Raw genomic sequence first — 144,179 nt, 5'->3', positions numbered from 1 at the left:
TGACATGAAGGACTTGGGGGGCCTGGTTAGATTAGAAGACCCAGGCCGTTAAGGAGGAGGGGAGCATGACCTAGAAGGCATATAGTCAGGTCAAGGTGAGGGAAGGGGTTGACTCTTGAAAGCCACACCAACTGGTCCAACTGAAGACACAGGCTCAATGACTCCTGGGAGAACCCAACACCCTAGAATCTGATCTCCTGCCCAGAGCTGCTTCATTCTTGCAAATTAAATCCCCAAACCTGGAGTGCTTGCTTGCATAAGAGAGCTCTCCTCTGAGGATGACTGAGGCAAACTAAAGGCCACCCTTCCCCACCCCCCGCCCAAGGTACGGGTGGTAGCAAATGAATGGCACCTGCCGCTCCAAGTGGGGGCAGGGCTGGAATTACAGACTTCCCTGGTACACTCAGATGAATTTTGGGGTTCTGGGGCTTATAGGATTGAATTATATAGGAGAAAAATGAATAGGAGAGCCAGAGACCCTAGATTCTAATGCAAGCTTTGTCACTAACTCTGGTGACCTTGGTCACGCCACCTCACTGGACCTCAGTTTCCCCATTTGTAAAGTGAGGGGGTTAAATGAGTTCCAAGGGCTCGTCTCGGCCTGACCCTCTAAGCCACGTGATCCTTGGTAAGGTAAGCCCCTCAGAGCTCTGAACCCGACGATCTCCGGATTTTGCAGGAGCCTGGGCCTCATCTAGGAAAAAGGGGCATGCTGGGGGAGGGGAATGCGCTGGGCTCTTATTTTGGGGGTGGGTGGGTGGCGGGTTGTTTAAGCTACACGGTCGGTCCGGGGGAGGCGAAGCGAAGGGAAGGCTGGGAGCCGCGTTTTACAGGCCAGCAGGCTAGCGGCGATCTCCTGCCTCCCTCCGGAGCTTCAGACCCCGGAAAGGCGACGCAGCCAAGAGCCGCGCACTAGCCTCGCTCGCGGAGGCTCGGACCCGGGACCACCGTCTCCATCCTTCCCCGGAACCGTGCACGGGCTTCGTGGGGAGTGGCTGCTGCTCTCTCCCCGGTACCCAGCGCCTAGCCCCCTCCCCGGCACGGGGGGCCCCCTCCCCCAGTCCGGGGGCGCAGGGAGCCCCATGGGGGCGTGGCGGTGGCGGGCTCCCGCTTCTCGGCCCTGGGGGTTGGAGGAGGTCTCAGTCGCGGGGCTGCCCCGGGAGGGACCCCGCGCCTTCCACCTACCGGCTCCCCACACAAAGGCTCCCACAGAGGCGCCGCACTTACCGGCCAGAGCGGGCTCCGGGCGCCGGCGAGCGGGCGGGCGGGCGGGCAGGCAGGCTGGCGGGAGGATGTGCGCGCGCGAGTGTGCGTGTGTCTGCGTGTGTTCCTGTGTGTGTCTGCGCGAGTGTGTGTGTGTATGTGCGACGGGGGCCGCGCCGAGCTCTGTGCGTCTGCGTGTGCGGGGGCGTCCGTCCGTCGGTCCGTCCGCCCGGCGCTCAGTCCCGCGCTCCGTGCGCGCTCCCTTGCCCGGCCGCCCCACCAAATGCGCTTGGGTTGCGGAGTCGCGGCCGCAGCCTCCGGGTCGCCTCGGCACCCCCCCCGACCCAAGCCCCGGCTCCGCCCCGCCCCCGGGCGGCCTGGCGTCGCTCCCCGGGAATTGCGCAGGGCCCGCGGGGCTGGCGGGCGGGGCGCGGGAGCTCCGGCAGTGCGCAGGGCCCGAGCGGGGCTGGATCTCGGACCCTTGGTCCCTGACCTGATCTCAGGCGCCCCCTCCCCCCTACTCTGCTTGGAGTCCCCGCGCGCGCCGCCCCCGCGCGGAGGTTGCCTGGACAGGGAGGGCGGGGGAGCGGGAGAACCGCATGCATTTCATTCATGATTTTCTCTTCACGGGAGCCCCGGGCCCAGGCTGCGCGGATACGGCGACCGCCAGAGGGACCCCAGCGGGGCCGTGCGCGCCGAACCCAGTGCGGGACGTACAGGCAGACAGATGGAGGTAGAGGAGAGCGAGACAAAGGGGTCAGTGCTGGGCGGCGGGGAGTGTGCACGGAGAGGGTGCTGTGCCGCTCCCCGATGTTGCCCGCAAGATGCCAACATCTGCACGGAGTGGTTGCATGTCCGGGCGCACACAGTGCCCGGTGCCCAGGACCTGCTCCAGGGCTCGGAGAAGGCACCCGCCTTCCCACTCTTCGCTCTTCAGTTTTTGGGGAGCAAGACCTCACTCCGCCAGGTCTCTCCTGGCTGACGCTCGCCCTGGGGCGCGTACCTATCTTGGCTTTCTCCTGGGCACCAGGGGCCGGGACGCGCAAGGAGCTGCCCATGCGCCCCACAATCCCACATTTCCCAGGATGGCACCCGGCTAGCCGGAGGTTCCTGATATTCCTGATGGGGGGCTTTTTGAGGCATCAGGCTGCACACAGAGCGGGGATCCTAAGCTCCATTTTTACATGGGGCAACCGAGGCGCAACAGCCACCATCTCTTTCACCTGGATTTCTGCAATAGCCACCAGACTGGTCTCCCTGCTTCCAACCTTGGCCCCCTGCAGTTGATTCTTCACACAGCAGTCAGAGATCCTTTTAAAACGTTAGGTCTTCTCCTTCCCTGGAAATCCTACAATGGCTCTTCATTTCAGACAAGTGAAACTAAAGCCCCATAACAGCCTGCAAGGCCTCTCCTAAGCTGGCTACCTTTGAACTCTCTAACCTCACTCCCTACCACTCTAGTCACGCTGGTCTCTTTTAATGCATCACCAACATGGCAGCCACCCTGTGGCCTCAGGATCTTTGCAAGGCTCTGCCTGGAAACTTCCCCCAGTCACATGCCTAGCGCACACCTTTACCTCTTAAATGTGTCACCTCAAAGAGGTCTTCTGTGACCATCTTATTTTAGTTTTTAAAGATTTTATTTATTTATTTGACAGAGACACAGAGAGAGAAGGAACACGAGCAGGGGGAGTGGGAGAGGGAGAAGCAGGCTTCCCGTGGAGCAGGGAGCCCGATGCGGGGCTGGATCCCGACCCTGGGATCATGACCTGAGCTGAAGGCAGACGCTCAACGACTGAGCCACCCGGGCGCCCCTGTGACCATCCTACTTTAAATTGGAGACCCACTCCCCCTATCTTCTCCATGGTAGTCATGACCTTTATTTTGTGTTTCCTCACATTGGCCCTTCTCTAGCGGCTCTCACCTCAGTCCTCAGGCATTCCAGTCCTCCAGGCTCACCAAAATTTTGTTCTCTAAACAAACTGTATTTTTCCCATTTCTAGCCTTCGTTCATCCTGTGCTTTCTGCCTGGAAAGCCATGCTCCTATGTTTTACCTCGTTTGTAAGGTCCAGTTCAAATACATCCTTCTCCATGGGGCCTTCACTCATATCCCTGGGGATACTCAGTACTCATTCCTTTCTGTCTGCCGTGATAGCAGGTTCTTTCTTCCTTCCTTCCTTCCTTCCTTTCTTCCTTTCTTTCTTTTCTTTCTTTCTTTCTTTCTTTCTTTCTTTCTTTCTTTCTTTCTTTCTTTCTTTCTTTCTCTCTCCTTTCTTTCTTTCTTTCTTTCTTTCTTTCTTTTTTTTCTTTCTTTCTTTCTTTCTTCTTCTTTCTTTCTTTCTCTTTCTTTTTTTTTTCTTCCAAGTGCACTATAAACTCCTGCGATAGGGCTGGGTCTCTTATCTCTCCCCAGTTCCCAGCACGGAAGGGACCATCAGTACATGCTTGTGGATCAAGGGCAGTGATTTGGAAGGCCTGGATCTTGATTAGTCTTTTTTTCCCTGGGAGGGGCACAGAGCCCAGGTAGGTCTTCTTGTTCTCCTCAAGTAGTTGCCTGTGGATCCAATATCGGATAACAAGGCCACGCTGCTTGGTCTGCACAGAAGCATGGGTAGATATGTCAGTTGGTGCTCAAGGACTTGCCCTCCCTCCCGGAGAGCATCATCTCTGTCCTTCAGCATAAGGTTGATTTTTCCTGATGGTGTCAATGTAACAACAGCAGCGACCATAAATGAACATTTAGTATGCTCCAGGCACAGTTTCGTGTATTTTCAACACACTGCTTTAGTTCATCTTCATGATAACTTTGGGAGGCCGGCATTTTGATATCCCCATTTTCAGAACAGAAACCAGAAAGAATAAGTGACTTACTTAAGGTCCTACAGTTGTTATGCAAGGGGTGTGTGTTTCAAATTCAGATCTAGCTAATTCCAAAGCCTGAGTTCATAGAGCAGGGGTGCCTTACAGGTGAAGGCCCTGGAGAATGATGGGGGGGGAGGGGTGGAGGGCTCAGAGAGCCTGGGCAAGGTCAGCTTGGCCCAGATTCTTTTGGAACCCAGCTCAGGAGTCACAGAGGCTTGGCACTCTAGTGGGTCTGGGGCCTCACAGGTTTCTGTCAGTGATGCCTGTGACGTCCTGTGGTGGAGTTGTCACTCTTCATGAAAATACCAGAAGGCCAGCACTGCCTCACAGACATTCCTAGCTGTGTGCTCTGGGTTCCAAACCCAGCCCCAGCTGTCAGATGTGATTAACAACGTTCATCTCAAAGGGTTACAGTAAGGATCTGTGATGATATATACGGTAATATACCTGTATGATATATACCTGCATGACTATACCTACAAAGTAGTAGCGGCTCAAAAAATGATCTGTCTCCTTTGCTTCTTGTAGGGCATTTCTGTCCCATAGGGTTTCTGCCCTGTACATCCTCTTATTAAAGAGTTTCAGATTCCCATTGTCTGGTAAGTGTTACCGTGGGGCGCAGTTAAGGAAGGAAAGTCTAACTTTTATGAAGGGCTTTAAAAACAAGCTATCCATGTTGCTTCCCTGTATTCTCTCCTTTCATCTGCATGGGTACATTAGGAGGGAGGCACTGTTATTACCAGTGAGGAAACTGAGGCCCAGTACTGTGGCCATGGCTTTCCCATGGCCACCGTACTCCCTAATGAACGGCAGGAATGAGATTCTGACCTGTGTCTGACTCAGTGCCCTGAGCAGCACCCGTCTCTTCAGCCTGTCAGCATGCAGAGTGAGCCCAATTTCCTTTCTATCCTCTGATGGGGAAGAAGGAGAATTCTGTGAGTCCCATGGCAATGAAGTTGTCCTTGGGGGATTGGGAGGGTTTAGGCTTACCGGGCCACTTTCTGTGACTCATGTACCCTTTCTTGAGGAAGGGAGGAAGAGGGGTTTGGGAAAGGGGTGGGGGGAGAGAAAGAGGGCCTGATCAACCAGAGAGCGTCTTGCTGGTGGTTTTTGATGGGCTCTTAGAGATTAGAGTCAATATTTCTTGCTTTTGGTCTCACTTGGAATTCACTCTACTGATAATGAAATGTTTTGCTTCAGTGAAAATGTTCCCCTATCCAGATTTTATTTATTTACTTACTTATTTATAACCCACCCCAATCCACAAAGGATTTGAGGTAGCTTACCACAGGAGCAGAAACCATAAAACAATGTTAAAATATTAATAAGGATAGAGAATCAGGACCAAGGAAGGTGTAAATAAACTTTGAGAGACAAGACCAAGGCTTGATAATTACAGCTGATTTTTATCAAGTTCTTCCTGAATGCAAAGGAATTTGTGTACATTATTTTATTTAATCCGTGAAAAGAGCCCTGTGAGGTAGGTACTATTATCATCTTCATTTTGAGGCATAAGGAACCCAGGGCGAGAGAGATGAACTATGATGCCCAAAGTCACGTAGCTGGTGAGCAGTAGAACCAGTATTTGGTTTGGTTTTGGAACTCACACCCTTCACCGCTGTCCTGCCCTGCCTCTTCAATGGACAAAAGACCGCAAATTCGCAGACCACAGGGGCCTCCCGAGCACTGGGCTTGAGCCTCAAATTTAGTTCTGATCTTCTTGGATGTCAAAAAGAAAGGGAAATAACGCATGGAACTCATTCCCTCACACCGTTCAAGTCTTTGCTCAAGGTCACCTCCTCGATGAGGCCCACCCTGACTACTCTTCTTAATAGTGGAGGCTGCCTCTGCCTCGTCCCTGCTGCTGCCCAGTACCCCTTTACCTTTTCTTTTATGATGGCACATTTTACCTTCTAACATATTGGGTAATATATAAGCTAAATATTGGTTGTAACATAAGGCACTCTTTAACATATTCTTTTTTTTTTCTTAAAGATTTTATTTATTTATTTGACAGAGAGAGACACAGCGAGAGAGGGAACACAAGCAGGGGGAGTGGGAGAGGGAGAAGCAGGCTTCCCGCTGAGCAGGGAGCCCGATGCAGGGCTCGATCCCAGGACCCCGGGATCATGACCTGAGCCAAAAGCAGTTGCTTAACGACTGAGCCACCCAGGCACCCCTCTTTAACATACTCTTTATTCATATCTTTATTTGTAAATTTTAAATTAACTTATGTGTTTGATATGGTCACTGTTTCAGTGTCCGTCTTCTCCCACTAGAATACAGGAATCACACGGGCAGACATTGTTATCCGTTTGGATCATGGATATATCCCAGGTGTCACAGACAATGCCTGGTGTGTAGTAGGTGCTCAATAAATTTTTGTTTCTTGCTTGAATGATTATTTCAGCAAGGAAGAAACAGACCAATTATGTCTAAAGTGGCAAAGTAGGTCACCTTTTTTTGCTAGCTCATATTTTCTTTCTTTCCTTTCTGCTTTCTTTTCCTCTTTGTTTTTCCAAAAAGAATTTTCCATAAAGAATTTGAGGCAGCTGTAGCACCTAGCTCTCAGAGCACAGCTTCAGGAGGCTTTTTTGGATGGTAGTCTCTCTTTTTTTTTTAAGATTTTATTTATTTATTTGACAGAGAGAGACACAGTGAGAGAAGGAACACAAGCAGGGAGAGTGGGAGAGGGAGAAGCAGGCTTCCCGCCGAGCAAGGAGCCCTATGCGGGGCTCGATCCTAGGACCCTGGGATCATGACCCGAGCCGAAGGCAGACACTTAACGACTGAGCCACACAGGCGCCCCAAGGATGGTAGTCTCTTAGGGTCCCTGTGGCCAGTGACCTTAGTGTCATTGTTATAGCAAATGCATAAATGGGATTCATGAGGCTGATTTTGGTGAGGTCTCTCAACAAAAGCTGGGCATTATCCCACAGGTAAATTGGCAAAGGTAATTTAGTTTAGGGGTCTAGGAATAGTGTCCAAGTACCTTTCCCAAGGACTTGGAATTTGGAGCAGATGCTGTGGGGATGGAGATGGGAAAATTAAAAGCAGAGCATTTATGTGAAATAATTGACTTAAAAGGAGAGGACATCTTTGTGTTCCCAAGAGCTCACCTCCAGAGTCATATTTCCTGGCTGTAAGCCTAAAGAGTGAAAAGCCAAGGACATTAACAAGGTTTGTCAGAGGAGAAGCTGAGCTGAGACCAATTGCTCAGGTGGATGTGGTTTGGGGGTGTGATGTGATCTTTTTGTAGGAGCTGGCCTCAGATCTGGGCCAAGCCTCTGAGAGCCACGGACACCAGCCTGTCAACTCAAGGTGAAGGCCAAGGGCACCTGGCTGCCAATCCTAGGGAGAAACGTCTGAAACACTGTCTCAGGAGGAGTGGGAATCAGAACTTTGATCACTCCTCTAGGATCCTATGAAGCAGATTCACTCAACAAATATTTTATGGAGGGCCTCCTCTGAGCTGGCCACTGTTCCAGAAGCTGGGTACACATTAAAGAATGAGACGGTCAGCTTCCCTGCTCTCATGGAACATACATTCTAGGGGGGGCACACTGCCAAGGAACCAGGTTAAAATAATGAATCAAAGGATAATTTCAGACAGTGGTAAGTACAGTGAAGGAAAAGAAAAGAGAGCTGGGTGATGGAGAGTAAAGGCGGAGGGAGGCTGCTTCTGCCTGGGTGTTCAGGGAGGGCCCTCAGAGGCGGTAACATTTGAGCAGAGACTTGAGTTATAAGAAGAAAATGGCCATGCAGAGTAGGGAGGAGCTTAGCAGGCAGAACTTTCTCTTCTAGGCAGAGCAGGAAGGCTAGGGAGAGATGGGGTGGGAGAGGAGGCTGGGGGAGTTTGGGTTTCCTTCTAGTGTGCTGGGAAGCTATAGGAAGTTTCTCTGTGGGGAAAGTGGTGGGCCTTGTCTTGAACACGGCATCCTAGAGAGTAGCAGTAACAGGGAAGCACGAGAATTCCAGCCCTCCGCTCCCAAAGGGCCCCCAGAAGACGTCCCATCTGGTGCTTCCCAAGCCAGCTGCATCTCAGAATCACTGGGGGGAACTATTTAAAAAAATATAGATTTTCAGGGTCCCCCCACCCTCCAGAAAGTCTGACTCAGTAGGATTGAGGCGAGGCTCTATCTTAAGATGATGCTGCTGATTGGCTGGGAACAACCAGCGGTCAAGGTCCCCACTTTAGGGGAAGTATGCGGAGGTGCAAGAAGGAGAAATGCCCTGTCTGAGGCCACACAGGGTGTCTCCTGACCCTGGAGCACTGATGGCCAGGGGTGTCTGGCAACAAGCCACAGGAGTGACTATTGGCTAACGTAGGCAAGAGGGAATTTATTGGAAGGCCATGGGGGCAGCTCGTGGTTGGAAGGGAAGGCTGAAGAACCATACTTGGAAAGGTGGGAGTCAGGTTTGTGGGTTTGCAGGGTTGGAGCATCTCCACTGTCCCATCCGGGTGTCCCCATAGAGATGCATGAGCACCTAACTTGGTTTTCTTCCTTCCTGCCACTCAAGACTCAAAGTTCTGGGACAGCGAGAGACCGATTGGCTGGGTTCTGATTGTGGACTCACCCCACTGGCTAGTGGAGGGCACACCCCGATTGACAGTCCTATTCAGACTTCACTCAAGACTTCATCCAAAAGGAAACCAGGGGTCTGTCACCAAAAGAGCAACCACAAAGGTGCACTACATGTGACACCTCAGGGGGTTGTAAAGATCACTCATCACTATCATTGTTACCATCATCATAGTAACGCTTACTCATTTACAGTGTGCCACGAACATACATGAGCTAATTTAGCTCACACTTTAAGGCTTTGAGGCAGGTACTGAAGTAGATGCTGAGCTTGGAAACGGAAGCACAGAGAAAGTATGTAGCAACAATGTCTAGATTCTGCTTTTACAGATTCCAAAGGTCATTTATACCTGTTGCCTAGTTTACTCCTCATTTTTTAACCCCCTAAGGACAGGCATTTTTACAGGTGGAGAAAGTGAGCGTGCACATGCTATAGAATCTAGTTAGTAAGAAGGGGAGTCCTTGGATTCATACATTCACTCATTCATTCAGCCACTCATCCATCCATCCATTCATCCATCCATCCACTCATTCATTTATCAAGCAGCAAGCAGCTGTCAGGTTCTGGGAATTCATTGGTTAACAAGCTGCAGTTTCTTCTCTCCAGGAGTTCACTAACCCCAGGTAGAATGTTTGTGGCAGTGGCAAGAGAAGAGTCTAGAACATGAGGCTGGCCCAGAAACAAAACAAAACAAAACAAAACAAAACAAAACAAAACAAAACAAAACAAAACCAAGGGCCTCGTGTTAAGGAGCTTGGATTTTGTCTTGAGGGCAACCGCAGAAGGATTTTAAGCTGGGAATGTGTGCCTTATGAAGACAACTCTGACTGCAGTATGAAGAATGGACTGGAGGTGTAAGAATGAAGGTAAGGAGACAGTTGTGGGGTAATTCGGGTGAGAAAGCATGGCTGCCTGGATTAGGATGTTGGCACTGGAGATGGAAGGAAGTGAACAGAGCTGACAGGTAAAAACAAACTGACAGGACTTGCTGGTTGGCTGAGGGTGGGTGGGGGGTGAGGGCAGGTTTTAGGATGAGCCCAGGGTTTTTGACTTGGGCAGCTATGTGAGGTGTGGTGCCCTATACTGGGGGTGAAGGCTAGCTGAGGAACCATTTGGGTGTGGGAGATGATAGCTCAGTTTTGGCCATGTGGTGTTTGAAGTTCCAGTACGACAGTGAAGGGAGGGATATAGAAGTTTGTAGACCTTTTGCCTCCAGACCCTGTGATCTTCCCAGAATGCCTTGCTAATTGAGAATCTCCATCTGTGAAGAACACTCAGAAACTCAGAGACTGTCAGATAAACCTTGGAAACCCCCTACTTCATCGTCCTCCCATTTCAGATGAGAAAACAGTCCAGAGAAATGTGGTTCCTGGAAGGTCACACAGCAAGCGGATGGTTGAACTAAAACCAGAACATAGGGCTTCCCGGAAGGCCCCTTCCCTACCATCCTACAGGACCCTCGTCCAGAGGTCACGTACCAGACACGTGCAGCCGAAGACAGACTCCAGAAGGACTCTGTCTGGCCTGCAACTAATTCAAACTAGTTGTCTTCATTAAAAAAAAGATTAGGACATTTCAAGTACAAATCCATATTTAAAAAAAAAGATAATAGAAGATCTGGCAACTTCAGGCTCACATGCCTACATGACAGTGACTGGCGACGCTGGATCGTAACTGCCCCCTTGAAGCAGGGCGTGTTCAGTTTGCCACAGTCCCCACTCTTTTCCCCATCACCGGGGGCGTGTGCTATTTGCCATTTGTCAGCAGGCTTGCTCTGTTGTTTTCCTTAAAGAGCAAAGTCACATATTTTTGGTATCATAACTAAAATATCTCTTATCTGTCCCCAGCTTGCTTCATTTCCCTGGCTTCTGAAAGCATTTGAGTTAGGACCCTACCCCTTCCCCTCTCTGAAACACACATTCCTCTTTTTAAAGCGAGGCGTTTGAATACGATGAATCCAAGGCCCTCCAAGTCTGCTCTTCAGAAATGAGTCGTGCTATTGACAATGCGTAATTGTTCTGCAGATGGTTTTTGAGGGATTGCTCACCCTTGACTCTTTTGTCCTTGAATTATGATTTATCTAAGCCCTTGGAAGAAAAATACCTTTTGTTTTGGGAGTTTATCCTTCATCTTTGATTTTGAAAAAAAGATGAGTACTTCAAACAATGCAGCATAGCTGCGGTTGTTAGGAAGAGCGCAGTACCAGAGGCTGCCTGGAGACAAGCCAGCAGAAAACTCTAGTCTCCCTTTCTCTTCCCTTCCCCTCCCCTCCCCTCCCCTCCCCTCTCCTCCCCTCCCCTCCTTTCCCTTCCCCTCTCCTCCCCTCCCTTCTCTTCCTCTCCCTTCTCTTTCCCTCCCTTCCTTTCCTTTTCCATCCCTTCCCCCATCCTTCCCTCTCTTTTCTCTCTCTTTTGAGCAAAGATGTCATAATCAAAAACCTCTTCTAAAAAGACCAGTCTTATTACCAATAGAGTTTAGGCTGCCCTGAATCCAAAGGGTTATTTCTAAAGAAATAAACTATCAAATACTCAGTGAAATGAACACTTGAGTTTTAATTCTGGCTCTGCCGTTAGATGGTCGGTTCATCTTGGGCAAGTAATTTATTTTTCTCTGGGCTTTGGTTTCCCCATTTATAAAATGGAAGGTTGGAGGAAATGCTCGGATGCTCTTGCATTTCCTTATGGCCCTAACATTTTAGGAGACTGGCGGAGATTTAGAGAATAAGGTAGCACCGGCAGGTAATGTCTCTGTGACTCTCCTTCAGGGTCAGCAAGACCCTGAGATCTCTTCACCTTGAAACTATAATACTCAGCAGAACGTCTTTGGCTTTCTCTCCTCTGGCTCTCCAAGTTTTTTGTTTGTTTTTATTTAAGTAATCTCTACACCCAACATGGGGCTCGAACTCATGACCAGAGATCAAGAGTCTCATGCTCCTCTGACTGAGCCAGCCAGGTGCCCCCCCACCCCTACCCTGGTTATTTAATCAGTGGTGAAGGAAGGATTTCTATCCACCCTTCTCAGTAGATGTGATGTGCCCCCAGTATCTGTCTCACTGGGTAATCTTACTTTTAGCATCATCCCTTTGTTGTAGGACCTAAATGTCTGTAATTAATTCTTCAAGTTCGATACTGCCCTCAGATTGCAGGTCCCCAGCCACAAGGATGATGGAGACGATTTAAGCAACAAGTGCACCCCCTGGTGACCAATGTAAAAATTGCAGAAGGGCTCAGTTCAACAAATGCTGAATTTCAATCCTGCCTCTGCCTAACCCTCAAGGTAAGATCTTTAGAAAGGGCATAAAAGTCCTATAAAGTATAATACAGCTTACAAATAGGAAAGTTATTGTCTATGAAGGTTGTATGTCCACTCCCAGAGCCAACATTTGCCCATGTGGCATGTCCACTCCCAGGGCTCCTCAGTTCCTGACTTAACAGTTGGTGGTGTGGGTATGTTGAGCCCCACACTGCCATCCTCCAGTGAGTCCTGCTTCTCAGTGCAGCAGTGGGACTGGTTATTCAGGAACATAATCAGTTCTCAGCTGCTGGAGAGGTAGAAGCCCATGTCGCAGGAGTCCTTCTTAGTACTGCTTTCTAGCAGTACTAAGGGTAGGGATAATGTTAGATTCACTTATTCAAATGATCAAATACTGAGCACCTACTATGTTCCAGAAACTTCCTAAGTGACAGGTGTACAAGTTGTGAACAAAACAAAGACCTTGTTTTATGAGCTTACATTTTATTGGTGAGGGGAACAAGCCCCAATATTCTTTTCTAATCAGAGATGCTAAGATTCATCAACTGCAAGTAATGGTCGTCTGGTTTGGGAAAAATTTGTGACAGTGATTTGACCAGGGGCTGGGGGCCCTAAGGAGATTTAGTGTAGCAGGCTGAAAACAACTGAGGCCTCAGGGCATCACGTTGGCAGAGGAAACCCTACCCCCTGAAGCTGTTCTGGGTGCTGAAAGTGGAATCTGAAGGAGGCTGGTTCAAGGTCTTCATTCTCCCAGGTATGATTAGTCTGAGCAAGAGCCTGTGGATGAGAGGAGAAGAGAAAGAGGAAGGTATACAAACATCAGGAGTTGCATATAGTCACAAATCACCAGAGCTGGAAGACCATCTTAGAGATGATCTCCTGTAATATCCTCATTTTGGAGACAGAGTAACTGAGGGCCTGGTCTGAAATCACAATTAATGATCATTAGCACAGTGGGATTAAAAGTTGAATTTGTATAAGTTGATAAGGAGAACAAACATATTATAAATAAGTGTAAATAGTATGATTCCAGTTTTGATTAAAAATCATATGTGGTTATATTTTGGAGGTGGGATCATAAGGGTTTTAATTCTTTGGGCACACATTGATGTACTTTCAAAATATCCACAGTGAAACTGAGTAAATGTAAAATAAACATTATTCAAAAGAACTTGTATATTCAATGATTCAAGGGAAATAAACCAAAATCTGATAGCAGTGGTGGAATATATACATACATACAGACAGACAGACAGACATATATATTTCTTTTTTCAACTTTCATGAATCTTCTGCATTTTATTTAATAACTGTTGTAGACATTGCTAGGCTTCCCAGTATGCTGTTCCTCCCTTATTCTGGGCATACAGCAGGATTCCCCTTTCTTGGGGATTACTCTCCCTTGGCCCTTGCACTGCTTGTATTCCTTATTCTGCCCAATAGGTTATGACCTGTGTGGTCAATGGAGCCTGAGGGCTACAGCGTTCAATTTCCAGCGTGAGCCTACCCAGCAGCAGTGAACTCTAAGCCTCACGTTGAGATGGAAGTACCTTAAGCTGGAAGTTTCCTGCACTGCCAGGGGCTGGGCCTGGAGGGCAGCCGCTCTGAACATGGGCCCAGACATGCTGTGGACTTTGTATGAAAGGGAAATACCCTTTTCCTCTGTGATGTCACTGAGATTTTGGTGGTGCTTGTTACCCCAGCATTCCCAAGTCTGCAGTGACCAGTACAGTGATACATACTGACTTATGAAGTAAAAAGAATCATCATCATTTTGTGAAATGTAATCAACAAAATGTACAATATTCAGAAATGTTTGTCAAATTTCACATTAAGTTATATTTGTAGTGAATAGTCATCCTAAGTTTGATTTAAAATCAAGATAATTTTTTTTTCAATTAAGGAATATTGATGTGTAATGACTAGTTTACCGAATTGCAGACTTGGACTATTGGGAGGGGCCTCAAACTTGCATCTGGCACATAGAATGTGTGTTCTATACAGATATATCAAGTTCATATAGAGATATATCAAAACCACCCAATACAAATGAATTGTCTAAACTAATGGATTCTGAAATCTTAATAACCAGTAATACCAGGAGAACTTTACAAAAAGTGAGACTTCTCAGTCACACCTGTGGAGTTTGGTGAGGGAGGCCTTGTACAGGACCTAGCAAAAGGCATTTTAAGAAATCTGCCATGTGTTGGGCGCCTGGGGGGCTCAGTCGGTTGAGCGGCTGCCTTCGGCTCAGGTCATGATCCCAGAGTCCCGGGGTCGAGTCCCGTATCGGGCTTCCTGCTCGGCGGGGAGTCTGCTTCTCCCTCTGACCCTCTTCCCTCTCGTGCTCTCTCTCTCTCTCATTCTCTCTGTCTCAAATAAATAAATAAAATAAAATAAAATAAATCTGCCATGTGATTTCAGTCCCAGGTCTGGGAATCACTGGTCGAGAGGATGACTTCAAACTGCATTTGTCATTCAATTTAAGTTTCGTTTAAATTTTGTGTTCACCTTGAAATTGAAATCACGTTTGCATTTTCAGATAAGGTTCTCTCGAACTAGAATCCACGGTGAGGATCCATGTGCGTGTGATGTGCTAAGGTGTGCTCTCCGGAGAAACCTGTGAGGGAACAAGGGAAGTCAGACAGGGAAGAAGCAGCAGCCGAGCCAGAGGATGATGTCAGCAAAGTCTAGCCTCAGCATGATCTTGCAGGGAGCTCTGGAGTGCAAATGGCAGCCCAGAGTTGTCCCACCTTGAGCCAAGGGAGCTGGGCTTCTGTACACCCCCCAAGGATGGGCAGTCATTTGTCACAGGCAGCCTGGACTGTGGGTACTATAAGCTGTGAGGTGGCTCCAATCAGCCAAGGACAACTTGCTGGTGGAGTAGCAAGTGTGAGCTGTTAGCAGGAATTCAGCGGGCAGCGGGGGGTAAGCGTAGCAGATTGGGAAAAGGGATCCCCGGGGCGCCAACAGCGTCTGCTCTGGTCCAGCTCTGGCACCACTTAGATCCACTTGCTTCTCATGTTGAATTCACTCCACCTTGTCTCAGCTTCTCCGGGATTCTGGATGGCCACAGTGTGTAGTGAGAGCTATAGGAGAGGGATACGGGATGAGTTGCAGCCCCCAGTTCTGTGGCTGGCCCCAGGGCTGCAGCGGATGCTTATAGTCTCCTTTCCTGTACCAGCCATGACAGCCTCTCTTCCCCTCTGCTAGCATTTCTGCTGCTCTAGGTGGCTTGACGGTGGAATGACCTAGACACTCAGGGGGTCTCAACCCCTTTTTATCATGTTCTTATTAGGCCACGGTTACTATATTTTTCCCATTTACAGTTAAACTCGGCATGAGAGTAAGAAGGGACACTCCAATGGTCCAATAGTTGCTTTAGATTACCCAGTGGTAAACACATTCCTCCCTACCCCCAATATGTGGTAGCAACTCTATGTCCTCATGATAAGGACCAATTACTCCTGGAAGTATGGTGGTGCCTTTCTTTGACTGGTGGTGTGCTGGCACAAAGAGCATGAAATGTCTAAGGAGGCAGCCAGCGTTTTAAGTTCAATGAGCTACTTATTTTATTCCCTGGGGTAAGCATGGTCCTTCTGGGGACCGGGACCTCTAGATTCCCAGAGTCCAGAGTTGTAGGCAAGGGAAGCACAAATTCCCTAAGTGGGTCACTGGGAGTAAAGGTAAGTGGGGCCACTCTTACTTGAATCTCTTCATTCCTGGACCCAAATATTCTACCTATGGAGGACATTCCACCCATAGTGGCCATTGGTTTGAGAACACCTGGCTTTTCAGCTACATCTTTAAGAGGCACGTTCACCACTATCAGGTTAGCAACTTTGGGATAACGTGGTATGTGATAAGAGCAATGGAGTCCACGTGCCGATTGCTTTGCTCTTTCGCCATTGATGGGGTTCCTTGGTCCAAAGCAATGTTATCTGTAGTTTCACGTTGGGACCTGAGATACTGTGCAGGGAGGGGACTGGGGTGAGGCGAGTGAGGTGCCTAGGATGCCGACTTGAAGATGACACTCACTCCTTGGTACTCCAGATGCCTCACCTGCCTCACCTTGGTCCTGACCCTGAAGCTGTGAGCCCTCAGATTACGGCGCTGGTGGAGGCGCTCCAGGCAGGAAAGGCAAGCTGAAATACCTAGAATATGTGTCAGTCCTAGTCAGGATGAATTGCTGCCATTTCCAGGATGGAAGCTTCCAGTTATAGCCCACATGTCAGTAGGTTGCTTGTTGGCCTCCTTGGGGGTCTGAATGTTGGTCTTTGCTGCTGACGGGTTGGACATGAGAAGCAGCCGTAGCCAGATCAATCTTGGAGAGAAGAAACGGTGCTGCAGGACCCAGGCATACCCCCCATCTCTGTCACCATAGTTGTTCGACTCATAATCCCATTTCGCCTACGCTAAGGTGTCCAAGGACAGAGGCTGGCTGACATATCATAGATCTTGTCCTCTTGGTTGTTTTCATGCTGCTTCTGCAGAGGATGCCCTCTGCTGGGCATTAATGTGTGATACAAAGCATACAGTTAGTGGTTTTTAGTATATTCACAGAGTTGGGCAAAAGTCACTACGATCTAATTTTAGAACATTTCATCACCCCAGAAAGAAACGCTGTACCCTTGAGCTCTTATTCCCCATTTCTGTTCCTCTCCCCCTCCCTGCTGCCCTGGCCCCAGGCAACACATCTACTTTCTGTCTCTATGAATTTGTCTCTTCTGGGCGTTTCGCATAAATGGGATCATAATATGTGTGCTCTTTTGTGTCTGGTTTCTTTCACTGAATGTAATATTTTCAAGATTCATCCATGTTGTAGCATGTTTTAGTACTTCCTTAATTTTATTGCCAGATGATAGGCCATTGTATGGATATATATTTTGTTTATCCATTCATCAGTTGATGCATGTTTAGGTTGTTTCCACTTTTTTGCTGTTGAGTAATGTTTATGCACAAGTTTTTGAGTAGACATTTATTTTCATTTCTCTTGGGTATATACCTGAGAGTGGAATTGCTGGGTCAGATGGTAACTATGCTTATCGTTTGGAGGAACTGCCAAACTTTTCCATGGTGGCTGCACCATTTTACATTCCCTACAGCAATGCATGAGTGTTCCTCTTTTCCTGCTGCAGATACCTCTAGTACCATGGGATCCGTGGGCCATATGGCCCAAGTGGCAGGGTTACACATACTGCAGACTGAAATTGCTACAGAGTCCTTTCTTGCTTCTTACCTTCAAAACTGGCATCCTTCCTCATCACTCTGGGTCTGAGCAGTATCCCCCAGTGGGAAATGTGCTGCTTCCAAAACCCAAAGAGGCTTAGCCAGTTTTGCACTTCTTTCTTGGTGGCAGGAATTGTAAAGTTACAACATCTTATCTTTTACTTTTACAATATCTTATCTTTTACTTTGTGTCAGCATGCGTAAAAACCACCAAACCCTTAAAACTTCACAGATAAGGCAGGCAGGGTCCTGAATTTTTAAAAATATTTATCTCCTGGATATCCAGAGTACTTGTCACTTCTTGATTATCAGGTCAAATAAATATGATGGCATCAATATAATGGACCAATATGGTATTTTCTGGAATGTCTCTTTAGAATATTTTGCAACAGAGGGCATGATTGTTGTATACTCATGTGCATCCCACCTGAAGCAAATTTCTTCTGACCTTCCTTCCTGATGGGTATTAAAAATAATGCATCTGCCAGATCAAAAGCAACACCATATACCAGAGGCCATGTTACTATGTTCTGGTAATGACAGGAAATATAGCACAACAGCTGTAGTTGGTAGATGTCAGTAATCCACTGTCATCTGCCATATTCATCTGCTTTTTACAGGGGCAAAATATGAATTAAATGCACATATGATCAAGACAATCACTTGTGAATCATTAAAATTTTTGAAGGTAGTACCAATCTCTGCCATTTCCCCTGGAATGCAACTTTTAAAAAATTTATTATTTTGTCTAGAAAGGGTATAGTTTCAGGGGACAAGTATGACACTTTTGTTCCCTGGGTTTCTGGGTCAACTCAGACTCCATATAATAGCCCTCAAAAGATCTAGGCATTCCCCTTCCCCAGACATTGTATTATCCTAAATCCTGGCAGTTACCCAAATACTTTGGGGAAGGACTGGAGAAATCACTACTATATATACTTCCTGTGGTATTTCAGGGCACTTCCTCAAGGGGACTCAGTCTTTCTTCAAAAAATAAAAAATTTTTTAAAAGGTTTATATTTTGAAACAATTTCCAGCTTACCAAAAGTTGCAAGAATAGCACAAAAAAATTTTGTATGCTCTCTCCCAGAAGCCCCATTCAAGTTTCATCAAGAATGTCCTTTATGAGGGGCGCCTGGGTGGCTCAGTTGGTTACACATCTGACTCTTGATTTCAGCTCAGGTCATGATCTCAGGGTTGTGAGATCGAGCTCCACGTCGGGCTGGCTCCACACTGAGTATGAAGACTGTTTAAGATTTTCTCTCCCTCCCTCTGCCCCATCCCACCCCCTTAAAAAAGAAAAAAAAGAATGTCCTTTTTTGGCATCTGGTCCAGGATCACATGCCATGTCTCAGTGGTCTCCTTCAATCTGCAACTTTCATGACTAGTACATGGTTATGAAGATCATCTGGCCAGTCATGTTGCAGAATGTTCTTCAACATGGTTGTGTCCAGGATTTTCTCATGATTAGCCCTGGGTTATACATTTTGGTCAGAATACCACAGAAATGATGCTAATGCTGCATCCTTCTCATTGCAATCCTATATGATGTGGATTTGCCCTATGACTGGTGGTATTAATTTGATCACTCGATCAAGATGGTGTCTGCCGTGGTTGTCCACTATAGTTACTTTTCCCCCCCTTTTGTAAAATAGTATGAATTTTGTAGGGGAAATACTTTGAGGCTATATTAAATTCCTCATCTCATTTTGATCCTCTAGTTTTAGCATCCATTGATATTTCTTGCCTGAATTATTACTTCAATGGTTGCCAAATGTTGATTTCCTAATTCCATCAATCTTCAGTTGGCATTCTACTATAAGGAAACACTTTTTCTGTTCCCCATTTATTTTTCCATTTATACATTTTTGTCATTATGGACTCACTGATTCCTATTGTTTCATGAGTTATAATCTGGTACTATCAGCATTTATTTTGATGCTCATATTGTCCCAGATTTTTTCACTAAGAGTCCCTTTAAGCTGGTTTCTGTGTTTGTTTGTTTTTAAGATTTATTTATTTATTTGAGAGTGAGAGAGTGTGCGCACCCACGCGTGACCATGGGGAAGGGCAGAGGGAGAGAGAATCTCAAGCAGACTCCCCACTGAGTGTGGAGCCTGACACAGGGCTCAATATCACGACCCAGAGATCATGACCTGAGCTAAAATCAAGAGTTGGACGCTTAACTGACTGAGCCACTCAGGCACCCATCTGTGTTTGTTTTCTATGTCTCCATCATTCTTTGAGTGCTTCCTTACTTTCTCGAATAATACAATTTTTCCAAGTTCATCTTCGGCTTTTTTCCTGCCTCTGTCCTGGGATCAGCCATTTTTTTCAAGTAGACTTACTTTCTTTAAATGGGGAATGGTATCTAGAAACTAAAATCTATTGGAGTATTGCTGTTTAGAGCCCTGACCCCACACCACCAGTTGTCAGAGCTAGAATATACATGTGTGTGTATATATGTATATGTATCTGTGTGTGTTTATACATAGAGATTAATATAGATATTTCTGTATCTACATACATATTGAAAACCATTAGCTTACACCTATACCTCTGATTCCAATTCAGCACCAATCCAACAGGATTGGATATAGCTTTCCCTGTATTTGCCTTCTCCAACTGTGAGAAATCTGGCTCCCATTATGCTCAATATGTTTATTGCTGAATCCCCCCTGCATGTGACCAATAACCTGACCACCCTAGGCCAGCATTCTGCTTGGACGCCCTCCTCATGCAGGCCCCGATCCTGCTCTGCTCCTCTCCTCACCCCCCTGCTCTGATGTCCTCCTGGCACGGGCTTGTCAGCTTCCCTTTCGACTGATGGGTGTTAGGTCTGAGACCTGGCTCAGGTCTGAAAACTGGGTAAAGCATCATGACACTCTGTTGAGGTAGCTGACCTCAACCTTGGGCTCATTCATTCTTGATTTCTTTTCATTATATATATATTAAGTGGTATCTTTGATGCCGGCAAACATTTATTGCCCCGATGAATACCGTGCTCCACTTTCCATCTCCACAGATTCCTCCAGGTCAGGCCGCCTGGCTGCTATTCTGATACTGTCACCCATTGTGGGGATTAAAGTCATCTTGTCATTGATGATTAATGCTGCCATCTGGCCTCTACTACTCCAGAATGCTATCAACCCTTTTGAAAACAGAGAGCCCAGCTTCGTAACTGCATCTCCTACTGCCAGTTTCAGCCTGCGGAGGACAGCTTCCACGGAGCTTCTCCACCATGCTGACACCCCCCTCATCATTCATTCCTTTTCATCTTGGTAGAGGTAGTGTCCTCTGGGCTATTCTGAGGTGCAGAGCCTGAACTGGGGGTTCTTGCACAAGTGATTAGATAATGGAGTGTTCTCATGAGAAACCCGTGAGAGAGTGAGGGGAGTGGAATGGGGAAGGCTCAGAGCCAAGCATGGAAATGGTTTCAGGTAAAGTCAAGTCTCATCTTGACCTTAAGTGCATGGAGTCCATCCCAGCTTGAGGCAAGAAGGAGGGGTTTTTGTAACTTTGATCCCCACTGTTCAGGCATCTCAGGGTAAGATGGCTCCATTTACCCTAGGACCAGCCTCTGGAGAAGGTTGCAGATATGAGCTATTAACAGTAGCACCTGTACCAGCTGGTGGATGGACAGATAGAACAAAACCAACAAAGAGAGTTTCAGGGATCTGGACAGGTCACCAGCAGTGTCTGCTATACCTGGACAGGCTTCAACAATAGGTAACTCTGAATCTGCTTATATTCCCCAGGACTGGAGACATTTCCCCCATCCATTCATCTCTGGTTCTCCTACACGACTGTTCCATGACCTCTTCTTTCCTTAAGCCTCTGATACCTTTTCCATCATCCTCACGGTCAGCTGATGACCTCAGCAAGGACAATGGAAACAATCAGAAGAGACATTCCCCAAAGTTCCACCTCTGTATCTGTCACCTACCTGAATCTTTAACTATGTACCTCCTCCTCCCTTCTGTTACTGTAGGTGAACCATCCCTTCTCCACTGTCACTGTTCCTACTAAGGCCAGCCATGTGTGGTAGGAGCAGAAGGTTGGAAGGTGGAGCTCCACCCAGAGGGCATGGCTGGCCTACCCGAGGCCACTCTGATCCAAGTGTAAGGGCTGTGTCAGGGTAAGATGTATTCTAACCACTCTCTGATCTCCTGCTGGTCGCCTCCTATTGGCTGAACCAAGGAAGCCCAGGTGTTGGAATCAGTAGAAGGTAGCCTCCTGGGGGCACAGAGAAAGGCGGAGAAGGGTGGAGAACTGGTTGAGGTGGGGGCACGCAGACAGTAGCCAGCACAGACGCTATCTATATTCTGATGGTTTCCAAATTGACATCTCCACTGGAACCTCTGAATTCCAGACTCCTATAACTAGTTTCCTGTCAAATTAGTCTATCTATCACTGCATAGCAAATTACCACTCACTTAGAGGCTTCAATCAGCACACATTTATTGTCTCAGAGTTTCTGGGGGTCAGGAGTCAGGGCATGGCTTAGTTGGGTCTCTGCTTGGGTGGGGAGGGGCCTCTCCCAAAACTGCCACGGAGGCACATTTGATCTTTCACATGGGATCATATTTGGCTCCAAGGGTTTCAACTAAAGACTATGGTCTTTATAAAATGGTAGTGGTTTGCCCTGCCAACAATCTGAAGGATGTATTGTTCCCTGGGTGGGGAAGCCGAGACCATGGAGAGGAGGAGTCTTGGGCGCCAGTTGCCATTTGTTGACAGATAGTATTCTTCAGTCTGGGATGACTCTGCACAAGTCAGTACTATTCTGAGGACAGTTGTGGCTGTGACTTTTTGGGTAGTTTCAAGTTGTCTTCCTAGGGGAGCATGACCGAAACAATCGATCCTATCTCTGTCAAGGCGGTTGTGTTGGTCAACATTTACAGCGAGGACCCGAGGCTGGGCTGTTCCACCCTCTGCTTATGGAGGCCCCCAGAGAGTGGCAAGGAGAAGACACCTTCCTGGGGTGTCAGGACTGCAGTCATGTGGTTGTGGGACAAGTACAGTCATTCTTCACACACTTGCTGTGACGTGGAACCTCTGATTTTCCAGGAGGGGGAACAGGGAGAATAAGTCTATGGGTGCACCAGAGGAGTACAGTGGTTGTGAAAATGGTCCTGACTTTTCATTTTACTTGTTAGAGATGGAGGGGTCTCACACACTTGAATGGACCGGTCCCATAGTTTGGTGTCACCCAAATAAATAGGGTTTTTTTTTTTTTTTTGGTACCTCTGACAACTAGAGAAAACAATGTCTAATCAACTTTCTAGACTCTCTGACATTTAATATTCTGGCTTCTGCTTACCCTTTCATCCACATTTATTGCTACTACCCCTCTCCTATTTTCTGGCATCATCCTTCAAAACCTTGTCCATAAAAGACATAATTATTGGATCCCAGAATGCTATCACACTGAGTGTGGCTAGAATTGGAGAATTCCCCTGAAGGCAGCACTCAATAGACTCTACCAATCAATTGGCATTAACCTGAGGAGGAAACGTGCGCCTTGTTTATGCTCCCTGAGTAATTTTTGTGCCTTTCCTGAAATTACCTCCTGTCTTCCAGCTTTCCCTGTCACCATCTCTTGCTATCAAAAATTGTCTTTTCTTAAACTTACACACCTCCCAGGACTGTGTGAGTATCAAAAGATAAAAAAAAAATAGTTGTAGAAAGGCCCTTTCCTGAAGCCGTGCCACGTTTGCAACCTCACCCTCTGTGCTCCGCTAGCTCGGAGATGGTAGTTCCTGGTAGCCAATATCCCCTGCCATCCTGAGAGCATGCCGTAGTGCAACACCTTGTCCGTTTCTACATCTCCCACAGGGTCAGGGTGCGTTGCCGGTTGTTCATGCCTGATATTGACTTGTGAATCAACTGATGACTGGACAGGAATGGCCGTCCGTCTGGCAGAATGTGCAACATGGCATCGGCCCAGATTCCAAGCAGGCTGTGAATACCAGAGGGCAGTGCTGCAGAGGTCTGAAAAAAAAAAAAACCAGCCTGCATTTGACACTGATTTGTGTGGTTGGCTGGCTCACAGGTCCTTTAGTGCCCATGTTTCTACAACCTTTCCCTTTTGCTGGTGACAGATCCCACTTTCCTGAAAAGGGATGATGGTTTGTGAATAAACAGGAGCCTTCAGAATGCCCCACATTTTGTCTCTAGCCATTGGTCTAGGTGGTCATGCGACCAGTGCTTGGACCAGTGAACATCATCCACTGAGGTTTTTGTTGTGGTTGTTGTTTGTTTGTTTTGGGGGGGGGTTGTTGTTGTTTTTCTAACTGGAAGTAGCAAGGAAATTTCCTTTTCATATAGAGCTTCTAGAGAAGATCAGGGGAAGATAGTTTATCCCCAGAGATCAAGGTGATAAGAGTTATTCCCATCTGTTGCAAGAGTTTGAGGGACTTTAAAAATGTTATGGTGAATGGGATTTTTGTTTCTGATGAGACTTCTGTGTTCACATGGACTATGTGCATACTTAGAGGGAAAATGTGAAGCAGTCCCACAGCGGGGCAGAAATCTTGGTGTTAATTCTAAGACTATACCTGGCTTTCCTTGGACTCCACCTTTGTTCTTCTCTCTTTCTGTCTCTTGTTGCACTTTTTTTTTTTTTTTTAAGTAGGCTCCACACCCAGTGTGGAGCCCAACACAGGGCTGGAACTCATGACCCCAAGATCAAGACCTGAGCTGCGATCAAGAGTCGGACACTTAACCAACAGAGCCACCCAGACACCCACCTCTTGGTGCACTTTAAATTTCTGAGTCATAGTGGATTTTTGTTCTCGTCATCACTTCTATCCCCTGAGCCCCTGCTTTCAGCTTTTTTTATGTGATTTTCACACACCAACTCACATGTATTAAAATCTCATACACAATCTTGGTTAGTGTAATAAATTTTAATTAAGTTTTGGTGTCCATGGGAATTTGTCCCATTGTTTATCAGAAAGCAAAAACTAGAATGTAACTTGATAATAATAATTACTAATACTTATGTATCACTAGCAGTTCTAATCACGTTATATATAAACACATTTGATTCCCGAACAACCTTCTGAGCTAGTATCAACATGATTTAAGTCTGTGCCATTGGGGTGCTTGGGTGTCTCAGTCAGTTAAGCGTCTGCCTTCGGCTCAGGTCATGATCCCAGGGTCCTGGGATCGAGTCCCTCATCGGGCTCCCTGCTCCGCGGGAAGCCTGCTTCTCCTTCTCCCACTCCCCCTGCTTGAGCGCTCTCTCTCTCTGTCAAATAAATAAATAAAATCTTTAAAAAAAAAGTCTGTGCTATTATTATCTTTGTTATTCAATAAAGTTGGATTTAAAGGCCATTTTTTTTAAAGATTTTATTTATTTATTTGACAGAGAGACACAGCGAGAGAGAGGGAACACGAGCAGGGGGAGTGGGAGAGGGAGAAGCAGGCTTCCCACGGAGCAGGGAGCCCGATGCGGGGCTCGATCCCAGGACCCTGGGATCATGACCTGAGCCAAAGGCAAACGCTTAATGACTGAGCCACCCGGGCGCCCCAAAGGTCATTTTTTTTATCCTTTGATTTTGTCCAGTCCCATATTGTTCTTTTTTTTAAAAGATTTATTTATTTATTTGAGAGAGAAAGAGAGAGAGTGGGAGGAGGAGCAGAGGGAGAGACTCTTCAAGCACACTCTCCACTGATCACGCACGGAGCCCGATCCTACGACCCTGAGATCATGACCTGAGCCGACATCGAGAGTCAGACACTCAATCAACTGAGCCCCTCACGTGTCCCATGTCCTCTCCATATTTTTCTAATAAACTTTTTTGAACTAAAATTTACATATCACATTTTATGGTGTGTGTCCATTTTGTGTGCATGATGTGTAGTCAGAGTGAGTTTTGACAGTTACATACATCCATACAACCATAACCCTCCGTCAAGATACAGAACTTTTCTATTACCCTAAAAAGTGTCTTCAGGCTTTGTTTCGATTGGTCTCCCAACCCCACCCACTACCTCAGACAACCCTTGTCTGTATTCTGTTACTAAAGAGTGCTTTTTCCTGATTTAGAATGGACTAGTGCATTATCTCATCTTTTGTGTCCTGTTTCTTTCTTTTTAAAAAAAGATTTATATTTTTGAGAGAGAGAGAGAGAGAGAGAGAGCGAGAGAAAGCATGAGCAGGGAGGAGAGGGAGAAGCAGGCTCCCCGTTGAGCAGGGAGCCTGACACGGGGCTTGATCCCAGGACCCCGAGATCATGACCTAAGCCGAAGGCAGATGCTTAACCGACTGAGCCACCCAGACAATCCGAGCGTGGGTTATTTGGAACCACATTACTTAATTCCCAAATATTGGGTATTTCCCAAATATCTTTTAGTTGTTGATATTTAATTTAATTCTTTTCTGTTCAAAGAAAATACACTGTGTGCTTTTAATCCTTTAAAATTGATTGGGACTTTATGACAAAACCAAAAGACAACTGACAGAATGGAAGAAAATATTTGCAAATGTCTTATCAGATAAAGGGCTAGTATCCAAAATCTTTAAAAAGCTTATCAAACTCAACACCCAAAGAACAGATAATACAATCAAGAAATGGGCAGAAGACATGAACAGACATCTTTCCAAAGAAGACATCCAAATTGCCAACAGACACATGAAAAATTGCTCAACGTCACTCAGCATCAGGGAAATACAAATCAAATCTACAATGAGATACTACCTCACACCTGTCAGAATGGCTAAAATTAACAAGTCCGGAGAAGACAGACGTTGGCGAGGATGCACAGGAAGGGGAACCCTCTAACACTGTTGGTGGGAATGCAAGCTTGTGCGGTCACTCTGGAAAACAGTGTGGATGTTCCTCAGAAATTTGAAAATAGAGCTACCCTACGACCCAGCAATTGCACTACTGGGTACTTACCCCAAAGATAAAAATGTAGTGATCCGAAGGGGCACCTGCACCCCAATGTTTATAGCAACATTGTCTGCAATAGCCAAACTATGAAAAGAGATGTTCATTGACAGATGAATGGATAAAGAAGATGTGGTGTGTGTATATATATATATATATATATGAGGTAGAGTTCAGTGATTCATTGAACTCTGCCTCTGAAACTAACAATACACAATATGTTAAGTAATTGAATTTACTTAACTGAACTCTACCTCTGAAACTAACAATAGAATCACTGAACTCTACCTCTGAAACTAACAATACACAATATGTTAAGTAATTGAATTTAAATTAAAAAAATAAAATTACCTTGGAATGTTTATATACTTGATTGATGGGCACATAATTAATTTATGTAATCTTGAAGAATTTTAGACTGAAACTAATTTATGTTTTTGGTAACTTCATATGTGGTTTTTCAAACGTGTCTTTGTAAAATATGCGCTTATGCTAAATAAATTTAAACATTGCAAAAGGTTATACAAAATTAAAAAAATAAAGATAAAAATAAAAATTCGACAATAAAAAATTTTAAAAAATAAATTGGGACTTTAAATACCATGATCCCAGATAGGGTCTAGCTTGTCAAACTTGAATGAAATTTTCTTGAAGTTTGATATATTAAATTGTTAAGTAATTTTTTAAAAAGATGACAAATAGCTTGACTTGGCTGCAACATGAACCTCTTAAAAGGAAGACCTGGGACATAAAACTGAAAATGTTTCCTGGCACTTGACAAATGGAAAATGTATCGCTGACAAGAATTATGAGTTGGAAGAAGTATGTGCTAAATCCTTCATCTTTTATAAGAAGTCAGTAGATTGTGCCTGATGTTGAGAGCTGTGACCTTAACCTGTAAATTTATCATTTAAAGTTATAAAGATAACTACTAAAAATTAAGAATATTAAAAATAGAAGCTCTAAACTGTGATTTCCCCACCCCCCGCCCCAGGGAATGGAATGGGAGGGCTTTTATCTTTTGTTTTATGCAATCCTCTGTCATTTGAAGAAAATACTTAGAATCTGTGTTTATGTTACTCCTATGATTAAAAAGGTCTAACAAAACAAAACAAAACAAAGGATAGGGTGGGCCAGGCCATGGAGACCTTGAACGCCAAACAAAGGTGAGTGCACTTTATTCTTTATTTATAAAGCCTCCTGGTGTGGGCTCACGCTGCTTGGCGGTGGTGCCCAGACTTGCCATTAGCTGTGAAGGCTCTGGAACAGCGATTCTCTGCAAGAAGGGTGCTGGATGGGTGGGGATGGGCAGAGGCTGAGGTTGATTAACATCTTGTGAGGTTTTGTGTGTCCAACGAATCTGGGCCCCCAGCGGCCAGCAGGCCCCCGGAAGGAAGTCACAGGAGCTGTCTGGCATCTTGATAAGCCCTCCTTAGGCACCAGTTTTCACTGGAGCTCCTGAAGTCACCCTCTGACAAGGCAAAGAGTAAACGGAAAAACTCTTCCTTTCTGCATGGTCCCCCCACCTCTCTGGTGAAAAGAATGGAGGAAAGGTAAGGATTTGCTTTAGGATTTATCTTACTTTCAAAGTCCAGTGTTAGTTTTTCTAATTAGTTCACATCTTTTTTTTTTTAAGATTTTAAGATTTTATTTATTTATTTATTTGACAGTGAGAGACACGGCAAGAGAGGGAACACAAGCAGGGGGAGTGTGAGAGGGAGAAGCAGACTTCCCGCCGAGCAGGGAGCCCAATGCGGGACTCCATCCCAGGACGCTGGGACCGTGACCTGAGCCGAAGGCAGACGCTTAATGACTGAGCCACCCAGGCGCCCCATTAGTTCACATCTTTGACTCCACCTTGGGGTAGGTATGTGTGGGTCTCCCTTAGGAAGAGACAGGAAAAGTCCACCTGACAGCTTTGGGTGCTGGCAAACTCGACTGTGAGAGATTTGACTAGGGTAACCAGAACTTCTTCTCTTCCGGTTCACCTTTCTCTATTGTTTTGTTCCCTCCAAATGTTCAAGTCTGCGAAATGGGAGCAATAATGGACACTATTTCATCCAGCCGATGACCAACTATTATTTGTGCTCGCGGGGACAGCAGAATATTTCTAAGCATGTGTACAACACTCTCAAACTGGATGACCAACTTCACACCGTGGAATGTAAGCGAGCAGGCCAGTCCTCTAAGGAATGACTGCCTCACAGAGACATCTCATCGTGTGTCCTTTGGTGTTTCTGCCAACTTTTGCCTCTCAGACTCTGTGATGTTCTTTCCACCCCAGGAGTCCTTCCTATGATAGTCCCTTGCCGATTGCCTCGGAGACTGCTTTTCTGGGGGAGAAAAAGAGTCCAGGACACTTTTCCTTTCAGCAATGGCTTTCACTCACCTATTTCTAGTTCAAGATGTTATTGACCATTCTCCTTTGGTGTTTCTGAAGTTTGCCTCCTGGTAGATTCAACATCCTCCCTCCCCCACACCCTCACATATGCTCACACACAGACACTCACATAAAAACCCACTCACGCGAGTGCAGACACACGTAACTTTGGGTTGTCTGTTTTGTTTTATTGTGGACTAGAAATGATCACTTTTTTTCTTTATGTGTAGCCCAGTGGAAGCTTAGCTGTATATTTTTATATTCTAGCAATGAGTGGGAGAGCACAGCACCTAGGGTTGGAGATTCTGCAGATAGGCTGTCTGGGAATAAATCGGGGCTCTGAACCTAACGCTTAGTGACCTTGTGTCTCTGTGAGTGCTTTGTGCCTCTATTTCTTGTCTGAAAAGAGATGATCATGTTAGCACTCACCTCTTAGGGTTATTTGGAACATTTACTGAGAAAAATGTACCCAGTGCCTGGCACATATTGGGAGCAAACAGAAAAACTCTTCCTTTCTGCATGGTCCCCCCACCTCTGCTACTCTTAGTCCAAGCGCCGACTATGCCCTTGCCCTCTGGCTCCTGGATCTACCTGCAACTCACGACTTTCACTCATACCAACCTGGTCATAGAGCTCAAGACCTTCTCTAGTTCCTGTCACTCATTTCTCAGAGTGGTTGTGAGGGTTCAATGAGGGAATGCGTCTCATGATTCATCTGAGTAAGTGGCAACTGTTAGTATTATCTCCCCCTAAACAAATGTATATTCCACGCTCCCCCCGGGACCTGCTCCCCTAGAGTAGGGTTCAGCCCCGGGGGCCAAATCTAACCTACAAACAGTATCTGTAAATTAAAGTCTTATCTGAACCCAGGCATACCCGTTTGTTTACATAACGTCTATGGCTGCTTTCACACTATAATGGCAGAGTTGAATCATTTCAGTTGAGACCCTATGGCCCACAAAGCCTAAAATATTTTTTTATCTGGCTGTTTGCAGAAAACGTTTCTTGGCTCCTCTACTAGAGTACAAGACGAAGGCAGTTTAAATGTTGTTTGCGGTACAGATGAAAGAAGAGAATTAGGTATTTCAGGTCATGCCTGAGTGGGTTGAGGTATGGATAGGTGACTGGAAGCTGGGGAGTCCCAACCGTGGAGCCTTCCAGTGGCGTTCCGAGTGTGACGCCTAATTGCAATCCAGCTTGACCTTGTGGGTAAAATCTAGAACCTGGAGAAACCACCCAGAAAAGAAATTACTCTCAGCAACCAGAAGAGTGAGTGTATGTATAAGGAGGGCACTGCCTAGAATTGAGTGGGAAGCAACTGAGAGGAAATCTGATTCTTGGAGACCAGGCAAAGGGACAGAACATCTAAACTACCCAGGTAGTCTAAGATCCTGTTGTCTGCCAACCCTGAAAGTAAAGAACCATCAAATCCCTGAGTGGAAGGAGTGTGGAGGCCGTGTCATCCCAACCCCTCCTTCTATGGATGGGGATGCTGAAGCCAAAGAGGGGAAGGTGAGCCCAAGTTTACACAAAGAATTGATGGATAAGGAGCCACTACTTGTACTTTGCACCGAGCTAACTTTAAATCCTGTTCCGACTTCACTTTCCAGATACTATCCTGGGGCTGGGAGAAGTCTCCTCCCCAGATTTTTGAGAGAAAGGGCTTCATTTGTTCTACAATAAACAGCAACCTACAGTTCTCAATTAAGAGCTGAGCAGGGAGCCCGATGCGGGACTCGGTCCCAGGACGCTGGGATCAGGACCTGAGCCGAAGGCAGGCGCTTAACCACCTGAGCCACCCAGGTGTCCCTGGTGCTACCATTTCTAGTTTGAGGGTTGTTGTTAGAAGCAACCAATGAGAGGCTGTGTAATAAAGAAATTGGCTGCCTTTTGTCCCTGGCTCTTGGGAGGTAGCGTCTAAACCCCTGGAATCTCCTGAATGATAAGACGGTATTTGTTATTCATGGTGGGCCTTCCAGACCACACCTGATAGTTTATGGTAATGGGTGACTCATGGCAGGCCCTAGACAATTAATACTAACTTGATGACTCAGAATGGAGGCTAACCTTGCTAGAAAGACCAACCATGTGGTTAGAGGGTTGGGGCTCTGAGTCCTGGAAAGGGTGGGGTCCATCAAGACCACATGGTCAGTGAGTCAATGAATCATGTCTACATAATAGAACTCCAATAAAAACTCTGGATTCTGACGCTCGAACTAAGCTTCCCTAGTTGGCAATCCTCTGCATATTGCCGCATTCTGCTGTGTCAGGAGGGGGACACATTCCTGAGGATGATGGAAGCTTCACGGCCCAGACCTTGCCCTATATGCCTCTTTTTTTTGCCTGCTTCTGATTTGTATTCTTTTGCTATAATAAAACTGTAATCATAAGTACAGTGCTTTTCTGAGTTTTGTGAGTCATTCTAGAGAATTATTGAACCTGAGGGGATAGTGCAAACCACTGAATTAATAGCCGGCTGCTTAGAAGTGAGGTTGGCCAGAGGTCCTCCAAGCTTGCAGCTGGTGTCTGAGGTGAAGGCAGTCTCATGAGGACTCTCGTTTGTGTCTTCTTCTTTTTTTTTTTTAAGATTTTATTTATTTATTTGACAGAGAGAGAGAGAGAGAGACAGTGAGAGAGGGAACACAAGCAGGGGGTAGTGGGAGAGGGAGAAGCAGGCTTCCCGCCGAGCAGGGAGCCTGATGTGGGACTCGATCCCAGGACCCTGGGACCATGACCTGAGCCGAAGGCAGTTGCTTACCGACTGAGCCACCCAGGCGCCCCTCGTTTGTGTCTTCTGTCAGGGTGTACTTGAGAACGTTGAGTTATGAGAGAGTTCTGGCAGCAGAGCCCATTTTGACCCTGAGACAAAGTACAAGAGCGGTTCTCCTGGGAAGTTGGCCTATTTATATATATCATGAATGTGGGACTGCCAAGACTTTGGTCTTCAAGCCTGCCAGAAAACCCGGGGCCCTAAGGGGTTTGTGTCTCATTCCTGACATCACTTTGTCCCCAACCCTGAGTGTCTTTCTTTTATTTTATGCCTCATGTTTAATTCATACTGTCATGGATAACCTAGATGTCATTGAGGGCCTTGCATTCTTCCATCACCTCTGTCTCCAGGATCTGTTTTATACCTGACCTCTTTTTTCTCTGATGTATCGTTCCAGAAGAAAGTTCATCTAACTTGATTTACACACATCCGCACATAGAACTCCCCCTCCCCTCACCAACCTACCCACATTATTCGTAATTGTGATGTAGACTTCACTGAAGATTTGAGGGTCATGAGAAGAGGTCATATGTCAAGTAAACAAATAATCTATGTATAAATATTACACATTTCTGTTTCCCTCACGAGAGATTTCTCAGCGGCCCTTTGTCTTACCTGGTACCCAGCCAACCATCTGCCATCTTGCTAATTCCCCTCTTCCTCTTTCTTCACCATTTCTTTCCTTCTTTCTCATAAGTAAAAATAAATTCTTCACATTTTCTCAGTTGCCTGATGTGTAGGAGTCAGTCAACTCCTTTCTGGATTTCTCTCAGAGGGAATTGATCCTCCGTGGGAGGAGGGCGAGTCAGAAGGCTTCTATCCAGCCATCTTGCTCTTAATTGTATTTTTATATTCCAGCACTGAGCAACCAGAAAATGAAGTAAAAAATATCATGTACAGGGGTGCCTGAGTGGCTCAGTCGTTAAGCGTCTGCCTTCGGGTCAGGTCATGATCCCAGAGTCCTGGGATCGAGCCCCGCATCGGGCTCCGTGCTCAGCGGGAAGCCTGCTTCTCCCTCTCCCGCTCCCCCTGCTTGTGTTCCCTCTCTCGCTGTGTCTCTCTGTCAAATAAATAAATAAATAAATAAATAAATAAATAAATAAAATCTAAAAAAAAATATATCATGGACAACAGCATTAGAAAACATACAATACTAATCGGACAAAAGGTGTGTAAGACTTGTGTAGTGGAAACTACAAAAAGTTGCTGAGAAAAATTAAGGAAGACCTAAGTTAATAGCAAGTAATACCATGTGTATGAATTTAAAGACTCTTTATTCTAAGAATGTCAATTACTTCCAAATAAATGAATAGATTCAACACAATCACAGAATGTTAGAGATGATTAAGGGGTGCAGAGACTGCTCCCAGTATCCCTTTTCCTCCTTGGTCAGGTAAGAATTCTGAGAGCTTCGGAACAGAGAAAGGACCCCACCTCCCAGCCCCCTTGATGCAGATGGCACTATGTAACCGACTCCTGGGTTAGGGCTCTAAGAGAAGGAGCATGGCTTCCCCCCTACCCCCAGTCCCCACCCTGGGGCTGAATGGGGCTGAATGCTGATGTGGCCGGTAGCCATGTAGGACCATAAAGCCTCTATGGGAGACAGGAGCAGCAAATTGGAAGGAATGCTGGTGTCTGCAGGGCTTGGAGTATTCAGGCCAAGTCTAATAAACTGGGAGGAACATCAGGCAATGTGTGCTTGCCTTGTGAGGCTTTATAACTAAAGAATAAAGTATATCATAGGGTGACTGAAAGTTCACCGTGACCTGACCCCATTTCTTTTGTGGGGTTTGTTTTCTTTATCATAGTAGTAATGCATTCATGTGTATAACTTCTTTCCAAATGGTAGAGAAATGTGTACAAAGTGACAGTATCCCTGAATCCCATTCTCCAGAGGCCACCAGTTATTGCAATTTCCATTCCTATTTCTTGTATTATTAGCTCAGAATAGTAAGCTTATATTTCTATTTTTAGTTTATCAGCATCAACAAGTGGATCAAGTGACTTCTCTCTTTTTAAAATATTTTTTACAAAGATTTTTTTTAAATTTATTTGAGAGAAAGAGTGAGTGAAGGAGAGAGCATGGGGGGCGTGAGGGGAGGAACAAAGAAAGAGGGAGAAGCAGTCTCCCCCCTGAGCAGGGAGCCCAATGTGGGGATCAATCTCAGGACCCTGAGATCATGACCTGAGCTGAAAGCAGACACTTAACCAACTGAGCCACCCAGGCGCCCCTCATATGACTTATCTTATAAAATGTAAAGAGTTCAGCACCCGTAACATATTCTTCTTCCTCCACTCCATGAAATTATTTATTTATTTATTTTTATTCGGTGTAGATATTAAAAAAATTAAGTCTTATCTCCTATGACTTCTTTTCATGTGCCTCGCGCTACAGCCAAATTAAGCTACTTGTCTTTTTTTTAATGTCATTTGAATTAGAAACTATTTCAGATATTCAGAAAAATTCTTCAATGGATTTATTCAGCAAATATTTAATAAGGATCTTGTCATGGACTGAACTGTGTCCCCCGCAGCAGTCTGTCTTGCAGTAGGCTCCTTCCTTCCACAGACTGTGAGTTCCTTGAAGATGAGTGTGTTGCCTTTGGATCTCCAGTGTCTGGCACAGGGGCTAGAACATAGAAGATGTTCAGTTATTATTTATAGAATCAACAGAAGAATGACTTAGAGATTTTGCTATGAAAAGCCCACTTAACAATACATTCAAGCCTACAAGTGGATAGGTTAATTGCAAAGATCTGTTAAATGGCAATTATAAAACAGGGTACATTCGAATAAATATTTTATTTTTACCTAGAGTTCATTCCCCAAAAATGAAGGAGAAAGAAGGACTTCCCTTTGAATGTGGATTAGCAAATAGCGTTCTACTCTTTCTTGCAGAAAGCACACCCATTAAGCATTGTCTGTGATTTGCAGGTGGATTTATTAAAGTGGAGAGCATAACGTCATACGTATAGCATTCCGCATGAGGAAATTTTTCAATATTGCTAGATTTTTCTCAATCTAGTATAGTTGTCAGGCTAATTCAATAACAATAATTTTGAGACTAGCTTTTATGGCCCTTTTAAACATTCATATTAATTTTCATTGAAGTTATAATTCTCCTCTCATTCTCGTTACGTTGTATTTTGTTAAGTTAGGTAATTACATGAACAAGTCCAACCAGCATAAGTAGGATTGGAAACAGACCCAGCTGTTTCTCATGAAACAGGGGACTCAGTGCTCTCGTGTCCAGGTGTGTACTAGAGAATTTGTGAATGGCCCTGAGGGCTCAGCGTTTACTGGACATCAACCAGTATGTGTTTGGGGTGGAATGAAAAGGGCTGGTTAAGAAGACAGAGGTTAATAGTAACCAGAGGTTTATTTAAAAGGTGTCTACTCTACACCCAAATAGCAAAGTGCTTGATAAAATAGGTTTAAATACTGTTTGTTGAATTCATGCACAAAAAGCAGTTGTGGATGTCAGCTCCCAAAGGTGCCATGAGGGACTTTCAAATCTTTTCTCTCTCCCTGAAGGAAACTCCTGGATGTCCTGCATGACCCACCCCAAGGTGAAGCTACAAGGACAGTCATCATTAGCTTTGGGAAGAAGGGGCTCATGAACAGACACTTTCTTTCCCTCATCCTTTCCCCACTAGAGGCAGCAAGCAGACCTGCAATGAAAGGGAAGAGGCTTCCTCAGACTGACTCCAGAGGACACTTTCTGTTCCCTTGAGTGGGAGATGTTTGCAGGTGCTACAGGGGGGGCAGAGCCAGTCTTTTCTGGAAGAAGCTGGACAACACCATGATCTTCGGGTAGGGGTTGCTTGAGAAAAATAACTGTGAGCATCTTCATCATGGCAGGACAAATTCCATGCACTAGGGAGGGATTCAAAGACATGCTCTCTGTTCTTAAAGACTTCCCAGTGTGGTGGTGGAGGAGAAGACATACAAATGAGTCATTATGGCACAATGTTGTAAGTGCTGTAATAGAGGGATGTCGGGGCCAAGCAAGTTCGGTGTGGGCTGCAGTGGCTAAGCTTAAGCATCCGGGAACTCTGTCTCCTTGCAGCCAACATGTAGAGAAACGCCACTGACATCAAAAGAACCGGTTGCCTGGGTGAAGCCCAACAGTCTTTGATTCACACACTATGTGAAACTTCTCTACAGACCTCCTCATGATGGATGTATTCAGCCAAAGCTGTACAACTGAGGCTATCAAAGACTCCCAGGGCTGACTGTCATAGGAACCCTCAGTCGAAGTCAGGGACATCACAGTGGCACCTGTCTGGTGCAGAGACTACAGCCATCTCTTCCTGCCTCCTCCCACCACCCTGCACTCTAGCTGAGCCAAAACTACGGCCAAGCCCTACTGCAACATTTGGAAATCAAGAAGTGTACATAGGATGCAGCATCAGTGGGGTGCTGGACAGAGAAGAGCATTGGATCTGGAGTCAGGGAACCTGAGTTCTAAGTACTGAAGTGCGTTACAGCAATGGTTGATATATTTGGTTGGAAAAATAGAAAACTGTGGTTGGCATCATTTTCATAACTACCTTGTGTTGTCTCCTGAGTACTCAGTGCTCATTGGTTAGCTCCTCTCTCTGAAGGTAAATCTGAAGGCAGTCTTACAGTCTGTGAGGAGCAGACAGCCTGTTGTGTTGTCACACCATCCCTGTCTGCTGAGTTCTGTGAGGAGTGAGTAACCGCTAGCAGAGAATAGTCCAGAATTCTGTACCGAATCTGTCTTTATCAATCCGACTGGCATCACTATGGAAAGATCAGATGTTTCCAATCCTGCTCCTTATGGGAACTGGCCATTAAACTGACTAAAAGTCACAGCCAGAACAATTGGTACAAAATCTTGAGGCTTACAGAGTGTTCCCAAACCTAATATCTGTAAGCTAATAATAAATGGTTTCCAAGATAATTTCTATTTTGAAATCAATACAGGTTGCAATGGCCAAATTAGAACTGGTGGGATGTATTTCTTGACTCTACACTGGTTGAGGCCAGAGCTGATAGCCACTTACCAATTCTCTAGGGCAAAAACCATGGTTTTCTTTATTAGAAACTAAGGCCAGCTGTCACCATGCCATGGACAGATGCCACCAGAAAACTTTTCATAGACTAAATTGAATTACCTGGACTAGTCTTATGCAGGTAGAGAGTATGCCTCAAAGGACATCATTTTCCCCAAACTCAGAGAACCCAGTGAGATTAAAAGTAGGAGAATTCACTTATTCAAGCTTTCTACCTGCAGAATGCCCCCAGTCATGGGACCAAATATGAGTCTTAGGGGAACACAGTCTGAGGGGAAAATAAGGAATCATCTTTCCTATACTATCAGAGAACAACTATGAACAAAGGTTTTTATGATTTTTGGACAGTGATCCCTTCTATTGCAGTGAAAATTGGCAAAAAAAAAAAAAAAGGAAGAAAGAAAGAGCATTTGATAAGGAAGATTCAGAAGATTAATGCTTTCTCTGAGAAAAACTGGAAGAGCCAGACTAAAAAACAATTTGAAGACTTTGGGGAATCACTGAGACATTTTGGAGGGACAAGGTTGAGAGAAGAGTGGATGATTGCCAAGGCTGACGGGGCGGCATTGACTCTCAAAGTCATTTCTGAGACTCTTCATCGGTGACCTGAATGTACTCCCGGGGGCATCCTCCACTGGCGTCCCTGGGAACACAAACAAGACTTGAGCACCTGCTGTATGCTCACTGATTCTCAGGGCCACCCTGCGACATGGAAATTACTGTCCCCACGTTACAGAAGAGGGAAAGGGAGGTTTGCAGAGATTATGATACTTACTGAAAGGCCACACAGCTTTGGAGTCCTGGAACCTGAATTCAAACCCAGTTCTCTCTAACTTTAAAGCCTGGGCTCTCTCTACTGCAACACAGACCTTCTACTGACATGGGAATGTACTGTGATCCAAATATCCCCACTGACTGTTCTAGGCCAGGACATGCTCCCTGGAGGCAGGGGGAGATATGTCTTGATAGGCTGTGCGGGATGACAACAGGACAACAGCATTACTTCCACTCTGGAACAGTGGCTTCGGCTCAGGGGCAGGAAGTCAGAAGTCTTAGGCATGACCAATGGATAATCTCAGTGACTGAGAGAGGTCCACCCACCAGTGAGAGAGGAGATCATGCTTTAGGTCATGAAGGGAATGTGACTTCTTGCTATGACACTGTGAGGACACCTTAGGCTGTTGGGCCAGAAATAATTCAATGTGTCATCTTTATGACACAGAGAGGGATTTACTCTTGTCCTTTGCTGTGTCCTCAAAGCCTAACTCTATGGGGGTGACACAATGGGTAGTCAAGAAATTTTTAATCATCAAATGAAGAATGAATGAATGAATGAATGAATGAATGAGGAGCCTAAGAGCAGTGGAAAATTTAGATTTAATGTAACATAAAAAATTCTTAATGAAATTAGTTACCCAGAGACACACACATAAAGAAATGAAGAAAAATTCATTTCTCATTATTCCTTCTGTGGAAAGTTCTGGTGTGTGTTTGAAAGAACTCCTAACGCCTGCACAAATAACTAATGATGGCCACTGTGAGGTCTCCAACCCAGGGAGGGCCAACACATGGCGCTAGTGAGCACCCAAAGATGGAAGCACATAGTTTAGGGAGAGGATTCAGAGCTTAACTGAATTTCTCTGCATTTCAGAGGAATAAGAAGCTAGGCTAGGGAAAGAGAGAGGCAGCACTGGGTCTGAATAGAGGTAGCTGGGGCACAGAAATACAGAAGGGGGATTATAAAGTGATTTTCCTATGAGATGTGTAGTATAAAACCCATCTATTTTCCACACATGTGATTCTGAGTAGTTTTCTTTGCAGATTAAAACATTCGTATAAGAGAATTTGGGGAGGTAAGGGGGCTTTTTAAAAAGTACTTATTTCCACTTTATGGAGGGCTTTGGCTGAAAAGAGAGATGCTCTTGCAGATTCCAGATGAAAAACAAGGACCAACTCACTCATAGGTGAACTGTAGCAGCTGATTGAGTGCTTACTTGTTATGATCTTTAATCCTCTAAATAGCCATGTGAAGCAAGTGCTATTATTGTTCCCATTTTGCATATGAAGAAACAGAAGCACAAAGAGGTTGACTGATATGCTCCAGGTCTCATGCTCAAAAGTGGTAGGGCCTGGGTTTGAATCTTTAGCAGGGAGAAACTTAGCATGTCTGACTCCATATTGCTTCTTTTTCCCTTGCTGTGGTGACCTATAGTTTAGAAACTTCTGCTTAGCCCTGCATGTAGGCACGTTACAGCTAAGATTTGCAAAAAGTGCTCTTTACCCAAAATCCACCTCACCCAAAGAGATAAGGTAGTAGCCAGACTGGTCACCATTCCAACTCCTCAAGATTGAGGAATGATCATAATTCAAGGGAGGATTGAAACTGTGCCCCATAGGGTTAATGAGGCTGAAATCAGCAGAAAATGTAAAGCTTGTTTTTCAGAGAACTGTTTCCCCCTTACCAGCTATTGTATCTTTTCTGACCTCACTAACAAACCCACTAGCTTTCTCGGCAGAAGCTTAGACTCAAGGTCAACTGATACGTTTCAGCCTAGAACAAGCACGGCCCTGCATTCCTTACCTGAGACAAGGAGCCCAAAACTACACCTAGTTTATACCGGCTCTCAGAGCTTGCCCATAGCCCCTTCCCCTTGTCCTGGGATAACCCCCTGAGGTCAGGGGCTGAATTTTGCCTCTTTCTGATGCTGTCTCCACCCCAAAGTGAACATGGGATGTATGTTACATTATGTTTGCTCAATGCGCATGCTCCACCTTTTCTCATGAATAGTTATGTTTCCCTGCCCTTTTCATCAATATGCTTGTCAGCTCCTATCCTGAATTTCCCCTTAAAAACCCCACTTGAGGGGCACCTTGGTGGCTCAGTCAGTTGAGCGTCAGACTCTTGATTTCAGCTCAGGTTGAGGTCTTTGGGTCATGGGATTGGCCCTGCCTAGGACTCTGTGCTGGGCTCTGTGCTGGGCATCCCAGTCTGCTTGGGATTCCCTCTCTCCTTCTCTCTCTGCCCTTCCTCTCCTCCCCACCCCACTCATATGTGCTCTCTCTCTCTCTTAAAAAAACAAAACAAAAAACAAACAAACAAACCAACCCACTTGATCCTTAACCCAGAATCTCAGAGATGGTCTTTGGACATCAGTTCTCAGTCTCTCCAGGTTGCTGGCCTCCTGACTAAAGCAACCTTTCCTTTTCAACCAACACCTGTCTCTTGAGTATTGGCTTTCAAGCGGTGAGCCCCTTAACTTGGATTTTGGTAACAAACCCAGGCAGAGGTCTGTGTCAGAGTTCTCACGTTTCCCAAGCCCTGCAGCCCCACCACCAGGGTGCTGTGTCCACTGCACACGGAAGGTGGTGTGGAGAGGAAGCAAGTAACTCTCAGGGACAAATCTAGAATGGCAACCACTTGTGTGTTTTATTAAACCAGAATAGACAAATTGTGTAAACAGCAAGGAAGTGAAGCCCATCCAATATGGAAGAAAGAAGGGTGGCTAGAGGACAGCTGAGAACCAACCACAACACCCAGCAGCCCCTTTTTGCCTCTCAAAGGCCCCATCAGTCAGGACTGGCCAGGGGCTCACACAGGGCAGGAGTATCAGCATGGAAGCAGCTAGACCCCACTGGGCCCCAGAGTTAGCATCAGGGGCTGATTTATCCATCACTCATAGTTCCTGCAGTCCTGGGTGGCCTGAGGAGATGGAGGAAATCCACAACCTCTGCTGTCCTCCTTCAGGGCACCATGGCGTTTTCACTCATGGACCTGAACACAGTTTGAAGCTCTAATTTGTAAGTGTTCATCTTTTTCTTTTCTTGGTCTCCCTTATTAAACTCAAAGCTTATAATGCCTCGATCTGCTGGGGTTTTTTGTGTTGATGTTGTTCACCATCATGTTCCCAGCATTCAGCACATGTCCCTTAGAGACCGTCTTTTATAGTATCCTCATTTAACACGGGAAAAAGTTGACGCTTAAAGAGTCAAAGGGATTTTCCTGGGATCTCATTGTGAATAGCAGGTCCAATACCAGCCTTGGTCTCCTGGAGTCCTGCATGAGGCTTTCCCATTGTTCTCTGCCGCATCATTCATTATGTGAGAAGTTCCCCCACAAAAATCCTCATGTGAGCTCAGAATGTGAGGGAGATTCAGGGGTATAGAAAGGGCTAGTTGATCCAAATATCCATTTCCCTCCTCTCTCACATAATAATGCTGTGATTTTTAGACCAGATAAAGGATCCTAACCTCAGCCCACCATAACGCTGGATGGCACCATGTAACTTGGCATTGGGCAATGGGAAGAGAGCAGAAGCGATGTCACCAATTCCTGAGTTGTGCCTTTCCTTCTCTTCACCTCTGGATGGAAAGCGGAAGTGTCCAGGAGCCATGTAGAGCCGTGTAAGATGAAGTGACCCCTAGGGATGGGGAGCATCAAGTGGGAAGCTCCCTGTGTCTGATGCCGTGGAGTCACCAGTTTGGGCCTGGTAACTTCTCTCTTGTTTAAGTCACGATTATAATGGATAGCTTCCTAAAGCAACAAAAATCATAAATTTAAAACACTTATCAATACCTGTGTACCCCCATATTCTTAAAAAAACCCACTACATTCCATTCTCAAGGCATCTATGTTAATAATGAGAGATTATTCTCAAGCAGTGACATTAGATAGAGAAGGGCAGACAACCAAACTCTGAGGAAATACAACGAGAAATTGATCCAATCACATAGGGAGAGAAAGTCCCAGGGAATGCCAACTGCAAGGAGGCCATAAGAAGAGATGGATTCCCTCCATTTGCCATCAAATCTCATTTCCAACTTCTCGACCCTCCTCCGCGTCCTCATGATCCTCATTGATGGGCTCCCTCTCTCTCTGGCTCCTGGTTGCTTTCAGCGGAAGGGGAGACATGGACAGGAGCTGGAGGGCGGGAGGAGGGCGACTGGGGGTTTGTGACTTTCTGGCTGTCTCTCTCTGCCAGGCTGTGAGTTAGCAGTGGACGTGTTACTCTGCCCAAGGACTCCTCCCCTGTCTGATGGCCCTTTCCTACAGCCACAGCCCTCCTAAGTTCTGTTAACTTCTTCCCCTTGTCTTTCAAGCCCAGTGATGATCTTAGGCTCCTGCTATTACTTTCCTTAGGGGGTAGTGGTCACCATCCCATGTAATTTTCTCTAAATCTGCCCATATTGGTAGATTGTACCTTAATTAAACTCTTCTGAATTATCCCATTTTAGGCCATCTGTTTTCTGCTGGCATCCTGAGAGATACCGAAAGGAAAGTAAATTTCAAAAAGCAGTCAAACAGATGACTGGGTTATTCACAGCATTTTAGCTTTGGGATGCGTGCATGTTCCCAATCTTGCTCCCTAAATTAAGGAAAGCAACAGATTTCTCACCATGACAGCATGGTTTGGAATAGTTGGGATGGAGGGGCAAGTGGGACAAGGGTTTAATGGGGGGAACAGGTGGTTTACCAATTCAGATTCCCGCGGTCAAGGTTGCCAGCACCCAACGTGGTCGGAAGGTGCTTCGTGCCTCCTGTCTTTTCCTGCAGGAGCCCCTGAATACTGCACCCCCAGATCAAGTTACATGGATGTGCACTAGGAAAAACCCAACAGTGGCTTTGGAAATAAATACTTGATCAAGGTGCCGTCCCTCCATTCTTTCTGCAGGAGGCGACAAGCTGACCTGTGCTGAAGAGAAAGCCTCCTGTGATTGACCGCTGCTATAGGACACCTCTCTGTCCAGGAGCAGGGGTGAAGCAGGGTGCTGGAGTAAGGCTGATCGAGATGCGGGACAGCCCCTGTGATTTCCCGTACAGGGATCTTCTGGCAAGTGAGAGTGTGGTGTTCTCTGAGTCATGACTCCTCATGAGATATTTCTCGACATTTGATCTACTCGACCCCTTTCCCTTCACCTCTGCCCAATCCCCCCCCGACCCCGCCACCCCATCTGTGCCTGCAAAGGAGTGTTGTTTTGTAGCCATTTGCTGCCAACTGTGTACCTTGGCAGCAACGTCAAGCAATGTGAGCTTGTACCAGGAGGCTTTATAACTAAGAATAAAGCATACTCTCCTTACGTGTAATTCAACGCCCTCCATGGCCTGTTTCATGCTTTTTCATTGTCATAGTCAGTAACACACATGGGCTTATACTTTCTTTCCAGTTGACATAGAAGTGTACCAAACAAGTAGTAAAAGTCTTCCTGAATCTTATTCTTCAGAAGAAATGACTGGTTTTTTCAGTTTTTCTAAATTCTTTTATTAGTTATAGATTTGATCAGTAAACCAATATTTCTGTTTTTTTAACTTATCAGTATTAACAAGAGGATCAACTGACTCCTCATATAAGATGTAAAGAATTTAGGAAATGGCTGAGAATTTGGAATTATAAGACTGGGAATTTATAATAACTGTGATTAATATGCTAAGGAATCTAATGGAAAAAGTGGCTGTGTGCAAGGGCAGATGAACACTATCAGTAGAGAGATAGAGATTCTAAGAAAAAAGAAATGCTAAAAAGAAAAACACTGTAACATAAGTGAAGAATACCCTTAATGGGCTAGCCAACCGCTTTTCAAAGGATCAGTGAGCCTCAAGGTAAGTTACTAGAAACTTCCCAAACTGAAAAGCAAAGTGAAAGAAAGACTGAAAAAATGGAACAGAGTGTTCAAGTGCTGTGGGATGATTACAAAAGGGGTAGAATACATAGAATGGGGATATTAAAAAGAGAAGAAGGAAAGGAACAGAAGATCTATTTGAAGTAATAATGGCCAAGAGCTTTTCAAATTATTTGCAGGCATCAAACCACAGATTCAGGTAGCTCAGAGAACCTGAACCAGGATAAATAATAATAATTTTTAAGACCCCCCCCACCTAGATATTCAGTTTCTGGGGCCGGAGAAACCACTCTATATGATACTGTCATGGTGGATGCATGATATTCTGTATTTGTCAAATCCATTGAGTTATACAAGGAACCCTAAGTAAACTATGGACTTCACTTTATAATAATGTATCTGTATTGGTACATCAATTTTAATAAGCGTGGCACATTAATGGAAGGTGTTAGTAATAGGAGAAACTTTGGGGGAAGGGAGAGGGGATGGGGAGAAAGAGTATATGGGAACTCTCTGTACTTTCTGTGAAATTTTTCCATAAATCTGAAAGTGCTCTAAAATACAAAATTCATTAAAAACGAATAGGCAAACCACCAACTGGATGAATATTTATAACACACATAACTAAGAAAAGACTCATTCAGCATAAATAGAAACTCCTGCAAATAAATAACCAAAAAGGGAAACACTTAATAAAAACGGGCAAAACTTAGACACTTCAAAAAAATACAAGTAGCCAATAAGCACATGGAAAGATGCCAATTTCATAAGTCATTTTGGAAATGCAAATTAAAACACAATGAGATGCCACTTTATACTCATTAGAATGACTAAAATTCGAGAGACGGGCAATGTTTGTTAAGAAGGATTTGGGGCTCCCTGCTCAATGGGGAATCTGCTTCTCCCTCTGCCCCTCCCCCTCAGCTCGTGTTCTCGCTCTTGCTCTGCTCTCTCAAATACATAAATAAAATCTCAAAAAAAAAAAGAAATGTGCCATGAAGGATCAGGCAGCTCCAGAGAGGGAGAGCCAGAGCAAAGGCACAGGGGTGGGAATGAGAAGGGACGTGTACATGGGGTTCCACTGGAGGGCGGGGGACAGGAAGTCACAGCAAGATGACCTACCTTAAGCATGCTTTGACGTCGATTTGTCCGGTTATAAAACTCAACTTTGTGCTTGCACAAACTGACAATGGTGAAAGAAAGAAACAGATGGTGACTCAAATCTGATAAATGGACGTTTAGCACAGCCTTGGTGTAGAAATTCATCATTTATTCATACATTAAGTCATTTATTCAATATACATTCATTAAGCTAGGGAGATATTCTAGGGCCTTCCAAAATCAAAGAAGATTGCTCTTTGGGGCTAGACTGCACTTTAGTTCTTTTAATTTTATGGAGACAGATGGCAGGAGGGTGACCACAGAAACTTGTGAAGGAATGTTCTTCTAGTCCCTCCCGAGTGCAGTGACCAAAGAGAATTTTGACCTTTCCTGCACTGTGTTCGGCCTCTGCTGAAGGTGGGATTCTTCAGAAGGGAACCCGAGAGTTGGCAAAGCCCGGGATGGTGTGAAGGCCCTGGGTGAGGCCGTCTTTGAGGTGCTGCACTTCAGTGTTCACCTGACAGGCGCTGTCTCAGTCCTCACGAGGAGGAGCATTATCTCAACTTCAAGCTTTGTCTTAAAACCTTAGGTTTTAAGATCAGGGCGCTCAGAGGCTGAGAGAAGTCAAGAAAACCTCCCAAACTAATGGGGAGAAAGTTGGCTCTCAAAGCCACATGTGTCTGACTCAGGACACCAGCCCGCTCCCTGTCATCTCCAGAGTTTCCTGAGGAAGGCTGGCTTCCACTCTCATCCCCTCCTGATATGTCCTGCAGAGCCCTCTGGAGGACCATCTTGAGGCTCTTGTGCCGCTGTGGCCACCGCTGTCTACAGGAGCCAACGAAGAAGTAAATGCTAGGGTTGACACAGCTGTTGACACAGGACAGGGCAATTGCAGCCAGATTAAGATGCCCGAGGACTGTATCAGAACTCCTCCGAATCCAGTGTAAGAGGAACCAGTGAATGCCGAGGGCAGGCCGCAGAGGAGGAAGACCTGCACTGTGAGCACCACGGTTGCGTACAGCCTGGTCACCTGCAGCCGATGGGGGCCACACAGCAATCGGGTCAGCAGGGCCAGGCTGGACCCAGAGAGAAGCACAAATAAGAAAATCAGCCAGGTGGCAGCGATGAAATCAAATGCCCAACACCAACCATCGTCAAAATCTCGTAACAGGAAGCCACAGTACTTCCCTTCCAGGCTGCTCGGCAGCAGGGACAGGGCCCAGAGCAGGGCACACATCACAGTTAACATGTATCTTGGGCGGTGGCAGCGGTACCAGATGGGACACAGGACGGACAGGCAGCGCTCCGTGCTAATGGCACTGAGAATGCTCAGGCTTGTGATGTAGGCAAAGGTCCACACAATGATGAAAAACCTGGGGATGGAAAGGGGCACAGAATGGAAGTTGACGAGTGCCTTCAGAGAATAGACAACCTGGAAGGAGAGGAAGAGGAAGTCGGCTCCTGCTAGGTTGAGGATGTAGACGGAGAAGGCGTTCCTCCGCGTGTGGAAGCCCAGGAGCCAGAGCACCATCAGGTTTCCTACCAGCCCACTGAGGGCAAAGGTGAGGTTCAGCAAGGCCAGGATCAGGATCTCCACGGGGAAAGTTTGCAGGAAGGCCTGGTCACTTCCATTCACTGGTGTGAGTGTGCTCTCCCAGGCTGGGGCAGTGGGATCGATGCTCAGAAACCCTCCACTGGTATTCCTGGGAACACAAACACAACTTGAGCACCTGCTGTATGCTCACTGACTCTCAGGGCCACTCTGCTACATGGGGATTATGGTCTCCATGTTACAGAGGAGGGGAAAGGAGGCTTGCAGAGATTAAGATACTTGCTGGGGACGCCTGGGTGACTCAGTCGGCTAAGCCTCTGCCTTCGGCTCAGGTCATGATCCCAGGGTCCTGGGATTGAATCCCCCATCGGGCTCTTTGCTCAGCAGGGAAGCCTGCTGCTCCCTCTGCTTGTGCTCTGTCTCTCTCAAATAAATAAATAAAATCTTAAAAAAAAAAAAAGATACTTACTGAACGCCCCACTGCTTTGGAGTTCTGGAACCTGGATTCAGACCAGTTCTCTCTGGTCTCTAAAGCCTGGACTCTTTCTACTGCCACATGGACCTTCTACTGCCATGGGGATATTCTATGGTTCAAACACCTCTTCTAAGCATGTCAGGTCTGCAGCAGGCAGGAGGAGACTAGTCTGGACAGGTTATGTGTGGTGAGAACGGGACTCTGAGCTTGGCATGCCTTCTGCCTGGGACCGAGATTTCCTCTTAGGGGCCAGGAAGTTGGAAGACCCAGGCATGCCCTATGGACAATCTCAGTGACTGCAGATGGTCTATCCCTCAGAAAGGAGATCATGATATAGGATCATGAAGAGAATGTGACCTCTTGCAATGGCAGATATGAGTATGGCCAAGCTTCTTGGCCAGAAATGGCCCAGCATTTCGGCTTTATAAGGACAGGAAATAACTTTCCTCCTGGCCATTAGTGTGTCCCCAATACCCCACTCTGTTGTGGGGGACACAGTCTAAGTCACTCTTACAATGGATTTCTTCCTAGAGCAGTCAAAATCATAAACTTAAATTATTTATAAATATGTGTGTACCCCACCTTAAAAAAACAAACAAAAAACCCCTCATAAAACTATGTTCCTTTCTCAAAGCATCTATTTTTTTTTAAGATTTTATTTCTTTATTTGAGAAGGAGAGAGATAGAGAGAGAGAGCACAAGCAGGGGGGAGGGGCAGAGGTAGAGGCAGACTCCACTGAGCAGGGGGGACGCGGGGCTCCATGCCAGGACTCTGGGATCATGACCTGAGCTGAAGGCAGACCCTTAACCGACTGAACCACTCAGGTGCCCCCATTCTCGAGATAATTCTGAAGACATGGCAGCAGATAGAGAGGTGCAGATAGTCGAACGAACAGCCTGAGGAGTACCATGAGAAATTGATCCAATCACAGAGAGAGAGAAAGTCCCAGGAAATACCAGCTGTGAGGAGGCCACAAGAAGAGATGGATTTTGGGCGCCTGGGTGGCTCAGTCAGTTAAGCGTCTGCCTTTGGCTCAGGCCATGATCTCAGGGTCCTGGGATCGAGCCCTACATTGGGCTCCCTGCTCAGCAGGGAGTCTGCTTCTCCCTCCACCCTTCCCCCCACTCGTTCTCTCTCTCTCTTTCTCAAATAAATAAACAATATCTTTAAAAAAAAAGAAGAGATGGATTTTCTCCATTTGCCATCAAATCTCATTTCCACCTTCTCCACCCTTCTCTGCGTCCGCACCATGCTCTCATCCCTCTCTCTCTGGCTCCTGGGTGCTTTCAGTGAAAGGGAGACGTGGAACCTGGGGGCGGGAGGAGGGTGATTGGGCGTTTGTGACTTTCTGGCTGTCTCTCTCTGCCAGGCTGTGAGTTAGCAGTGGACGTGTTGCTCTGTCTAAGGACTCCTCCCCTGTCTGATGGCCCTTTCCTACAGCCACGGTCCTCCTGAGTTCTGGTAACTCCTTCCTTTTCCCCTTCAGGCCTTGTCTCTGGGGTCTTCAGCAGAATCCCTTATAGATTTCCCTTAGCTCTGCCCATACCTATGTAACCGATCCTTTCATTACGCTCCTCAATTACCCCATTAGTTTGTGCCCTATATTTTCTGCTTGGACAATGTCAGATACAGGATACGAAGGGGAAAAAAACCACCTTTGAATAGCAAGCAAATCTGTGAAACCTGATGTTATTAAAACAATTTAGCTTTGGAATGTCTTTTTTTTTTAAGATTTTATTTATTTATTTGAGAGAGCGAGAATGAGAGAGAGAGAGAGAGCACATGAGAGGGGGGAGGGCCAGAGGGAGAAGCAGACTCCCCGCTGAGCAGGGAGCCCGATGCGGGACTCGATCCAGGGACTCCAGGATCCTGACCCGAGCCGAAGGCAGCCGCCCAACCGACTGAGCCACCCAGGCGCCCATAGCTTTGGAATGTCTTGCCAGGATGCCATCTTGCTCCTTGAATTAAAATTAGCAAAATACATCTCTCCATAGTTGCAGATGTGAATGTTTGGAGAGAAAGAGAGAGTATAAGGAGATAGGAAAGAAACCAGAAGAGCCTGGGGGACCCCGTGTGGCTCTCCCACAGTCCAAGTTACCAGCACCCAAAGCCTCCATGAGGAAGCTTCAAGTCTCCTGATTTGCGGGGAGGTGCCCCTGGCTTCCCGCACACCCTCCCTTAAGATGAATTCACAAGCATACAGACTAAGAGGAAGAAAACAAAACTGCCTTTGAAAGAAGATAGTTCTTGATCAAATTCTTACCAGAGCACCATTCTTCTTGCTGGGGGTAGAGAATAGAAAAGGAAGAGTTTTCCTGAGATTGAGAAACAGCAGAGAGTGCTTCTCTACTCTCTGGATGGCCAGGGGGCTGAGGCAGCAGGCGTGAAATCTGGTGACTGCCCGAGGCTTATCAAGATGCTGGACAGCCCCTGTGATTTCCTGCCCAAAGGGCACCAGCAAATGAGATCCCGGAGATGTGTCAGGCAAGAAACTTCACAAGATGTTTCTCACTTGCCCTGACTCTAATCCCTTATCTTGGCCTCTCCCCATACTACCCCATCCGGTCCCCCTCCCTGTGAGGAATGGCTGTCCTGGAGCCTTTTGCTGCCCTCTGTGAGCCTGGGCAGTAAACCATCCACCAAGCCGCATGAGCTTCCATAGCTAAAGAATTGTTTGCTTGGCATTCAAGGCCCTGCATGACCTGGCTCACTTGATCTTTTTTAAATTTAATGACGGAAGCAATGTATGCACATTAGTTCTGTTTCAAATGACAGTGGGGTGTAAAAAGTGAAACGTGAAGTCTCTCCTACTCTCATTTTCCAATAGCAACCAGTATATCCAGTTTCCATTCTTAATTCTTTTTAGATGCTAATATTATGGCTTTGTATAATAAAACTATATTTCTGCTTTTGATTTGTCGATAACAACAGCAGGGAATATCGAGTTCCCTTATAAAAGATAAGGAATGTGTTAGCACACTGCACACATTGTCACCATTCTCCCTCTCCATCATGATATTTGTCAGCTAGCTCGTTTTTCAGATCAGCTAGAGACAGCTAATATTTTTGGCCTAAGCTCCTATGGCTTCTTCTCATGTGCCCATGCTGCGGCCAAATTGAGTTCCTTGCCATTCCCTTTAAAAACTTAACTGTGAAGCATTTAAAACAATCAGAGAAATTTATTCAGTGACCCAAAACTATAGGTTTGTTGTGAAGATTAATGGATTAATAATGTAACAGCTTAGAATAGGAACTCATAGTAAGTCTTACATACTTGCTAATTCTTACCATGATTTTTATTACTATCTCTTTCTGGGAGTCTAATTCAATATGTGTTAAAGTATCTTTTTCTGTGTTTCCATATCACTTAAGTTCTTATTTTCCATCTCTTTGTATCCTGGGCAATTTTCTGGGTAATTTCTACAGATGCACCTTCTAGGTTACCAGTCTCTTTTGCACTGTGTCTAATCTTCTGTTTAATCCATTCACTGAATTTTAAATTCACTTTTTATGGTATTAATTTCTAGTAGTTTTTGTTTTTAAGATTTATTTATTTGTCAGAGAGAGAGAGAGAGCACAAGCAGGGGGAGCGGCAGGCAGAGGGAGAAGCAGGCTCCCCACTGAGCAGGGAGCCTGATGCAGGGCTTGATCCCAGGACCCTGGGTTCATGACCGGAGCCAAGGGCAGATGCCTAACAGACTGAGCCACCCAGGCATCCTGAGCTGCTCACTTTCCTTGGGACTTTATCTGTGGGAATCCTTTGAGGGCTGAATTATAGCCGAGCTCCTCCAGAGAGGCCTTTTGTTTTCTTTTGCTACTTGACTGGGGGACCTTCCCAGCATGGCTTTCATTTTTTAGGATGTCCCCAGAAATCTCATCTATCATTTGAAGTGTTAGGACCACAACATGATACTGACTTGGGGCTACAAATTCTCAAGAGAGAGAATGTTTCTTCACTCAGAGCCAAGCTTGATCAAGCACTTTCTTGGTAGTTTATTTCTCACTAATGAGAAATACACTAAAGGTTTAGTCTTTGGAGGTCCCAACTTTTCATGGGGACACTTCTCTTTGATTTCTGACCTTTGGGTTGTCCCAGAATTCTATTTCTAGAAGCCATAATAGGAAATATGAATCTCCTTCTGAGAGCAAAAGGGATTCCATTAAAGGAAGTAACTTTATCAGCTCTGTGCTTCAGAAAAGTCCCTCAGGCTGCCGAGAGGAGAATATAGAGAATATAAATGAAAATATAAATCTCTAGTCATACTTCTACAATGGAAACAACTGCACAAATACTTTGGTATATGCACACAAAATATCCAATATGCTGTTTTGTAATGTATAGTATATTTCCAATTTAATAATTATTAATTATGGAATCTGTTTGGTCTCAGTTCCTTCTCTGTAAAATGAGATGCTTTCCAGCAGTGATTAGTCTAAAACTAAGAAGTCCCTGGTGCCTGTGGAGGCCTCTTTACCCCCCCTGTGCCCTCCCCCACCCCCCCTGGATATGTTCTCTACCAAACAGAATGGAGATTTCAAATAAGGTTCTCTCCCAAGTCCAAGCTTGATCCCAAAGTGACTCTCATCTATCAGGTCCTTAATAGTTCCCAGAGGGTCCCCTTTCCATCCCTGTGATATACTCATCAGTCTACGTGCCCTCCATGGCCCAAAATTTTGTGTTTCGAATTCTTTTCATTAGAGTTGAGCATGCAGGGCAATGTCATTTAGAAAGTCCTTATAAAGAATAGTTTTGTTGTGTGGTATGCATGTGTGCGTGTTGTGGAACAGTGTATATGAAAATATATGTGTAGCTTATTTTACTATGCGAATTTGCAGTTATATTTTGGGAGAGTGTGGCTCATCCCTGTATCTGAGCCTCTTCTCATTCCACTCCACGTGGGTATCACCAGCAGCTGAAAGCCAAGCGCATGCAATGAAACCAAGCCCCGGGTTGGGGGGAGGTGCATCCTGATGGTATCATCTGAACTCTGAATCCCACTATGCCTGGAGCCAGGGTTTCTTGCTGAATCTCAGTTGTTTAAAGCAATAATATCTATTTTTGCTAAAACGAATTTAATTTAGACCTATCTTTTGCTCACACAGTCACAAATATGTCGATATGAAAACATCGATCACATAGTACTTTAAGCATCTGAGGACATATTTCTCTCCTATTGCACTGTGAGTGCTTTGAGAATAAGGACCATGTCTTTGAATCCCATGCCTGGGACAGTGCCTGACCCAATGCTCAGAAAAAAAAAAAATTAAGTATATGCACTTGTGTCCGCAAGCATGAGTGACTTAGTGATTGAATAAATGACTTGGAAAAGTGAGGATGGGGAATTCCTTCTAGCCAGAGAATTTTAAGGCCTAACTGTGAGAAACACCTGGGCATAGCAGAACAAAACAAAATGGAGACGAAGAATATTTGGCAGGGTAGTCCGCTTTAAAACTTAACACAGTATTTAAGAAGCCCAGTCCTCGTGGGAAATGGAACTCATCTGTAGTTGACTTAGATTCGGTTCTCAATGACCATGCAAGTCGGGAAGCGGTGTTTTGAAGGAATGGGGGAGCAGGCCACTGTGACCTAGAGAATCAGAGGGGAGTCCAGGAACGTGGAAGCAGAATAAACTGGAGCTAGGAGTGGGGACAGAAAAGTCGCTGGGTTACAGGCGTCACTGGAGAGTGGGCTCCACCGATCTCTTGTGTCTTCACAGCCCGGGCTGGAAGACAATGGCTGCGTCATCAGAATTATGGTTGACTTATGGTGGCTCAGCCAAGGGCTGCAGGAGGAAATGGATCAAGATTAGCCTGAACTGGCTGGATGGAGGGAAGAACAGTCGCAAGACTTCAGAACAGGAAAGAGAAGTCAGTCTGGGGAGAGCAGGGGAGGACCGGAAGTGGGAGACTCCCTTGTGAGAGCCCTGTGCTTTTCTCATCCGGTTATGGTTGCATAGTCCTTGCAGAGGAAATCACACGGCTTCTCAGGCTCTTGATAACACCGTATCGGGCAGCCTCATCTACAGGGCTTTCCCTAGCCAGAGGACCAGGAGTTCATTTTAGAGTCAGGAGCTCCAGGAAGGACCCTCTGCTTCAAGGCAGCTCGGAGCTGACTTTCTACTGGAAGTGGAGGAGAAGGAAAGTAAAGACTTATTGAATTCTTTTCTTTCCATTCCTTTGCCTTGTTAGGTCAAACTGCTCTTGCTTAGACAAGATCTAGTTCCTCGGAAAGTCAGGGGATCATGGAGATAGGAGTTGTAGAGCTTCTAGCAGCTGTGTGGTCAGGGAAGCCTGCCGCCACCTTCATCTGACTGAGGAGAGCCAGCTTCTCCATCTGGTTCTTTGTTCCCTCAGATCTGCTGTCAGGGAACATAAAATACGGGCCTGGGATGCTTCCGGGAATAAAAAAGCTGGGGCGACCAATGCTCTAGTTTTCCTAGTTTATATTTCTTTTTCCTCTAAGAATCACTTAAGTTCATTCAACAAATATTTATCGAATGTCCTCTTTGCGCCAGGCACTGTTGCAGGCACTGGGGATAAGGAGTGAACATCATAAAAATCTGGTAAAGGGAGAGAAATGTGACATTCCACGTGACACCACTAGGTGGTAGTCAACGATTATTGTAGGGATCATGTAACCCTTGGCTGGCCAGCAGGGGGCCCAGTCAGTGACATTTGGGAAGAGGTCCCACTTAAAGTGGGTGAGTGAAGGGGAGCCCTGTTGTTTCCGGATGGTTATTCCTGGGTGGCAGTGTAGGGCAGTGTCTGTGAAATCAAACTCTGGAATGGTCCTTCCTGGTCTTAAATCCTGGTTCTAACAGGATTACTAATTAACTGAACCTTACTAACAGCTAAATTGCTTAATCTCACTAACCCTCGGTTACCTCAGTGAAATGGTGATGTCTGCTTATAGAGGTGTTGTGAGGTACTCAAAGACACAAGTGGGTGTTTAGCACGGGGTAAAAGCTCTATGACTGAGGAATGTGCTCATCATGGTCATCACCTTTATTAGCCCATTCCTTCCCTGGAATCCCACAAGGCCTCTGAAGCGTGGTCCTGACATCCAAGTGCCCCAGGCCAGCAGGGTCTGAAGCTCCTCAGCGCACATCGGCCTGCGAGTCTCTGGGCTGGAGCTGTGGCCTGGACGTGGCCCTTCCACCTGCCGTTGTGTGACTGTGGGTGAACCCGGTTTCCCCTCCTGTTGATGCGTCTCTGTTAGATTCCTTGTGTAAGCAGGGGCTGTAAACTATAAAGCCCTATAAAGATGCAAAGGATCATGATGGCTGCCATCACTCTCTTCACTCTCGCAGGAACTTTTGTCGGGGAGCAAAAAGGGCCAGACTCCCTGCTCTTCAGCTTCCAGCAGAGAGCAGCTTCTCTCCATGTCTTTCTGGCTTCAGGGAACCCCAGTGACCTCCATGTCACCCTCTTCTTCCTGGGCTCCGTAAGGCCTGACTGTCACCTCGTGAGGCCTGCCCGTCTGGTTTTCTCCAGCTTCCTCTGACTGTGTTTGGCCAGGGCGGGGTGGGGAGAGGTGGCGGCATTTCACCAGGGAGGAGCAGGGAGAGGTAGTGGGGTCTTGCCGCCAGGGAGTGGGGAGGGGATGTGTAAACACCGTGGTGGGGGTGGGCAGCCAAGGAGGAAGACAGAGGTCTGCGCCCAGACCTCCCTGAGGGCTGGGTTGGTCCCAGGCCTTGTTACAGTTGCTGGGTAGAGAGGGACCCTGGGGCCCGGGAGCTGACAGATCTCTGTTTCAAACCAGCTCCTTGTATGAGGCCAGACTTTAGAAATCCTGTGCTGGGGAGCTGGGCCAGTTTATAGATAACTGTACAGTTTGGAGTTCTGTTTTGGGAGAATGGAGGGAAGACGTTGGAACAGACTATGTTGCAGAATATAAGCATCTTTCAGATACTAAACTGCCCCTGCCTCTAAACCTCTGTGCATGCAGCAAGCCTCAAGCTCCGTGCTCTTCCCCCTTTTCCGCCTCCTGGAATGCCCCTTACCCTTGTCCCAGGTCACAGGGACACTTTCCTGGGCTGACTCCACAACCCCTGTGCTCTGCCCTACAGACCCGACACAGCACATGCTGCTCTCTGCGGAGACTTATGATTGTGTCCTCCAGGTTGGAAACTCTCTGACAGCGGGGACCATGTTATCCATTCACTGGTTCATTCATTCATTTGTTCAGCAATAATCATGGAGCACCCATTGCCCAGCAGGCGCTGGACTGGGTGCTAGAATCTGCTCAGCGAGCCAGGCCTGAAATCCAGGTCCTGACTCCTGGCCCCGTGCTATTTCCAACACCCCTACTCCCCACCCACCTCACCCGGAGCCCAGCCACCTGGTTGTACTTTAGGGAAGCAGTGCTCAAGGGCCCACCTTCCTCTCACAGCCCCCACAGGTGGTCCCCTGGGGCATTTGCGGGCAGGCAGAGGGGGCTGGGAGGCACCTCTCGGCTGCCTCCCTCTTCTTCCTGGACAGTATCAATCAGGTAACAACAGAAACATGCCCTTCCCCTTACCACCTCTGCAGCCTCACATGGTGACCCCAGGTACCAGGCCCAGGCTCCGTGGGTCAGGCCTGATCAGCCACTCTTGGCCAGGTGACCTCAAGCAGATCCTCCAACCTCTCTAAACCTTGGTTTCCTCATATCTAAAAAGACGGTAGGATGAGTACCTTTTCCCCGAGGTCGTGTAAGAATTCTCTGAGACTCTGCGCCTTCAGTGAATGGGATTCTTGTCCTTCCTGCACCACTCTTCCCTCCCCTGAGGCCTGAGGGCTCAGGTCAACTCCCATCCGTGGCACCTTGGCCGACTCAGAGCTAAGAAGCCCCGTCTCCCTCTTCTAGCACCCAGCCCTAGATAGAGGAAGAATAAAACTGAATAAAACTGAAATAATTATGATACTTAGAATAATAGTAATGTCTACCTTTTTTATAATCCTTATTTTTGTGCCAGGCACTGTTATACATACTTTGCATTTATTAACTCATATAATCCTCACTACAACCGTATGAAGTAAGTGCCATCATCATGCCCCTTTTCCAGATGATGAAACTGGGACACAGAGAGGGTAAGGATCACAGAGTAGTAGCTCCCAGAAAGCAAGAGGTATTCTGTGCAGCTGTGGTACAGCTTGTTACCACAGCAATGGCTAAGTTTAAAAGGTGAGCCTAGGATATGTGAAGTGGAGCATGAAAGATTTCCAACACACCTAGAAACCTTTCCAGGGATGCCCAGATGCCCTGTGAGCCAGCCCGCTGCTGACTTGTCCTCCTTATTGGGCCCACCACGTGCAGTCATGTTTTGTGGGGTTTTTTTTGGGGGGGGGCAGAGGAAGAGAACCCCTTTTTTTAAAGATTTTTAATTATTTACTTATTTATTTAGACGGAGGGCACGAGCAGGGGAAGGGGCAGAGAGAGAATCTCAAGCAGGCTCCACACTCAGCATGGAGCTCGCTCGGGGCTTGACCTCATGACCCTGAGATCACAACCTGAGCTGAAACCAAGAGTTAGTGGCTCAACCGACTGAGCCACCCAGGGGTCCCAGGAGAGAGAGAATCTTAAGTAGGCCTCAAACCCAGCGTGGAGCCTGACGTGGGGCTAGATCTCAGGACACTGAGATCATGAGCTGAGCCAAAATCAAGAGTCTCGTGCTTTTTTTTTTAAGATTTTTTTTTTTTTTTTCATTTGAGACAGAGAGAGATAGCAAGAGAGAGCATGAGCAGGGGGCAGAGGGAGAAGCAGGCTCCCAGCTGAGCAGGGAGCTGGATGTGGGGCTCGATCCCAGGGCCCTGGGATCATGACCTGAGCCAAAGGCAGATGCTTAACTCACTGAGCCACCTAGGCACCCATGTTTTGTGTTTTTTTTCTGTTCTTGAGAGTTAAAAATGTTTCTCTGTGGGGCCTGAAGATATTACCTTGAGACAGGAGGAGGGGAGAAGCATGGGGACCCTGTCTCCCCGCTCTGCTGTGCTTAGGCTGACTTTTGTTGGAGAGAACCTATACTTACGTCTCTACTGACTATAACCAGAGATGGATTATCTTCAGACATATGGACCATAAATTAACATTTCCTTGAGCATAAGTCTGCATTTGGCAATGACTCAGAGGTTTCCCAATCAACTGGGTAAGACTAAGGAGATGTCAGTTTGAGGAAGGTTGGTAAGGGTTTACTATAATGAAGGAACAGAAAGTGCTTGCTGGTTATTGATCATTGCTCTAATTGGGCATAGCTGTGGACTAACAAGCCCTGGGCCATGGTGGAGGCATGGGACTGAGCCCTGTTTGGAATTCTGGTTCTGGAGCTTTCTAGCTGAATGACAGTAAGTCTGAGCCTGTCTCCTCTGTCTGTGAGGATGACAGTGCTCTAGCAGACATGAAAGGTGCTTTGTAAACCGGTGTGCGGGTTGTGGTGGTGGAATGGGGCATGATCATAACCGCTGCTAACACGGTCATGTCCGAGGCCCCCTCACACTTAGACTGAGGGTGCCATCATGAAACAGGGACTCAAGTGCCGTTGAGAATCCAGATATGTCACCTAAATAAGGAAGAGGGCCCAAAGCCAGGAACTGGAGAAGCAAGCCAGAGCACCCCAGAGCTAGGAGAAGTAGCACAAGAAGATGGGTCAGGCAGAGGGATGATTCTGGAAAAATATTTTGGATAACGTTCGTTGCTGAGACACCAGGCAGGTATGGACAGGTGGCTTAGCGGCCAGGGATGGGACAGACAAAGTTCCAAGTGTTTTTCTAGTAGAAAGTGTGTTGGCTTTAATATAGGAAGCTAGGGATACTGATTTATCATGAGTAGGCACTTTGATTATTTTTTCAAATCTACCTGTTCATTCTTATACAGCAGTCCCCTCCCTTATCCACGGGGAGCACGTTCTAAGACCTCCAGCAAATGCCCGAAACGGTGGGTAGTATTGAACCCTATATATACCATGTTTTTTCCTATATATACATGCATACCTATGATAAAGTTCAATTTATAAATTGGGCATGGTAAGAGATCAGTAACGATAATAGTAAAATAGAACAATCACAACACTAGACAGTAATAAAAATTATGTGACTGTGGTCTCTCTCTCTCAAAATATCTTATTGTACGGTGCTCACCCCTCTTCTTATGATGATGTGGGATGATAACATGCCCATGTGATGAGATGAAGGAGGTGAACGACGGTGTAGGCACCATGACGTGGTGTTAGGCGGCTACTGACTGTATTGACCTGACCTTGTTGAGAGGATTGTCTGCTTCCCCACTGCGCTGACCATGGATGACTATAACAGTGGAAACCAAAACCATGGATAAAGGGGGGACTACCGTGGTCTCTTGCTCTTTACTCACTTTTTATTCTTTTATTTCTTTAAACATATTAAGTATAATTGTTTTATATTCTATATCCCAGTATCTGAAGTCTTTGAGGGCCTGATTCTAAGGTTTGCTATTTCTGCTGCAGTCTCTTTCCTTGTATGCATTGAGCTGTTGATTGTGAACCCCTATTTTTAAAAATCTTATGACAATCCCATATGGCCTGGTTTGAGGTGCATTGTTGCAGGGAGGATTTTGTCATTGCTTCGGTGGGGTATCGGGACATCCCGATAAAAGACCAGTGCCCACTTTAGATTTAAATGCTCATTTGGGGGTTTTAAGACCACACAACCAGTGTCATTTCAGACTCTCACATCACACAAAGGTCATCCAGTATGTCTAAAATCTCAGGGACTTTTTCTCCCCAACTACTCCAAATCGGGGCTGACATAGACACTTTTCTGTTTTTGTTTTTATTTATATCGATCACCCTTTTTCTCATGGTATGAGACTTCCTGAGTCCTGGCTTTATGTGGAGGGGTCTCCAATTTGACTCCCCACCCTGAACGGGTACAAGAACTAGTGCCAAGTGTCACCTTTCCCTTCCTAGCAAAGTTCTATGCAAAACAGGTCTAGACCACAGGACTGTGTAGAATTTCCTAGAAGATGTGACCACCTCTTTTCACACGTACCCACTTAGACTAGGGTCTGGTTTCACTCCTGGCCCCAGGTCCCCCTTCCTTGAAGTCTCTACCTTTGGCTGAAACGCACTTTTTTTAAAAGATTTTTTTCCCCCTAACATTTGGTATGTTTTCTAGGCAGAGAGTTTGAGAGCACCCTCAGCATCACCTGGGAACTTTTCAGACACACAGAATTTGGGGCTCCATCCAGATCCACAGAAGCAGAATCTGCACGTTTGCGAGACCCCAGGTGACTTGCAGAGGTTGAGAACCATGGCTTTCCTCTATCATATCGCTAAAACAGAAGCAGGACAGGCACTTTTTTAGAAACATTTTTTATTGGGATATAACAGACATAACATTATAACAGTTTTAGGTGTACAACCTAATGATTCAATGTTAGTATATGTTCTAAAATGATCACCGCAATAAGGCTAGTTAACATCCATCACCATACATAGTTACACATTTTATGTGTGTGTGATGAGGAATTTTAAGATCTACTGTCTTAGCAACTTTCAAGTATGCAACACAGAATTATTCACTATAGTCACCATGCTGAACATTGCTAGGATGGGCACTTTGCATGGAGTTTCTTGAATAGCAACAAAACCAAACCTGTTCCTTTCTCCTCCACCTGTTTCTCCCTGGGTCCGGTGGCTCAAATGGAGAGAAAGACTAGCATTAGTAGTGACCTCTCTGTCAGCTGCCTTTCTCAGCCCCACAGAGACCCTAAGGTGGCAGACTAAGCCCTGGGAAGATCCCAAGCTACGCATGACCCCGCCAGGGGATGGCCTCAGAGGTCCCAGTGCTGGCCTCGTTTGCAGGCCCAGGGAGCCCTGGTGCTTACTGAGGTTTCTTCTCCCACCCACTCCCTTCCTTTATGTTGTCCCCATCTACACGAAGGATCTTCTGCCTTAGTTTCTCTGCTCTGAACAGAAGCTATAGCTCGCCCTGAACCCCAGCCCCGACACCTTCTAATCTCAAAGACGGCTAGAATTTGTCACAATACTTTTCACTGCAGGTTGGGAGCCTTCTCTCTGGAAACCTTCAGCTACCAGCCACTCATACCTTAATGTAATGAAACTTCTTAAGACTCAGAGACATGGGGGCTCCTGGGAGGCTCAGTCGTTTAAGCATTTGCCTTCATCTCAGGTCGTGATCCCAGGGTTCTGGGATTGAGCCCCGCATGGGGCTCCCTGCTCAGCAGAGAGCCCGCTTCTCCCTCTCCCTCTGCCTGCCGCTCTGCCTACTTGTGCTCTCTCTCTATCTCTCTGTCAAATAAATAAAATTAAAAAAATAAAATCTTAATAAAAAAGAGTCAGAGACATGGCTAGGACTGTCTGGTTGATTGGTACCGTTTCCATCCTTATATAGAAGATTCCCATGGGTGTCCATAACACAACAAAGCTAAAGGACTTTGTCCCTGTATATTCAAAAAATCTATCCCCCTGGGAAAATTAGTAGAAAGAGGAAGCAGTCCAGAGTTCATTGTTAGGAACCATAAAATTAGATGATTACTTTAAATTCCATGTAATAAGATATCCATTGCCATGCTTGAGCTGAGCCTTGCGTTACCTCCATCACATATTCAGTATCTTTGACTCTTTCAATTTGGTGGCCACTTATTGAGCCCTCATACTGAACCAGGAGCTGGGCTCAGTGCTTGATGTGCATCATCTCATTTAATCCCCACAACATCCCTTTGCAGAGATGAGATAGGTAAGGCTCAGGAATACCTGTGCAGGGATGAGATGATGAGGCTCAGTCAATCCATTGTCTAAGGTCATGGGATTGGTAAACGGTAGAGCTTGGATTAGAACCTAGGTCTTTGATACCAAAGCCCATTTTCTTTCTGCTCCCTTTTGGACAGTACCCAGCAAAGTGCCTGGGACAAAGTAAGCCCTCAATAAGTATTTTGTGTTTTTTTTTAAAGGTTTTATTTATTCATTCGAGACACAGAGATACAGAGAGAGAGAGAGAGAGAGAGCATGAGCAGGGAGAGAGGCAGAGGGAGAGGGAGAAGCAGGCTCCCCGCTGAGCCAGGAGCCTGATGTGGGGCTCCGTCCCAGGACCCTGGGATCATGACCTGAGCCGAAGGGAGACGCTTAACCATTTGAGCCACCCAGGCACCCCTCAATAAATATTTTTAATATGTTTTAAATATGAATGAATCTTGCCATATAAAAACTACTACTTGTTGAATGCCTACTATGCGTGAACACTTTTTTTTTAATGTTTTATTTATTTATTCATGAGAGTCAGAGAGAGAGAGAGAGAGAGAGGCAGAGGGAGAAGCAGGCTCCCCACCGAGCAGGGAGCCCGATGCGGGGCTCGATCCCAGGACTCGGGGATCATGACCCGAGCGGAAGGCAGATGCTTAACCATCTGAGCCACTCAGGCGCCCCGCGTGAACACTTTCTATATGTTAGTTCAAATCCTTATAACAATCCAGAGAGGTATTGATAATTATTTGTTTTAAAGATAAGAGTGAAGTAAATTTCCCAAAGTCATGCATCTAATGAGTTGTTGAACTGGGATTTGAATTCAAGCCTTTCTTTCTGATGCTTAGAGCCATGCACTTCTTTCTGTACCACCCCATCCCTCTAACATGGGACATCTAGTCTTGGGAAGGTGTCTCAGGGCTGACACATTACCAGTGGTGCTGGAGAGGGGCATATCTCCCTGTGGCTCCAGAGGACAGACCCTTGCATAGTGAGTGAGAATTACATGGAGGCAGATGGTGGCCAGAGATAGGGTGCAACTTTTAGCAAGTGTCTGACAAAGGGAGGGAGTGTGTGCCCCAGCACTGGAGGTGTTAGATGACTGTCTCTCCAGAAGGCCCAAACACTGGTAGAAGGGGACCTGAGTTCCCTTTAGTTCTGGTGGTCAGAGGCACTATTATTCTCTTGGTCAATTCTGGAAATCCCTGGAGAGGATGACTCAGAGCCATCCATTCTGAAAGAATAGTTCAGAAGAATATAGTCCTGGTTATTCTAGTTTCTAGAAAGTATTTGGAAAAGGTTTGATTGATGAGGAAATCATGGGGAGAATGACTCAAGGTCAGCTTCTTTCCTCCTTTGCTGGCCTTACCCAGCAGCCTTTCATAGGGGCCAAGTTTCTTCTTCACACACAGAAGTAGAAAATGTAACATAACATGTTATGAGTCCCATAACAAATGAGACTCAGTTGGGAAAAAACTGAAATCTCAAATAAATGGAACCTATTATGATTTACAATTGAATCCCAAAGTACTGGTCCCCTAAAAAGCTCTCTTCCAACCAGATAATCCGAGCTTAGAGCGATGAATGCTCTGAACTGTCCTTTGGAGAAAAGTGCTGAGTCCGTTTTCCTGAAGTCCACTGGCCTGGGGCTTCCAGCTACCTCCTCTATCACTGTGAAAATCTTCTGAACTGTGAATAGTAACAGTAACGATTTACATTTGTGAAGGAGGTTTGCAACTGACATAGCACATCTGTGTTCTTGCCCCTTGAGCCTCTGAAGATTCCACGTGAGGGGTAAAGTCGGAAGTGTCACCACAAGACTCTGAAAATGGAGAAGTTAAGAAACTTGACCAAAGGCACGTGGTTTCTAAGGAGCGGATCCAAGAGCTGAATCCAGATTTCTTGATTCTAAAATTCAGTTCCAGCTACTGTTTTTCATTTGACTTCTTGCATCAATGCAGATGCTCAAAATAAATAAATAAATAGTAGATAAGGAGAAGAGTTTAATTTTCATAACCTTGAAACCAAAAATGCTTCAATGGATCATTTTGGCTCTACCTGTTCCCGGACGTCCTCAATTATTTCTCCCCAGTATCATGGCAGAAAAATCCTTTGGGGGCTCCATTGTGGTTAATAACAATGTTCATGCTTTTCACAAAGGAGGGCAGTGTTCATAGTGGCAGAGAGCATGAGTTCAAGTCCTGTCTCCTCTTCAGCTGTGTGGCCTTGGACGACTTAGTTAACCTCCCTGAACCTCAATTTCACACAGCTAACCTCATGGGGATGTGGTGATGATTCAGTGAAATAAAGTACTGGAGAGCCTTGCACAGTGTTCTGCACGTAGTAGGGGCTCATTAAATCTAGACTGAACATAGGCATGTAAGGCGAGAAAGAACTGTAGGTGAAGACTCATTCTTGCAGCGCTCATTTAAGCAGCATTGAGTGAACACGTGCTCCATACCAGGTGCTTTGGTGTGCATTGCTCATTGGTTCCTCACAGCAACCCTCTGAGGCAGGTATTATTATTCCCATTTTACACACGAGGAAACTGAGGCTCTCTTGCTAGGCACTGTCTGTCATATGTGTCAGAGCTAGGATTTGAACTGAGCTCTGTCTGACTCTTATTCCAATGTTCTACTCTGCAATAGAAGGTCACCAGTATGCACAGGTTGGATAGAGTACATTACTGATTAGGAGTGGTGACAGGAGCCCCCCCCCACCCCAGTGGGGGTGTCCAGGGACTGGACCTCCAGAGCTGTGGTTGTTACACTTGCTGTGCAATTTTGAGCCAGTCACATCACCTCTCTGGGCCTCACTGACTTTATCAGCAAACCAAGAAAGTTAGATCATCTGAAAGATCTTTTCCAGCTCTGGCCTGCTGCAATGCTCCTTGGATTTCAACAAAGATGCCATCTTGGAAGGGAGGTAGCATAACAGTGGCCCCTGAAATCTCAAATCAGTTTCGCCTTTTGAACCCATGTATTTCTGCACAGATTCAGAATCTGCCAGAGGAAAACTCTCTAATTAACCTACAGGGACTAACCCAGCTAGTAATTATCCCTATTATTTTTAATTGTATTTTATAAGGTGCCTTTCATCCAAGATCTCAAAGGGTTTCTCAAACATTCATTAGCGGAGCCCCACCCCCTCCCATGTGGCTATGAAAGGCAGCGACTGATTTTAATGTCAGAAAGAAGAGGTGGGGGCAGAGAGAAGGGGACTGAGATCCTGGGAGCAATTTCACCTCTGAGTTCAAAGGAGAGAAGAGACATGTGCCGGAGAAATCCTCAACTTCAAGAAGGAATTCAAGGGCTATTCAGTGAAGAGCAGATGGATCAGGAAACATTCCTCCTTTTTAAAAGATCAACTTCTGTCTTGTGAGTGCCTTAGAGAGGGCCATTCAATTTGGTTCAAATTTGATTTGCTTCATTTCACTTTAGACTTTTTCATCAGCTCTCCTTTGAGCTGGTCCCCAGCACACAGGCCTGTGCTCAGTGATGGAAGAATGTAAGTGAAGCAAGGTTTCAGAGTGTACCCACTGCAGGTTTGGGCACACTGGTACAAGCAAAGGGTACAGGAACCTCCCAGGAGAGCCCTGGTTGGTCGCCTTAAATGAACGGCTGAAGCCAAAGCTAAGATGCCCCAGCCTGTGGGCAGCTGCCGCCCCCACACCCCCGCTGGCAGTTGGTGGGGGGAGAATGAGTCTGGGTCCGTATGTTAAGTCCAGGGACCTGATTGACAAATAACATAGAAGGACCATTTTGAGTAGCTTATCATGAAGGCCACTCTTCTCCTTCCCTCCCCACTCCCCTGCACTATAACCAAGCCACCTGGGATACTTGTACCAAGTTCCTTTCATGCCCATTCCAATGAATAGATCGAAGAGATCACTATGGATTCTAAGAAGCTTCACTGTCCTAGGGTTAGGTCTGTGATCTCCTGGAGGACAGAACCCTGCCTGCCTATTCACCAATTTCCTTTGCACATGTTCTGGGCACAGATTAGTGGATGCTCAGTACATATTTGTTGACTAATAGGGCTGATCATGAAGGTGCTACCTTGTTTCTAGCCTTGCAGGATAGTCTGACAGAGGCTACAGAAGGGTCCTTTCCCTCCTCAGCTTGCAGATAGCTAGATCCAAAGGACAGCCAGGGCCATGCTGCTCCAATGACTTTAGAAGCCAAAGACGGAAGACACTGTTAAGCTGAGGGTGAGGGTGCCAGTGATGTGGTGACCAAAGACCCCAGGGTGACATGGTGTGGGAAGCAAGGCACGTGGTGTGAGGTAGCAAAGAGGAGGACTGAACTGGCTGCTGGGAGCATGGGGATCCTTTAGCAAGAAGGTTGGGACTTACAGGAAAGCTTCAGATCCTTTACTGATGGGAGCTCCAAGGGCCCATGACAGGTACTCTCAGGATGAAACAGCCTGGAGGGATGTGAGTGACCTGAGAGAAGGAGGAGGTCTGGCCTTACCCATAAGGAGCTGGCAGTTTTGTTTTGGAGATGAGATTTGCACACAAAGCTATTAGAGAACAATGCAGGGAGATTTATCACTGAGTAGATGAGGAGTTTCCCATGAAGAGAGGGAGTCTTATTCATTGCCATACTTCTTGCTGGGCCTGATGAAGTTGTAGGTGCTTTTTACAAAGTACAAAGTGTACCAGATACACTTGATGATGAGTTGTCAAATTGGATGGCATGAAAGGTTAAACGGCCTAGATCAGAAAAGGGAGGAAACTGGAGGCCAAGATGCTGGGGAAGGCTTCAAGAGGGAGGAGGAGCAACATTGGTAACTAATAAATGACGAGTGAAAAGAATAGCCACTCACCTTGTCAAAGGGCTTTCCCATCACATGAAGCCTGTGTGGTGAGGACAATCCGGGGAGCATAATTACCCAGTGAGAGGACATCTTGCTGGGTTTTGCCTGCCTGGTGTCCACTCCCTTCTCTTCTGGGAGTGCCACCTTGTTTCACTCTCAGTCTACGTATTTCATTGGAGCTGCCATCACCTCTAGACCCAGACCCAGCCAAACAGAGTGCTGCACCCCCCTGGCCACAGAATTTGCTCAGGGATGACCATATGACCCAATGTGGGCCAGTGAGGACCCTCTTGAGAACTTCTTATGGAACTCCTGGGGGAAAGGCCGACTTTCCTTTGGGGTTACGGAGCTGCTGATTGTGAAACTGGCTACCAGGTGGGAAAAGACCATCTAAAGATGAAGCTAGAACAGAAGAAACCAGAGCTGCAAGATAAATGGGACTTTGGTACTCTTGATAATTTCTCTGATTATGTAAGTCAACATATTTCTTTCTTTTTAAAATTGCCTCTTAAGCCACTTAGATTAAGGTTGCTGTCATTTGTAACTGAAAAATCCCGGTTCATATGCCCATCTGGTGAGTGATATTGTGAACCAGATCCTGAGTCTTCTCATCCGTCATCCATCAACCTATCACCCATCCATCATCCATCATCCACCCATCCATCCATCCATCCACTCATCCATTCATCCATTCATCCATCCATTCATCTATCATCCATCTGTCCATCCATCCACCCACCCATCCATCCATTCATCTATCATCCATCTATCATTCATCCATCCACCCAATACACATACATTTAATGAATAAAGTGGTTGCACATGCATTTTTAAATGAATTAACAAATGGCTAATTATCATGATGTATTTGATGACAAAGATACATCCACCTCCCTTTAATCCTAGTAGAGATTGGTCAGCAAAGTGCAAGCCAGGTTTTGAACTCAGAACTTGAATTCAGTAAGGAACTCAGTCCCCCTAGGCAATGCTGAGTTTCATCCGTGTCATTAGCACACAGCCAGACATGACCCTTCTAAACATGATTCAGTCATGCTGGTGCCACAGCCCAAACAAGAAAGTCCAGAATGTCATTGACAAGCATGTGGGTTTTCCTGTTGGAGCTGATGGCAATACTTCGAGCTCTGTGGTGGTGTCATTGTGAATTGCCAAAGAGGACTTACTTGCTCCAGCCTCATTTTTGTTCCTGGTGCCACAGAGGCCACATTAAACACAGAGCTGCTCAAGAACCATGGAGACAAGTGCCAACTTTTTCAGGATGACTCTGTAACACTCAAGAGTCAGAACACATAGAAATACATCAATTTCCTATATTGAACTCCCGTTTTCCAAGAAAAACTGCAACTCAGAGAAGAAGGGATGTGCCCAAAGGACAAGGTCACATAAAGAACTACAAGGAGAGACTAGATCCAAACTCCTGACTCCCAATCTGGTTCTTTTTCTACTATGCCACTCTCCTTCCTTAGGGCACATTTCAAAGCAGGTAGAGTTTGTCTCAAAGGGCTCATTTGCTCTTTGACCAGTTACTGGCATTGGTAAGTCAAGAAATACTGCAGGCACTGGACTATACTTCAAAGATTTTTTCACATTGTCTCCTACCATCTGCCTGTGGGACCACGTGGCACAATAAGGATGGATGGACATGATGACCACAGAATTGGTGGGAAGGGATCTTAAAACTGAGTTGCCCAACCCCCTTCTGATGTTTGGACTCCCTCTATAGCCCCTAGTGATCCACCTGTCATACACCTTTGTAGGTGGCAGAGTTGGAGAGGAAGTTGTGCTCTCAGTCCCTTCTTCTGACCTCTGCAGGACATCAATCCATCAATGGCCTCCTCTACCCCTTTCTAAAATCTTTAGTCTCTTTCTCCTTCACTCCTTCCTCTTGGTTAACAAATATTTTGGGTCTCCTTCTCTTAAATCAAAGAAACTGGGGCGCCTGGGTGGCTCTGATGGTTAAGTGTCTGCCTTCGGCTCCGGTCATGATCCCGGGGTCCTGGGATCGAGCCCCACATCAGGCTCCTGGCTCGGCGGGGTGTCTGCTTCTCCCTCTCCCTCTGCCTCTCCTCCTGCTCATGCTCTTTCTCTCTCTGTATCTCTGTGTCTCAAATGAATAAAATCTTAAAAGAAAAAGAAACCAATAAACAAGCAATGATTCTTCTTTTGATGTTGCCACATGCCTAGAGAACTTCTTATCTTTCTCTGTTCTTCCACAAAATTTTTTGACTCCTTTATGCTTGCTGTCCACACTTCATGATCCACCCACTTCTTAACTTTTAGCAGCCTCATGAATGACATCCTAATTATGAAATCTGTTGTCTTTTTAAAAAAAAAAGATTTATTTATTTATATGAGAGAGAGAGCACATGCGCAGGAGGGGCAGAGAGAGAGAGAGAGAGAGAGAGAGAGAGGGAGAGAGAATCCCAACCAGACTCCGTGCAGAGCATGGTGTCTGACATGGGGCTTGATCTCGCTACCTAAGATCACGACCCAAGACAAAACCAAGAGTCAGATACCTAACCAACTGTGCCACCCAGTTGTCCTTGGTATCTTTTTTTTTTAAAGCCTAAAAATTTAAAATTTCCTTTGTATTATTTGAGATGTTGGTCAGCCAGTATTCAGTCTCCTTTGATACAATATTGCTCTAATTTTCTTTCTTTCCTTTGCACATTCTTCTGATTCTTCTGATTATATCTCTGTTTTCACTTGCTTGGCTCATTTGTTTTAAGTTTCTTTCCAGGCAACCTTGTCCATCCATTGATAGCTCTGTCCATTCAACACATAATTGAGTGCAAGGTGTTGTGCCAGGAAATGGAGATTCAGAGAGAGATTGCAATCATACTTGGCCTCAGTGAGCCTGTTTTCTATTGATGGAGACAGATAAATTCATCTCAACACCAGGTGATGACAAATGCTGGACCAGTTACTTCACAGATTCAAGGAAATGGAGCACTGAGAGCAGAAAAGGATCTTGGAGATCACCTTGTCAATTCCCACATTTTAGAGAAGGGGAAACTGAGACATAAGGAGAAGAAATCAGCTGTCTGTGGTTCTACAGAGAGTTGGCAGAATAGCTAAGAGTAGACCTGAAGTCTCTTAAATTATATCCTTGTCAGAGAATGGCCAAAGGTGACTTTTCTAGAGAGGCAGGAAGGTATTAAGATACAGAAGGGTATTTGGAGTTTGCTCTGAGATACAAATGCATTTCACTGAGATTTTTCGGCAACCCAAGACCCATCATTGGAACCTGCATCTTCTTTCAAACACTCCAGCAAGGAGCTCTATCGTAGAGATTCTACAATTGGGATTTATTTATGGAAAGAAAGAAAAACAATACTTACTGAACACTTAATATAAGACACAAAACTGAGGTCCAAAAGTGACTCACATCAGTTTTAAAGCAAAACCAGGATTGGAACTCAGATTTCCTGTCCCCTGTCTATTGTTCTTTTTATGAAGCTAACAGCTATGAGTTGACTGCCTGAGCTAGAATGCTGGGCTATCACCTGCCCAGGAAAGAGAGGGAAATGACTGGCTGTGGGCCTTCTGAATGTGGGAACCCCTTGCAACCCACTGCATGCATTTGGGTAAGAATCTGCCCTCACCTTTATCTTCAGATAGAAATGACATCATGGGCATCCAGCCTGTAAAGTTGCACAGGACTCTATGCTTAGAAGGGACCCATGTTTGGTTTAATGTTGCCATCTTGAAATTATTTTTTTTTAAAGATTTTATTTATTTGACAGAGAGAGACACAGTGAGAGAAGGAACACAAGCAGGGGGAGTGGGAGAGGGAGAAGCAGGCTTCTTGTGGAGCAAGGAGTCCGATGTGGGGCTTGATCCCAGGACCCTGGGATCATGACCTATGCCAAAGGCAGATGCTTAACAACTGAGCCACCCAGGGATCCCACCACCTTGAAATTCTTTTTTTTTTTTTAAGATTTTATTTATTAATTTGAGACACAGAGATACCGAGAGAGAGAGAGAGAGCATGAGCAGAGAGAGAGGCCAAGGGAGAAGCAGGCTCCCCGCTGAGCCAGGAGCCTGATGTGGGGCTTGATCCCAGGACTCTGGGATCATGCCCTGAGCCGAAGGCAGACGCTTAATCATCTGAACTACCCAGGTGCCCCCACCTTGAAATTCTTAATAATTTGTGAACAAAGGGGTCCCACATATGGGTCTCACTCATATGAATATTTAGCTGTTCTCTCTGTCCTTATCCCCCTAGGAAGGGCTATTGGAAAGATCACCTGAAGGCAAGCTAAAACTAGGCCAGCGAGGTGCTTCTGTGCATTCCCTGGACCACTTCCTGGAAGGGTTTTATCCTGCCTAGACATCATGAAGCTCTGTCCTCCTGGGTCACAGCAGAGTGTGGATTCATCTACCCAGCTTTGCCAGATCAGAAACAAAACCACCAGCCATTTCAATCATCTTCTCTAGTTCAAGAGTCCTTGGCAACCCCCTGCCTGGAGGAGAGCCCAGCCTCTCTAGCTGGCAGCCCAACATGGTTCCAACTTACTTTTACAGCAATTTCTCTCAATGTTCACAGATATAGAGTCTCTTCTCAGACCACAGTATCTTTTTCCCCCCAGATCCACCTTAGACACTTTGACCTCTGCATTTCTCCTTTCCATCCTAGTACACTGCCTTATTCTTATCATCAGCTGATTTTTCTCCTGTCCTCCAAGGCCTACCTGTGGCCCCATCTCCTCTCTAAAAGGTCTTCTCTGACTGCCCATTCTATATCCTCTCTCCCAACAAAGCTGCACGGATCCTGAAGTCAGAGTTGTTATCCCACATCTGTTTTCCTCACCAAGCCACACACCCAAAAGTCGTCAGTGATTTGTTGCTGGTGCCTTGATTCTCGAGAGAGGAGGAAAGGCAGGAAATCCATTTCCAGGTGAGGCTGGGTCATGTGCTCCCAGATGCAGTTTGCCTGCTCTTGGAGGTGAGCCAGTGAAGGCCTCATTAAACCAGCTTCCCCAGCTGAGGCTCTGGGCCTGGGCCTGAGCCCAGGGCCCATGGTGACCACAGATCCTACTGGGGGATATTGGCTCAAATGTCCAAGGGAGAGGCAACTTTCCCAACAAGGGCAGAAGTGTGTGGGGATGCCAGGGGTAGAATGTCCAGGCTCCAGAAGGCAATGCTTATTGTTTTCTGGCTGACCAGACTCTACCCAGAGTTTGGCCACCCCATGAAATAAAAGGCGGGAGGTAGGAGGATTACCGGAAAGAGGAGAGGGAAGAACCTGTGCCAAACGGGAAGCAGCTGTAGGAACTAGACATGAGTGGGAGAAAAGAAAGCTTGAGAGAATGTGACCCACGTCTTTAAAATGGTCAAAGGGCTGACATGGACCAGCGGAGATGGACTCATTCTGTGTGGCACCTCAGGGCTGAAGTTGGACAAGGACAGGGAAGTGACAGGGAAGCAGAGTTCTGTTCAAACAGGACTGTTCAGCGTGGAAGGGTCTCAAGGGGGGGAGGGAATAATAAGTTGGCTTTCCTGGCTAGGAGCGTCCGCACAAAGGTTCCTCCTCAACTGGTCCTCAACTTGGCCACTTAACTTCCGTTTCTCCATACAACTCTTTCCCATCGTTTCTCAAAGCGATCTTTAAAACTTCATCTTTGGTCCTTACGCCTCAGATCCTCCTCTGATGTAAATGCATCGAACATTCTTCACTGCCCCCATTCTGGTCTCATCATCTCCCGCAACAGTCTCCTAACCAATGCCCCAGCCAGCCGCCTGCCTCCATGTTGCCAGAGTGAGACTCTGCATCTGCTACATGCCTGTTACACTCCTTCCAGTGGACTCCTGGTATCCTCATGAAATGGCTGGATCCCTTACTGTGACTTTCAATGCCCTTCATGGTCTGACATGGGCAGCTTCATCCCTTTCGGTTTCTCCTTGCACCTTACACACCAGCAATACTGGATGCTTTGGATCCACACCCCACCACACCCACTCCCACCTCTGCACTTTTGCATGTGCTGCTCCACCTCACCTGGAAGACTCTTCTTTCTTATGATCACCCCCCTCCCCACCAATTCCATCCTACCTGCTATTTATTCATTTATTAGGTCTCAAGTTCATTGTCACTTCTGCCAGGAAGCATCATCAGGCTCCCCAAATCTAGGTTAGATGTCCCTGCCACAGATTACTTCTGCATCCTTTCACTAGCTTTTGGCATACAGTATTGTGTATGTATATATAATTACCTACACTCCCCACCGCTCCCCTCCCCCACCAGAGCACAGGGACCATATCCGTTTTGTTCAGTCAGCATCTTTATTGCCTAGTTCCTCACACATTGTAGCTGCTCCATGTATATTTGTTGAATGGAAGATTGTCCTTTCCAAGAGGCTATAGAAGGGATTTCCTACTTTGGGCCCTTTCCACTTCTGGGACTATGTTTTTATAAGACACTCCCTTTCCTGTCTTTACACATAATATGTTATCAGGTGCAACAGGAATTTGCAAACAGGAATGTTTACTTCCTGCTTCGAACAGAAATATGGTCTAGGCTGTGATGCAAGGGGCAGCAGGACTCTCCTCAGGGATCTAGTATGAACAGTCTTTGGTTGCACAACATAGTTTCTGAAGACTCACTGGTGAAGTGTTTGGCTTCCATAACATCAGGCTCATTCTAGCCACACATGGGAGCGTGATTAATTTCCTGCAAGGGATTGTGTTCAGTCATCCCACCTCCCTGGGTATCAGCTTACTTCCATGACTCCTGTAGAACCTGGCTTGGTAGAAACAAATAGAACATCAATAGCCGATAACATGAACCTTGGCCTACACCACACACCTTATACAAAATAAACTCAGAATGGGTCATAGATCTAAATGTAAAATGTAACAACATAACACTCTGAGAAGAGAACGTAGGAGCCAAACCTTCATGAGTTAATAGGAGAAGAGCTCTGGAATGTGGTACCAAAAGCACAATCCATAAAAGAAAAGACTAAACTAACTAGACTTGATTAAAATGAAAATCTTTTGCTCTGTGAAAGACTTAGTTGAGAGATGAGATGCTAAATATTGCCTGGGAGAAAATATCTGCAAATTACGTATCTGACAAGAGATTGGTTTTCAGAGTAAAGATCTTTCTAAACTCAACAGTAAGGAAGAAAGAAAGTTTGAAAAAGAAAGGAAAAGTACGTTTCCCTTTCTCCTCCCAGGAAGTTGCTTCGGGTATTCCGTTCTCAGTTCTGGGCTCCTCTGACCTGGATGGTTGTGGGGAGCTGATGTTTTCTCTGTTTCAGCTCCGAGATGTCAGGGGAAGGTAGATGGGCTCCTAAGAGAGGGGCTAGAGGCTTTGAGGGAGCAAAGGAGGAGTGTGGCCCAGCCTGGGGGAGCTGGGTTGACAGGATTAGAATAACGGAGGGCTGAGAGAAGCCCTTGCACCCCCTCTTCCCACCCCCCCCCCGGAGGTAGCAGGATTCCTGACGGCGGGGGTGGGGGGTGGGAGGGCTACGGGTCTGCCTGAGTGCTAATCACATGTACCAGCCACCGCTGGAGCTGCCTCCCGGAAACGGACCCCACACACACTGGGTTGGTCATCAGCGTCCGCATGGCTATGTGAGCATCTAGGTGCCTCCTCAGAGTTCCTGGACTGTGCCGGGTCAAAATGCATGCCCAAGCACAAATGACCAAGATTATATCTCCTGGCTCTGCCAACCAGGCAGGTGGGAGCTGAGCAAGAGTTGAGTTGATTGAGAAAGATTTAAAAAGTGATGCTTCTCTCTGAGTCTTACGGGTTACATTGATTGTGTGTGTGTGAATATGAGAGAAGCGGGGTACTCATCATGCATTTAACTCAGCCCTTGCTCTGCGTGTCACTTTGCAGGCACGGGTCAGTTACATAAAACGACAGACATATTGACTGAATTTTAGCACAGTATTGCCCTCCAACACGTCCTCTGTTTTGAATTGGTTTAGAAATTCTGTGTTAAAGAACTCGTATGTGGTAGAGCCAGGATATGAATCCAGGTCTGGCTGACCCCAAAGCCCATTGCTCAGCAGTAGAGTGAAGTTAACTTACCAAATAGTGCCTGGAATGGGATTGCAATTGGGCCCCTAATGCCAAACTGAGAGATGCTGCCCCTCCTCCTAACAGCGGACTGGAAGGGCGGGTGAAATCCAGCCTCACCTCTACTCTGCGTGTGCCTGTGCCAGCCACAGCTAGACTTCATGCAGTGATGACTCCTATGTGCTTTTGGATGTGACCCCTGCCTTGATCATCCATTCCAAGAAGAGCCCTGAATCCTTTCTCTTTGAGCTGCTGCTAAATTCCATTGCCCCAGAATGTCCTTGTGCAGTTGAGAATCCTACTGCCAAGGGCAGGACGGCAAACCTGTCAGGTTTTCTTTTTGTCTGCCCTATGGTTCCAACCTTGCCAGCACTGGAGTGAAGTGTATTATGCAAAGGTGTTGGAATGAGAAAAGATTTTGGTTTCTATTTGGTTGTTGGTGTTTTTTTTAAATGCAAGACTTTAACAACTTTATTATAATTTTAAAATCAGTTATTGCTAAAAAACAAAATTCAGCGGAGTAAACTTGAAGATCTAATTGGCTTTATGAAAGAGTTCGTGAACTGGGAGGACCCCCATCCAGCGAGTAGAGGGGAGCTCCAAAGGGCTACAAAAAGGAAAAGGTTTTCTAAAGCAGGGCAAGGACGTCATAAACAGAAAAAAGGAGTATTTCAGGTGAGGTCACCTTCATCTGGGGACCAAAGGGTCTTCATAGGTGGGATTATCTCATCTTCCTTTTGCAGATAGAGAGGGCACACAGGACAGATTACCGTGTTGGTGTTGGCTAGAAAATTCCTGACTGACCGCTTAAGACTACATTTCTGGGGAAGCTTAAAAGTGCCATTAGTTTAGGTCTTAAGCCCCGGTTTGGTGACTTGGCCTAAGTAATGGCATTTTGGGACCTGTGGTTTCCTTTTTAATATTATGATAGGCAGAAGTTTTTCTCTGTCTCCCTCTTGTGCTCTCTCTCTCAAATAAATAAATAAAATCTTAAAAAAAGTTTATTTCCAACAAATATTTCTATAAGTCAAGAATGAAGAATTATTTAAAATATTCTATGGAAAGAATATTACATTTATAAAAAAAATAAAGATTGTGCTGTTGGGTTTTTTTATATGAAAGGAAATTGCGCCCATCTTTGTGCAAGGCTGCATCTGCTGGCGGGTGACCTTAAGCAACTTGGTGTAACCTCTGTGAATGACAGTAACCCCAAGGTGCTCAGAACTGTTGCCCTCCGTTTTGCATCCTGATTCTGATCCGGCTTATTCATGCCTCCCCCCCTCCCCCCTCCGCCCCCGGCTTGTGTCATCTGGGGATGTCCATCTCTCCTCCCCAGACCTGTTCTGCCTGAGTCCCTATGCCCCCTTCCCATGGCAATTAAGTGCTTTGAGATGTCTGAGTGCTGATGTCAACCTGACCTCAGGACAGGGTGAAACCAAGGAGTTAAACTCATGATCACTATTATGATTTATAAGAAAATAATCCTACCAGCTCCAGTCCTCAGAAAACAGACGGGGTCTCCCCAGGGCACCCTGCAAACATCAGCACATTGTTCCCTCATCCGGAAGTTTCTCTTTCTGTTTTCCTTTCTCTAAATAGTGATGGCTTTGTGGTATTTTCTGATTTTAAAACAAGAGACACTTTTATTTTTTTAAAGCATAGAAAGGCCCAGAGAGTAAAAATAACCATAATCTCACTATAATCTGCCAGATACAGCATATCCTTCCTTTTTCTAGACCTATGTAGCAGAAGCCTTTTTATAGGATATTATTGGGACAGTGCTTATGGGTTAAACAAAAAAGTTAATTGAAATAATGAATGATAATAACCATAAAACCTATACATACTTTAAATCTCTTATTTTTAACTTAAAATGTATCAATGTTTTAATATAGCTTTTCATGTTGCTATCAGTCTGCTGAAAGGAGTTCATCTTTGTCTTTTTTTTTTAGACACCATGATAGTTTGTCTCCAAATTCCTGTTTTGGCTTCTTTGAAGAAGCATTCTGAGAAAAAGAAGAAAAAGAAGCAAGCATTCTGAGAGCAGAATCTTGAATTTTTCCAAACCACACTCCCCCTCAACAATCCATTGTAACTACATTATTATGATAGCAGTTGAATTCTACAAAGCAATTTAGTCTTTTTAAAGGAAATTTTTTCCGTTTTCGCTCATTTTTTTCAATTTATATAATACTTAACTATGAAATTATACTAACAAGGACATTGGAATAAAGAGGCTAGAGAACCTTTAAACTGATACCTGCTGACCATGTGAGCTGTCTGGTGGGAGCAGAAGTGGTTGATAAAAAGGCACAGCCTTCCATCCAGAACCTTCCATGAATCTGAGCATCATTCCTGGGGGTTTTCAGGTGGAAGGGGAGGGTTGACTCAACTGGGGAGTCGGCTAAGTGGTTGGATACCAATCAGGAGAGATCACAGTGTATACACAAACGAGGATAATTTATTTACAGAAGATGAGATCATACTACACATATGGCCTATTTTTGGTTTATCATGTTGTTTACTTACATAACAATAAATATAGTCCAACATCATCCCTTTGAATGATTGCATTGTATTTCACTGTATGGATACCCTACCTTTGCCTAATCCCTTAGTAAGACTTTTTAGACTTTGTTTTGTTTTTCTTTTTTTTTGCACTTGTTTGTATTTTTATGTATTTGTTGGAGTATTTCCTCAGGATAAATTTCTAATAGTGGAATTGCTGCATCAAATCATATCCAGATTATTAAGACTTTTGGTACATATTGCTACCAACTCTCCAGAAAACATGTACCAATTTATACAGCTCCAGCAATGTAACCCCCAATTTTCCTATTGGCCCCCAAACTGCTCCCTTGCTCACCTGACTTCCAGGTGAGCAGTAAGGACTCTCAGGAGAAAAAGGGGTGCAGGGTGAGGTGAGGCTCCCCCACAGAGATACTGCTGACCAGTGATACCAACGCAGTCAATCCAGTAGAGACAGAAAATGCTTGGGGAGGGGAGAAATCGGAGACCCCTTTCTTTCCTGGAATCTCAGGATAGCATCATGTAGCAGAGAGAGCCAAGGATGAGACCCCAAAAGACCGGGAAATGACAGATGGCTCTGCCACTTAAAGGTTGTTTGACCTTTAAGCAAATCATTTAACCTCTCTGAGTCTCAGTTTCTTCATCTGTAAAATGGCATCACCTTCTGTTAGAATAATTATCTCTAGGAAACTTCCAGGTTAACATGTTGTGGCCTGACTTTCACCAGGGGATTGCTGCCTTAGTGCTGGGAAGCAGCTGACCTTGGACTTCCATGAGTATAACCGGGGTCCTGTTTAGCTCCTAAGAACAAGTCCTTGCTTACTCTCACAGTTAGGGTCTTCATCTTGTATTCGATAACCATGTTGCCCATCTTCTCAATTCCTATCAGGCTGGGTCCAGAAACACCTGGAGTCTTGAGGTGAGGGTAAGGAGAATGGGAAGAGAGTTGCCAATGCCTAGGACAATTCCATCATGTGTGTCGATTGTTACTATTACGATGACTTTAACACAACCTGCCTGATCTTGAACTTCAGACTGAAGATCCCCCTTCCTAGACCTGCCTGCTCCTGAGCTCCCTGTCTAGTCCCAGATGCTTCTGTTCTGCCTAACTGTACCTCTAGTTTGATGACACCATTTCTTCCACCTAAAGCAGTTTCTTTAAGATAACAACTCTTGCTAACACACATTGAGCACTTATTAGATGTCAAGTACTGTACTAAGCAATACACAGCAATATCCTCACTGATGGTCCTAGAAAGTAGGCATTCCCATTTTATATTTAAAAAAAACTAGCTCATTGAGGTTTAGCAACTTTCCCAAGGTCACACAGCTAGAATGTAAATGAGCTGGGATTTGAACTAGTCTGTCTGCAACAAAGCCTGTGTTCTTAGTCATGGCTAACAACCCCGAGAGGCAGGGAGGTCAGTGTTCAACACCCTTCTCATTTTATAGAAGAGCAAGCTGAGGCTCAGAGCTTGTCAAGATCACCCAGCTGGTCTGTAGCAGAATGAAGCCTAGAACCAGATCCCAGGGAAAACAGGCCAGCTGGACCCGGCTGACCCAAAGGGGTCACCAAAAATGTTTAGGGGTAGTTTTCTGACTCCAAAAGTGGAAATGAAGAAGAGACACTTTGACATCTTGGTTGGGGATTAAGGGTCCTCACTTAAAAGCTTTTTGGCAAGAGCCTATGAAATATCTATGCGGACCAGAATGAGTTGTCTCCTTTCTCCATCTAAGGGAAACTTGAAATGCATACACAAAGTGACAAAAGTCCATATAGAGGTGGGAGGGGGCCCCTTCTGCCATATCAGGGAAGACTCCCTGGAGGGGTGCATTTTTAATAGTCCCTCAAGGGTTGATATGATTTGAACAGAGTTGGTGGTGCTGGACACCTACAAGTGTATAGTCCTGATTTCAGGCTGACACATACCAGACGGCTATTTTGAGCCAAGCAAACACTACTGTAAGGTTTATATGCTTGGTGATGTTATTTTAAAGCTATCCTTACTGAATGCATAGGCTGTGTTTGCTTATGTTGTTTTATTGGATGAAAAAGAATGATCATCTATCCTCACTACCCCTGAACCTGACCTTCATAATCTCCTTGCACTGAAAGCCCTCTATTTTTCTAGGCAAGGCTGTTCTTGACAGTCTCCCCATGAGTTCCTGTTGGCGACATATCTTCTTTAGTCACCTACTTTAAGGATTTATAAGTGCTTTTCCATCCATTATGTCATTTGATCCTTACACTATCCTTAGAAAGTAGATGTGCGGAGAGTATTCCCATTTTACACATGAGGAAACTGAGGGTTTAAGATAGGGGTAGCAAATAGGCTTCAATTCACTTTGACTTTCTGCAACATTGTATTGAGGGTCACGAGGTCAAGTCCAGGAGTTTGGCAAAAACTAGTGCTGTGATCAATTAGCAATGTCTGTCCTGGGCACCGAAAAGGAAGGTGATGGCACTTGTGCTGGTGAGTTAAAGAACTCAGATTTCCTGGGGTGCCTGTGTGGTTCAGTTGGTTAAGTGTCCGAATCTTGATTTCAGCTCAGGTCATGATCTCAGGGTTGTGAGACTGATTGGGCATGGAGCCTGCTTAAGATTCTCTCTCTCCCTCTCCCTCTGCCCCTTTTCTTACCCCGGCATGTGCGAGCATGCCCTTGCGCACTCTCTAAGAAACAAAAACAAAACAAAAATAGAACACCCAAAACAAACCAAAAAAACAAACTCAGATTTCCTGATTCCCAGCCCCAAGTTCTTTCCCTGCTCTATGTTCCTCAGAGAGGGCTTGTGGAAGGAGATGCAGGGATCCAGACACAGGTAGGAAATGGTACAGGGTAAGTGTTCAGTTGGTAGGCTGAAATGGCCCTCCAAAACGTATCCATGTCCTAATCCCTAGAAGCTGTGAATGTTACCTTATATGGCAAAACAGAAATGGGGGGGTGGTCTTTGTAGATGTGATTAAGTTAAGGATTTTGAGGTGGGGGGATTATTCTGCATTATCCAAGTGGGTCCTAAATGCAATCATGTGTGTACTTAAAAGAGGGAGGCAGAGAGAGATTTCACACACCAAGATGATGTGAAGATAGAGCTGAGAGAGATTTAGAGATGTGTCCACAAGGCAAGGAACACTGACAGCCACCAGCAGTTGGAGGCAACAAGGAATGGACTCTTCCCTAGAGGCTCTGGAGGGCATGTAACCCTGACAACATCTTGATTTGGGGCCCAGTGACATTGATTTCAAATCTCTGGCCTCTAGAACTGTTGGGAGAATACATTTCTGTTGTTTTAAGCCACCAAGTTTGTGTTGATTTGTTACAGCAGCACCAGGAGACTAATATACTCAGTGAGTATGAATTTTCCCTCTCTTTGAAGTCTTTCTGAGCTCTGGAAAACACACAGGCACATGTATTATCTAATAAATAACGTGTATTTCCATACATATTTCATTGCCGGGAAGAAAGACCTCCATTATGAGTAAATATGTTCAAGGCAGAATCTAATGCCCACTAGGACCATGCGCTTAGATGTTTCCTGCACAAGGATGTTTACTCTACATGCATACTAATTAAGAAGTAATCAGTCTGCTCCATTTCCTACCAGAACAGTTATTTGTTTGATGTTTTTTCAATCCATCTGACAGGGCCCAGGGATGGGAGAATAGCATCCTGAACAAATGTGAGCCTTTGTTCCAAGGGAAAGGTATGCATCTATCTTCTGGGGGTGTTTTTGGTTTGTTTGTTTGGAAGGTATTAGGGGCTGCAGTTTTTCCTCCTTTGGGAAGAAGCTGGTAAAGAAGCAGAAGTTCAGCCTGCCATAAAGTTAGTACACAGGCAGACTTAGTATCCAAGGCCAGCAAACTGGAAGCAATAAATCATGTCATCTTGGCGCCTTGCCCATGAAGCCCAAATTAAAAATAAAATCCATTGTGAGAAATGAAATTCTTAATAATGAAATCTTATTCATGGATGGATGTGAGTTGGGGAGGTTATAAAATATGACTTGGGAGAGGTTTGGAATGTTAATATCTGAAGATTCAGAAGATGGCTGTCATAGATGATTGCAATGCAAATATTAAAATGTAAGTCACCCACCGTGCCACCTTTTTTTTTTTTTTTTAATATTCTACACACGCCGCACTCAGGAGAAAACACCTGCCACCAGAAGACACAGAAGAGCCATCAGGAAAATCATTTTCAAAAGAGCTTCAGAGAAGATTTTCACCAGGCTGGACATCCTGGTGGCTGGGCAGGAGTTCTGGGTGCTCTCCTGGGCTGAACATATTTAATCCAGCCCCCATCACCCCATTTCACAGATGAGGAGCCTAAGGCTTAGAGAACCCAAGTTCAGTGGTCGGCAGTGAGTTAATGTGTGGTAGAAACCTAGGCCCCTCCCTAACGACCACACTGTCTCCCAAGGCACACACTCTGCTTGCCTTGTGAAAGTCAAGGTGGACCTCAGCTCCAGCCTTCCTCATACACCTGTGGGATTGGGTGAATCTAGAACAAGCATTTGTTGGGTATGATGAAGAAACTGGCCACTTTATATGTGATTGAGTAAGAAAAAAATACCGTTTCGAGTGCGCTGATCTGGTTCATTAAGGGCCTGCCCCTGTTACCCTTGGGGAAAAAGGTTCAAATAGTGTGGGGATATCAGAACAGCTGGGAATGAGCAGGACTTCAGTAGCTCTTTAGTGGAACCAAATCTTCTCCTGCCTAACGTAACCTCAAATCAGTGCTGTCTTTATATACAGAAACCCTAAAGGAACCCCACTTGAGCTGCCCTCCTGGAGAGATCAGGGAAGCTTCTAGAAGTGTTATTTACCTGGTAGTGGCAAAGGGTAGAGATATGGAGGCTGTGAGTAGGGAAACAGGGTTGAGTAGAGATTTTTATTGTCTTGGCTAGCTCTCTGGTATATATAGGAGGTAAAGTTCAAAGAAGGCAAGCACCTTTTTTTTTTTAAGATTTTATTTATTTATTTGAGAGAGAGAGAGAACACAAGGGGGGAAGGAGCAGAGGGAGAGGGAGAAGCAGACTCCCTGCTGAGCAGGGAGCCCAATGCAGGACTCAATCCCAGGACCCTTCCCAGGACCCTGAGATCACAGCCTGAGCAGAAGGCAGACAGACACGTAACCGACTGAGCCACCCAAGTGCTCCACCTTTTTTTTTTTCTTTTTAAGATCACACAGTGAGTTAGCCAAGCTGGAACATGAAACCAAACCTTCTAAGTCCTTAAACCAAGCCCTATGTTCCACAAAACTCAAAGGTAGTTTTCTAATTACAGAAATCCCTTTTAGTTTGTCAGTGGACAATGGAGGAATAGTATATTATTCTTCCCAGGAGTCCCTGTTACCCTCTGGAATTAAAATACCATGACCTTAACAAATAGAGAAAAGAAATTCCCAAGAATTGAAGTATGTGTATAACTTGCACACACAACCTTCTCTGAAGGGTTACCTGAGAATTGACCGATGCAGGTGTACAAAGCCCAACTCCTTTGCCTGGAGGCAGGGCAAATTCTGTGGTGCAATTAGCACTCCAGAGCTCCCCATGGCGTTGGGCTGAGACCAGACCCTTGTTCTGCTTCTCCTCCTCTCCTTTGCCATAATAATCAGAGTTCTTCAGAGAAACAAAACTGAGAGAGAGAGAGAGAGAGAGAGAGAGAGAGAGAGAGAGAGATTTTAAGGAATTAGCTTGTGATTGTTCAGGCTGGTACTCTGAAATCCACAGGGCAAGTCAGCAGGATGGAGATTCAGGTAAGAGTTGAGGTTGCAGTCTTGTGTCTAAGGATCAGAATTTCTATGTTTCAGTCTGGAGGCAGAATTCTTTCTTCTTCAAGAAAACTCAGTCTTTGCTCTTGAGGCCTTCCACTGATCGGATGAGGCCCACCCACACACTATATAGGATCATCTGCTTTACCTAAAGTCAACTGTCCTAAGTGTTAATCACATCTCAACATATACCTTTATAGAAACATCTAGACTAGTGTTGGACCAAACAACTGGTCACCATAGTCTAGCCAAGGGGACACATAAAATTAAGCATCACATCCCCTCACCTTAACAGGTATTCCTGAGAGCACACCCTTAATACATCACTTTTATATTAATCTTCATCTCAAACGCAGCTTCTAAGGGACCTGCACTAAGACCCACTGATTCTTTGTGTCCTGCTGCACTCCCTTGTTTGTCTTCGGCTTGCTTTTGTATTGTCTACCCTCCCCCTCCAAAAGTAAGTTCCTGGAGAGTGGGGTGTTTTCTGTCTTGCTTACTGCTATAACCCCAGTCCCTAGAACAAGACCTAGCACAGAGCACCTTGGCAGGTGTTTTGCCTGGTTGCTCTCAGCCTCCATTTCTACTCTGCTTTGTTCTGCTGTGTATTCCAGGGAGGCTTGGACCCTGTAACTGCATTTCTCGCCACGAGGCTTTCAGATAGGCTCCAACAATAGGGCAATGGTGGGAGATTAGCAGAAAGGAGGAGACCGGGGAGGCTCTTTTCCAGCTTTGGACTTGGGTTAGTGTCTCCCCAGCAGGCACAGAGGGCAACAGGGTGTTCCTGGCACTTCAAGCTCCTGCCTGTGAAGCTTCTTCCTCAGAGCCCGAGTAGCTCTCCAACATGGTCCTCGCACCGGCCTGCAGTGTAGCCCCGACATGGTCTCAGTTCTGGCCACCTTTGGGAAACCTCTATGGCTCAGAGCACCAGCTCAGCCTCCCCTCCTCCCAGGTTCTGGACTCTGGTAACACCACCTCTACCCTGCTGTTCTCCCATTCTTAGGGACAACAGCTTCTTCCTGCGGCACCAAGATCTGGGTTAACTCAAAGTCCCTCTTTTTTTTTTTTTTTTTTTGCTTCCTCAGCCCTTCCAGCACTATAGAGTCACTTTCCTATATTAAATTCCCTCTGTTTAAAATATCCAGAGAGGTGTATGTCTCATGACTGGATCCTCTCAACTCTGACTGATAATTTGGTCCTCAATAAATACTTGTTGGATGAATAAATTGTATTGCCACGCTAATGCTCTTAGAGCTCATAATTCTAAAGAAAGAAACATCTTTTCCAGCATCCAAAGATCAAATCACATGGAAGGACTCTGGTTGGCCCTGGTTGGGGCCTCCGTGCCTTGGACCAATCTCTCTGGACAAAGGACTGGAGCACCCTGATTGGTCAGGCCTGGCTCACAGACTCAGCCCTATAGCTCACAGCAGGTAGGGTATTGACATGGATGTCCCATCTGCACCACTTGGAGTGAGGGTGAAGGGCTTCACCAATGAAAGAGGGAGCTGGGCAGAAAAGAACCCCAACACTTCCCCACCATGATAACTTTACAATCTTCAGGGGGAAATAGACATATTGACAAACGATTATCATACGATGAGGTGAAGCACCAGTGTTCTAGGAGTACAAGGGAGCGTTTACTCTACAAAACACGTTCACATACGCTATATAATTTGTTTCTGATGATGCCAGCCACTGCGAAGTAAGCGTTTTCATTTTCATGAATGAGTGAATCTTTGGAATCTTTTCTGGCCTCTTGTGACGGGTCTGTTCTTTCCTTTTTGATTCAAAGCCTCATCTGTTCAGCTCCCTTGGCCCAGGTCACATCAGCCTTTGTTTTCTTTCTACTTCTGAATATCTCCACTCCATTCCTTTTTGATGTAAAATCCTCTTAAAGGAGGAGTGATTACAAGCAAGTTTTCCCTGGTCCCATCACAACCATGGCATGTACAAAGCACCCACTATGAGGCAGATACCGTACCAGATGTTTTGCACACATTCTCTCCTTTTCTTTACAACCTTACAAAATAGCACTAGTGTCCCAGAAAGATTGTGTGACTTGGCGCAGGTATGTAGCTACTTTGTAATAGGATATAAATCCACCTCAGTCTGGCTCCCCCAACAGCAGCATTTCCCCTACGTTGTCTTTACACCAGTGGAGGAATGGTTGAAAGAACTGGGGATGTGTAACCAGCAGGACAACACACACAGGGGTGTCATTAATCATCCAAATGTCTAATGGGCTATGAGGTAGCAGAGAGAATTCATTGGAATTTTTGTGGCCCCAAGAGCCAGAAACGGCGCCAATTATGTAAGTTAGAGTGAGATAAAGGTCTGCTCAATATAACCTAAATGGTAGAAGGTAACGTGGGTCTTCAAGGAGATAGCGATGGGGCAGGTTTTGAGAGATGTGGAAGAATGAGAAAATCCTGACTCAGGGAGCAGATTGGGTGGAGGGTTTTTAAAAGTCCTACGACCATGAAACCACTCCTTGCTTCCTGCTCACCCCATTTCCTGAAGTTACAATTCTGGCAAGGCTCCCCTAAGAATCTGGGTTAACTCCAGATGGTAAATTGATGAAAAAAAAAAACAAGTAACTCAAAATGACACACTGGTTGTTTAAAAAAACAAACCAACCACAAAACCATGTATTGATAATATAGACACACCATAGAGATGTTTTGCAAATTTTCACACAACTTTAAGCATCTTAGTCTGCCTGAGACTTCTCCAGACTCTTTAGTTTCATTTTATCATTTGAAACATACTTCATGCTTATCCAGTTAAGACTAGACTGCTTGTTTGCAAAAATTTTACTGATTTTAATACTCCGCCTCAGACTCTACATGAATTGCCTGAGAAAAGGGCCCAATGGGGCTGAAGACAGTGGGGAGGGGACGGATGAGAGTGGAGGTGTCTAGTCTGTGCCTTGTCTGAGAGGCATCACAGCACGCTTCCTTCTGTGTCCCTCTGCCCCCGGGTCCATTACCTGGCTCTGCACCAAAGTAATGATGTGGTACTGTTTCGCCCTTCCCGAGGCAGGAGCCTGGCTTGTCCTTCACCTCAAGGAGAATCACCTGTAAACGTCCACACTCCCATGTTTGAGACTGGAATCAAACTAACTTGGTCTTGGAGCTCAGGACTCCCTTCTTTCTTGTCTGTGGCATATGACAAGCTCTGCAGATATTTCCATAGAACATACTTCTAAGTGCTGCTCAGGTGTGCTGTGGCCAAAGTTCCATTTGCAGGTGAGGAAACCTATAGAGGTTCCATGTCTCACCAGAGGCTACGCAACCAATAACTGGTCACTTTAAAGCTGGCCCTCCTGACTGCTGGCCTGGTTCTTTGCCCTGCCCCACACAGCTCCTTCACAGGCTGCTCTGGGACATGGTTGATGGAGGAGGAACCTGGGCTAAGCAAAGGCTGGGCTCTTGCTTCAGGATTGCTGTGGGTCTGCGACCCAGCTCTGATCACAGCTGGAGGCCTGGCCTCTGGTGCCCTTTATTCAAGTCACCCATCTTGACTCTCCTTTCTGATCCATCCCCTCTCCCCACCTTGGGTATATTCCAGCCTTGAGAGCTCTTTCTGGTCAGTGACGAGCAGGTAGCAGGTGCCGGGCCTGTAAAATCTTGTAGAGTCTGGGCTGGAGTCAATGTCACATATAAGCAGAAGTTGTGGGAAAGCAGCAGTTTTGAGTACAGAGTACGCAGAGGGCCCCACTCTACGGTGAGAGCAGGACAGATGTCCAGAGGCACAGAGACAAGAGAGAGAAACTAGTGACCATGGCGACCTTGGTTCTTGAGGGCACCTCACTGTTCCACTCCAGTTCCACAAGGGACTTTACCACAGGCAATAGGGAGCCAAAGAGGGTTCAAGGGGATGGCAGAATTTCATGTAATCATTTTATTCCGTGTTCTGCCTCTCCTGCCATCTCACCTACTGCCCTTGCTGCTAAACCATACCTCCAGAAGTCAGATTCATCGGGAACTCAGTGGCTTTGGGAATGACTTCAGTGCCTTCAGCTTGGGAAATTCAGATTTTTGTCTGGATTCACCATCTCTCCAAAGCACAGGGTGGAATTCTTTCATTTAGAAACTGAGATGACACTTAACCAATTAGGCCTTCCCTTGTCCCTTCTATATTCTTGAACAACTTGCACCACAAGCCAGCTTGGCCGGTTACCATGGACACCACTGTCACTAGAATTGCGCCCGCGGGGCAGCAGCTAATAGCAAATTTAACCAGTTTCTTGTCTTCTAGGGAAGGCAGAGCTGGTGGGAACGCAGCTCTTCTCATCACTGTAAATAGTTTAGTGTGTAGGGCAGGGTGGTGATGGAAAGAGAAGAATAATTACTCCTTCAAAATGTCACAAACTAATGTTCTTGTTGAAACAAGGAATAAATTTTGACCAGTGGAACTGCGGTGATTATATTTGCTATGAAGTCACGAATATTTCAGAGTTGGATCATAATCAGTGTTAAGGCTGAGTTTTCCCTAAGATCTCAGCTTTTCTCAGGTGTCTGAGTATCTAGGAGTGATCAACATTTACAGAGCACTTATTGTAGGTACACTGCACACATTCTTTCATTTAATTCAGACAACTACACGGTGAAGTAGGTTCTCTTACTATTCCCATTTTATAGATGAGAGCATGTAGGCTCAAAGTGGTAAGGTCTCTTGCTAAGAGCACACAAAAAGTGAGCCTCCAAAACTCATGTCCCACCTGATTCCTCCAGGTAGGTGGGAAGTTTGAAAATACTTTTGAAAAAATACCTGTATGAAGTTTTGAAAATTCCTGAACCTGTAGATCGTTCCTAGGCCCTGAACTTATTTCTCCTCAGTGACTGTACTGCCAAGGTCACAGCTTTGTCACACGGGAGATAGCCTAGCCCCTGTCACCCAAAGCTCTGGGCCTGGGCTCTTCCACAGTCTCTAGCCTGACACCCTGGGGCAATTGCCAAAGCTTCCCAAATCACAGTCTATAAAGTGGAGTGTTAATCCCCACTCTGCTCACTTCACAGGGATGTTATGAGTCTCAATCTATGTAAAAGCAAAAGTGTTTTGCAAACTGTATAAAGCCATAGGTGGGAATCTTCAACTCAAATCAACATTTTCTGAACACTTAGCTTGGGTTGGGAAATGTGCTAGGTGTCAGGGATATAAATACAAATGAATTAATGTAGGATTGTTTTTCAACAACAGTATTGAGCTGAGTTCCCATGGGCCAGGTACCATGCTATGCATTGGGAACGTGGCTATGTCTGAATCAGGGCCAGGTTCTATGCTCACAGAACTGCTCGTGGTGTGCAGAGAAGATAGATGTTCAAAACCTGAATTCAATAATGTTCCATGGGTGCTGTTAGGAGAACTATAGGTGCTATGGGAGCATTTAACAGGGAGTCCTAACCTGATGTAGGAGTCCAGCCTCCCTGAGGAAGTGATATTTAAGTGTCCTCTAGGAGCACAGAGACTAAGGGGGGAGTGGGTATATAAACCAATAAACACGGAGCTATGATAGATGGATAGAGAAGGAGAGAGGCGAGTCTTGCTACACCTGTATTAAAGTCAAGGCGGATTTATTACCCAATCCTGAGTGTTGCTGTCACAGTTTGGAAACATCCAGAAAAATTTCCATAGGAATACATATTTAAATATGTGACTGTAAGTAGGTGACTAAGACTCAAAATAGCAACCAACAAAAAAATTGTGGGAATATTTCCTGCTTTACCTTCTCCTCTCTCTCTCTCACACAGACACACATCTGGTTAATCCGGCAAGTAAAATGTAAGATGTTCACCATGGTCTCCTAACCCAGACCATACTGACTTCGAGTATCTCATTATCAGATCTTGACGATTTATATAGATTTATATATAAAATAAAGGGTTTCCTGTGAAGGAAACTTTCACTTTTTCACTGTGAAGCTTTTCATGCATTGAAGACAAGAGACCACGTAAGATTTCTAAGGAATCCCTGCCCCATTCTGCAACTTCCAGCCCTGAGAATCTGTGAGGTTGGTTACAGTTAGAAAGTGAGGCACTTTGAGGGTTGGTGAGATAGCCTTGGGGCAGGGCCAGAAGCGTTGCCTTAATCTTATCTTCTCCATTAACTTGTAGGATGGTCCTGGAGAAGTCACTTCCCTCCCCAAGCCTCAGTTTCCCCATCTATAAATAGAGGAAGTTGAGAAAGTCCTTTTGACCTAGTTTTATGAATTTATGAAAAGGACTCTTAATCTCCCCAGGCTAATGCGGGTCCCTGTGTTATAATCCCTGTGTATAATTCCCTGTTAGCACTTATCCTTGTCTCTACTTTTTCTCTTTAAAAAAAAAAAATCTATTCATCTATCTCCATTAGTGTTTGCCCTCCCCCAAAGACTTGACCTTCAGGAGAGCAGAGACTCTGCTGTTCGCCACTGTTCTCAGGTGTTTTAGCCTGTACCTGGCACAAAGTAGGAGCTCAATAAACATTTGTTGCCCGAATGTTCCCAGGGAGCACTCATCCCCACCCAGCCCTGCTGGCTTGACACCAGTGAGCACTGGGGTTTTCTAACAGGTGTCTGTGAAAAGCTCTGTGCTGACAGATGTGTGGAGCTTTGTGACATTCCAAAGGATCATGACAGTGTCTTTGAAATAATTACAAACCCAAGCCCCTGTTCCAAAAAACACTCCTGTCCTCTCTAAGGCCACGGAAGAAATGAGACCAGAGTCAAAAGGTCATTCAGAATGAAGTCAGTTGCCACCCATCGTGTGACAGTTGGGATTAGCAAACCCTAATGTGGAATTTTTCTTCAAAGTCAAGAGTTGTCAAACATTGTGAAATCAGCACTTCTTATAGTGATTTATGGAACTGAACCCCTTTGATTTCCTTTTGTAAACCATGACTTCCACTGTATTCATTCATTTGCTCATTTGTTTGGACAGTACTTCTCTTTAGGCTCTACCGTGTACCAGACCTTGAGCAGAGCATGGTGAGGGCCATAAAGATGGATGTGTGCCAGGAGTCCATGGCCAAATAGAGGGAAGAGCATCCACCCAAGAACTGCAAGGTTGATCTAAGAGGTCAGTATCTGTGAGCCCATTTGATTAAAGTCTGTCTCTTGCTACTAAACACTAAGTCCCAGGAAACCAGGGACTAATTTTTTTTCTTTGTCTTGTTCAATATTGAATGGTGCTTGGTACCTAGTAGGAACTCAGTATATAGTTGCAGAATGAGGGCAGTAATGTTCTCTAAAAGAGATCCAAAAAGTGCTATGGGGACTGGAGAGGTAGAGCTTAGTCTCAGCAGGAGAAATTACCTGATCAAAACTGAGAGGGACCATTGAGGTTAGTGCTTCCTGTAGCCAGTCTCAGCCCCATTTTACAAATGAGCAAAGTGTCACAGAGAGAGAAAGTGATTTGCCCAGGGTCACACAGTTGTCCTCCCCCCTATTCACGTGTTGAAGTTTTAACCCCCAGTACCTCAGAAGGTGACAGTATTTGCAAGTAAGGTCTTTAAAGAGGCAAGTAAATTAAAATGCAGTCATATGAGTGGGCCTTAATCTATCTGACTAGTGTCCTTATAAGAAGAGGGGATTAGAACAGAGATACATACGGAGGGGAGACCTTGCAAAGACACAGGAAGAAGATGCCTATCTACCAGCGGAGGAGAGAGGCCTCAGAAGAAACAGTCTGCTAGTATAACACCGTGATCTTGGACTTCTGGCTTCTGGAATTGCGAGAAAGTAAACTTCTGTGGTTTAAGCCCCCCAGTGTGTGGTACTTTGGTACAGGAGCCCTAAGGGAACTGCTACCCACAGTACGTGATGGCAGAGTCAGGATGAGAGGCCAGGTCTGCTTTCTTCTCTATGAAGCCTTGCCTAATGTCTCATCCTGGCCCTTCCAAATTAAATGCTCACGGCTCTGGCTCTCCCAGGAAGTTGCTTACTCTTCTATTTGTCCTTCCGTGTATCATAGAAGTTGATGACACACCTATCCAACTGTCTGTCCATCCTCTCAACAAAATTATACTTACCATTGTCCATGTCCCAGTGCTGTGCTGGGCACTGAGAGTTCAGAGATGGATGCCTGGGCACCCACTTTTGCCCTAACCAACCCTGTTTTAGCTCTTGTTACCACATCCTTCTTACTCCTTCAAAGAATTAAGGCTCTAGTTTAGGCCGGGGAAAGGTAGGTGAAAGAGAGATACGTGATAGCTCTCTGCAAAATCCCAAGGGACACTACTCTGTGCAGGAGATATTACCAGAAGACAGTAGTAGTTCCAGAGCACAGAACGGTTCATTGGGGCCCGTTACAGGAGACAACAGGAGGATGTTCCAAGAGAACAAGTTTTTTGTCCTTTTTGCTTATGGCCTCAAAGAGGGTGGGCTTCTGGGGCAACTCAGGGCTGCTCTGCCCAACAGGCAGGGTACTATGATAATAATGATAATGATAATGATAACAATAATAATAATAGAGTTTAAAAATTTTTTACCATTATATTGTATTATGGTATTTATTATGGGAAAACCCAGCACTTTGTTGGATTTCGAGACACTTATTTTATGATTAAAACTATTTTTATAGAATAAGGGAGTCATAGTGTTTTCCGTTCCTTTCCAGTTTAGCTTTTAAAGGTCTTAATCCGGTTCGGTTTGGCAACAGATACATTAAGGAATAATTACAAAGGTGGTGTTAAGTGCTGGGCTAGAAAACGCCAGTGTTTTCTGGGGTCTGAGGTAGGAGAGCCCCATTGCCCCACTGGAGTTCCCAAGGGCAGGAACCTGAACAGTTTAGATGCCAGTTCCTTCAGTCCACAAAAGGGCGTGGAGAATGCAAGTGGGGGGCTCTTGCCCAATCTTTCCCTAGCCTGAGCAGTGAAACGCACATATTTTCTCTTTCGTATGAAGAAATCAGAGGCCCAGATGATGGCAGTGGCTCACTCAAGATCACAAAAGTGGGGAGTGGCAAATGTTTTAATAGTTAACATTTATTGACTCCTTACTATATGTCAAACACTGACTGAGGAGCTTTGCACGTTTTCTCTCTTAATTCTCCTGACAATCTGTGAAGTACCCTCGTTTTTCCCCATTTCACAGATGAGGAAGTAAAATAAGAGACTTTCACAAGGTTAGCTCGCTATCTATTAGCCAAGTCTGCATGTGCTCTCAGTAGGTGGTGGGGTGACTTTGGAATAACAGCCTGATCCTGGACCTGTGTGGGGGGCACGTTGAGGCGTGAAGGGCCGGTGTACGCCAACCCCGGCTAGCACTGCGCGGTCTTGGCCTGGGGCTGGAAGCACACGGCGGGGGCGGGCCAGGGGCGGGGCCTCCGACGCGCTGGTCCCCAGAAGCTTCAGCGGAAAGTCCCGCCCCCAGCCTAGGAGCGCAGGGATTGGCTCTCCCGAGGGCGATTGGCGGCCGCGGCGGAGGCGGGGCCACAAGCAGGAAGTGGGAGTAAAGGCGGCTCGAGGCGAGGTGGCCGGCAGGTTGCTGCGGCCACTTTGCCGTGTCGCCGCCGCCAGTGGCGAGATGGAGGGGCCGGGCCTGGGCTCGCAGGTGAGTGCGGCCGGGTGCTGGCCGTCTTGGGGCGGTGAGAGCGGCGGCGGCCGTGGGGAGAGGGAGGGCGTAGGTGTGAGGCGGCTCCCAAGAGGGGCCTCCGGGGGCGGAGGGGCCTGGGCTGGGAAGGAGGAAGCACGGAGACTCCGAGAATGATGCTGGGAATTCTCTCCGAGACGACCGGAAAGAAAAGGCGAGGACGTACGGGTGAGTGCCCTACGGGCCCTCCATCCTCCACGGTGGCCCAGGGCGCCCCCTGGGGCTGGTACCCTGGTGCCCAGTTAGGGACCGCTGAGGGGCCTGAAAGGGAGTGTGGCCCTTCCTAGGAGAGGTGTCAGGTGACACACCTGAGTTGGACCAGCCTGTCTTGACCTTGGCCTGGAATCCATGCAGTTCTCTTGATTTCTTTTTTTCGGTGGAGTTGCCTGGACACCTTCCTTCGCCCCACCCAGCCCTATTCTGGTTCTTGCTCCCACTTCTTGCCTACTCCAAAGAACTGAGGCTGTTAGTTTAGGCTGGGGAAAAGGTGGGTGGAAAGAGGTACGTGATAGCTCTCTGCAGAACCCCAAAAGACGCTATTCTGTGGAGGAGATACTACCAGAAGCCAGATGTAGTTCCAGAGAAGAGAACGGGCCAGTGGGGGACGTTACAGGAGATAACAGGAGGACGTTCCGAGAGAAAAAGATATTTGTCTTTTTTGCTTATGGCCCTCTTCCAGTTCCTAGAGTGCTGACAGGCATATTGTAGCTGTTCACTTAATATTTGTTGAATAAATGAAGAATATCCAGATTCTGCCAACATGTAGTGAGTGCTTAGCTTATGCCAGCTGCTTTTATATGCATTATTTTATTACGGAATTGAAGCATCCTTGAGATGATATGATCTCCTTTTTACTGGTGGGAAAACTGAAGCTGTCTCCAGTTGGAGTGAGTTAGGTAGATTTTCTGTCCTTAATGGGATCCAAGCAGTTTGAGATGACTGGATGAGTTAGCTTCTAAAAAAAAAGTCTTTCCATTCCTTAGAGTGTTTCTCATGCTTCCCCATTCCTGTCCTTTCAACAGTCTGATATAGGTTTAAGAGAAAGAATAAAATGTGGAGAATTTAAGTTGTTCTTATCATATTAGGTATTCTAGCACTTTGACAGAAAAAAAGATTGCCAGCTGACTGGATTTTACAAAAGGGTGTAGAATCTTCACATGCAAACTATGTCTTGTTCTTTTTCTCAGAGTATCTCAAGGAAAAGTTGATAGGAGTAACTATCATATCTTAATTGCTGCCACTCATTTTCAAAAGCCTTCAAGTACTTAAAGTCCACTCCCTCATGCTGAAGGGAAGATATCCCTGCCCAAATTTCATGACAGATGGAGGAAGAGAATGATTCAGAGGTTGAAATTAATGGGGCAAGGTAGAGTAGTCATTGTTCATAATAATTGTTGTTGTTAATAATAATAATTGTTTTTCAGTAATAAAGATTTCACCTGTATATGGTGCTCTTCAGTTTGCAAAATATTTCCCTATTCTTGATCACTCTGACCCTGTGAGTTGGGGAGAGATTGTTATTCTAGTCATTTGTTTAAAGTCAAATAGCTGCTAAGTGGTCGAGCCAAGACTTCATTCTCCTAGGTGTTGGGCACTGTTACAGGTGCTAGAGATAAATCAGTGAATATAACAGATAAAAACATTCCTGCTCTGGTTGAATTTGGTTCTTCTGATTCCAATTTCAGTGTTGTTGGGTTTTGCTGGAATTTGCTATGTCATCTGTCCCCTTGTTTCCTCTCTGACCTCATTTCTTTTTACTACTTTCTTGTTTGCGTAATCAGCCCCAGCCACACTGGCCTTAAGACCTTTGTACTTACTCTTCAACTCTGTCTGGAGTACTCTTTCCTCGAATACCCACAGGGCTTATTCCCCCACCACTTTAAGGTTTTGACACAAATGTCACCTCAGTGCGGCAACCTCTTCTCCTCATTACCACTACCAGCAACATTTCCTAGTCTCTTTTCTTCTTTTATATTTCTCCTCAACAATTAATACCATTTAACATACTTCTTTGTTTTGTTTGTTGTCTCTTTCCTTCCACTGAATGTAAATTCTATGAGGGCAGTGATTTTTTTTTGTCAGTTGTGTTGACTGCTGTGTGCCTAGCTTCTAGAACAGTGCCTAGCACTGGTGGGTACTCTGTAAACAATTGTCCAATGAATGAACGTGGAAACAGAACTCTGGCACTTCTGTTAATGTCCTGAGAAATTTTAATGGTTATCTATTGGATCTCTCTTTGTTTTATTTGATAATCTGGCACGATAGTGACCCTCATAAGGGTTTGAATATGATTTTTTAGATCTTGGGTTTCTCTTCAATTAATGCCCACTGTAACTTTAACAGTACTTATTTACTATTTAGAAAAAATAATATGATTCATGATATCTCTGTGTGAAAAATATTGTGTGATCCCTTATCTCTTAAAATTGTTCTGGTTGTCTTTCTTTCTTTTTTTAAGTGTTCTGGTTTTCTGTCGCTGTGTAAAAACTACCCCAAAACATAGTGGTGTAACACAGCCATTGTCATGTTCATGGACTGTGTGTCAGGAATTTGGACAGGGCATAGCAGGGATGGTTTGTTTCTGCTCCACTGTGTCTGGAGCCTTTGCTAGAAAGACTCATAACCTGGGATACCTAATAGTTGGGGTTGGTATCATCTGATCATGTCTTCACTCACTTATCTGGCAGTTGATGTTGACTTTTAGCAGGGACACCTACATGTGGCCCCGGGCCTCTGCGCAGCATAGTAGCTACGTTCCAAGAGTGAGCATCTCAAGAAACAGAAAGAGGAAGCTGCCAGTTTCTCAGTCCTGGGCCTGCAAACTGGTGGAACATCACTTGTGGTATTTTATTAGTGAGGCAGTCACAGAGCTCAGATTTGAGAGGAAGGGACACAGACCCTCTCCTTTCAATGGAGAAGTATCAAAGAATTTAGGGACTCTATTGTAAAAATCACCACAGATGTATCCATATCTCTCTTACATAGTTTTCATAATATCTTGTTCTCCCCTGTGAAGGAGGGTGTTCAGCTAGCTACATGTTTCTTTCTTGGTATCCTTTTTACTTTTTTTTGAATCTTGCCTGTTGTGTTCACTGTCATATCCCGTGTCTAGAGCAGTGCCTGGCACATAGAGGGCATTCAGTAAATATCTCATGAATGAATGAATGAATTGCAGCAGGAATTGTGTCTTATTCCCTAATTACCTCATACAGATCTTCATCGAGTTACATTGGGGTTACATCCAATAAACCCGTCATAAGTTGAGAATGCATTTAATACACCTAACCTACTGAACATCATAGCTTAGCCTAGCCCACCTTAAACACGTTCAGAACACTTTAAATGAGCCTATAGTTGGGTAAAATCATCTAACACAAAGCTATTTTATAATAAAGTATTTAATATCTCATGTAATTTATTGAACACAGTATTGAAAGTGAAAGAGAATGGTTGTATTTGGGTACACAATGTTCGGAAGTCTTTGTCAGTGCACATTTCAATAATGACTGTTGTAACAGCTCCTCTTAGACCCATACAGCATTAACGTGGAAGGAACTTTATAGCTATATTAACCTGCTCCTTCCATTTTAGAAATGTAAAAACTGAAGCCAAAAATAGGGTAGATGATTAGCCGCCATCATTCAGGCAGCATGAAATCTGAGACTTTGGCTTTGTTCTCAAGGGGTTTGCATTTCAACATGGTAAAAATGAAACAACTAGAGAATACTAAAAAAATAAATAAAAAATAAAGGGTTTTTTTTGGTAACTGGAGAGTAATTTCTAAGAAGGATTTTTTAGTATCTTGACATAAACTTTGCTTCAGTCTTGGCGACGGGAACATATGGTTGTTTTCTTAAACATCTTTATGTGACTGTCTCCAAAGCTGACCTCCCAAAAGCAGGTCATTCCTTTTCTCACCTGTAGCTCTTGTAAAATTTTGTGAGGGTGTGATACCTAGAGCAAAGGAGAGAACGTAGAGCTGTGGTCTCTAAGCTGTTTTGATCATGCGTTCCAATCAGTAAAACAGTTTTGAGCTTGTACCCCTAGAGTAAAACCTTACCATAATGTGAATGGGATCCCAAATTTTCATTTTTGTAAAGCATCATGTATTGTGAGATTAATGGATGATAAATGAAGGCTGTGCTATAAGCTGGCCGGGAGCTTGGCTCCAGACGCACAGTCCAAATCACCCAGGTACTGACTGCAGTTTGTCATCACTTGTTGGCAATTGATCACTCTAACTTACACACTGATGGGATGATTTTGTGTCATGTGGTTGGCTGGGACTTAAAAAAGTTCAGCTTCCATCCATTTGAGGTACGTGGGGGCTGGGGATAGGAGCCACTTGCCGAATTTGTATCATGACAGGGCATGTTATTGTAAGATTTGGCAGTATGTTTCTAAATTATATTCATTGATTGATAGCTCAATATATACTAGTGGTAAGGTTTTGAATTAAAGATAAATAGAAACCTCTTTCAAATTAGCCTTTTTTTTGATAATTTTGATTTTTTTTTGGAGGGAGGCTGGTTTTTTGTTAGATCACATTAAATTGTTTTTGTTTTTACTTCAGGTGATACTGAAGATACTATGCATAGACATGTCAGCTTTGCCATTTTCTTGTTTGCTTGGACTTATGCTATTATTACTGTCCTACTTCATGGCTTCTTTGTAGGAATCGGTTTAAGCCACTTGCTTATTTTGGGAGGGGTAACTTAGTTAAAGTTAGATAATTTCACTTGAAAATTAACTTACCCTCATGTATACTGCAGTATGCTGAAGGTCCCCCTGTCAAGCCCTCTGGGTGGTAGAACTTTTACTCTGCCCCCAGGTCACCTTGTAAACAGACTGTAAGGAGTGACTCGCTTGGCAAACAAATTGAGAGACGCTGGCAGTGCTAAAATTAGTAAAGCTTAAAGAACTGGATTTGTAAATTTTTGTGATGTTCCCCCCCCTTTTTTTTAAAGATAAAAGTCATTATAATAGAAGCTTTAATATGTTCTTCCATTACCCAATGGGTCACTGCATATATGGCCTTGAGTGACCTTGCCTGGCTTTGGAGACCACTGACTTCGAAAACAGGCTTTGAGTTTGTATATAATTTTTTAGGTTTTACTCTGATTTGGATTTCGGCAAAAAATGATGATGTGAACAGAAGGTACCTCCTGTTCTTTAGTCTTTACCACCCATTTTTGCCCTTAATCACATGTTGCCTTCCATTATCATTTTACTCTGTTTGTCTCTGTTGGATTCTGTTAGACTCAGACTCCTGGAGGATAGACACCCATGACTTTCGTGCTTCTAGCATAACACTTTGTACGCCGTAAATACACAATAATTAACTGCTGAAAAAACAAATGCTCCTAATTGTGGATATTCTTTACATTGAAAGATGTAATCTTCAACTTTCTACATGAGAAATGAAGCTGATGTCCTTAATGCTTTAAGGCATTATGAGAAGCAACAAATTGGTATCTGTGGAATGCGTCAATTTTCTGTGATGAAAAATCTGTTTAAAAACAAAGGGTTAATCTTCTTAACATAACAAATGGGAAAAGATATACCATCCAACTAGGAAAAGAGTAGACTATGAAAAAGGAGTCCACGAAAGAAAAATATGAGAGCCAGTAAACGTAACAAACACACTCAGATTCATTAGCAACTAGGGGCATGCAGATGAAAAACAAGATGCCATTTTTTAGCCATTGGACTGGCAAGACTGTAACATGACTGAGAATGTTCAGTTATGGAAAGGTTTGTAGGGAAAAAAGAACATTTACATCCTTGCTGTTTGGTGTGTGAAATGGGGAAAGTAGTTGCTCAGTATCTATTTACGTTTAAATGCATATATTTCCTGACCTAGCAGTCCTCCTTTGGGGAATCAATGCTGTAGAATGGACAGGGATTCACTGTAGCATTCTTTATAGAAGTGAAGGCTGAAATCAGCCTGCATCTCTGGAGCAGCACCAGGTAGAGGGGCGCTGACCCCCCCCCACAGTTAAAAAATCCCGTGTGTAGCTTCTCCCTAAAAACTCAACTAATACCTGCTTTTGACCAGAAGCCTTACTGATAACATCAAGAGTTGATTAACACATATTTTATATGTTATATGTATTATATTCTGTATTCTTACAATAAAGTAAGCTAGAGAAAAGAAAATGTTAAGGAAATCATAAGGAAGAGAAAATACATTTCAGTACTACACTGTATTTATCAACAAACATCTGTGTGTATGTGGGCCCATGTAATTCAAACCCATGTTGTTCAAGGGTCAACTATATATACAATGGGGTGTAGGATACACCAAACTCCTAATAATAGTATCTCTATTGCTCCAAGATTGGAAGGAAAATAGTCTGGATTTGCTTACCCTTTGTTCACTTTTATATTGCTAGATCTTTAAAATGGATGTGAATCAAAATTAAAAAAATTAATGTTGATGTAAAAAGTAGATTGATCACTCTGTCAATTTTAACTCCCATCTCCTATGTACTGACACTCTAACTGATTTAAGTTCAGGACTACCCAGACCTTTATTAAAAAATAGGTTGTCTTTGATCCTCAAGGTAGAAATTTAAGAATTAAAAAAAAAGAAGTTGAATTGTCACAAGAGGTGGGGGGAATGACCTTAAATTATAGTAATTCTGAGTATAGTTCAACTCTTGCTCAGCAGCTAGTCTTTTTTCCAGTTGGATATAATTATAATTGCTGTGATATGATGAAAAGAATCCTAAAGTAATGTTCTTATTTATGTTTTAATCTAACTACCTATATGTTTATTTTTAGCTGTGTGTGAGTATGCTTGTGTGTAAAGATTGTCAAGTAGGGGGGAGGTTGAATTCACCAGATAAAGCAGAACTTACCTATTCAAAAGAGCATTTGTGGTTCTGGTTCTGAGTAAGATGGAGTAAGCACCCTCCACCCTGCCTATCCCACTGAAGGCACTGGGCAGAATATAAGTAGCAGCTATTTAAGGATTCTGGAAAGTAAATTGTAACAGGGAGATTGGGGGGAAAGACCAGAATTCAAGAAACCACTGAACCAGGAGCTAATTTACGTTTTTTTGTTTTGTTTTTTTTCCCACTGGGTCCCCTTCCCTGTTCCCCACCATGCCTGAACTTGAACCATGGAGTTGAGCATCAGTGCAGACAGAGCGCTCCAGGAGAAGCCCTCTAGTTCAAGTTCAAGGGACAAGAAGGAGGTCTGGCAACACAGGCTCCTGAAACTCTGTGGGAGGAGAACTTCCTCTTTGAACAGAGGAGTTGTGGCGCCAAGACAGCTGTTCTTAGAAGTGACACCCAAAGCATGATCCATAAAAGAAAAAAATTGCTAAATTGGACTTCATCAAAATTGAAAATTTGGGACTTTTAAGAAATGGGAAGATAAGGTATAGGCTGGGAGAAAATGTTTGCAAATTTAGACACAAGAGGACTTGTGTCTGGAATGTATAATGTTAAGAACTCTCAAAACTTAACAGTAAGAAAACAAACAGCCCAATTAAAAAATGGGTAAAAGACAATTCACCAAAGAAGATATACAGATGGCAAATAAGCACATGAGAAGATACTCAACTTCAGCTATTAAGGATATGCAAATTAAGACCGGCATGAGCTACCGCTACTTATCTATTATACTGACCATACCAGATGCCAGTGAGCATGGAGAGCAGTTGGAACTCTCCTACGTGGCTAGCGGCAATGCAAAGTGGTACAGGCACTCTGGAAAATAGTTTGGCGACTTCTTATAAATTCAACATATACTCACCAGATGGCCAAGCAGTCTCACTCTTAGAGAAGCAAAAACATATGTTCATACAAAAGCTTTGTACATGAATGTTTATAGCAGCTCTACTTAAAATTGCCAAAAGCTGGAAACAACTTGCCTGGGTTGTTTGAATGGATAAGCTGTGATACATTCATATTATGGAATACTATGCAGCAGGGAAATAACTATGAATAACCCAGAACCACTTGAATGAGTCTCAAAAAGCTTATGTTAAGTGAAAGAAACCAGTCTTAGAAGATTATATGCTGTATAATTCCATTATATGACACTCTGGGAAAGATGAAACTAGTGATGAAGAACATATCGGTGATTGCCAGGAGTTGAGGTATGGGGAGGGTGTGACCACAAAGCAGTATCCCAGCAGAGTTTCTTGAGGTGTTGGAACTGTCCTGTATCTTGATTTTGGTGGTGGTTATACAATTCTACACGCAATGTGTTAAAATTCATAGAACTACATACCAAAAAGTCAATTTTATTGTAAGTTAACTTAAAAGAAGAAAAAAGCATTTGCCCCTTCAGTAAACCCATTGAGGGGCTGTAGACTTATTTCAGTAAAACTATCATTTCTTAAACCTTTTTTGGAACTCCTGGGGAATTGACTTAGGCACATTATTTTAAATATCTTCAACTTTTCTATTCCTAATGTGTATCCTTTGAGGATGTTTTGTTTTTGTTTTGTCTGTAAACAGTGAAAAGCTGTTCAGAGAGACAGGTCTGATGAATAAGGTGGGTGAAGGCTGGGTAACAACTTAATGGTAAAGAACAAGAGGGAATGATTAATTAGCCAATTTCGATTTCTAGGAATGGTTTGCTAGATATTTGATGTGAACTTCCCCCCTTGAACTAAAAATGCTGGGTATGGTATTTTATTTTATTATTATTTTTTAAGGATTTTATTTATTTGAGAGAGAGAGTGCGCGTGCGTGCGTGCATGCATGTGCATGAGTGGGGGGAGGAGCAGAGGGAGAGGGAGATCTGAGAGAATTCCAAGCCGACTCCCTGCTGAGTGCAGAGCCCAGCCTTATGCAGGGCTCCATCTCAAGACCCTGAGATCCTGACCTGAGTGGAAATCAAGAGTCGGATGCTTAACAGACTGAGACACCCAGGTGCCCCAGTATTTTATATTTTATATTTTTGATGCTATTGTAAATTTTATCAAAGATTCCTTAGGTCTCCTATATGTGATCATGTTGTCTACAAATAAAGATGGACTTGCTTCTTTTCTAATCCATATGCATTTTGCTTCTGTTCCTTACTCTATTCTGTCTAGGACTTCAGTACAATGTTGATTAGAAGCTGGGCGCCTGGCTGCCTTGGTCCTTGGTGCATGGGACTTGATCTCAGGGGTGTGAGTTTGAGCCCCACGTTGGGCAGAGAGAGAGCCTACTTTAAAAAAGTGGTGATAGTGAGCATCCTTGCCTTGTTTTCAGTCTTTAGAGTTAAAGCATGCAGTCTTTTGTCATGAAGTGTGTGGTAGCTGTAGATTTCTTACAGTGTACCTGTTTATCAGGTTGAAGAAGTTTCCTTCTTTCCCTGGTGTGCCGAGAATCTTTATCCAAGAGTTTTTATTATGCATGGGTGTTGCATTTTGTCAATTGCTTTATTCTACTGAAATGTGTATATGCTTTTTTCCCCTTTATTCTGTTAATATGGGGAGTCACTTGATTTGCTTTAAAGTGATTAAGCTTGGTCGTAATATATATTATTCTTTTTACATATTACTTGGTACACTTTGCTAATATTTTGTTTAAGGATATTTGTATCTATGTTTATGAAGGATATTGAATCTGTAGTTACTTTTTTGTTTTGTTTTTTTACTTGTAATGTCTGTTGATTTTAGTATCAGGATAATGCTGCTTCCTAAAATGAGCTGAGAACATTTCCTATAATTTCTGAAGGAGTTGGTATCCTTTCTTTAAGTATTTTGATAGAGTTCAGCAGTTAAAGGTTATATGGGGTTGGGGTTATTTTGTTTTGTTTTTTTTAATGGAAAGTTTTAAAATTATTCAATTTCTTTAATAGCGAGAGTGCTACTCATGTCTTTTTAAGCCCGTTTTGATAACTTGTGACTTTTGAGGTATTTGTGCATTCATTCCATCTAGGTTGAATTTATTGACATAAAAGGTATTCACAGTATTGCCTTATTACCCTTTTAATTTTCATAGGCTCTTGTAGTGTTAGCCCCTTTTTAAGCTTGCTATTTGTCAATGACATCTTCTTTCTTGATCAGTTTGACTAGAGGTTTATCAATTTTATTGATTTATTCTTTACAAAGAGCAAGTTTTTGTTTTCAGTGATTTTCTACATTGTTTTTCTGATATTTCATGAATTTCTTCTGTCTTTGTTTACTGCTTTCTTCATTCTATGTTGGTTTTTTAAAAAGATTTTATTTATTTGAGAGAGAGAGCATGAGGCGGGGGGGCGGTCAGAGGGAGAAGCTGACTCCTGCTGAGCAGGGAGCCCGATGCGGGACTCGTCCAGAATCACAACCTGAGTGGAAGGCAATTGCTTAACCAACTGAGCCACCCAGGTGCCCCCGTCTACGTTGATTTTAATTTTCTTTCTCTAGATTATTATCTTTTTTTTTTTTGAAGACTTTGTCAGAGAGAGAGTGAACACACACACAAATGGTGGGTGGGGGGCATAGAGGGGGAGGGAGAGAGGGAGAGCATCTCCAGCAGACTCTGCACTGAGCATGGAGCCTGGCGTGGGGCTCGATATCATGACCCTGAGATCATGACCTGAGCCAGTTTGACACTTAACTAACTGAGCCACCCAGGTGCCCCTCTTTCTCTAGATTCTTTTCTTTTTTTTTATTAAGATTTTATTTATTTATTTGACAGAGAGTTAGCGAGAACAGGAACATAAGCAGGGGGAGTGGGAGAGGGAGAGGCAGGCTTCCCGCTGAGCAGGAAGCCCGATGCAGGAGATGCAGGACTCGATCCCAGGACCCTGGGGCCATGACCTGAACCGAAGGCAGACGCTGAACGACTGAGCCACCCAGGAGCCCCATGTATGCTTTTATATTTAAAGCAAGTTTCTTGTAAACAACCTATAGTTGTAGTATTTTTGTTTTGTTTTTTAAAATCCACTCTGGCAATCTGTGTATTTTTTTTTTTTAGATCATTTGCACTTAACATGATTATCAATATAGTGATTAGGTGAAAATATATCACCTCTATGTTTTTCTTTTTCTTTTTCTTCTCTGTTCTTTGTTCCTTTTTTCCTTGCCTTTTTCTTTTCTTTTTTTTTTTTAAGATTTATTTATTTATTTATTTGACAGAGAGAGAGAGACAGCGAAGAGGGAACACAAGCAGGGGGAGTGGGAGAGGGAGAAGCAGGCTTCCCGCTGAGCAGGGATCCCGATGCGGGGCTCGGTCTCAGGACCCTGGGATCATGACCTGAGCTGAAGTCAGATGCTTAACTGACTGAGCCACCCAGGGGCCCCATATTTTTGTTTTGTTTCTTTTAAGATTTTATTTATTTATTTTAGAGAGAGCACAAACAGGGGTGGGGAGGAGAGGGAGAAGCAGACTCCCTGCTGAGCAGGGAGCCTGATGTGGGGCTCTATCCCAGGACCCTGGGATCATGACCTGAGCCGAAGTCAGGTGCTTAACTGACTGAGCCACCCAGACACCCCTTTTCTTGCCTTTTTAAAAAATATTAATTGGGTGTCTTTAGCATTTTATTTTGTCTCTGCTCTTGGCTTATTACTTATGCCTTTTTACAGGTTGCCCTTGGGTTAACATTATACACTTTACCTACCTGCAACTACTATTATAGTGTCTTATAACTATTATAGCATCTTTTACAAGTACACTTAAAAGTATGCTTCCATTTCTCTCCTTTCATCAAGAAATTAAAAAATGAGAAAAAGTCTGTTATGTTTACCCACATAGTTATACATATTTAAAGGTACTCTGTTCTGTTGTATTGTTTTAGATTGCCATCTGGTATTATTTTCATTTAAGCCTGAAGAACTTCTTTTATCATTTCTTTTAGTATAAGTTTGCTGGCAATTTTCTCATCTTTTATTTGTCTGAAAAAGTGTGTATTTCACCCCCAGTTTTGAAGAATAGTTTTGCTGGTGTTTCAGGTTTGCAATTCTCTCAGCTCTTTAAAGCTGTGTTTTGTGTTCTGGCTTGCCCTTACTGAGAAGAAGTCTGAATTCATTCTTATCTTTGTTCTTTTGAACATAATGTGTCTTTTTCCTTAGGCTGCTCTTAAAATTATCTCTTTGGCTTTGGCTTTTAGTGATTTGATTATAATATGCCGTTGTGTACAGTTTTGAGGTTTATCCTGCTTGGGTTTGTTGAGTTTCTAGGAGCTGTGGGTTTATAATTTTCACCAAATTTGGAAGATTTTGGCTATTGTTTGGTCCAAATATATATATATTTGATATATAATATATATATTAGGAAGCTTGCACGTGTGAGTCGGGGGTGGGAGGGGCAAAGGGGGAGGGAAAGAGAATAGGAGAATCTTAAGTAGGGGCGCCTGGGTGCCTCAGTCGTTAAGCGTCTGCCTTCTGCTCAGGTCATGATCCCAGGGTCCTGGGATCAAGCCCCGCATCTGGCTCCCTGCTCCCCGGAAGCCTGCCTCTCCCTCTCCCACTCCCCCTGCTTGTGTTCCCTCTCTCGCTGTGTCTCTCCCTATCAAATAAATAAATAAAATCTTAAAAAAAAAAATCTTAAGTAGGCTCCATGCTCAACAAGGAGCCCAACGTGGGGCTTGATCTCACGACCCTGAGATCATGACCTGAGCCCAGATCAAGAGTTGGATGCTTAACTGACTGAGACACCCAGGCGCCCCAGTCAAATATTTAAAAGCATTTCCTCCTCCTTTCCTGAGACTCCAGTTATACATATTCAAGAACTCGATTTATTGGGAGGTTAGGGGATATCCTTAGGGTGTGTCTGCCACAACTTCCCAAAGCAGAGGCCTGGTGACCTTCCCACTGTGTCAGTATCCATTACCCCCCCACCTGCTACAGGTCGTAAGGTCCATTTGTGCCTTTGCAGGTGACCTTTGTTTTATGACAAAATAATTTTCTCATAATGAGCATCTCATCTTAGTGAATAGAATTAAGATGAAAATCTTCCCTAGGATATACCTGTAAGACTGAAAGAAATTCTAATTTAATGACATAGATACAGTTGACAGTAGTAAATGCTTCCTTATGTAATTGAATGTGACATTAATTCTCCTACTATACTTTGTCAAAATTACTCTTATTCTTCAGTGCAGGAATCACGGCCATGGCCCCCACCCTCCAGGGTTTGGTCGACATGGAATCTGTGCATCTGAAAGCAAAGAACTTGCCAAAGCGAGAGAGGCTCTTCCTCTTATAGAGGACTCTAGTAACTGTGACATTGTAAAAGCTACTCAGTAAGTCTCCCCAATGTTTCATTTTATCCTGTGTTCTGTTGAATTATAATGACGTTTGTGCATTTCATGGCATCCCAGTGTATACCTTCCTCACTTCATACTTAAGCCCTAGCATGTTTGTCCTACCAACATCAGAGCACTTAATGCAGTGCACCCTTTTAGCTGTTGATTACCAGTCTCTCCCATTAAATCATGAGCAGCTTCTTAGCAAAAGCATGTCGTTTTTTTCCTTGTCATCCCAGGGCTTTTGCATAGTTCTTGTCATGTATCAGGTGCTGAATAAATCTTTGTTGAGTGAATGAATGAGATTATAAATGATACTAAAACTATGAGTTTGAAACACAAATCTGAGTTTTTAAAAACGTACTACAACCTAAATAGGTCAACAGAATGGAAAAATATCAGCTCACACATTTATGGATATTTTAAACAATTATTTATCGAGTAATTTCTATGTACCTATTGCACTGGGTGCACTGGAAGAAAGTCGGTAAAGTAAAATAGGTTTTCTGACCTCTTGAAGCAAATAGCGGGTTATTTGCTAGCACTGAAAATGAAAGTATGTTTTGAAAGTTTCCCCTTAAGATCTCCATAGGTGGGTATGTGCATTAAATCATTTCTAACATTTTCACCCTCACGGATCTCACTGTTCATTAACATCCACCCCACCTCTTGCCATTGAATGTATTTTGAAATATTTTGTCTCTCAGACTACATTAAATTGACTACTACATTTTCTTAGTAATCAAATACAAGTCTGCCCATCAGAGCTAATCAACTTATAATGAACTAATGTTATCACACCTAACTTGATATAATTTCTGTCAAAAGCAAAGCTGTTTGGTGATTAGCCTGTTAAGCCTTAACAGAGACTAATGTGTTATTTATGTTAAAAAATAATCGACGATTATTTGAGTATTCTAATTACTAATTTATATGAACTCTAGAGGCCCTTGGAGCTGCTACTTTAGGTGAATATTATTTGATATTATTTATATTCTTATTTTTATATGAAGGTAAGAGTGTTCTTAAGGTAAATCTTTGCTTTAATTAGCATAGAAGCATTTAAATGTTTATCTGCTGCCGGTAAAGCTCTGTTATGATAAATGTAAGAAATTAGGCTACAGTCACAGGGAATCTCAGTAAAAACTCCCATTTTACATCTTCCCTAAAATTTCCGTCAGGTCTTGGGCCTTCTTAAATGGTTGTGGGAGTATCATTAGGTGGTGTTTGGAAAAGGCAAAAGAGAGGTAGGATGCGTGTGTTCTCTAAATTACCAACATCTCATTAGTGTGTGCTCTTACATTTCTCACATAAAGGGAGTATTTCTTTTTCAGTAAAATGTTAAAGTTGACATTTAAAACTTGGAGAATATGAATACATGTATCATTATCAACAGTTCGCTCTCTTATTACTATTTTCACTTAGCATTGTTAAACAGGTATCTCTGTCTTAAAGAGTGCCATAAAGACAGACTGATAAGCACACACATTTTGGTAAGGCAGAAATTACTTAATCTAAAATGTGATTTTGACCCTTGAGGGCCTATTGAAACATTCGGGGCCCTCTAAATGAAAATAAGTCTCAAAGAAAGTGCTAAATGGTCTGTTGGGGACTTAATAGTTACTGTTAGAAAGAAAGAAAGCTAATCAGTGATTTAAAAAATTACTATCGCATTAAAGAGAGACATTTCTCATTCTGATAGTCCATTAAATAACCCTCTTCAATATTCCTCCAGTCCATCCCTCCTTTTCCATCTCTTAGTTTAGGTTCTCATTGCCTCTCACCTGTATATCTATACAAGAGTCACCCTCTTCTAATTAACTCCCATTCCACCACTCATGCGATCTTTCTTAAAACTCGGCGTGTGTGCTTTCCTCTTTAAAACCTTCAGTGGTTTCCCTTTGAGCTAAGAAGTCTAAACTCATAGCATGGCCTAGAAGGCCCACGCAGGCTTTGCCTTCCTCTTCTAGCCTCGTCTCTTGCACATTCCCTTCCTTTATGCTTAATGCTTCTGCCATGCTAACTTGCTTATATTTCTCTGAACACCGTGCAGTTTCACATCTCTGATTTTTGTCCAGGCTATTTCCACGGCCTCAGATACCCTTCCTTCAGCCTATGAGACAGCTCACATGTATCGTGCTTCATCTCCTTCAGGAAGGGCTAATCTTTCCTTTCTTTGCTGTGACTATACCATGTCTACATTGTATTGTTGAATTGATCCCGTTCCTACTTTGCTTTTAGTCTCTCTCCCTTATTAAGGGATAGGATTGTAGTCAGGGATCAGCACTATGCATTTCTGGCATATAGTAGAGGATAAAATGAAATTTATTGAAGGGAGGGGAAATGTGAATGTTGAAGTTTAGTTAAGAAGATCAAGTTCAACTCCAAGTGGGTTGGTCTGATCAGTTAGAAAATAGGGTTTACTTTCGTTGTTTACAAGGCTTAACAATATGCCCTCTGTGTACATCTTTGTTAATTACTGTATTTCTGTGTCAACTGAAAGACAGATTGGATAAAGATGTGATAAAAGGAAGAAATTTTGGTATTTGAAATTATTTTAATGGTATCAATTATGCTTTTTTTTTTTTTCTTATTTGAGATACGGGATTTTTGAACGTTGTAAAGAGTTGGTAGAAGCAGGATATGATGTCAGGCAACCTGACAAAGAAAATGTGTCGCTTCTTCATTGGGCTGCTATTAACAACAGGCTGGATCTTGTAAAGTAAGATGGGATATATGTGTGTTAATTAAGTGTGTGTTTGTTTTTCTAGACCTCTCTTCATTTGTCTTTTTCTTCAAGTACAAGTATGAATGTTGTACCATCTGTCATCTTTTATTGTGAATGAATACCTGAAACTTCATGCCATACACATCAGTTCATAGTGTTGAAAAGAACCTTAGTGATCGTCTATTTTTCTTAGAATAAATACATGAAAACAGAAATTGTAATAACCCTCTGTAAAAGCACTCAGTCCTACAGAAGTCTGAGATTCACACAGTAGCATCAAACAGATCCCTGGTGAAATATTCTCAGCAAAAACCTTGGAGTTTAAGAAAAGAAAAATGTACTAATGTTTAAAATATACTCAAATAAACACACTTTATATTCCCTGGCAAACTCCTTTTCTGTGGAAATAAACTAGATTATTTGGATAATATGATATATGAAGCATAACTTTAAAATAATGAGATTAATTCCTATAAACCACAGAAGAAAATAAGTCTCTTTACCTTATAGGTTTACCTGATACACTGTATCACACCTGTGACCCCGAAATAGAAAGCCAAATACTCAAAGTGTCTAACTTTTCTGAAAGGATTTTGAATGAATTTTTTACTACTTACTTTTAGAATTCAGTCCTGCCTAGTAATTCTAATTCTAAACTGTTAAAAGTGACATAATTCCACCTTTCGTCTTGCAAGTTAAGTAGAATGTCTGTATGATCCTAAATGTTTTGAATATAAACCGTTTTGAGAGTACTGAGTAATTAGAGTACGTGGAGAGTAGTTATTGTACGCTTGGTATGTCCGTTATAATGGAATGCTCCTGACAGCAGGAGTAATTATTGATATGCTGAGAATATTTCACCAGGGATCTGTTTGATGCTGTTGTGTGAATCTCAGACTTCTGTAGGTCTGCGTGCTTTTAGGGAGGGTTATTATAATTTCTGTTTTCATGTGTTTCTTACTAAGAAGAATTAATGTTTTCTTTCTCAGCATGAATTTTAAGTTTTAAATCTTATTTTCATTTATGTCTGTTTTTAATAGGTTTTATATTTCAAAAGGTGCTGTAGTAGATCAGTTGGGTGGAGATTTAAATTCGACTCCTCTTCACTGGGCCATCAGGTAAAGATTTCTTTGAACACTGAAATTGCTATTCAGAATCAAAGTGACTTAAGTTCATTTTCTGAATCTTGTAGACCAACACTTTCTTACAGAATTTTCTGTGATAATGGAAGTGTTCTGTTATGTGGTGTGGCCACTGGCCACATGTGAAATATGGTTAATGCAACTAAGGAAATGAATTTTTAATTTTATTTAATTTTAACTAATTGAATTTAAATAGCCACATGTGGCTAGTAACTACGTTATTGGAAACTTGTTACAGACCATTTGAAAGGCTTTCTTTCCCTTTTTTCCCCCACCTTCATTAAAAAAAAAAAAAATTACAGTTCTAAAGAGTTTCCAGAGACAGTGTTTTTCAGTGTTTAATTTAGGGTTCCATTATGATGCTAAAACTCAAATATGTGTATTATACTTTCTTATAATCAAAGTATCTTTTATATCTGATCACATGGATAAAGCGATAGTTCAGAGAATTGTAAACTCAGTTCTTTTTTTTCAAATTTTTATTTAAATTCTAGTTAGTTAACATACAGTGCAGTATTGGTTTCAGGAGTAGCATTCAGTGATTCATCACTTACATATAACACCCAGTACTCATTATAACAAGTGCTCTCCTTAATACCCATCTCGGTCAGTTCTTTTCTGTGGTATATATTGGCCATTTGAAGCTCAAGGTAACATGCTTGTCTTGATACTTAACAATTTCTTCATCTGTCATTTTAATCCCAGTCTCTGGTTGGTGGGGTTGGCGTGAACCCCAAACTAAAATGAATAATTGTTCATTTAAGAAAAGGAGTAGAGTCTTTTTTCCATAGCCAAGAATTTTGAAGAATTTAGGTTACCTCATCCCTTTTAAGCTAGCAAGGTACAATGCTTTACATGGAAAATGAGCCATATTCAAGTGTAAAAGTATGTAGTTCCTAAGAATAAATAATACTATCATGTATACCTGTAGTCTGTGAATGTTGTACTTCAGTGTATCTGGCTCATGATTATTTCTTGTTTTTAAAATAGCAACATAGCAACAGTGAGGGGCGCCTGGGTGGCTCAGTCGTGAAGTGTCTGTCTTCAGCTCAGGTCATGATCCCAGGGTTCTGGGATCGAGCCCTTGCAGGGCTCCCTGCTCCGCGGGAAGCTTGCTTCTCCCTCTCCTCCCCCCTCCCCCCGCTTGTGTTTCCTCTCTCTCTTTGTCTCTCTCTGTCAAATAAATAAATAAAATCTTAAAAAAACATTTTTAATAAAATAGCAACAGTGAAGTCTAAGTGGTTTTAAAGTTTTCATTTTGGGCATTAGTCATGTAGAATTGTTACTTCTATGTGGTAGCAACATAAGGTTTATAGTAGATTGGGAGGTTATTAAGTATATTACCAGCACTCAAGAAAGACTTTCCAGATAGCTCTAAGTTTGGAGCGTTAAAGTGAAATATGTTTAGAGAATCTCCAGTGTTTTAAAAGTCTGTTAGGAAATCCTCTTTATATTGAACCAAAATCTTTCATGTCTTAGGGGTATCAATTTCTCCCTGAAGTTTTTCTTTTTCTGCATGCTACAGAAAACAGTATAATTTTTATCCTCTATCTACAGACAAGGACATTTGCCTATGGTCATATTATTACTACAGTATGGAGCAGACCCCACTCTCATTGATGGGGAGGGCTTCAGCAGCATCCACCTGGCAGTATTATTTCAGCACATGCCCATTATAGCCTATCTCATCTCCAAAGGACAGGTACGTTTTGAAACCTATCTCATACTCCAGCTATTGTGAACCTGAAGAGATTGGGAGGATGGTTAGTAATAGTCTGTCCTCGTTTTTAAAGTAGACGTTATAGATATCCAGATACTCAAATATTAGCCTCAGTGAAGCTAGCTATTGAATGCTGCTTTTCTGGCTTCATTGGAGCAAAAAGGACAGGTTTTTAGCACAGTAACATATAATAGGTATTTTTGAAACTTGTAAGCCTACAATAGTTTTCCTTATGATCCCAGTAATTTGCAGAGTTTTTCAAAAACATGACTTTAAAAGCCTGTATTTTTCTTCTGGTTGAATGTAGAAATGGTAGTCAGATCACTAAATTAACCCATCATTTGCTTTCATTATTTGAGTCCAAATGGGAGACCAATTTGAATGTGTGCTTCTTATTGTTCTCTAAAGTAATTCCATGAAAAATGACTTGCCTTAAGAGGCCTCCATTTATGGCACAGGTTAAATTATAGGGTATTGGCGGTGGGAGTTTCACTGTCGGCTGTACTTGTCTGGGAAGTGCTTTCTGGTAGCAAAGTAGTTTATACATCAGCAGACTCGCCTGTAACAGGCATGGAAACGTGTTTGCACAAATTCTCTTGGAATGATTGTGTTCTTTTTAAATAAGCACTTTCTCTCAGACTTAGCCAGCTGAAGTAGAATAATTATAACCTCTTGGGTCTCATTTTGGGAAGACGTATGAGGAGGAGCCCTGTCTGCCTCTCTTTGGGCTCTTTCCCGAGTTGTATTCCTCCAGGGCCCAAAAGACTCTTCGGTAACTGAAACTCTTTCTTTGACTTGGATGGAACCATTATTGTGTGCCTCAAACCTGGGCCCATTTATTAAAAGGAGCATATCCTCGTGGAGATAGGGTTTCCTTTTTTCCCCCCCTATATTCTAAAAAATAGAAAATAATTTTTCACATTTTACTCTTTGAAACAGAAGTCCAAAAATACAGTGAGTTGCCTCAGAAAAGATGGATATTTCACTATCCCTTGTGTGTTTACATAAAGACTGGGTACCATTGTATAAGACACGGTAGTTTGAATTACTCTGTCAGTTAAGGTGTAACCTCAATGATTCCTAAGGTCTCTGCAGTCTCTTATATTTGATGGCCATTGTTAGCCTTCTCCCCCTTTCCTTAGCTCTCTTCCATTCACATTATACACTTTAAACCATATATTCAGATTTTCCCTTTAAGAATATTTTGTAGAAATCAATGGATTTTTACCCTATGGATGTGAAGCAGAACATTCTTTTGTTCAAATGATATTTGAACCCTTCTTGTAAACACAATGGTAATGTTGAATGTATTAGAGAGCTACTTCCATTAAGAGAAGAGAGAATTTTGACTGCGTTTACAGTAAGTCTGATTGACTCTTCTTTTTGAACAGAGTGTGAATATGACAGATTTAAATGGGCAGACACCTCTCATGTTATCAGCTAACAAAGTACTTGGGTAAGTACATTTAACTGAATTGCCTCATTTGGATTCTTGGTTCTAATTTCTGTGTATGTAATTTTAAGTATCTTAGAATGTTGAGATGATACTACTTTGTGAAAAAGAAAGATTTTCCACCTTGTGACTGATAGGAACTTTTAATGTAGTTGTGGTTAGACAGGCACCACTGAAATAAATTTTCTTTTTCCTGGTAGCTTTGGGGAAAAGTTTGAAAACTACTAATAAGAAAAAAATTTCCTTGCAGAACAAGTAGAGATTCCATAGCATATACTTATTAATGTGACTTATATTTCTGAGTTTGCATTTTTTTTAAAAAAGGGCTACAAGTTTAAATGTTCTCATAATTTGAAATCTAGATGATAAAATCTTTTCAGAAAACAATACATTTTGAGGTTCTCTGCCATTGTTGACCGCTCTGAAAATATTAATTGTAACTGATCTATGAATATAGTCTATTGCTATGTTTATATCAAGTATTTACATACTTAAGTTTTTCTATGTATTGTATAAACACATGTGATTAATGACCACCATATAGTCCCAACTTCTGGTGGTCTTTCTGTCCAAATACTTGCTACAGTTTTACCTTTATGAATTTGTTTCCAGTGTTGTACTTAATTTCTGATTCTGCTTTTACTTAGGACCTCTCTCCTAGGAACCGAGTTAGTTGTGATGCCATTTCCTTTTGTTCGTGGAGTGCTGGGGCTGGGGGTTGAATTTTGTTAAAAAGCATTTCATCTTTTTTGCTGATAACTCTAAAGTCAGATAATAGTGTTTAAAGATGTTGATAGAATAAGTAAGTAGAATATTGCTTTATTAAAAGAATCTCTTCAGCAGTCACGAAGGAAGGGAAGATATTGATGGTAAAGTAAAAATATTGAATTCTGCCTGCAATAATTGGTTAAAGGGAACATGGAAAGTTAGCTTTTGGCTTATCCCCTCAAATATAATGTTGTACATTTAGTTTTTAATTAGGTAAATGACATAGCATTGGCCAAAGCTAAAGTCACAATTTAAGAAAAAATGTTAACCAATAGAACAACAACATGAAAGTAAAAGTTTGAAAAACAAAAGCAGTTATTCCACTGTATTGACATTGAAATTATATTATCTGTGTAGCAGACTGTCACTTGCAGATGTGTTTTTGGGGGGTGCATCTCTCCTATTAGCCCCTGGAATAGAACTCTGCAGAAAGAAGTTTTGTGGTTTTCAGAATACTTAACTGATTGGTCAATTTATACCTTAGCTTAAAAGATTTGTTATTTTGCATTTACCCGTGAAATCATTCATCTCTCTTAATACTCCTGGGTATTTTATTGTTTTGAGACAGGCCAGAACCAACTGGATTTCTTTTAAAGTTTAATCCTTCTCTCAATGTGGTTGATAAAATACACCAAAACACTCCACTCCACTGGGCAGTTGCAGCAGGAAATGTTAATGCAGTCGATAAACTTTTGGAAGCTGGTTCTAGCCTGGATATCCGAAATGTTAAGGTATGACCAGGTATTTATCTCCCTTAGTTTATTAGGTCTTCAGTTAGAAAATTAGTACATCAACATAAACATAAGCTATACATATATTTTCAATTAACCACAAGATAAATAACCATCAACTGTAGCTGGCTACTTTCAGAATGAATACATTTGAGTCTGTGATTCTGCTGATTTCTTATAAAATGTTTAGCACCCATACTCTGTGGAAAATATAATTGAATTTTCTGTCTCTCTCTTTTTAAGGGTGACACACCTCTTGATATGGCTCTACAAAACAAAAATCGCCTCATTATTCACATGCTAAAAACAGAAGCCAAAATGAGAGCCAACAAGAAGTTCAGACTTTGGAGGTGGCTGCAGAAATGCGAGGTATGTTCATATGGGTCCTGTTCTGTGGGCCATTAGAACTGTTTTATTCATTTGTGTTTGTTTCTTAAGGCAAATCAGGAAGAAAACCAGGGCGAAACCAGGAAATTGGCTTAGTGCTACATTACATCTGCTCATTGCATCTTTCCCACGCATCCCGTAGCCCAGAGTTGGAAATTTGGCACTTTCATTAGCAGTTTACTATTGGTCCTCAGCTAGATGGCTCTAAAGCTACATGTTATCTTGTGAATGTCATAGCATACTTCCACGTTTATTTAATGAATGAATTGAAAACAGACGGTTTAGATTCTTAAACAAGCAAAGGGAAAGATACCTTGTTGCGAGAAAATTTGTGGAAGATTTTCTTTTTTTTTTTTTAAGATTTTATTTATTTATTTGAGAGAGAGAGAGCACGTGGTTTGGGGGGGGCGGTCAGAGGGAGAAGCAGACTCCCTGCCAAGCAGGGAGCCCGATGCGGGACTTGATCCAGGGACTCCAGGATCATGACCTGAGCCGAAGGCAGTCGCTTAACCAACTGAGCCACCCAGGTGCCCTGTGGAAGATTTTCTTAAAGAAATTGTTTTTATTGAAAATTTTTTCAAGAGGAAAATAGTAACATTCAACACGGATGAGTTGGACTTTAAAAATAAGTGTTGCAGACTTCAAGCATGTGATGGCTCTTCACAAAATGAAAACATCTGGAATTTCAAGAGATGTACCCAAGTTTACTCTTTGTTTAACTTGGCAGTTTCGAGTGATGTGAAAGTGAATTGATAGAGAAAGTTAGAATGTTCAGCTTGTTCTCGTGAATGGCCCAAAAAATCTCAGTCATATTAGTGAACATAATTGAAATTATGTACACAAAATGAAAACATCTGGAATTTCAAGAGATGTACCCAAGTTTACTCTTTGTTTAACTTGGCAGTTTCGAGGGATGTGAAAGTGAATTGATAGAGAAAGTTAGGATGTTCAGCTTGTTCTCATGAATGGCCCAAAAAATCTCAGTCATATTAGTGAACATAATTGAAATTCTACTATTTTTAATGTTTTCAAATATGACAGATGGCATCATCTTATCTAATAATGATTAGTAATTATATCCTCAGAAGGATTCTAAATTCACAGACACCAGATTTCTATGCAGGGGTCATCACAAATACCACACCTATTTTGGCCTTCATATGTATGGAGGGAGAGAGGAAGAAGTTAACTGTCACTCCTCAGTATCCTTTGCCAGCTCCTCTGCTTCCCTCCTACCCCCTATTGGTAGAGTGCCCCAGGATTTTGTTCTTGGACCTCTTTTTTAATCCATTCATTCCCTTGGTGATTCCCTTGGTGATTTCATATATTTCCATGGCTTTTTTTAAAAAGGTTTTATTTATTTATTTGAGAGAGGGCGAGAAAGAGAGGGAGAAGCAGACTCCCTGCTGAGCAGGGAGCCCAGCGTGGGGCTCGATCCCAGGACCCTGGGATTATGACCTGAGCCAAAGGCAGATGCTTAACCGACTGAGCCACCCAGGCCCCCCCAGTACACTTCCATGGCTTTAAATGCCATGTACAGGTTGACAGCTTCCAAAGTTATCTCTAGTTAGATATTTCCAGACTCGTATATCCAGTTGCCTACTTACCCGGTTCCATGTCTGATAGGCATCTCCAGCATAACATATCCAAAACTGAACTCCCGATCTTGGCCCCACTCCTCCCCAACTGTTCCATCCACAGCCTTTCCCTTCTCAGTAGGTGGCAACTCGGGCTTCCCAGCCATTTTTGCCTTTTCCCTGTCACACCATGTATCCAGTCCATTAGAAAACCATATTGGCTAATTGTGCCTCAGTCTATATCCGGGAGTCTGACCCCTTGTCAGTGTTCCACCAGTGGCATTTTGGTCCAGCCACCGTTACCTTTCATGCAGATTACTGCAGGTGTCTGACATCTCCTTGCCCCCACTCACCTCTAGTCCATTCTAACGGAGCAGCTAGATGAATCTTTTGAAATGTAGGGCAGGTCCTGTCATTCATCTGCTCAGAATCCTGTGATATCTCCCCCTTTGTCCCAGAATAAAAGCCAAAGTCCTTACAGTGACTTATAAGGCTCTGTGTGATCGAGGTATTTATGTACTATTAAATCACTTAGTACATTTAGCTGTCATCTTCTGCTAGAATTTAAGCTCCATGAGAGAAAGATCTTAAATCACGATGTGTCCCAAGTGCCTAGAACAGTTCCCAGCATACGGTACGCACTGGAATAGTTATTGAGTAAATAAATACTGTGGCTCATTAGGAGTGTTAATGTCTGGGGTTAAAATTTGAGATCCATATTTAATTCATAGTTTTGTTCCGAGAGTATGTTGCTTGTAGATTCTAAGTTTACTACTTTTTAAAAAATCTAACTTGCTAATTTTATATTGCCATGCAAATTAGATTTAGGATTTTAAATATTTGAAAGCATTTGAAAGCATTTGAAAGCATTACATATAGTTCAGAATACTTAGAGAAGTAAAAATCAAAGAAAATAGGGCGGAATAAGTTTTCTCCCTTTGCTGTTACAAAAGCCCTACTGGCTTCCAAGGTCATGTATATTGCAGTTAAGGGACTGCATTGCAGCGGTGTGGTGCCCAGCTTCAGTGCAGTCAGTCACATTGTTGGTTCATAGATACTTCATTCTTTTTTTTTTTTTTAAGATTTTATTTATTTGAGAGAGAGAGAATGAGAGAGAGAGCGTGCACACGAGAGGGGGGAGGGTCAGAGGGAGAAGCAGACTCCCTGCTGAGCAGGGAGCCCGATGCAGGACTCGATCCTGGGACTCCAGGATCATGACCTGAGCTGAAGGCAGTCGCTTAACCAACTGAGCCACCCCGGGGTGTCCCATAGATACTTCATTCTTAACTTTGCCAGAATAAACCTGAATGATTAGCATCCTGAGGATTTAATTCAGTCTTTGGCTTCTGTGTGACATTTGACAACTGAGAACTACTCCTTTCTTGAAACTCTCTTCTCTGGCTTCATGGGGACCTTTCTCTTGGTTCTCATCCTGCCTTTCTGGTCACACCGGTTACTCTTTCTTGGTGACTTTTGATGACTTAGCTTTTTCCCCCTTAAATGTTTGTGTTGGCCAAGATTCCACCCCTTTGCACCTGTACACAGTCTTTGGGATGTTGTTCATTCATGGCTTTCCAGCCTGTATACCGATGAGTACAAAATGTTCTCCTGGGTGGTAGACCTGCTTTTTCTTACTACCTCTTGGGTATCTCCTAGATGCCCATAGGCATCTGAAATTCCACATGCCCTAAACTATCATCTTTTCTGCAAATTTGTTCCCTCTGACCTTCTTTATTAGGGGCTAGCACCATCTGGTGTTCAGGCTGGAACTCCTGTACTCTCCTCACTGAGTCTTGGGTGTATTGATTTTTGTGTGGTTCCTTTGTTTGGCTTTATGCTTTCTGACCTGTATTACTGTTTGAAAGGAATTAGTTTTTAAAAATGTTAGCTCTCATTAGCACTTTTCTAAAAGACCACCATTTCTTGGAGGGGAAGAAAGCAAAAGAAAACATGTTTAAGCAATATTTTATAGAGTCTAAGGCTTTTAAAAGATTATTTCCAAGATTTGTGGTTTCTCAGACTTCAAATTTATCAATCAGCAATTTCAGAGAAAAAACTCTGTATCCTGCTGTTGTATTGTTATATATTTAGGAAGTAGCTCTTTTGTTGTACTAATCATTGTTAGAAACTTAGGATGTAAAATCCATAAAGTTCTAAAATTCTCAATCTCTTAATAGCTCTTCCTGCTGCTGATGCTTTCTGTGATTACCATGTGGGCTGTTGGATACATACTGGACTTCAATTCAGATTCTTGGCTTTTAAAAGGATGTCTTCTATTAACATTGTTTTTTCTGACATCTTTGTTTCCAAGGTGTGTATATTAGTATTTGCCAAGGCTGGTTATTGCATTTCCATTTGATTACTTATTTCTATTGTCGATTAGTTAGAATCACAGGTTTTTATTGAGCTATGAATGTTACTACATAGAGACTTTTTCAGGGGTGGTGGGAGGGAAGGGCTTTGGTAGCTTATGTTTTAGCTGAAAGCAAATTGGTCAACCCAGTAATTTGATTGAACTGGCAATTGATGGAAAATAAAGATCCTAGCTCACTTTTTGAATTGTTGATTTTGGTAAACAATGAGAAGATTTTTGTAACTGTTTTGCATCTTGAAGCATTTTTGCCCATTTTTCAGAATGTTTTTCCTTAATCTAAACTTATTTTAAGCTTGTTATTTTTGCTCTTAATGCTTTATAGTTGAAACAACCTAATTAAATTATATGAAATTATAAAATAGTAGCTGCATACGGTTCTATTTTTAGGAAAATATTATACATGATTATGTATAATCATGGTTAAGAGTCAGGTTGTCTGGGTTCAAGTCAGGCTTTACCACACAGCAGTCTGACGTTAAGTTGCTTTACCTCTCTGCGCCTCACTTTGTTCATCTATAAAATGTGGATAATTGTGACAATGCCTGCTTCATGGTTAATGCATTTACAATGGTTGGAACCATGGCTGACACACATTACTCAATAATCATGCCACACCCCAAACTCTTCTCACTTCCATTTGTCAATAAAATGGCATCCAGTTCCCTGTGTGAATGATGAGTGCCATCCTTGGATTACTTTCATCTTTTGATTCTTCCCTTCCCACATCCAGCCCATCACCAAGTTCTTCCTGCTCGTTGTCCAGTCAGTCTGCTCTCTCCATCTCCACACTGGCACCCTAGACCAAGGTTCCTAACTGGTCTCCTTACTTCCGCTATAATCCCTTTATAGTTCATCTCCACTTAGCAATCAGCACGGTCTTTTAAAAAGGCAAATAAATCAGTTTCTGTCTTTTCTCCCTGCTTTAAGCCCTCCAGTTCCTTTTCTGTGTCTTCAAAATAAAATCCAAACTCCTTGCCCGTGAGGTATTATGTGATTCGATCTCCCCTCTGATTTCATTTCTTTCCTCTCTTCCCTTTTCTGCTCTTCTGCCTTCTTTCTATTTCTAGAACACATTGAGGTCATCCCCCCCCCGTCCCCCGAGCCTTGGCTCTTGCTTCTTTGTCTGAAGTGTTCCAATACCATATTGTTGTTGTATAGCAGGAGACATAACCCTTCAGGCCTCAGGTCCAGTGTCACCTCCTTAGGCCGTCTCTGACTAACGCTCTGCATCACCCTGTTTGATTTCGTTCATAGCACTTAATCACCATTTCCTGGAGTGTTAAGGCCCCTATAAGCAGGAAACTTGTTTCTCCTGTTCAATATTTTCATTTACTGAATGAAAGAAAAATGTAATGATGATCCATAGAAAAGGATCTAAAAGGAAATACAGTATTGCTCTCTTCAGGGTGTGGTTGGTGTTCGGTATTCCTGTGCCCTTTTTTGCTTGCCAGCATTATCTGGAATAAGCATGAGCTGCTTGAGTCATGAGAAAAAAAAGTATTAGAGGAATCTTACTCTTGGTCACTCAAGAGCAGGACAGTCGGCTAGAAATTAATTAGAATATAAATGTAAAGTAAAAACTTATTTTTCTGAAAAATAACAAAATGCCTAACATTGTCTGCTATTCAGAAAACTTGTAACATAGAGATATTTATTCATTTTCCACTACTTAGATTGACTCAGATGCCAAAGGAAATTTTAAGCCAGATCCCCAGGAGTCTCAGTCATCACTTCGGGGTTTTTGCTTTTGCTTTTTCAAAGGGCTGGCAGTATCTCCTCACCCAGGATAGGAACATTAGAGGTTTTATTTTCTAGTAGAAACTAACATTATACGAAAATTCTATGGAACTTTTGTTTTTGCTGACAGTGAGTCGAGGGCTTCATATGCTAGGCTTGGCATATGGACACAGTTCAAATGGGAGACAAATGCATATGGCAGCTTTATCCATACTGCTTTTATTTCTCTCATACCCTTCTGTAGAGACCCAGTTTCATGGAGCTAGGCAGCTGCAAACGTCTACTATTATTTAGGCTCCAGGGGCAGTTGCTTATTGATCCAGGCTGCTATGTGATGCCAGTTAGAAGTAGACAGGTTGTGGTAGCAGACGCTTATGGATAGGTAGTTCGCTGCACTACTTAATTAGGTCAAACACATTTGTGCTGCAAAATCTCAGACAGGTAATGCTGTGGAGGTTACATGGGCTCCATTTGGCCTACTCTGGCAGCATTTTATGTGCCTGAAGTTTGGGATCTTTAGTTTTTCTGAAATATTTTATCTTAATTACACTTATGATCTTGATAGCTTTTTAAAAAAATCCTTTTCCTGCCCGTCATCAACTATTGTTTTTTCCTGGTATAAATTTTAAAACAGATCCAGGTAAACTCTGTTCATGCATGGATTTACTATATTGAGTATTTAACATGAAAGACAGATTTTTTTTTCTTTTGAAACTCCAATAGTAACATTTGAGTAAGTGATATGTAGCCTTCCACGTTGCTTGTTACCCAAGCGAGGGCGTTAGCGTTCTGATGACGAGTGCCACCTTTAGCCTTTAAAAATCATTTTATGTCGCCTGTCTGCTTCTCAAACTGGTTTTGGGATGAAACTGCTTAAGGTTGTGTGCATCTGTTTTGTTTTTTAAAATATGCTGCTATCCTCCGGAAGGAAGCGTGTTAAATGTGAGGTGAATCTCCCAAGTATTTACAATTTTTGCATTTTGGAATATTTGAAAACATGATATGCCAAAAAGAGAAATACACACGTGATACGTCTCAATAGAACTAAAGATTCATTGCATATAAAAAGTTATGGGGAATAAAATAATGTAGAAGTTAGTTATAAGAACTGGAACGTGCATCTCCGCTTTACTTTTCTCGTGGAAGATGGGGCAAGATGGCGGCGAACTCTCGGTTACCACGTGGAAAGTGGCACACAGGAAGCGCTTGGTACTGGAAGCTGTTGCTGCTGCCATTACTTAAGGGGAGTGTTATTATTACTGTTATTATTTAAGGGGACTTAGAACTAAAATTAATATGGACCGTACTTGTTTTCACTAACATCATGTGTTTATCCTTTTTTCTTTCAGGTTCTTGGTCGGGTATAAGAGCCTCGTATACTTACCAGCGGTCTTCCTGCTAAGTTCCATTTTTTGGATATTTGTGACTTGGTTCATCTTATTCTTTCCTCATATCCTTCAAGCTGAAATTTAAACGCGTATCTCCTTTTGCCTTTAAAGAGTAGTAATGCCAGTGTTAGAAATTTAGGTATTAGAAGAGATGCAGGGAATGCAACTCCTATTTGTATTCATTTTAATTATTCTGGTTGATGATGTTTAGTGTTGAAAATCTTCTCAATTCCGGAAATAATCTCAGAGCACACCATGGAAGCGGTAAGGGTCTCGTATTTATTACTTCCAGGAAAGAAACAGTAGGATGAATTCTTATTTTACTTGGACCCATAAACATTTATTGTATTGCCTTGAGATACTCTCTTCAAGGTCAAATGGTTCTTTTAACTTGGTCGGCAGTTACTAAATCTTCTGGGTACCAAGATGGCCTGTATGGCAGGGGTATTCGGGGAAACATGTCCTCCTCAGCAGTCAGCGCAGTGTTGCTCTCTACAGCGGTGATTCTCACTCCACAGTAAAAACACTTTTATATTGCCACCCAAAACGTATGTGAAACAGAAAATTGATACTCCTGATGTGTGCTTTACTCTGAAATTTTGTTATTTTATCCTATTCTATTTCCTTCTTTTTAAAAAAATGCTGGTCACAGGGGTGCCTGGGTGGCTCAGTTGGTTAAGCAACTGCCTTCAGCTCGGGTCATGATCTCAGGGTCCTGGGATCGAGCCCCGCATCGGGCTCCCTGCTCGGCGGGAAGCCTGCTTCTCCCTCTCTCCCTCCCCCTGCTTGTGTTCCCTCTCTCTCGCTGTCTCTCTGTCAAATAAATAAATAAAATCTTTTTTTTAATGTTTTATTTATTCATGAGAGTCAGAGAGAGAGAGAGAGAGAGGCAGAGGCAGAGGGAGAAGCAGGCTCCCCACTGAGCAGGGAGCCCGATGCGGGGCTCGATCCCAGGACCCTGGGATCATGACCTGAGCCGAAGGCAGACGCTTAACCATCTGAGCCACTCAGGCACCCCATAAATAAAATCTTTAAAAAAAAAAAAATGCTGGTCATAGCCCACTTAATTCTTTCATGGCCAACTAACGGATGGCAGCCCATGGTTTCAAACAAAAAAAACTCTAAGAAATAGGTTTATCACTTGAGGAGCCAGGCTCAGGCCAAGACCAGCTTAGGGGTGTACTGTGCTCTTAGGGTCGACCAAGCCTAGTCACATAGAAGTGGGGATAGGGCATACTTCTTGGTTTACAGCTATTTATATCTCCCATTAAGAGGGAGGCATTTGTCGGATTTTTATCTTCCCACCTCTTTCCAGGTTTCTCTCTCCCCTTGCAGAGACTCTAGGAAGCCATTATAACCTTGCTTGCTTTATAGGGTAGGGGAAGAAGGAATGTGGTGGATAGAAATGTACCTGTAAACATACTCCTTTAACTTGTGTTATGTCTCTTTCTGGTAATGGTATTTTTGAAAAGAAAGAATGGTGTTTGTGGGAGAGATGCATATACCCAATTCAGCAATATTTTTTTCATGGCAATCAATGTGAAGTGAGAGAGGCAGATGAGTTCTCAGAGTGCATACATTTCCTTTCATCCATAGCATGTTTGTACTTCAGTGATGCTTTTTGTTTCTGAGCATTATCTCTAACATTTTTCAGATTTCTTTAATGTAAATGAATGGTGCAGCATACCATGGAGTTCATTTGACTTTTATCAAAGGTGTCATTACATATAGCCTTTGTCTCATGATTACTGATTTGGGGGCAGCTTTTTAAGCACTAGCCTTATGACCACTGCTTAATGAAGGCTTGGATGATACTATGTGATATAAAAATGCTTTATAAGTAATCATGAGTGTATAAAACAACAGCACGATACACACCCAAAATCACTTGGAGAAATCCCCAGGCTGGTAAATTCTGGGATAATTGACATGATCCTTAGGGGTGGCTGGTATTTTTGTTTACCGACCCATGTGGCCGTGGAGTAAACACAGTTTTAAAATTTTGTTTCTTGATGAATTTTTAAGATTTGAGCAATTCACATTATTTCGCTTTTTGCACAAAAAGTGAGATACCGTTCATATTGAATTATTTCAACTTTGCAGAAGTAATAGCAACAAGAATGTTAACTCCGCTGTAGTTTGAGAGCCTCAACTACAGAACTTAGTATTCAGGTGAGTTGCATTACAAGCAGTTCACCATTTGTGAAGATGCCATTAGTCAGAAGAATTGATTTCCAGAGCTAGACAGATTCTTACGATGTCAGAGTTGACAGGATGGGATATTTTCCTTGCATGAACAGCAGAAAGCCCTTTGATCCACGCACCCATGTGAACCTGCTGCTGGTGAGTACCTACATGCCAGTAAGTAGGTGGCGTACTTCTGCCGTCAGATCAGTGTTTTGAGAGCTGAATGTTAAATGCTGTTTGAACTGCTCTGGGTATGAATTGAGGTGCTACCCTGTAAAGACCCATTCTGAGTATATAGACTAATCTTGTCTCAGGTTGCCAAGTCTGGATCGTGTGGGAGCTTTCCCGTCCCACAGTCCATTACGGGAAGAGTGTCTGGGGCAATGCGGAAAGAGTACCATCTTTGGAATCAGACAGAATGAGTTTGAGTTTGGTTCTTTTTCTGACTCGTCACGAACCATTGGGCACATTATTTAATTTCTCTGAGTCTCAGTTTTGCTATTAAAAAAATCCCTGAGGGATAAGAGTACCAAGTTCATGGGATGGCTGCAAGGATTATTATGCTATGATGTCTGTAAAATGCTAGCCCCATTGCATAATAGGCATTTTCAAAATAATACCTATTTCATTATTAATTACTCTTATGAATAAAATCTGTGTGGAAGGCTGCATGTTGAAGTTAATTTTAAGGGGAGCTCTAGGTTGGTTCCTCAGAAGATCACTTCCTTTTGGTGCCTTTTATATGTTCAGCATTAATGTATTTGGCTTTTCTGAGGCAGGATCAAATGGAAAAGATAGGACCTTACTGCTGCGTTTGGAGGTAAGATTAAGACTCAGAAATGGTGACGCACAGATGCTTCTGGCTTGTTGTGGAGGGAGTGACCCAGCTTCAGTTCAGGTGCAAGAGTAAGAGCTTTGACTAAAAGCCTTGTGTAGGGAGTGACCTAGCTGCCATGGAAGCCGCTGTATTCTCCAGTTGTAGTGCAAGGATGTGAGTGTCCCTGCAAAGGACAACAGCAGTCGCACTGTCTCCGGCGCTGGTCAGGACAACCCTGAAGTGTGTTTGCTCTGTTTTGAATTCTGTTCTTTTGGGAGAGACAGAGACAAACAGGAGCATAAGCAGAACATGACCAGGAGACTGTACTGTATAAGGAACAAGGTTGCTGCTTATCCTGGAGGTGTGAGCACTGCCCTCCAGTGTCACGTGTTCCGAAGTCTATCGTTCGGAAGCCAATGCATTGTATGGAATGGACATTGAATAAAAATGTATTGAAAAATGAGGAATAGCTTCTGTAGGGTAGATCTAAGGACAGCTATGGTATAGATCTTTAGTGTAGAGCTACAGGATCTATGGAATGAAAAACAGTCCCAAGTTACAGAAAGGCAAATTTCAGTTCCATATTGAGAGACTTTTTAACTGCAAAGAGTCACAAGCTAACTGGGGAGGCTGAGGTGTGTATGAGGTCTAAGTACCACAGAACAAGCATCTTTAGTTTCAGGGAAGGGAAAGAATTCTCTGTAGGCAATCAAGAAAGACCTTCAAGGGGAAGTAGAATATGTTAGGTCTTGAGGGCAGTTAGGGCTTGGACATCCTCAAAGTGTGCTTCTGGAAGTAGATGGGGGCAGTGGGGAGCATTTGCAGTTAATGACCCACACAAAGCAAGGGCATGGAAGCAAGGAACGTTTGGCTTTTATGTGAGGAGATAGAATGCATTCATTTTACTTGGAGAGAGAGGGGCTCCAGTGAGTTCTTCTGGGATTGGTTTTGAAAGTTATTTAGAACAGGAGCCCAGAGTTGGGTCAGCTCAGTATGCTGAATCATATGATTCAGCTGAATGTATTTTTGAGGATGTGTCATGTGCGTTGATCAAGATTCTATGGGAAGAAGGCAGGATGTGTTTCTTTAAAGGTCTTGACTTACGTACTCTATAACAGTGTTCTTAATTCATTCTAAGTAAGCTTTATTTGTTGCAATTCCATTTCACACAACTCTTGTAGATCCTCTTCCTTTCTTTTTTTTTTTTAAATTTGACAGAGAGAGACAGCGAGAGAGGGAATGCCAGCAGGGGGAGTGGGAGAGGGAGAAGCAGGCTTCCCGCTGAGCGCGGAGCCCATTGTGGGGCTCGATCCCAGGACCCCGGGATCATGACCTGAGCTGAAGGCTGGCGCTTAACGACTGAGCCACCCAGGCGCCCTGATCCTATCTCTTTCTTAAAGTCAGGCCCTTCTGCAGACAAACTGATAAATTTAACCAGCAACGTTTGCTCCTGCCTACCTGAACCAGATGTTCTGGTTGCTGCTACTGGTGGTTTTTGTGGGTTGGAGCAGTGCTTCTTGAACTGTAATGTGCATGTGGATCCCCTAAGGATCTTGTTAAAATCCAGAGTCTGGTTACAAATCTGGGGTGAGGTCTAAAGTTCTGCCTTTCTAATAAGCTCCCAGGTAAAGCCATTGCTGTGGGTCCACGGACCACACTTTAAATAGCAAGGGTTTAGAGGCTCCTTATGGCCATCTTTTCAACTCCAGAGTTTGGCACAAGACAGCTTGAGGGGCGCCTAGGGGGGCTCAGTTGGTTAAGCATCTGCCTTCAGCTCAGGTCATAGTCTCAGGGTCCTGGGATCAAGCTCCACATCAGGCTTCCTGCTCACCTGGGAGTCTGTTTCTCCCTCTCCCTCTGCCCTCTACCCCCCACCCAACTTGTGCTCACTCACTTTCTCTCCCCTTAAATAAATAAATAAATAAAATCTTAAAAAAAAAAAAGAGATAATACCTTGGAGGGCAGATACAGTTACCGTGTTGATACTGATTTAAATTGGGCAAGGAGAATTGGTTTACTACTGGTGTATTGGCTTATTACTTAGTGCACCTTCATTTATCTTTCCCTAGAGCAAAATTTTACTTTTTATACAAAATTTATACCATTTCAAAATGGGCAATGTTTATCCTTGAAATACTTTTTATCTTGTGTCTGTAATATGTTCCTTTCCCAAAATAGTATTTGATTTATAATTACTTTGCAAAGAGAGCAGTTTTTTTGTGTGTATTTCTAAATTAATACAGCCTAATACATGACAAGGATTCGTTATTAAACTTTCCATTAGGAAATTTTTGCAAGCATTTATCTAATGTATAAAGAAATATTTTCAGTTGGAATCTGAATCAAGTGGTTTGTTTCTTTGAATGTTTTTTTTTAAATGATCAATAAATACTCTTTTCAATGCTTACAGGAGAGCCGTAGTTACATCATGAGGGATTAATTTATTTGGATCTGGAATGTTTTTCAGTCCTCAGGATGTTCCTCATACATTGCAACTATTCCTATCAATATTTCATGAGTTTTATCTAATCGGGAGGGATTAATTATTAGCAACTGTGAGCAAATTCCTGTAGGATTAGAACATAGGATGGGGCCAGGCTTTGGGGCAGGGATGTGTATACATAACGGAAAGTGAGGATATAATGCAGAGAGATTCTCAGGCACCAATGATGAAATTTGCTTAGGTCATAGTTATACCGTTCTTAGTGGAAGCTGATACATTCCTTAACGTGGCTCTCACATCTAGCAGGCACCCCTTTCTATTTTGCTTTCCTTCTCAGCATAATAGGCTTCCTCTACTTTTTCTACAAGACTTGGGCAACAGATCCAGGCTTCACCAAAGCTTCTGAAGAAGAAAGGAAAATGGTGAGCTTTCTTTATAATGTTACTTTTTTTTTTTTTTTTTTAAATAAGGAGGTCATAGCAATGTTGGTGTTTGTCATGGCTGCATCTCTCATGTCTGGCGCATAATAGATGCAACATACATCAACAAAGTTGAGATTTCTCCACTGTCATGCTTTCGTTTGTTTATGTAAAAATTTTTAAAAAATATTTTTATTTTCTCTTAAGGTCATACCCACCAAGACTTTTTCAAACGTAATTTCTGTTAGCAAACATGATCTCGATTTCTTCATAGTAACGCTGAGATAATGATCATTTAGCTTAAGTTCCCCCAGTTTAATACATGGAGAGTAAGCAGGCAGGGGCAAGGGAGGAGTCCTTATTGACAAGAGATGCCCTTCTCTTCCTCAGATGTGAAGCTGTCAGTTGCCATGCATGGCTTCCTTTGCTTGTGAATGTTTAGAAGTCGGGGAGAGTATGGATGTCTGTGTTACTTCTAGCCAGTGTTCCTGAAAGACAAGCCCATGGTGCTTATAACCATCAGTTCTGGTGTCTACTGATGGGTTTTGTTTTGTTTTTTATGAGTGTATATGTGTGTATGTATTTTTCTCTACCAGATTATAACTGGGAGATGCTAGCCCTTCAACGGAGCGAAGGGGAGGTGTAATTTTTGTGCATTCTAATTTATTGGCTTTGGTTGAAAATGCAGCCTTGAAAAGTCAACATTATTTTCGGGTACAGGATGATTTGGTGGCAAGTATTCCACATTGCTTTTCTGGCTACCTGAGTTTGGAGAGAGAGCTGTGAGAATGGTATATGACCATGCATTATACATTCCCTAGTAAAACGTAATCATAAGGTCAAATTTCATGCCTTTCAGAATATCATCACCCTTGCAGAGACTGGCTGTCTGGACTTCAGAACATTTTGTACATCCTGTCTTGTGAGTCTTTTTTTCCCATAGTAAGAAAGCAAATTCTTGGTAACATTTCTCATGTAGGCCTTTGTTAAATCTTCATGGTATATTTGTACACCTTCGTTTTTACCAGGTTCTAATTTTGTATTACTATCAGAATAGTTTTCTGCCTTGAGCGTATGAGGGAATGATGTTTATAGTTTCTTGAAGTTGCCCATGGTTAAATCTCTCTGAATGATCCATAGTGTGTTTTGATTGCTTTTTCCCACCATGGAGCATGTATTAGAACTAACTTCAAGTCAGAGGCTCACGATGACCCTAGAAACCGCTTAGTGAAACCTCTCATTTTGCCATCGAGGAATCAAGGCCTAGAGGGAGGAGGTAACTTCCCTCAAATTATTGACAGAGCCAGAAATGTAACTTGGGTTTCCTTTTTCCTTTTTCTTAATCCAGTGCTCATTCTGCCGCCTGGTACTGCCTCACTTCCCCTTCGTCAGTGTGAATAGGCTCTGGAAGTCAAATCCCTTTTAGTGAAGGCCTAATCAAAATAGATGTTTGGAAGTAAATATTAATAAGGCATTCCAGAGCCTCTGTGTGAACTGATGATCTATTTAGGATTATTTGTGCCCATGTCTTTATGACTTAGGAGTACGATTTTGCTTGTGATTTGTTACCACTTTAAGACACTAATTTTTGCTTAGACCTGTCTTAATTGCCCACTTAGATAAGGAAGCCATTAAGGTCACTTCATTGCCACGTGTGTAACTCCTGTGTCGCTCGATATGATCAGCATTGTCTGTGGACTGGACGGTGCATAGGTGAGAGATTGAATTCTTTTAGTTAACACTATGAAGTTAAGCATATATTTAGCTATGGGTGTGATTCATAGAAAAAATGGAAGGGCATCTAAGGGGTCCATTTTATAGCTCTTCCTTATCTGAGAATCCTTTCACGGTTTAACACTTCTGGAAAACTGTCAGTGTTGATAATAATGAATGTGATTTGTATAGTATTTTAGAGTTTATAAAGCATTTTTGAATATAGTATCCTATTTGATCATCAGGGCACACCTTTGAGTTGGTATTACTATCTCCATTTTAGAGGTGAAAAAAAATAAAAGGTAAATTATTTGCTTGAGGTTGTTTTAGTAATCCCAGTCTTCTATACCAAATTACCAGCTTCTTGCCATGTTTTGTGCCTTGTCTCTCTCATTTACTACTCCACTTGCCTCCTTCAAAGCTCAGGTAGGAGTCAGAACCAGAGGTGATTGGGAGTATTCCTCGTCCTGGTCTGTAGTCCTGAGTTTCCTCTGAGTGGTCACTGTAAAAACCAGGGGTTTATTATGAGGAACTGCAGAGGAACTATGGTCATTTGTCTTCAGCAGAGGAAGTGCGTTCAAAAAATCTTGAACAAAAGGCTGCTTCACAGTCGGGTTTCTTTGGTGCATTTTGATGTTCTCTACTATTCCTAGAGAGTAGGTGAAGAGGTAATTCTTACAGCCCCAAGCTTCATTGACCCCATCCCACTGTAAAGATGGGATGGTTAGCATTATAGCAGGCAGCTTTGAATGGAAGTGGAAAAGCAGCAGTAATGAGTCCATATCTATTTGCTGTTCTTCAGATTCATTTTCTCTATTCCCCTGATCAAGTGGATCCTTGATGTTCCAAAATTGTACTTCTTAAACTCGCTACATGGAAGGAAGAGATAGGGTATGGTTTGCCCAAAGTCCTGCTTTCTCACTTTCCCCCAGTGCAGTTATAGGCCATCCTAGAGCTGCATGTGTCTAGTAAATCTTGTTCTGTCCAAAAACGATGTCTTTTAGGTAAGCAACAAATAAATATTAGTTCAGCTAACATGGACAATTGACCCTGACATACCAGAGCTGTTTGGTTTTGATGTAGTGGTATTTAAAGGCAAAGCATAAGCTTATTTATTTTTTACTTTGGTGAAGGCTTTTGACAGGAAAGTGGTTAATAAGGTCTTGATCTGGAAAATCATTGTAAGAAAGTGTTAAATATGTTTTTTCTTTTTGATGTAGGTTTTGGCAACCATCGCTATTACATATTCTTCTTATTTTTCCTTTCCATCGTTTGTGATTGGATTATATATGAATCTATTATCTGTAAGTATAAATTTTTCTTACAGCAAGCTCATGAACCCATACCCACATGCACTTTTCTTAGTAAATTCTTGTATATCACATTCTGACTGGGTGACGATAAACCATACCCCTAATTAAAATGAAACGGCTGCCTCTAAGACTCAGCATTGGAAAGCTGCAAGAAATGCTCAAAGAGATTAGTTGTTAGCACTTGGCAAGAGATTGTACCTCACCTTGATGAATTTGAGAAGTGGTCAGTAATACAAAATCATTCAAGGCAGAGTGTAGATTTATCACCTAGTGAAGTGAGGAAAATTAGCTGCTCAGGAACAAAGCTAGGGAAGTGAGAAGTAAAAAAAATGGGAAAAAGAACAGGTTGGCAGTGGAGAGGTTAAGGGTGGGAGGAAGTGATCACAGGAGGGAAGGAACAAAAGCCTGAACGTCCCTGCCATTTGGTAAATGTTGTCACAGGGCTAATGGGACAACTAATAGTCGTTGAAAGTTTGGAAGTAATGTCTTGGAAGAAAACCTTAGACCATTTATTCTGCATCCCTGAGAAGGGAAAATAACTTCTCAGTAGCAGCGTGAACAGGCATGTAGGGGGCTCATGTAGGGAGTGACATCCAGCTGTTCCAAGGTGATTGACCAAGAAGAACAGGGTTTACATTGAAGCAAGAAGGATTTGGGTTAGCTCTTAACAACTGCATGGCTATGCTTCGCAAACCTAACTGGGAAAACCCATAGCACATGTAGTTTATTTTGGCCTTAACTGTTTATTATTTGTTTATTTTGAAGGCTCTGGGAGAATCTGCCCTCACTACGAATCTGTTTCCACCCACCCTCCTGTTATATACATGCTCAGGTCTTAGATTTTGCCAGTAGTATACTAGTTTATATCCTGAGCTAAAATGTGGAACGGTTCAGGAAGATGTTAGGAACGTTTTTTTCTACTTTATTTTCTTTTTCCCTTAGCATCCTAAGTACCACCCCTCCCTGCCTTCCCCGGCCCCCAGCTTTCTTTAGTTTAAATTTTGTTTAGTTTTTGAAAATAAATCCTCCTGCTCTGTCCCTAAGCCTCCCAGTTCCCCTCCCCAGAAACATCCAGTATTACAAGTTTTGGTTTGTTTGGGGTTTCATTTTTAAAGATGCTTAATATCTATGTGAACTGGTTTCTTTTTCACCCTGCCATAGGCATGGAACGGGCTTCAGTTACCTTGTCAGCCCCTTTCTTGTCTGACACCTTGGGTGTCTATGATCAGTAGGGAATGCTTTTGTAAGCTCAATGTGACCGTCACTATCTCAAATGGATCTAATAGTCAGAAGGTTGAGATCCCTGATCTCCTTTCTTGTCAAAGGCCATCCGTACTCCTGAGCATTGGAATTCAAAAACCTTAAATTATGTCCTGTGGTGTAAGAAATAAAAGATTTCTTGACAGTTCTGTTGAAAGAACTGCCCTTTTAAGGCCTAACAATAAAACATATTCCTGGAAAACCTTTTTAAGCTGGCCCGTGGACCATCTTGTCCCTTGGACTTGATCCTGAGGGAGAGGAGCCAGATTTTACACCACTCTTGTCTCTCCCGTTTCTCTCTTCACTAAAAATAGTCACCTTTGTTTGGTGTCCATGTCCAGCATAAGACTGTATTGATAAGGACAGAAGTAATTTTCCATCACTTCCATTCTTTCCAAGTTGCTTTCTTATTACATGCATTGGTTCTTCCCTCTTGTCTTTATTCTCTGGCTCTGATCCAATATTTATATTTTGTTTCTTAGGAATGGTCCCACTTTATATTCACTCGCAACCCTGTAGACTAGCTGAACGCATTTGGTTATTTTTATCCCATTTGTATTCCGACAGTATTTCTTTACACTAAATGAGGACATTGTGTCATTTATCATTACCTCACAGATGGAAAAAGTGAACTTGTGCTTCATTTTTCTAAGGTCTCACTGTCATCCCACCCTCATGGTTTCCCAGGGACATTCCTGTTGCTGGAGCCCTGGCGGGCGCACTCCTCACTTGTGAGACAGTGCCAGCTACTTCTGGCTCTGTGTAGCCTCCATCTGTTCCATCTTCTGTGAGGTCTGCTTGCAGGGTGGACACTCAGAAAGTGTCAGCCTCCTACAAGTTGCAGGGAGAAAGATTTTAGGTTGTTGTTAGAAAGAACATTATAACTGTCAGAGCTATCTAGAGAGGAAAACGATCGGCTTGGAACAGTAGGAGTCCCCTGTCATTAGCCAGTGACAGGAATGTATTATTAGCACATATGAAAGTTTTATATTGCATAAGATAATGTATGTGGCCATTTGTTGCCATATCTTTGACATTAAGTCTGAAATCAGTCCTATGAAAATTTCAGTTTGAGGTCATGGTGTATTATCAAAAAAGTACCCAGAAGAGAGCAGTAGAAATCTATAAGCTGGAAGAATGTAAATATTCTTTCCCATGTAGCAGCTGTTTCCTCTACCTTCTGTTGGGAATCATATTCTTTTTTTGTCATGTCAGGTGCATGGGATGCATCTTTTTCTGCTGTCCTAACGAGAAGCTCTAAAGAGAGCATAATTTGCCTTAACTTGTTGCCTTGATTACTACTCTGTGATGATTGTCCTTAGAATGCTTCTGACATATAGTCATGACAGATGGTTAGGAACCAAAGGAGACTTAAAAGGGGGGAAAAATAGATTTTTAAGACTAAAATGGACAGACAGGTGATAGTAGTCAGGGACTCATGTTCTTTCTGTCCTAGGAGTTCTTAAGTGCTGCTTTGGGAAGATGTCTGAAGCTACTTGTCAAATTGTCAGAGGCATTAATGAAACCTCAAGGTGCAAATTTACAGAGTTCTTATTTCAAAAAGAATTTGCCCTTTATAAATGGTCATGGTACTACAAAAGTCATTGGCTTCATAAAACCTTGAAGATTTGTTCCCTTGTTCCTGCTCTACCTACCTGCATTCTCCTTACTGCTACTCTTAGCTGCATGGCTTAGGGGGTCATGAAGGCCATAGTGAAGTCCTCTCTTTTCCTAGGGTTTCTCTCTCATGATTCCCTTACCTGAACTTTCTCTCTCTACAGGATAAATCATGGTGCTGTTGCAGAAATACACCCAATAACCACGTGCTGTTAGGTCGTGTTCCAATGGTATCTGGGTGCTTACAGGATTTCTTGTGTCTACAGCAGTGGCCTGTTGATCTGAACCCTTAATAAGAGTTTATTCTGTGCTATAACAGACTCATCTCTTGCTGTGTATCCTGGATAAGATAAAGGGTTTTCTAAGCAGATATTTATTAAATACAGCTATTCTCCATTATCAGGTCCTTGAACGGTTAACCTTGGGCCAGTTTATTTTATGCTGAATAGGATGGTTTTAGTGGTGGTCTTACGGACCTTTTTTGCTTTTATTCCTTTACTGCCAACCACCAGTGCAATGCTATCATGGCCTTCACGAGCAGTGAAGTACCATTTTTTTCATCTTTGTTAGTTAAGCTGGCATTTGGAAGATAAATTCTTAAAGTTGGGTTCTAGTCTGTGTTACCATGTCTTAACTTTCTCTTCTGCCTGAATAGAAGAGCAATGATTTTATCTTCTTGAGGAATGATCACTAGTTTGTTGCCTTTTTAAATAATAAGTTCCTTTTTTTGTGAATTCACAGATTGGTCAAATCATTGTGCCACAACATTCAGAGAAGATGGACTATGGACCTACCTCAATCAGATTGTGGCCTGTTCCCCTTGGGTTTTATATATCTTCATGCTGGCAGCTTTCCATTTCTCTTGGTCAACATTTTTATTATTAAATCAACTCTTTCAGGTATTTATTTCTCTTCTTATAATGCTTTTGAGTAAAATTTCCTGTAGCCTGTAACAAGGTAGAAAAGAGACTTGACTTTTAAATCAGAAGGCTTTCGGGTCTTGGTTCCACCTGTCGATTACTCTCTGGGTATAGGCATGTCATTTGACTCTTGAATTTCAATTTCCTTGTCTGGAATATGGAGTTGATAATTCTACACTCACAGGATCGTGTAAAGGTTGGAATAATAAGTTGTTATCTTGTGCCTAGGAATGATCTAATCTGACCTTTTTATTTTATGGATGGAGTTACAGAGAGGTGAATTGAATTGCTCAGGATCACTCAGTGAGTAGCAAAATCAGAACTATAAACTTAGGTCTTCTGACAGCCTATTCAAAGGCTTTTTTCATCATACAATTAAATCATAAGATGTGTGAAAACATGATATAAAATACAAAAAGCATTGTGAGATGCTTTTAAAGACATTTGTGAGATGATTATCTTCCCTCATTTTTTCCAACCCTGTTTATATCCCATTTATTATGCAGTGCTTAAGTGAATAGAAGGGGGGAAGAAATGCGAGATCCATCACCAACCAGTGGACGTGGTAATTACACTTCCAGAGAAGGTCACGGCCATTAGAGAGTTCACGCTCCAGGGCAGTAGCCACATTCAGCTTCCTATGAAGCTCTGTCCTTTCCCTGCTGCTTTCCTTCCTCTATGAGCGTAACCTAATTCTTGTTGTTGCTATGGCCTGCCCTCGTGGAATGGACAGCCGTGATCAGTCTGAGCCCATTACTGTAAGACCTCAGATAATTAGAGCATTACTCATCGAAAGCAAAATGCATTCCACTTTTACAGGGAAGTAACCAATTCTACAATAATAATAATAATAATAATAATTAATAAAGAAATAAAGACAGACAAAGGAAAAAATGCTAAGGAAAGGAATGAAACTGGTAACACTGAACCGAGGCCTCTGAATGTTCATCTTCATCTCCTGCCCCTCTGGTATCTACAGACTCAGGCACGAAGAATGAATATTAGCATCACTGATTGTTAATATCTTATAATACCTAATATTTATATATGCTTTACATATACCAAAGCACTTTCCTGTCTATTTGCTGACAAACAGTTAAGGCATAGACTGTGCCAAAGCAGTGTCTCCATTTTATAGATGAAAAAACTAAGCCTATGAGAGGTTGAGTGCCTTGTTTTGGCCACGTGGCTGGTGAGAGGTGGAATTAGAAGTAGAACCAAAGATTTGAGACCTCCTTTCTAATTCTCTTCCTTCTTTTCTGGACTCTTAGGACAAGTACAGATACATATGAGACTATAATATCAACTTTTTAAAAGAAAGCTTACTGTTTCTTATGCTTTCTTTCTTTCTTTTTTTTTTAAGATTTTATTTATTTATTTGACAGAGAGAGACACAGTGAGAGAGGGAACACAGCAGGGGGAGTGGGAGAGGGAGAAGCAGGCTTCCTGCGGAGCAGGGAGCCCGATGCGGGGCTCGATCCCAGGACCCCGGGATCATGACCCGAGCCAAAGGCAGACGCTTAACGACTGAGCCACCCAGGCGCCCCTGTTTCTTATACTTTCTAAGGCAAGAAAATGGACTCAAAGTTTTGGATAGTTTTCTAATACAGGAATTCAGGGTAAAGTTGTTTTCTTAATAAAACAATTCAGTTGTTTGAAGCCTTTCATTTGCTGACTGCTCTAGTGAGTCATGGGTTTGACTGTAGCAAGTCAAACGGAGCATAGACTGGTCAGGACTGTGAACTTTATTCTCACACTGACTGAGGCGTCTGTCTCAGTTCTGCCACTTTCTAAGCTGTTGTGTGACCTTGGACCAGTTACTTCACCTCTGGAAGCCTCTGCACTGGCTGTTTTAAATATATCATGTTAAATCCTTCAGCAGTCTGATGAGGGAGGATGGTGTGATAATCTCTGTTTCATGGATAAGGACCTTGATGTTTGAGTTATTTTGAGGATTAAATGGAGTAACTTAGTGAATAGTAGGGTTTTAATGACTTGGGGGTTTTTAAGTTACCTTAACTCTTACCTTCCCCAAATTATGGATTTAAATGTTCTTCACTTCAGATTAACTTTTTCAATTGGCCCTTTCCAAAGAGATGCTAAGAAGCATACGCAAGGTGAGATAATTGCAGTAATATTGACCTTATATAGTTTTATTCATCTAAAACTTACATGCTACATGTGTTGAGAATCTAAACAGGCTTCTAAGCCATGACTTGAATTACTAAAGCAATTATTTCATGACTGTGCTTTGTTGAAGGTTAATAAAAACAGACACTCAAAAAAATAAATGCTTAAGGGCGCCTGGCTGGCTCAGTCGGAAGAGCATCGGACTCTTAATCTTGGGGTTGTGAGTTTGAGCCCCACGTTGGGTATAGAGATTACTGAAAAATAAATAAACTTTTAAAAAAATGATCAGCTGCTAGATTTACTTAGTCTCATTTAGAGCTGTTGAGTCGTTATCCTTACCATGATCCTTGGTTAGACAGAAGGCTAGGTTATACTGTCTTCGGAGGAGTACTGAATGTTTACCACTGTCCTGTGATGCACTACGAGTGACAGAACTTCAGTATAATGGTATTTTTCATGTACCTTCCAACCTTCTTTTGCAGATTGCTTTTCTGGGCCTGACCTCCCACGAAAGAGCCAGCCTGCTGAAGCAGAGCAGGCATATGAAACAGACATTGTCCCTCAGGAGGACCCCATACAAGTAAGTCAGATCTGTTTTGGCCACTGTGTCCTGTGGAGGATGCTAGTCTAGCCATTGGTTTCCCAGCCTACTGCCACCACCCAGGCTGTGCTGCTCTCCTCTAACTTGCTGTCTGGTAGAGTTGACTCTTCTTTCTTGGAAGCCTCAGTGACAGGAGGTGAGTGGTAAGGTCATGAGCCCCAAGGTGGTAAGAATTTGGGACTTAGTCTGCTGGACTCAGCACCAATAGTTAAGTGACTTTGAAGTTTTGCCAAGATGGGGAATCTCTCTAGTCAAGCCACATGGTCACAAGATTGCATGTTGCTGGCATGAAGTCAGTGTGAGATAACCAAGCATGTGGCTGAGAATTCCAGCCACAAGGCTCTCTGCAGAAAGCATTAGATTGTGAGCTTTGCCAAGATTTTCCACCTGCCTTTCTATCACTAGTAATTCTTTTAGCCCCGTGTTTAATGTGCCCATCTGTGTCAGGGAGAACCTAGTGCTTCGGGTTTGGGGTGTGGTTGCTCCAGGGCGTCGGTTGTATAAAACCTGTTCTCAGTTGAAAATGGGAGTGTTTGTAGGAAGGCTGTCATCTTACGATATGAACTATGAATGATCGGGCTTTGAAGCTTATCTCCTTGTCCTACATATCGGGGTCTTGGAGGCTGGGAGTGCTGCAGAGGTCACCCTGAGCCCTCAGGGGATTTAACGCTCACTTGCATATCTCATGAGTAGTCTATTTTAAAGCACACTCATGGTACAAGATGAAACTGTTAGGCTGTTAGACAAGGAAATCAGAGCCTGGGATAGGACTATGATCTGTATTTAGAGAGGAGAGGAATTGACTTAATCGGGAAGAGATGGCTAAGGTGATGGAGGTTGGCCGGTGGTGCTGAGCTTGTGATGACGGGTTCAGACTGGCAAGGATAAAACCCTTTCCCAGTAGTTTAACCAGAGGAATAAGGATGAAAGCCTTTGTGACCGAGGTGGAATTTTCAGCTGAGCCTTGAAAGCTGTGGGATGGGGCCTGACGGAGAAGGACAGAAGAGTATTTCAAGCCCTAAGGAGCCCGAAAGAAGGGCCTGAGATGAAAGAACTGGGGCATGTTTGGGAATTACTGAGTAAGGGCAACATACCCTGGAGGAACTAGCAGGAAAGCCTTAGAGCTCCCTTGCATCTCGCTTCCACAAACCTGCCCAAATTGAAGATTTGTCTTGTCTGTCTTACCCTAAGTTACTTGCACTCACTCACTAGCTCTGGAGGAGTGTTGATGGTACTTTCCTGACAACTGTCCCCACAGCAGCAATGGCATAGTCCTCCTCACGCACAGATATGTTTTAATGCATACGGGGGTTGGTTTTGATAAGGTTTTTGGAGGACCAGACAGTATCCAGTTGATAAGATTATTTGGAAGGAGCTTCTTCCTTTTGCCTGGAACCGCCATCTTCCAGTAATTCGCCAAAATGACCAGCACCAAGGGAAAGAGGAGAGGCACCCACTGTATGTTCTCTAGGCCTTTTAGAAAACATGGAGTCGTTCCTTTGGCCACATATATGCGAATCTACAAGAAAGGTGATATTGTAGACATCAAGGGAATGGGCACCGTTCAGAAAACAACGCCCCACAAGTGTTACCATGGCAGAAGTGCAAGAGTCTACAGTGTCACCCAGCATGCTGTTGTCGTAAACACACAAGGGCAAGATTCTTGCCAAGAGAACTAATGTACCTATTGAGCTTATTAAGCACTCAAAGAGCTGAGATAGCTTCCTGAAGCATGTGAAGGAAAATGATCAGAAAAAGAAGGAAGCCAAGGAGAAAGGTACTTGGGTCCAACTGAAGGGCCAGCCTGCTCCACCTAGAGAAGTGCTGCACTTTGTGAGAACCAGTGGAAAGGAGCCTGAGCTGCTGGAACCCATTCCCTCTGAATTCATGGTATGATAGGTCTAAAAAAAGACAAAAGACCCCGGGACTATAAAAAATCAGTCAGTCGATCGATCGATCATTCAATCAGTCATTGGAAGGCATTGAGACAGGGCCATGTTTTACTTAGGAAGTTTAGGAAAAAACCCACTTTGTTGACTATAATGTTTCTGGCCTTTCTGGCCTTTGAGGTCATCAAAATGCGAATCAGTGCAAAGGGAATGGAAAGAAGGACACTTATTGATGGCGGTCACCATTCCAGTGATTGGGGGACTCAGAAGGGAATTAAGTTGCTGGGCAGAAGCCAGGGAATCTCGAAATAGGGATTCAGGTCCAGAAATGGAACTGGGCTTCAGTTTTAATGTCCTCTAAGCCGGGGAACTGTCTGATTCACCTCTGGATTCCTGCTACAGGATCTTCAAAGGATGTTGTATGTTATAAATTCTCAGTGAATGTTTCTGGTCTGAATGAATGTTCAAACAGGAAATGTAGTAAGATGTGTTCTCTTCCTTCCTCGGCAGCCTTGGGCTCACACAGAACCTCGCAGATTTCTTTCAGTGTGGCTGCTTCGGCTTGGTGAAGCCCTGTGCCGTGGATTGGACGTCACAATACACCATGGTCTTCCACCCAGCGAAGGAGAAGGTCCTTCGCTCCGTATGAAGAAAAGCAACCCCAGACTCTCCCTCTGACCTGCTTGCGTTTATGTTGATGCCCTGTGGTCTGCAAGTGAAGTGAACATTCAGAGTTCACCTAAGCCCAAAGGAAAATGCAGGTGGTTTTTAAAGCTATTTGGTAAAAACAAGTTCTCAAATAAAGGCATTACAGTTTTAGATTTAGCAAGATGGACTGTTCCTGAACAATCTTGGCAGACATCTAAAGAAACTTATATTTTTCACAAGAAAATACAAGTTACATTTTTTTTGGAGATAATATTCCCTAATTATGGATAAAATGTGGTATTTTCAAATAGTTTATTGGTTGTTTCAAATAGTACTATTCTTTAAACTTGTAATTTTTGATAAATTATTTGTGTTTGTTTTATCTATAAATATGTAAAAAATATTTAAATAGATGTATCTGTTTTGCTTTCACACTTAATAAATTTTTTTTTGTAGTTGAGATTTCATTTCTGACACTTAACACTTTTAGAATCTTAAATTGAGAAAAGGTGTATATAGGACATAAACTGATTCGTGATTCCAGGAATGAGTTGAGCTCTCTGTTAACACCAGTAAGCAAGATTTAATTTAGTTTTCCATCTTACTTAGAAAATTGAACAGAGGAAATCTTAAAGATTAATTACTGTTTTTACTTAGTACCCTCAAAACATTGGACTGATGTGATTGTAATTGCTAATTTCCCTACAAATTCAACTTTAACTCTTGGTATTGTATATAAATGCCCCTGGGCACGGCCCCTTCCTGCTGAAAACCATTCCTTATGGTTCTGTCGCTCTTGGGGTAAAGGCTAAAATTCTCATCATGACCTCCAAGGCCTTGAATAATATAACCTTATTTTGTTTACCAGTCTTACTCTGGACCACGCTTTGTACTGGAACCACATTGACCTTTCAGTTTTTCAAGGATCCATTCTTTCCTCTACAGAGCCTTTGCAAATAAGGAAACTAAAGCCTAAAGAAGTTCCTGTCTTCTCCAAGGTCACTTAGACACTAAATGCGGTTGCAGCTCTAGGAGTGCTGGTCACCTTGAATACTGTCCAACGCACTCTATGTGTTCAGTAAACATTTAAATTCGTTGAATGAATGAATGGTTTTTAAGCAGGATGTGATGTGATCGTAATTGTTTGAAGACTGATTCTCTACTGGGGGACAGAAGGACTTTCTCAAGCTATATTCTTTCCCTTTCTCTCTCTTCGGACTCTTGTACCAAGTATGTATTCTCAAATTGTCGTCCATACACCATTTAATCAGAATTACAGGGATGGGACAGGGGCTCACTTGTTTAAAATTCAAATACCCCACCTCACACCTTCCAAACGACTATATTCCAGTACTTCTAATTGACATGTAATAAGGAAAGCACATTTCATTAATTTAAATTATTCCATAGATATTTATTGAACACCATGATAGGTCTTTCAGGCCATAAAACATTTAATTGGGCACACTAATCACAGAGCTTGCAGTCTAGAGGGAAAGCTAAGATAAATGAGCCTATAGTATAATGTAGAAAATATTAAAAGCCATAAGAGGGATACAAATAAAATATTGTTAGAGTTTAGAGGTTGGAGAGAGCCTCAGTGGATGTGATCAAGTGTTTATGGACGATAAGGCATTAGAAAGGGTCTTTCAATGATACTTAGTTTGGAAATACGGAGTTGGAAGTGAAGGGCATTCTCATGGAGAGAACTCTACAAGTGAGGACAATGGGAGAGTCTGAAGTGTAGTTAGAACCATGACAGGCTGGGTCTATAGGGTGTTTAAAGTGGGGAGCATGGTCAGTAAATTGGACTGTTGATTGGGACTAGATCTCCAGGAGCCTTGAATGTTAAGCTAAGGAGCTGTATTTAAGTGAGCAATAAGGAGCTATTTCTTTACTCACTTGTCAGTAAAAAGTCCTCTTATATCCTCTTGTCTGCTCTCACCAACCCCTGCCAAGTAATTACTCTCAAATTGGGGTCCACAGACCATTTACATCAGAATAACAGGCCTGGGATAATGATGGGGGTGGTGTCTGGGGATCACTTGTTTAAAATTCAAATTCCTAGGATGCCTGGGTGGCTCATTTGGTTAAGCGGCTGCCTTCGGCTCAGGTCATGATCGGCTCAGGTCATGATCCCGGGGTCCTGGGATCAAGCCCTGTGTCGTGCTCCCTGCTCAGCAGGGAGCCTGCTTCTTCCTCTGCCTGCCGCTCCCCCTGCTTGTCTGACAAGTAAAATCTTTAAAAAAATAAAATTCAGATTGCTCTTCTCAGACTTTCTAGAGGTCTGAGGAGTGAGTCTTGGAATCTCAGTTTTTATCAGGTTCCCCAAATGATTCTTACATTTACATGATACCGTTTGGGAATCATTTACGTAAGGACTCTTACCCCACCATTCCATTGTGGCTTTTCCTCAGGCATACGTCGTGGGAGAGTTTTAAGAAAAAAAAAGTTTGAGAGTCGGTGTTTTATAGCTAGGCATCCTGGGTTTGAGTCCTTGGATCTGCCAATTATAAGTGTCTTTTACCCCTGAACAAATGACTTACCTCTATAATGCTCTAGTTTCCTCATTTGTATCATGTGGATAATAATAGTAGATACCTCCAAATATTGTGATGAGGATTAAATGTGTTAATAACCTAGAAAATGCTTAGAATTCTACTTGGCACATAATAAATGCTCGATAAATGCTATTAATTCAGGAATCTTTGGAAAATTGACTAGAGGTAAGGAAATGTGCCATATTCACCCTTCCATACTCTGTGTTCTGTGTTTGGGGACTACGATTCTCAAAACTACAGTTTTCCTTGTCAGCTGATTTTCCATTAAGTTCGGCCAGTAGAGGAGGAGGAGGGAAGAAGAGACTTCCACTCTTCTTAGCAGCACGTCCTCTCAGTGTTGTTCCTGCAGTGGCCCTTCACCCTGATGGTGACAGTTGGAATCTGTCTAGCTTTTCTCCTGCATTCCCCAAACCACCTCCATTGTTGTCCCTTAGAATCCCCAGCAGGACCCAGATAGGGCTGTCTGCTGGGAGGTCTGGCTCATAGCCCTGAGATACCTGGCCTGGAGGCATCTGAATTAGGGTGCTCCTATCTCCTCTTTGTCGGGGCTGCTTCCCCGCAGGTCCCATCTCTGTGCTAAATCAGTGTGCTTCTCTTTACTTTTTGAAAAATATTAGCACCTGCTTCGTCAATTCCCTCTATTATTTTCTCTCTGTTAAAAAACACAAAACAAAACAAAAAGCCTAGTGTGGTCTCTGTTTTTCTGACTGGACCCTGACAGATCTAGAATGTTAGAGATAAGCTTTTAATAATATTCTAGGCAAGAAGTGGTGAAGGTGCAGATTACTGATTGAATGTGGGGGGAAGGGAAGGTAGAGTCCAAGATGACTTGGAACCCAGTGAATGAGAGGGTGGCAGTGCTCTTCTGAGAAGTAAAGAAAGCCATGGAGAGACTAGGTGATGAGTTTGGTGGTTGGGGGCTACGGAATTTGAGGCATCGCAGGCTGTGCGGTGGAAAAGTCTGGAAGGCAGCTGTAAAGAGACCAGGGCATGGATGGGAGTCATGAACACGGATGAGGTTGTCACAGGAAAGAGGTAGAAAAATGAGATGCAAATGAAATGGGGAGTTGCCCACCTGGAATGGGAAGATCAATTCTAGAAAGACACCAAAGATGACAACTCAATGCAAACAAAGAAAATATGAGGGGGTGGGGGCAGGGAGCAGGAACACGACCTTACAGAATATGGATTTAGGGAGCTGGAGATGAGGAGGGACCAGCGGGGAGGAGAGAGTACGTACCGTGGCATAGAATTCAAGAAGAATTCAAAGAGGAAGGAGTCACTCGTCAGGAGCTGAGGAGAGGACAACTGAAGAAAGATGGGTGTTGTGGCTAGGAGGGTAGTGGCGGGCTCAGTGGAGCCGTGGCGGTGGAGGAGTGGGGTGCGCAGCAGGGAGGGCACTTGGAAGCCTGATGCGCAGGCAGTAAGGACCACATGGAACAGAGTCCTACGGCTTGGCTTTGAGAGGAGCAGGGAGAAGGCGGTAGCTTAGGGGCGAAGTGGCCAGGTTTGGGCTTGTTCGGTTTGTCGGGGCCAGGGGATTGGGACTCTTACCCTGCGATGCCAGAACTTCATTCCTTTCCCCAAATATCTGTGTAGTTCTATCGGAGATTGCATTTGAATCCCTTCCACAATTATTAGCATCCTGAGGATGCTGCCTGTGATTTAGGAGACAGGCTGTACACTGAGCAGTGAGAAGTGGAATATCTTGGGTATAGAACGTTCGGTATTATAGCTGCGAGTATTTCAGTGCAGGGAGTTCATGCAGTAATAACCGCCCCCCACATCTCACTGCCTTAACAGAAGCCTTCTTTCCCCTTCTTGTTACAGCCCGCATAGCTGTTTGCAGACACTCTAACCTGCAGGGACCCAAGCTCCCTCCCAGCTAGAGCTCCCACCATTTTCTAGAGCCTCAGGGCCTGCTGGCCCTTCTGCGTCCACGGATGTGGGAAGAGAATGGAGCCTGTCCTGGAGGTCTTGGGGGCCTCAAGTCCCGTGTCCCATGTCCCATGTCCCAGTCGATGTAGGTGAGCCTGGAAAATGTAGAACATTGCCCAGGAAATCAAGGGGAGACACAAAGACTGCTAAACCACAATAAGGTTCTTCCTTTGTTTTGCTTTGTTTTTTGTTTTTTCATTTCCAAGCTCCTTCACTCTGCAGGTAATAATCTCTTCTTTTACGTTCTAGCAGAATTTGCTTGTAGTCCAGCCTACACTCCCACTTCACTGGCTCAACAAATGTTTACAAAGTGCCTACTGTTCCTAGAGCACCATGAATACATACATGTCACATTTTAACAAGGAAGCAGAGGGGAATTCAAAATCGCAATGTAGAGAGAGCAGTGCTGTGTCACTTATATAGGCTGTGTATCCAGAGGTGGATTAATTCTGCTCAGGAAGTTCAGGAAAGATTTTGCAGAGGAGATGGCATTTGACCTGTGACTTGATTATAGGAGTTTGCCAGGCTGAGAAGTTGGGTGGGGTGGTGAAGATGGGGGCAGGGGGTGGGGCTCCGTCTTCTAGGCGTTTCAGGCAAAAAGATCAGCATTAGCAAAAGCATGATGGGATAAGGATGCTTGGCCTATTTGGAAAGCTTCAAATCTGAGTGTAGCTGGAGCTCGTCTGGAAGAGATGGTCTAAAGCTAAGTTGAAGGGTGAGTCCCAAGTCAACTTGTGAAAGTCCTTATATGATATACTGTTATGGGCCAAATTCTGTCCCTCCCCCTGGCCCCACATCTATGTGTTGAAGTCCAAACCCCCAGAACCTCAGAATGAGATTTTATTCGAAGACAGGGTCATAACAGAGGTAATTAAATTAAAATGAAGCCTTTCAAGGTCCCTAATGCAGTAAGACTGGTGTCCTTATAAGAAGAGGAAATTAGGACACAGACATGCACAGAGAGAAGGCCATGTGATAACACAGGGAGAAGGTGGCCATCTATAAGATAAGGGGAGAGGTCCTCAGAAGAAACCAACTCTGCTGACACCTTAATCTCGGACTTGTAGCCGCTGGAAGTGTGCAGATGTAATTTCTGTTGTTTGAGCCAAACCTGTCCATGGTCCTTCATTATGGAAGCCCTAGCTGACTACTATGTATACGAAAGGGTAGGAATGGAAGGGATGTATTCTAGAGACGTTTTGGAGTCAGAATCAAGGAGGCTTGGGGAGTGAGGCAAGGGAGGGGGAGGGGGAGGGCAAAACTAAGGATGGCTCGAGTTTTGAGCTGAGTCTCCCGGGTGGATGGGTGGTGGGGCTGGTAACTGTGAGATGCGGTAGAGGAGGAGAAGGTTGCACTGTCCAGTGATCATTTCACGTGTGTATCTTACCCCTCTGCAAGCCTGGAAGTCTCTACGGTAGGGGACTTCCTAGTGAAGGCCAAGGGACTATATTGCTTTTAAAATCCGTGCAGGCTACAGGGGACTTGATTGACTTATTTCAGTTTATCACTGATGTTATTAATTGTTCGAGTGACATTGATGGGATCCCAGACGACTCTGGCCAAAAGCTTACAAATTAAAAACAATTGCCCTGCGCTTCCTTCCCCAGAGAGTGTAAAGTGTACAGTATTTCCACCCTCAGGTCATTTGGTGGAACTCTGTGGCTGAATTACCCAGCAGGGGTCTCTGGACAAAGAAAGCATACGTCTACATTACCTCTTTGAAAGGGGAATGGGACACAACCTCTGCCAGCTCTTTGTTTTTCTCTGAGCCATTCTATTAATGCCAATCCAATAGAGAAAATGACAAAACGTAACTGCATTTTGAGCATCAAAAAACTAGTAAATAAATGCATAATAGAGTCAGTGCAGGGCTTTGTCTATGACAGCAACCCCGAATAAGTGATCATTTTAAAGAAAGTCTTCTTGAGACTTGGAGCATAGAAGAACCCATGGTTTAGTCTAGATACTCACTCGCTTTCGTTTCCTCCCATAATTCAGAATTGCATGGGGGTGGGAGAGATGCGGTCGTTGTTGAAAGCAGAGCCCCAAGAAAATGCACACGCCTGGGCTGCCGAGAACTTGCTGAGGAGGCACAGAGACATTTTTAATTGGCTGCATTT

The 144,179-nt window shown here is 43.6% G+C and overlaps 2 protein-coding genes and 1 pseudogene across 3 annotated transcripts; 2 read left to right on the top strand and 1 right to left on the bottom strand.

Moving 5' to 3' along the window:
* Positions 1–44,621: 44,621 nt before the first annotated feature.
* Positions 44,622–75,938, bottom strand: MRGPRX2 (MAS related GPR family member X2). Its single transcript, XM_028117726.1, is given in 4 exon segments — positions 44,622–44,678; positions 44,680–44,903; positions 44,906–45,639; positions 75,838–75,938. Coding segments are annotated over 4 exon segments (1,116 nt in total).
* Positions 75,939–90,282: 14,344 nt separating this feature from the next.
* On the top strand, positions 90,283–137,918 carry ZDHHC13 (zDHHC palmitoyltransferase 13). Of its 2 annotated transcripts, none has more exons than XM_088018099.1 (17): positions 90,283–90,383; positions 103,450–103,595; positions 106,198–106,320; positions 107,367–107,444; positions 109,026–109,170; positions 110,580–110,644; positions 111,978–112,140; positions 112,384–112,509; positions 116,282–116,415; positions 119,565–119,667; positions 125,350–125,472; positions 126,329–126,391; positions 127,089–127,182; positions 128,403–128,486; positions 132,114–132,271; positions 134,905–135,002; positions 137,423–137,918. In XM_088018099.1, exons 1-17 carry the CDS (start codon positions 90,357–90,359, stop codon positions 137,559–137,561), a joined length of 1,869 nt encoding a protein of 622 aa, XP_087874225.1. In that variant the 5' UTR covers positions 90,283–90,356; the 3' UTR covers positions 137,562–137,918. The 2 variants fall into 2 exon arrangements, with proteins under 2 accessions (XP_087874225.1, XP_087874226.1); XM_088018100.1 differs by having other exon boundaries at positions 90,293–90,383; positions 103,455–103,595.
* On the top strand, positions 135,017–137,414 carry LOC114220000 (large ribosomal subunit protein eL21 pseudogene; annotated as a pseudogene).
* Positions 137,919–144,179: the final 6,261 nt, after the last annotated feature.

This window comes from Eumetopias jubatus, unplaced genomic scaffold (assembly GCF_037043125.1).
Source record: "Eumetopias jubatus isolate StellerSeaLion01/CBP00866 unplaced genomic scaffold, mEumJub1_p1.0 scaffold_13, whole genome shotgun sequence".
NCBI classification, from domain to species: domain Eukaryota; kingdom Metazoa; phylum Chordata; class Mammalia; order Carnivora; family Otariidae; genus Eumetopias; species Eumetopias jubatus.
This window is presented reverse-complemented; position numbering and strand designations above follow the sequence as displayed.

Excerpts from the sequence above, each read along its gene's own strand:
- ZDHHC13 (XM_088018099.1), top strand. The coding sequence starts at position 90,357 with ATGGAGGGGCCGGGCCTGGGCTCGCAG. Across the intron at positions 107,445-109,025 it reads CCTCTTCACTGGGCCATCAG|ACAAGGACATTTGCCTATGG; the intron begins GTAAAGATTTCT and ends CTCTATCTACAG. Across the intron at positions 109,171-110,579 it reads ATCTCATCTCCAAAGGACAG|AGTGTGAATATGACAGATTT; the intron begins GTACGTTTTGAA and ends CTTTTTGAACAG.